Source organism: Lactuca serriola, chromosome 7 (assembly GCF_051521515.1).
Source record: "Lactuca serriola cultivar US96UC23 chromosome 7, Lser_US96UC23_V15, whole genome shotgun sequence".
Classification (NCBI taxonomy): Eukaryota; Viridiplantae; Streptophyta; class Magnoliopsida; order Asterales; family Asteraceae; genus Lactuca; species Lactuca serriola.
In genome coordinates this window covers 184,739,779-184,851,915 of record NC_136414.1, presented here as the reverse complement: position 1 = coordinate 184,851,915, position 112,137 = coordinate 184,739,779, and the positions used below count along the sequence as shown (strand labels likewise).

Genomic DNA, 112,137 nt, shown 5'->3' with positions numbered 1-112,137 from the left:
ATGTAATAAAAAATTTGTTTGTTTTTTATCATCTGCAGACTGTTGCAATAAACTGAAATTTTAATACTTCTTTTGGCTAAGTACAAAAACACTTTTCTACAAGTATAAATACCTTAAATATCATAAAAAAACACTTTATTTTAAAAAAAATCAGATTAAATCTTAACTTTATTTTTTCAATAAAAGGCTTCACATTTCATTTTTCACTAAATTTTCCCTTTTTGTAATAATCTTGCGGTTTTAAACAACTTTTATTTTAAGATCGCATCCCATAGATTATCATATGAATTGGAAAATTTCACCAGAAACTTGAAAGTTAAGTTTAAAATTTGACAAAAGCTAAACAACCAACATCAAGTTATTAACTAATTAATACATATAATAAAATTAAAAAAAAAAAAAAAAAAAAAAAAAAAAAAAAAAAAAAAAAACAATCGCCAATACATAATAAGCTTAAAACATCAACAAATTGTTCATTTATCTTCTCCATTCATTCATTATCGTGCGATAAGTGAACATCTTCCACCACACAAACAATGGCTTCTTCCTTGAGGGTAAATTTGTCAAAAGCATGGCCATTTTGAAGTAAAAAAACCAATACCCATTCCACAATTAATTCCATCACAGGGATGATATCAGCAAGGGTAAAATCGTCCAAGAAGGTCAATTTGAATTGCAGATTCCATTCCACTTCATAGTCTCCCATAACATTACTTTAATTTGACATTGTCTGTAATTTTTCCATTGATTTGCCACCAAAACCATTTCAATCCCTATGTAATCCAACACATGTTATAGAACCTGCCCTTATGGTTAAGCTAAAACTTCAAGCCATGAAAAACGATTCATCAGAAAACATAAATGATTCAACACTCTGTGATCCCTAATACTATTATTATCAATACAAACTCCTTAATTCCAAAAAGAACCAAAGCATGACATGTGACTAACTTCTCAATTAATAGTAGCCGTTTTACTTTAATGGATGATATAAATTAATATAGTCAAGCTGACTTCATTCTTTTTTGGAACAAATGGAAGGAAAAGGAAGCTAAACTGTGAATCACTACAATCTAAACACAAAAACTAACCAATAAAAATGTCAAAACAATGCATAATCAATCAATTTCAACAAATAAGCGATAACTTAAATCAATTTCAGAATATGTAAAAAGAAAAGACATGTCGATGATTCAGAGGGTTGTAAAATCGATTTCAGCAACATTTGAATCATAAATTAGAGGAAAAAAAACTTACCTGTCGACGGTAGTGGTTCACAAAAAAGACGACGGATTGCTAAGGCGGCGACGACGAAGGAATGGCAGATGCAGCGATAAGAATTGTTTGTGACGACGACGAGATATCAGGCGAGATAGGAGACGAGATCGATGGAAGAAGGAAGAAGAAGGGCGGCGTATGCGATAGGAATATATGTCTGTTCCTTTTTTTTAGGTTTAGAGGTGTGGAGAAGTGGTTTAAAGAGGGAAGCTCAATGTTGTATGGCGCAGAGGACGCACAGAGGTTTTTAAGTTAGAACGCTTTTAAAAAACAAACAACTGCGAGATGGAAAGTGTTGTGCGTGTGCTGCGCCGCGTAGCAATAAGTGGTTTGAAGAGGTTTTTTGTACAAAAAACAAAGAGTACCTAAGAGTTTTGTAGAATTATTATTTAATTACTTTTATCTTTTTGCTACAAATATACACCTACTGACATTCACGATTCACAGTTTAACTGATTGACAATCGTGTAGTCGCATTAGAGTTTTAGGATCCCATTAATTTGAAATAACCGAGTTTTGTCACGAGTGTGGATCTGACAAGAAGAATGTTGTAGCTGTAAAAGTATATAGATGGTGTTGTAAAGCAAACTAATAGACGCGCAAGGAAACCGAAAAATAATATTGAGACTTATATGTCGATTAGTTGCGAATAATAGATCCAATTATTATTATTATATTTACCAAGTTTCGTCCAAGAAACCAGATCTATCCTTCTCGATTAGATCTGATTATAAGAAAGGTAGAAGAAGATTGTCCTGTTATTGGACGAATTAACCACAAGACATAAAAGTAAAACCGACTTGTTGATTGCTGACCTTGATCTTGAAGTAACTGCACGGATCAGACTCCTGTCCTTAAAGGTTTTTACTTCGCTTGTACTGGCTGTAAGCAACATAGTAAAACCCCAGGATTTAATGCAGCTTGATCGATATTCCAACAACACTGGAAATCGACAAACATAAAGCGACTACTTGGAAACCAGAAGGGAAAAAACGCAGAGAGAGGGAGAGAGCTTTCAGATTTCGTAAGGTATCCATGCGGCTCCTAGGGAGCTGTATTTATAGGTATTGTAACCCTAGAAGGCATCAAACGGGCCCCATAGGCCGGCCCCAGAAACCCTAGGGCGACAGCTTGCTCCCCAAGCAAGCTGTTTCCTGACCCTTCTAGAATACCCTGACTTGGCCTCCGCGAAGTCAACAGCGGTTAACCATTTGACCGGATCGGTCAAACCGGCTTGACCCGAACCCATCAAAAATAAAATCTCCTCAGCTCCCAGCGACCGATGCGTCGTGCGCCTAAATCGTGCCATTTCGCACATTCGCGGCGTCGGCTAGTGCTAGGCTAGGCTAGGCGTGCGTGTGGGCTTGGCCCATTCCTTGGATCCACTAAAGCCTTTGAAGGCTTACCAAGGGAATAGGCTTATAAACCCACAAAATTTTCTTCACCCCACCAATGTGGGATACAAAGGAAATTGCCAACTTGCAATTCCTTTATATATAAAGTTCCAACAATCCCCCACCAAGTTGGTAAGTTTCCTTTCACTCAGACAGATGATGTCACTCGGGTGTCACGAAGATTAAACCCTAGTTTAATGAGAACAAACAAGAAGAGACGGATTCAATGGTATCCTTATAGGTTTAAACCATGAACCTAAATGACCTCTCCGGTTTACCCCCACACATCACAAGTCATATTTGTGTTCTCCCTGAGCACTATTATGGCCATGCGCTATAAATCCTTTTCATGACCCTTTTGAAGATAAACCACTAATCTTCACTTGAGGCGGCACCACCTCTAGATCATATAGGAAAAGTTTTACAACATCTTCGTTGCTTAGATGTCTCCAAAACTATGTTAAGATTTGTAACTCAACCTCATTCTCGGCAACGACGTACTATCCTACCTCACATGGATATATCATGAATGATAGTACCTTCTATAGTTAGTGATTTCGTTGTTACCCTTTAAACTTGAAAAAAAATTAGGAGCACTAATGACAAGTTGGGTTTCCATCACTAAACGATTCTATTGTGGTTTTAGACCCATGACTCTCGTGGTAGATGTAACCAAATCTCTCGTCAGAGGTTTGGTAAACGGATTTGTCAAGTTCCTACTTGTCTTGACATAGACAACCTTGATGGTACCACTTTCAATTAGTTGTCTCACAAAATAGTGTCGCCTACATGTCTTGACTTCCCATTATATACCGCATTATATACTTTAGAAAGTGTGGCCTCACTGTCATAGTACATGGGCATTAAAGGCATCGGAATATCCCACAAACGAATATCCATAAGTAGATCTCGAATCCACTCTGCCTCTTTGCCTGCTGCTGCTAAGGCAATTAGCTCTGCTTCCATCGTTGAATGAGCTATGCATGTCTGTTTCTTGCTCGCCCAAGAAATAACACCACCAGCTAGAGTATAAATCCAACCACTTGTTGATTTTGAATCACTAGTGTGATTAATCCATGTGACAACCGTCAAAATTCGAGTCGGTTCTAGATTTGAATAAACTTGGTTGCACATATAGGCACTACACATACTAGACTTAGTAACTAGAAGCTAAGTTATAACCTACTAGAAACTTGGAACCAATTAGAAACAATGGATAATGTGCTTAGATTTCACATTGATATGTGAATTCTACTACTACTCAACTTTAGTGACTATCTATATTAGGGTCACTCTTTGACTCGAACACCATTTCATGAATCATACACACACTTCATGCACTTGACCTAGTAGTAAAATTTAGGTCAGAGTCTCATAGAAACTTAAGTCAAAGTTGAAACTAGGACTAGTACTTGATTCCTCAATTTTGTTTGAATCTCGGAATCACTACATAGAATGCCAATAAACCAATAAAAATAAATTACAAACAATATTTCTAATTTGAATAACAGTTATGAAACTCTAAAATAGTTTGATGTCTCAAAATTCAAGTAATTTTGTTATCCAAAGATCTACAAACTCTCAAAAACCCTAAATGCCCTAAAAACTCATATTTACAAACTTTAACCTTAAAAATTCTATAAAAATAATTATGAAGCTTCTAATATTATCTTATAATAATTAAAATTATAAAAATGCATTTAAGGAAATAAAATTGAACTCATTAACAATTACCCTTAATTTATAAGTCAAAAATCAAGAGTTTTATGCATAAAAACTAGGTTAAGGTGCACATTTTATAAAAAGTTGGATAATTTTTATAAAAGATTTGAATTTTTATAAAGAAAAATGAAAGAGAGAGGGATATTATACCCTCAAAAGTCGGATTCCCCTCTCTCTCCTCTTCCCAACACACTCAATCAATTCCCCTCTACACTCCATCTTCTCTCTCACTCTACCCCTCATTCTCTCTCACACTCTTCATCACCACCACTCCATTTCTTTCTTCATTTCTCCATACTCACGAAATTTTCCGGAGAAGAATTCCAAGAACACACCTCAAACTCAAAATCTTCATCATCTAGTGGTGTTCATTAAGGTAGAACATGATTTCCCTTCATTTTCCTTCAAAGTTTTGTTATTTTTCTTACACTTTCTTTTTCTTCTACTCCATTCTATTATAAAATCATGAACACTTGCATCTACTCATGGTTTTGATGATGATGGTGGTAGGATTTCATTCAAAACCTAAGTCAAAATCAACATAATGCACTTTTCTACAAGTTTTGGGTAAAAATCACCACATGCACCCTAAGTTTTCTATCAAAAATGATTTTTGAACATTTCAAACTCATGTATGATCTTTAAACCAACATGCATGTGATGATCTTCAAGCTTAGATGCTAGATCATCAAAGTATGTTGTTAAAAGCTTTCAAATATGTTCATGAAGGATTTATTTCCAAATAAATATCTAAAACTCCTTTTCTGACCAAATCCGATTTTTCCCAGATTCCCGTCAACAAAATAAGATGCTCTGTAAATTTCCAGAAAATAATTCATTTTTCTTGAATTATTATAATTATTGCAACAAAATAGGGAAATAAATCATTTAAAATACTTTCTGAGGTCTATAAATCCTAGGTAAATTCTTAGATGACCCCTATGTTAAATAATGACCCCACATTAAATTTCATCGGTTTTTGTTACTGTTTAATATGGATTTTGAATTTTCTTTTTGTTTAGCCCCAATAAATCATAAAACCAATTTATATAATTTGAAAATGGTATATAATACTTTTCGCAGCTTATACTCTCTGTGGAAGACTGAAAAAAAGTATTTTCAGAATTTTTCATAATGCATTCCTATTTTTCCCTGATTTTTGTATTTATAATGGCCTAAACATAGAAAAATAGTTCTGCTCATCCACAATTCATTAAAGTTTACCAGGACACCTTGAAGTACATTCGGAGGCTACATAACAATTTTCATGATTTTTCTCTTCGGTATACTATTTTTCTTCTATTTTCTAAGATTAAATACACTTAAATACACAAAATCGGATTTCAGTATATAAAAATCACATTTGGTATTTTTCCCAGATTATTTACTCTGTAAATTAAGTTTAAAACTTTTTTGGTAATTTACTTTAACTTTTTAATAATTATTCTCCAATTAATGATTATTTAAGAGGATAAAACAAAGAAAAATAGAAAGACTAATTGAAAAATATCTTTTATATTCTTTTCAGCTTCTACATGTATAATAAAAGTGTTAAAAAAAATTTGGGCGATTTTGGAAACTGTTTCCTATTTATTTCAATTTTTATTAGAATAAATGCTCAAAAATCATAAAATTTGGTTACACAGTTTAGAAATCAATTTTTATAATTTTCCCAGCTTAATAATTTCTAATAACAGTAATAAAAAAAAGTTTGGGTAATTTTGGAAACTGATTTCTATTTTTCATGAATTTTGTATCTATTTAGAGAATTAAATATAAGAAAATTGGTTATACATATCTATAAACCATGAAAGTTTATCAGGAAGTCTTTTAATGTAGTTAGAACCAAAATATGAAGTTTGGTAGTTTTTATTAACTTTTTACTATTTTTCCATGATTTTATGATTATTCAAGAAACTAAAATCATGAAAAATAGTCAGACAAATCAAAAATTCAAGAAAATTTATCTTGAGGTCTTTCAATTCAATTAAAACTAAAATTCAAACTTTGGGAAATATTAGAACTAAATTAATTTAGCTTTTGAATATTTAATCATTGGAACACCTCTAAAATGTTAAATATTAGCATTTCAATAATGGGAAATTTCCACTTAAATTGTTATATAACAATTGATTCTTTGAAACTTAATTTCCACAGGAAAAATGTTTCTAACTTATCTATATTAAATTTTGACACAATATTGGCATAATTCTATTGTAATAGTATGTATACTAGTGTTAGATTTCGATTGGAGACTCATTAGTGTGTAACATCGTTGTAGGAAAATGATAGTGGTACGAGTGGAGCGTAGTTTAAGGCACCATTTGCATCATCTCAATGAATTGTGAGTATTCACCAATCCCCTATTTTTGGTTTTTAAATGTTTTGGGGTGGAAAAGCATGTCCTAAACTATTTATATTCGTTGTATTTATTTGACTCATATAAACTTGGTTGCTATATTTTGCATATTGTGAGTATTCACCAATCCCCTATTTTCGGTTTTTAAATGTTTTGGGGTGGAAAGCATGTCCCAAAAAAACTATTATTTGAATGTTGTATCTAAATTGATTTGTATCAATCATGATTGCTATTTTATTGCTATATCTCTCTATGTATGTCTATGCAACATGGAACATGAGAACTTATCGTATTAAGGCCCTTCCCTTATCTCTAACCATTAACTCTTTGAGCCAATGGTCATTATGGATAGCTCTATTAGGAACTGACAACTCCTCACTCGCCCTATTGTTGGAGTGCATGATACCATATTCATCTATGGAACGATAAGCATAGATCTTGATAGGGCTTCAGTCATAGGTTTGGTTTAGAACTCAATAACTCATTGTTTGCTCATACACATACAAACTTGTTACTCATTATAGCAATAAACTTGTTGTTTATTATGGCAATAAACTCGTTTATCAATTATAGCAATCAACTTTGTTTCTCATTAAAGCAATTAACTTTGTTTCTCATTATAGCAATGAACTCTATTTCTCATTACAACAACGAACTTTTACTACTGGAAACTTATATACATGTTTTAGCAATGAAATTGTTTGCTCCTTGTAGCAACGAAATTGACAGCTCATTTTAGCAATGAAACTTGTTTACTCATTTGAGTAACGAACTTTATCTTCCATGAGAATATGAACGTTGCATCTCATTTGGGCAACATACTTTATCTCTCATGATGACAAAGAACTTTGTTTTTGTACAAACTTATTTTCTCAATTTAACAATATACTTTTATTATTGGAAACTTTATCAAAACATTGATTTCAATTCATGGAACCAATATTATTTTGTTTATCTATGAGTACTCACCAACTATTTTTATAGTTGACGCTCGTTTTACATGCTTTTTCAGGAATCATTAAGTAGGTGGCACTTAGGGACACTTCACTTTTAGGAGCATTCGCATGTGTTGCATTTCTATTTTCATTGTAATTTCTTTTAAAAGTTGTTCAAACCCATTGTAAATTTGTAATGATTTTTAATACAATGGTTGGTGTTGTCTTATAACTTTTGCTATGAAACCCTTTATACTGCCACGCCTCGTGTTTCCACTTTAGTGGGGTGTGACAATCCAGCTGGCATCAGAATAACCTTCAAGTATTCCATTAGATGACGAATATGTCAACTCAAAAGTACTTTTCCTTTTCAGGTATCCTAGTACTCTACCCACTGCCTTCCAGTGCTCCGTCCCTAGATTAACAGTGTACTGACTCAATTTGCTTACAGCAAATGCGATGTTAGGTCGTGTGCAGTGAGTAGCATACATCATACTTCCTACTGCACTAGCATATTCTAGTTGAGCCACAACTCGACTAGAATTCACCTTCAGTTTTACACTTGAATCAAAAAGAGAATTGAATTCCTTAATGTTCAAATGTTGAAACTTTGTCAGAATTTTCTCTATGTAATGCGATTGACTCAGAGAAATCTGACCACCTGTCCTCTTCACCTTGATACCAAGAATAGTATCTACTTCTCCAAGATCCTTTATCTTAAAGTTCGAGGATAGGTATTTCTTCATCTCAAGAATGCCTTCTAGGTGAGTGCCAATGATCAGCATATCATCAACATAAAGACATATAACTACTATGTAATCAGGTGTATATTTAGAATAAATACACCTTTCAGCACTGTTGTGCCGAAAACCAAATGCATTCATTGTGGTGTCAAATCTCTCATGCCACTGTTTGGGAGATTGTTTCAACCCATACAAAGACTTAACAAGTCTACATACTTTTTTTTCTTGTCCAGGTATTACGAAACCTTCTGGTTGCTCCAGGTAAATCTCCTATTTGAGAAAACCATTCAAAAAGGCTGTCTTCACATCCATTTGATGAATGTACAATCCTTTCAAAGCTGATATTGCTATGATAGTTCTAATTGAACTAATTCTAGCAACTGGGGCATAGGTATCAAAATAATCGATCCCTTCTCGCTGCCTATAGCCCTTTGACCAACCTTGCTTTATAGGCAGATATGGATCCATCAGGATGATATTTCTTCTTAAATATCCATTTGGATCCTATGGGTCTTCTCCCCTTGGGTAGATCAGCTAACTCCCAAGTTCCATTACCCATAATTGAATCCATTTCGTCATTGATTGCTTCCTTCCACAGAGGAGCATCCCGAGACGTAATGGCTTCAATAAAGGTCTTAGGATCATCATCCAAATTAATTGAAAAGATGACCTCTCTGATCACTTTCTTTTGTGTTCCTTCGACCAAATAAGAATAGAAGTCATCTCCAAAGGTTTTCTCAGTTCTAGCCCAAGTACTTCTCCTTGGTTCCTCCACAATGGGAGGAGGTGGGAGTATTTCTCGAGAGGTACTTGTAGGTGTTGTATGACTAGAGTTTTCTTCATCCTTAGAAAACTTGTCCTCAAAGAATTCCACATCTCTGGATTCCACAACAACACCTGAATCAATATCTAGTAACCGGTAAGCCTTGCTATTTTGAGCATATCCAATAAATACACTCTTATTAGCTCGTGCTCCCAATTTGGTTCGCTTAGGATCAGGAGTCTGATAATAAGAAACACACCCCCACACTTTCAAATAGTCTAGGTTAGGCTTTCTACCTTTCCACAACTCATAAGGGCTTGTAGGAATCACGCGACTAGTGATCCTATTATGAACATAACAAGCAGTCAATAGTGCTTCCCCCCACAGATTGTTTGGTTGACCTGATTGGTTCAACATACAGTTGACCATCTCACAAAGGGTTCGGTTCTTTCTTTCAGCCAAACCATTCTGTTAGGGAGTGTATGGTGATGTTCTCTCATGTTTGATTCCATTCTCTTTGCAGAATGTGTCAAACTCTTGGTTGAAATATTCTCCGCCTCTGTCCGAGCGAAGATTTTTGATGTGTCTTTCAAGTTGATTTTCGACCTCAGCCTTATATCGTTTAAATGCATCAAAAGCTTCATCTTTTGATCTCAACAAATAAACATGTAGATATCTACTGAAGTCATCACAAAATGTGATGAAATACCTTTTTCCTCCTCGAGTAAGGATTCCATTTAACTCACATATATCAGAATGAATCAACTCAAGTAATGAAGTGTTTCTCTTAACTGATGGAAATGGTTTCTTAGTGAACTTTGATTTTACACATGTTTCACATTTTTCAAAATCTTTTGTGTCATATTTTAACATACCTTTAGTTTGCATTTTTTCAATGTTTTTAACATTAGTGTGAGCTAAACGTTTATTCCATAAAGAAATTGAACAAACAATATAACCAGAAAAGTTCACTTCATTCACATTAGCAACCAATCCATCAATTACATCATTACCAACACTCGACACTCTAGCAACACTAGAAACACCATTCTCAACACTAGGACCACTCATATTACCCTCATCACTAAGAGACAAGCGATACATTCCCGAAGTATTGTTCGCCCTCCCAACATGTCTTCTACCTTTAGTGATCACAATTTTGCCTCTCTCAAGCACCATCTTGAACCCACCCTTGTCAAACTTGTCCGCAGAAACCAAACCCTTCGAGATAGTAGGAACGTGAAGAACATCTCGAAGAGTCACCCATTCACCACGTGTGAACTTCAACCAAACATCACCTTTTCCTAGAACTTCAGCTCTATGGCCATCAGCACAGGCGGCAACCGTCCCTTGTGGCATGGGGTGATAGGTGCTAAATCTCTCTCGATGCCCACAAACATGCACAGTGGCTCCAATCTCCACGAACCAACCTCGAGCATAGATTGCTCGAGTAAGAGAGGAGATCATGAAAATCTCTCCAAGGTTCACACTAGCCACCATGTCAGTCACCTTCTCGGCTGCTTGTGCAACTGGTACTGATTTGCGATCTTTGCATTCTCTCGCATAGTGCCCAATCTCTCCGCAGACGTGGCAAGGACCGGCCCTTTTTGGCTTTGAGTTGGGATTCTGATGACCCGGTTTCTTGAAGCTTTGTTTCTTGGTTCCAAAGTTGTTCTTGTTCTGTCCCCCAGATTTGCCTTTGTGGCTAGAACTCCCAGCTGACAGTTGATGCACACTTTGTCCAACTTTACCTCGCTTGTCCCTGATGCGAGCTTCCTCCTCAATGCAGAGGTGTTTCATCAGATCATCCAAGGAGTAGTCCTCAGATTTGTGCATCATTCTCTTAGAGAAATCTTTCCACGAGGGTGGCAGTTTTGCGATGATTGCACCAACCTGAAAGAGTTCTGGAATAGAGACGGTGAGTGCGTTCAACTTGTTGACCATGACTTGGAGTTCATGCACTTGCTCCATAATCGATTTGTCATCAACCATTTGAAACTCAAGGTACTTGGACACAAGGTACTTGTTAGTACCTTCCTCATGTGCCTTGTAGTTAAGTTCCAACGCATTCCATGGCTCTTTTGGATCTTTGACCGGCGAGTAAAGATCATAGAGCCGATCAGATAGGGAATTCTTGATGTGACACACACACAATTCCTTGGATTCTCTATGCAAAATCCTTTGCTTTTCCAGTTCTGTAATGATCACTGGGTCTATAGATTCCCCCTCCTTGGGAATTGGATCATCAGGAATTGGTGCCAGTTTTGGGTCCAACACAAAGGAGAGCTTCAAGACGTGAAGCATGAACTTGACCTTTTCGGCCCAACGAGTGTACTTCTGACCATCGAATTGTTCAAGTTTGGCAAACTCTTGGTTCATGAAGTGGAGGCTAGCAGTAGTGTCCATTAGTCCGTTGATTTATCACAAATAAAAAACCTTTAAGATTGTTGTAAAGCAAACTAATAGACAAGCAAGGAAACCGACAAATAATATTGAGAATTATATGTCGATTAGTTGCGAATAATAGATCCAATTATTATTATTATATTTACCAAGTTTCATCCAAGAAACTAGATCTATCCTTCTCGATTAGATCTGATTATAAGAAAGGTAGAAGAAGACTGTCCTGTTATTGGACGAATTAACCACAAGACATAAAAGTAAAACCGACCTGTTGATTGTTGACCTTGATCTTGAAGCAACTGCACGGATCAGACTCCTGTCCTTAAAGATTTTTACTTCGCTTGTACTTGCTGTAAGCAACAGAGTAAAACCCTAGGATTTAATGCAGCTTGATCGATATTCCAACATCACTGGAAATCGAAAAACACAAAGCGACTACTTGGAAACCAGAAGGGAAAAAACGCAGAGAGAGGGAGAGAGCTTTCAGATTTCGTAAGGTATCCATGCAGCTCCTAGGGAGCTGTATTTATAGGTATTGTAACCCTAGAAGGCATCAAACGGGCCCCCATAGGCCGGCCCCAGAAACCCTAGGGTGACAGCTTGCTCTCCAAGCAAGCTGTTTCCTGACCCTTCTAGAATACCCTGACTTGGTCTCCACGAAGTCAACGGCGGTCAACCATTTGACCGGATAGGTCAAACCGGCTTGACCCGAACCCATCAAAAATAAAAGCTCCTCAGCTTGGCCTCCACGAAGTTAACGGTGGTCAACCATTTGACCGGATTGGTCAAACCGGCTTGACCCGAACCCATCAAAAATAAAAGCTCCTCAGCTCCCAGCGTGAAGTGCAAAGTGCGCCTAAATCGCGCCATTTCGCGCACTCGCGACGTCGGCTAGTGCTAGGCTAGGCTAGGTGCGTGCGTGGGCTTGGCCCATTCCTTTGATCCACTAAAGCCTTTGAAGGCTTACCAAGGGAATAGGCTTATAAACCCACAAAAGTTTCTTCCCCCCACCAATATGGGATACAAAGGAAATTGCGAACTTGCAATTCCTTTATATATAAAGTTCCAACAGATGGAGTGATGGTTCTTATCTTGGAGATCAAGATCATTGGTGGTTGTCTGGGATCCATAGAGATGTGCTCCTTTTATCTAAACCAAAGGTTTTTGAATTTTCTTACATCAGCTAAAGTCTTATTAGTTGTGTTAATAATATCACTCCGAAACGGGAAATCCCTATTCGGATTGCTCCAGAATCACATTCTGATGCTATGTTTTCCGATACATGGATCTGCAAAAACTCTTCTTGTAGAGCTGTTTTATCTGTAACTGATACTTTCTTCAAGAGATGTTCTTGTTGCATTTGTCATTTGTTTGATGATAACAAGTATCCAAGTTTATGGTTTGAATGTTCTTTAGATTCCTCAAATGTAGAATCTTGTGGCTTATCTTGTCACACTGAATGTGTCCTTCAGCAGAAAAAAGTAGGCGTTATGAATCTTGGCCAATTAATGCAACTTAATGGGAGTTACTGTTGTGCTTCTTGTGGTAAAGTTTCAGGAATACTTGAGTCAGTTTTTGTTTTTCCTCTTTTTACATATGCATTTGAGTTAACCCTTTACATATAACATAGAAAATACTTAAGTAATAATTCTTGCAGATATTAGAAGAAGCAATTAAAAATTGCTAAAGACGCGCCACGTGTCGATAGCCTCTGTTACAGAATTTATTTAAGTTACAGACTTTTAAGTGGAACATCAAGGTTTCAAGAGCTTCACAAAATTACTAATTAAGGTAAAAATATCTTTTTATGGTAATTTAATTTATTATCCTTTTTATTATGCATATTCAAGAGACCTTTTTTGGATGATTTTTTAAGATTTTGCTTCCAAAGATTTGATGTTACAATTTGGTCATCAAGAACAAGGTATTAATTGACTGGGAGATTTTTAAGTTTATAGGAATGTGTTCTTCTTGATATAAGAATTTTATATAATTGATACAATGGAAGTAATTGATACAATTAGTTTTTGGTTTTAAGCCATTTATGTTTGTTGATAGAAGATATTTTTCATAATTGATATAATTTATAAAAAAAAAATTGATGTTCAAATCATCATTCAATGCACTGGTTCAAATTTGTCAAGAAGAAATAAAACTTTATTCTCTTTTTGTTACAGTTTTGAATATGAATAGACGTTATGTTAATTTATAACAGTTTTGGATTGTTTTTTTTCTTATACTCTTCATCTTTATTTGATCTGATCACAATCGACAAGATGCTTTAGTGCTTATTATGTTTTTTGTTAATTAACACTCGTAGGAGTCCTAATTTCTTAATATTGATTTTGTGACAACCTGATACTTTCTAGTCAATAAAAGTCATTTTCCGTTAAATAAAATTTCAAATTTTATTTGTTCCGTTAAGTTCTGGTGGGTTAGATAATAATCTAAATTATATAATTAAAGGTTATATAAATTTTCAGAACCAAAACCACTTGAAAAATCAAGATTTCCCTCGAAAAATCAGCAAACTCGTCCAGCCATGCGTTTACGGCCGTAAACCCTTGGGATGTAAACCCTGGGCCGTAAATCCTTGGGTCGTGAACCCATTTACCGCCGAGAACCCATTCCCGGCCGCAAACCCAATAAGTATAATGGTTTTTCTCGGAGAGATTCTTCATTTTTCATCTTTTTCACCCAAAAACTCTCTCAAGTTGCTCCCGAGAACCTCCCAAGAACATTCATATCTTCAAGAACAAACCTTCAAATCTTCAAGTGTTTCCTCAAGAACACCAAGAACACCAAAAACAACCTTCACATCTTCAAGGGCTGCAAACCTAGTTCACAGCCGCAAACTCTGTTCACGACCGCAAACAGCCTTAAGCCGAGAACCTTGGCTAAAAACCCTCTTTTTCCACTTCAAACAAGTCTCGGTAACATTCCTAACCCAAAAACAAGTGTATTCTAAATCTTTAATTAATGGTTTCGCTAATTAAAATACAAATTATGTGTTTAATTATCATTAGGATACCGATAACTCCAACTCAAGGGTCGTCTTTCCGGTTTTGCTGTCGAGCACGTGCACATAATCAACTGTGAGCTCATACCCCTACAATTTTACTGTTTTTAACGTTTTCAGGAGGATACAAGCAAAACACAAAGAAATTTTATGTTCCTATATAAAGAAAATCAACAGAATTAAAACTTATGCAATTGAAACAACTAAGAGATCACTACATTTTATAAAATATTTAGGTATTTTATCCCTTTTGTAACATGCTAAGTATAAAGGAAGTTCTCAACACACAACCATAATTTCAAAGTTTTAGTACAAAACGTGAATTGAATACATAGCATACATGAAAACTATAATAGGTATAGTTTGGGATTCAACACACGTTTTTATCAATTCCAGAACTTATACATTAACATACATATAACTTATGATAGATATAGTATATGTGTAGGGTCCATTAAGTGTTGCGTCTTGGGCTCGGTCCTTAGTCCAATTTTGTATCCGGATTGGGTCTGTTCATTCGTGATTTTATTATTAGGGTTTAGTATTTATAGATTCTTGCATGCATCTTTGTACGTAAGATTTTGGAGTCGATCATTCATAGCGAAAACCTTTTATCGATTGTAACCCTAAAAAGCCTCTACAGCGGAAGTTCTTTGTCGAGCTCTGCTGAGGCGTGAATCTATTGAATCATTCAGTTTATTTTGATTCATTCTCTTGTTTGATATTTCTGTTTGCATTATTCTGATTAACCTGTGTAAGATCTAAACGATGAAAGAGTTTTTCAACTCATCAATTGGTATCAGAGCGGGAGACTGTGTAATTCATACACATCTCTTCTGTGAAAGAAGTGATTAGGGTTTATTCCGCATTCATTGATATTTATTGAGCCGTCACTCCATAATTGAAGTATCTCATTATTTATTCATCCTGCCCTAATATTACGTATTACAAAGTCTGATCTTATAACAGTTTAAACGATCAAGCATGGACGATTCTCAATCCAACCCCATCAGCATCTCTAACAGCATCGGATCAACAACCAAGATTCCAATCCTCTACACTCAAGATTATGAAGTGTGGACGCACCACTTTGAAGATTACGTTATTGGATTGGAAGATAATGGGTATCTGATATGGAAGCTATCACAGCTGGCCCTTTCGCTCATTCAAGCACTTCAAGAATCATTAAAACTCAAAAGGAGTATAATGATCTATTAAAAGATGTGAAAGACGTCGCTCAGGACGAAAAGGAGAAGTTCCAATGCAACATTAAGGCATTGAGACTAATTCGATTCTCTCTTCAATCCGACACATTTCGATTAGTAAGCTCTTGTGGTACTGCAAAGGAAATCTGGGATCGGCTGCGGGAGCTGTACTCCACAGATGAAGATCTGGAGCACTCAATTCAGACCCTACTTCTCTCTAAATTAGGAGAGTTCAAGCAGATGCCAGAGGAGGTTGTTACACAAACATTTGATCGGTTCAATCATATTCTCAGCAAGATGATCAAACATGACATTGAAAGAAAGCTCATCGAACAGAAGGTCACTTTCTTAAATGGCCTAAGACCCGAATGGAGGGCAGTTGTGTCGACGGTTAAAGCGCATGAGTAGTTCAAATCGTATTCTTTGGCAAAACTAGTGGGGATTCTGAAATCCCAGGAAAAGATTGTGCTACAAGAGAAGAGCGTGGTTTCAAACTTGGGGTCTTTGGCTCTTATGTCTAAAGGTAAGAATTGTAGCAGAAGAAGAAGAAGATTTGAATATGCGAGACTATGATTTAACATCTGAAGACTATGCAATGATGGTGTCAAATCCCAGAAGGTTCATCAAGAAGAAGTTCCCTACCAACAAGAACCGAAACTGGCAGGGAAGCTACAACTCTGAAAAGGTGAAAGAGGAGCCGAAGGTTGAAGAATCAAAGAAAGAAGCGAAGGGTGAAGCTGATTCTGGTGTCAGCTATTTTTACTGTGGTGGGAAAAATCACTACGCAAAAGATTGCGTGTTGAAAAAGATGGCAGAGAAAGATGACGAGAAGGATGAAGAAGCGAGTCTCCAGAAAAGACTGGAGGAGATTAAAAGGAAGAAGGCTACTACTAATCCCTCTATGAATACTCTTGTTGTGCAGGATTCGATAGATGATGATGAGTTCGGTGGCGTACAGGTGTGGTCAACCGACTCAGAAGATGATGAGGTGAGAAAGCCTTCTCATGGAAAGGCTTATGTGGCGAAGAGTAGTGATGCTGGTGGAAGATGTCTGATGGTGACAGATGTATCCCATATGAGAGGATACAACACTGATGGTGGAAACGAAGTGGATAAGGAGCGAGAGGATGTGTGCTTTACAACGAAGCCTCTCAGTGTGCAGATCAGTGAACTAGATGAACTGATCAAGAAGGTACAATCCATCTTTGTTTCGTTTAAAATTCCACAAACATCATATGAAAAAGAATTAAGTAACTTGAATTCAAGAATTTCAAATCTAGATAGTTGTTTAACTCAAACACGTGTCATGAATTCTAATCTAACTGACCAAATAGGCAGGGTATCATCCAAGAGTGAGGAGCGAAGGATATGGATTGAGCAGAAGGAGTTGGAGCTGGTTAAGTCTAGGGATGAGAATATCTATTTGCAAAGAGACAATCTTAAATTGTTAAAACAGAGGAATGTTTTTTGTTTAATTGCAGAAAGACTTTATACTAACATTACTCAACTGCATTTAAACTGTGAAATAGGCCAGAAGATACATCGCATGATTTTGCCCTTCCTTGAGTTAAAGGAGGATGAAATCGATGTCGAAGCATACAACTGTGAAAGTGTTGTATCTTCAGATGATGTAAATCCCACTTATATGTATGGTCTGGACAAAATTGAATCTTTTATAAAGTCCAAAGACCATAAGGACATGCTTAAGAATCTTTTGGATGAAAATGATAAGTTGAAACTCAGAGCCGAAACTATACAAAAATTTGACTCATTGAGTACCAAATTAAGTTCAGAAAATAAAATTGATGTTGAAAATGCATATGAACTTAATGAGGACGATGACATGAGTGAAATCTCTGTAGAGGATGTGGTTGACTGTTCAGAGTTTATTAGGAGCGAACCTGAAAACCACAAAAACTTGATTTCTGAAAATTCTATGGAATTCGCTCGTCTGTCCAAAAATAAGTCCCCAATCCTTAAAGAAAAGGTCGTTGTATACCAAAAGGTTAGAACCATTCCCAATCAGGTGTATAAGGTCACAGGAGTAACCGAACATCAGACAGCCGAACTCACTGCCATTGTGAATGAAGATAATGCAGATGGTTGTGATGAGTTTTTCTGGTCTGCTCCGATAGACAACGCAGATGAAATAGTTGGTTTGTCGGAGCGAACATCATGGAAGGCCAAAGGTAGATATGTGGCAAAACCACTAAATAAACCTACCAACTTTGACGTGCCCAGTTCCAGTGGCACAAAAGAGGTTCTGATAGAATGCATCTCTTCTACAAGCGAAACCTCTTCCATGGAAAGTGAACCAGTTGTTCAAAAGCCGAAACAAAAGGCAAATATTCACAGACAACCGAAACAGGTGAAAAATCAAAAGCAGCAGAGAAATCTGAGATACAAGAAAAATCTCTCAGAGCGAAAGCAATTTTGGCGCTCCCAAAATCCTCACTATACTCACTTTGATAGAAAATCCAAGTCAAAAGGAGAAGAAAATAAGAGTAAAAGAAGCTTCGGTTCATTGGATCAAAAGAACCAGAAAAAGACTTTCAGGCCACAGGAAGAACAAAACCGGAAGGACAGGTTCGGTCCCGAAAGTAACAACAACCGAAAGTCTGGTTTCGGTCCACCAAACAACAACAGACAAAGACCGGAGTTTAGTCCATCAAGCTTTTACAGCAGAAGACCCAGTTTCGGCCCTCCAACCTACAACAACCGAAAAGCCAGTTTTGGTACATCAACAACAGCAACCGAAGGTCCAGGTTCGGTCCCTCAAATGGTCACAATCGAAAGGGTCATTTCGAACCTCAAGTCAGGAAAGATTCTCATTCTAATTTCTATTCCTCTAATTCTTCTCGTTCTCATTCATCTTCTAAGCCTAATTCTCGTCCTACACCAACCTCACAATCGACGAAGGATTTGAAAGGAAAAAGGAATATTTCCTCAGCGAATGAAGACCAAAAGCAAGCTAAAGCCCAAACTCCCGAACCTGAATCCAAAATACCTGCATCTAACTCTAATAAAATCAAAGTGTTTACTATTAAGAGGAAAGATGAAACAACCTTAATAAAACCAACATATCTTGTTGATGTTTCTCTTACTATTCCTGTTTCTATAAAAGGCTCACAAGGACCCAAGAAACTTTGGGTTCCTAAATCTGCTTAATTTTTTGCAGGTTATAAGTGACGAGCAGTTCGACGAAGAATGGTACATAGACAGTGGCTGCTCTCGTCACATGACAGGAAGGAAGGAAGAGCTAAGGGAGTTTCGGTCACTTCAAAATGGTGGCAATGTCAAGTTTGGTAACAACTCTTATGGAACGATAAAGGGTTATGGGATGATAACCAATGGAGACTTTACAATCAGGAAGGTGGCGTATGTAGAGGGATTACATCATAACCTCATCAGTGTGTCTTAACTGGTGGGAGGTACAGGTCTCAAAGTTTCGTTCGATGACGAAGGTTCAGAGATAATAGAGAAGAAAACAAACAAAGTCATTCTCAAGCCTGAACGAAAAGGTGAAATGTTCCCTCTGAATCTCAGACCAATCAAAGGGAATCCAACAATATGTGTTTTGTCCAAAGCTCATTCAGACGAAAGTTGGTTGTGGCACCGAAGGCTCTCACATCTCAACTTCAAAGACATCAACAAGCTAGTCACCGGTGGTCAAGTTCGGGGACTACCATTGCTCAAGTTCGATCGTGAACACTTATGTGCTGCATGTGAAATGGGGAAAAAAAAGTCGCCAAAGTCACCCAAAAATCATAAACACCAAAGTTGTTGAACCACTTGAGTTGCTTCACATCGACTTATGTGGTCCATCATCAATCGAGAGCATTGGCGGTAACAAGTACATCCTTGTTATTGTTGATGACTTCTCACGATTTACTTGGGTATTCTTTCTAAAGCACAAATCTGAGGCGACTCCCAAACTGAAGATCTTTATCAAGCAAGTCGAAGTGCAACTGAGAAAAGTCATTTGAAACATCAGGAGCGACAATGGACTGGAATTCAAGAACAAAGAATTCGAAGATTTCTTAGCAGAAAAAGGCACCAGTCACAATTTCTCAGCTCGCTATACACCTCAACAGAACGGAATTGTCGAAAGGCGAAACCGATCCCTATGTGAGGCGGCCCGAATCATGTTGAGTTTTGCTTCTCTTCCTCTATATTTCTGGGCTGACGCCATTGCTGCAACTTGTTTTACTCAAAACAGATCTTATCTCAACAAGCGTTTCTCTCTCACCCCTTATGAGATTATTAACAACAGGAAGCCGAATGTTAAGTTCTTTCACATGTTCGGTTCAAGGTGCTTAATTTTCAATTCCAAAGGACATTGCAACAAATTCGATGTCAAAGCCGACGAAGGCTTTTTTCTGGGATATTCTCTTACTTCAAAGGTGTATAGGGTTTTGAATAAACGTCCTAAACGTATTGAAGAAACCTATTATGTAACGTTTGATGACAGTTACGTCAAGAAGTTGAAGTCCTTTGAAGGGGGAATTGGAGAGATTTTCTCTCAAACTGGTCAGGTCACAGCCTCTATCGCCAATTTGTTTGATCAGTTCATGGATTGATTTGATAAACCTGAGAAAGCCACTCATTCTGTAGCAACGGCAGCAGACAATAAGATTGATCACCTTAAGAAGATTGTCGAAGATGCAGCCAAACAAATGGGAGAAGAAGAACCAGTTCGAAACGAACCTCCCCAGAGCGGTATTTCGATCGAGGGGGAAAATCACTTTTCTTCAAATCAACAGGCCTCACATGTCCACGGGGAGAATCCAATCTTTGACGCACCCGAAAGTCTGGTAGCACCCGAAAGTCCAGTGACAACCGAAAGTCCGAATCAGCCCGAAAGCTCAGTCGAAGAAAGACTTCTTGGTTCATCATCTGTCGAGGGGGAGAACTCGGATATGCTCTATGATGATGATATTCAATCAGAGTTGGAAGAAATGGTAAATGCTGAATTGGATCCATCCTATGATCCAAATTATCCTCCTCTCACAAAATGGACCAGAGATCATCCTGTATCTCAAATAGTGGGTGATGCATCAAAAAAGGTTCTAACTCGATCACAATTGAAGGCGAAGCAAACTGCTTTATTCTCCAAAGTAGAATTCTGCATGTTTAATTCTTTCATATCCAAAATAGAGCCGAAGACCGTCAATATTGCTCTCGATCATTCTGATTGGGTTCAGGCAATGCAAGACGAACTCAATGAGTTCGAAACAAATAAGGTCTGAAGACTCATTCCAACATCAAAAGATGCCTTGGTTGTCGGTCTCAATTGGTGTTTAGAAACAAAATGGACAAGGAGGGAAATGTAATCCGGAATAAAGCTCGGCTAGTGGTGGAAAGGATACTGCCAGGAAGAAGGAATCGATTACGAAGAGACATTCGCTCCGGTAGCAAGGCTGGAATCCGTTCGAATATTTCTTGCCTATGCTGCACACAAAAATTTCGAGGTCTACCAGATGTATGTGAAGTGTGTGTTTCTAAATGGGGAACTTGAAGAAACCGTGTACGTGGAGCAACCTCCTGGTTTTGTAAATGAAAAGCATCCAGATCACTGCTACATCTTAGACAAGGTTGTTTATGGTCTGAAACAAGCACCTAGGGCATGGTATGAAACATTAACTAAGTTTTTAAAGATGTCTAAATTCAAACAAGGTTCGGTTGACCCAACCTTCTTTCGTAAAAAGGAAGGTAACCACCTTATGATCGTTCAAATCTATGTCGATGATATCATCTTTGGCTCAACGAATCCTAGCCTAACAGCTGAATTCAGAAAGTTGACGGAGACTAAATTTGAAATGAGCTCAATGGGTCCAATTAACTTTTTCCTTGGTTTAAATATTAGACAAGGACCCGAAGGCATCTTTATCAACTAGGAAGCATATACGAAGACTCTCCTTGTCAAATTCGGCATGATGGGAGACTCAAAGGTCAAAGTCCCTATGGCGTTTGGTACCAAGCTCACACCATCTTTGGAAAACCGGCAGTCGACATAACGCTATATCGCCAAATGATTGGTTCCCTGATGTACCTCACAGCTAGCAGACACGATATAATGTTTTCAGTGTGCTATTGTGCCAGGTTCCAAGCAAATCCTCGTGAACCACATATGCTGGCAGTGAAAAATATATTCCGGTATTTGAAGCGAACCACCTCTCTCGGTCTCTGGTATCCCTCAAACTCAGGTTTCTTCGTTTAAGCATACTCAGATGCAGACCTAGGAGGATGTGGTCTAGACCGGAAAAGCACTACAGGAGGCTGTCAATTCCTCGACGGGAAGTTGGTGAGCTGGCAATCTAAGAAACAAACATGTGTTTCTCTGTCTACAGCCGAAGCAGAGTGCATTGCATCCGCCTCCTGCACATCACAAGTGATTTGGATCCAAAGCCAACTCCAGGATTATGGACTCAATATGAAAAAGACCCCACTATATTGCGACTCATAAAGTGCAATTAGGATCTGTCATAACCCAGTGCAACATTCCAAGACAAAGCATATAGCACTAAGGTATGACTTTATTAAGGATCATGTGGAAGAAGGAAACGTAGAAATTCACTTTGTTCGAACCAATGATCCACTGGCCAACATCTTCACCAAATCCCTTCCTGAAGCAAGTTTCAATAAAATCCTACAAGGCCTAGGTATGATGGAATCGGTGTCAGTACCAAAAACACCTTCTCAAAACTAAAAGTTGGAAGCGAAATGAACCAAACGCTCGGTATATTTCTGGTTCGGTCCCACTGCACTTGTTTTTGCTTATCTCAAAAAGGTGATATCTTTGGTTGTATACTTTTGTACAATTGTTTTCCAAAAATCCAAAAATTTTTAAGGAACCAAAATGAACCGAGCGTTCGGTCCATTTCGGGTTCGGTTCAATTTTTTTTTTGTTTGGTTTGTTTTGTTTTTCTCTTTACAAAATTATCAAAAATTCCAAAAATATTTTCTTTCTTTTTGTCTTTACTTCTGTTTATGTTAACAGTTTATGGAATATCGATGGGGCAGGTATCATTCTCACACTTTTTACTAGCTAAGTGTCCCTAGCAGCATGCTGCTGCGTGTTGTCCAAAGCCTCAACTGATTTTCAATAAAGCCTTATTGATTGGGTATATACAAACCTTGTCTTCCCAATTAGGCTGCCACATTTATTCTAATCATGAGCTACCTTACTCTTTTCTCATATGAGTTAAGAGTTTTCTGCTTGGTCACTATTTCTTATAGCAGTGGTACTTTAGTTTCCTTACACCACCTCAAACATTTTTCTCCATCATATTCACTTCATACATGTAACCCTTGAGACTCTCAGAAATTACCACTGAGGTTTATGGTTACAAAATCTCTGTGTTTTTTATATTAGCCTCATGTCACTACGTGCTAAGTGAAACCCTCAATTCAATACCCACTATGCATTGACGGTGAACAATTAAATTTGCTCTAGCTTTCACTTATGAATTAACGAATCCACCCAAGTGGTTGTACCATGAAATCTCTATTTTCCTTTTGTGTGATTCTTATGAAATTGTTACATACCATAACATTTCTTCCCATAGAATCCAGTTTTAAATTTTCTTGAAGATTTCACACCAAGCATTTCCATCAAGTCACTAATATACGATCCAAACCTACTTGTTCAACAGACCACATTGGTCTCACAAGTACTTCATTCGGTTTCTATCTTATGTCAAGATCTGGAATTCTAAAATGAAGAGAAAGCCACCCCTCTAAGCCTCATTAAAAGATGCCTTTCAACACTTCTAAACAAGTGCTTGATCGTAATTCAACGGGAAACCACACAGACACTTTAAAGTCTCTCTTGACTTTGAAGGAAGAGATTCGTGCCCGGGATCACTGTTTCGTGTCTATATTGACATCATAACTTCCCATATATATGTTTCTTTTTTTCTTCATCTTTGACACTCTATGCACGAAAATCTTTTTGATTTTCCAAACGTCTGGTTTGGTTCACTACAAGCTATTTTTTTAGCTCTGGTTTTTAATGCTATATTCTCAAAGGGATGTTGTGGTTTATCCACGTGTTTGCTTTTATTTAGTAAAGACAGCTCATTTTTAACGATAAGATGATGACTCAGTCGGGAGACTAAAGGTTTCAGGAATTCAAAAAGGAAGTTGATGGGAAGATGTGTAAAATGGAAACGTTTTTCTCTCTCTTGCGTAATCATAGGGGCTGCTAACTGTCACGCGTCAATCAACTCTGAAACCGCTTTGCGTTTCAAGAAGATTTGGTGGCGAATCTTTCTCTCTCCTCTAGAGACGGTATAAAGGGTTAAACCCTAGGTTTTTATCTCTTTACTGCACCCAAATCTCTGAGAGCTAGCAAAGACGCTTTTCTACCACTGTTCATCTTCTTCTTCGAAGACTCATCAATGGCGGATTCCTCCTCTATTCGTGAAACCTCCCACATTCTCCCAATCTGACCCCAGCAAAGCTTGGTCATTGATCTCACCCTAGTTTCGTATGATGCATTCATGTACCCCATCGTGGAGTGTCTCAAAGACTCTCCACTGGTTCTCGCTCTGACCAAGGTGGAAACTGTCCCTATGGAGTGTTTATCCCAGATTTTCTCTACTGCCCACTACGATAAGTCTGTTGATCGCATCTTCTTTGACATTCTTGATACCAAAACCTCCATCTCAAAACAGCGCTTCTGCTTGCTTCTTAGGTTTGAACCTGATGAGTCGAGGATTAACCCTGAGTCGATTTTAGTGGGACAGTTGTTCTCCATGTTTTACAACATGGGTTACACTGAAATCCTTACTACAGTGATGAAATTCAAGAAGTTGTGTATTCCTCCTCAGTGGAATGGATTTTTCACGATCCTGTTCAAGGGTCTATTAGAGAGGAGTGCAGGTTCAGATGGGGCTAGTCGTTTGTTCGTGACGATTCTCTACAGGTTGTACAATGGGGTCAACCTCGACTATGGCTCAGTCTTATGGCAGCAGTTAATCCAAAGCCTTGCCTCTACTTCTCGCCATTCTGAAATTTCCTATGCCAGGTTCTGGACGCTCGTCACCAAATGGGCAATGGATAAGTATCATGTCCCCATTGTGGCTACATCTCCACTCTCCTCTATTGGCGTTTTCCACACCACAAAGATAATTGTTACTGATCCTTCCAAGTTTCAATTTGTTGGCTCAATTCCTGAGTCAATGTATGCTTGTGTCTCAGGGGAGAGCCGCATCATCAAGACCTACAAGGAGTTTCTTCCTTCGGGTCCTAGAGAGCTCACTCAAGAGATGTTTCAGTCCATCAACGATGCTGACAAGCCTGCTCCCAGGGGTAAGAAACCAGAAAAGGGGAAAGACAAGAAAGTGGTCAAAGGAGCGAAAGACCCTTCTCCTAAAAAGAGGAAATCAACGAAGGCTGCCCAATCTCCTCCTCCAAAGAAGAGGAAAACCCAGCCCAGGCAGAAACTCATTCTTGCCTCTTCCTCTAGTGAATCTGAGGATGAGGATTCAGACTCAGACGAGTCGTTTCGAGGCGACTCTCCTCCCCGTTCGCCTTCACATGAGGTACCAGTTTCAACCAAACCTGTCTCTCCTCCCCCAATCACTATCTTTATTTCCATTCCCCCATAATCTCCACTACTCATATTCCACCCACTTCTATTCCTGTACCACCTCCCATTTTCTCAAAAGCTACAACAACAACAACCACTGGAGTTCGAACCAATGTATCTGATACATGGGCTCGTACTTCAGCACCCAAACACACACCTGCAACCGAACATACTTCCACATCCGAACCTACTCCCACAACCGAACCTCCACCTTCACCTTCATCTCCCAATCACTCAGCCGATACCGAGACTTTTCTTGGAGGGGAAGACATGACTTTTGATTATGTCTACTACAGTCCCTACCAGGTTCAAAGCGATGATGATGATGATGCTCCTATCACTAAAAAGCACATCAAGAAACTTCATGAGAAAATTGATAGTCTCGTCGCTTCCTCCTCCTCCTCTCGGTCCAATATCTCAGAAGCTGCCATTCAGGGGATGGTTGATACTTTCACCAAGGCTCATGAAGCCTCTATCAACTCTGCTACTGCTGCTATTGAGGCATCCACAAAGGCTTGTGCTGTTGCGACCGAAAAAGCCGAAAAACTATTTCACGATGCTAACATTCTTTTACAGTCTTTACAGGGGACTGCTGAATCTAATGCAGCGAAGGTTGATTCTGCTGTTGAGAAGCTGGCTACTTCATTTGCATCAGAACAACATCTCTTTGCCGGTCTTCGTCAGTCTCTTGAAGCTGACAATGAGTCTTTCCAGGCAGTTGTTGAGGAGCGATTCACAAAGCTCCAAGAAGACCTTGCTTCGGAGAACTCTGTGATGGATGCGCTTGCACACAAAACAACTGCTCTAAAGGTCAAGAGTCTTCAGCTTTCCCAATCAGAAAAGGAGGTTGCTTCTCTTTGATCTGAGCGAGCGGTCATTTCGAGTTGTGTTTCGGATGTCCACGGAGCCCTCTCCAACATTATTAAAGCGCACAAACCAATTCTCAACTACTCAGTGAGGCGAATGCTTGCTGAAAAGCTTGCTCCTTCCCTTGCCCTGCTCAGCAAAATCGAGGGGCTTCCTGAGTTCGTGGCCCATCCAAAACAAGGGGGAGAAGGACCTTCAAAGGGCGATAATCAATCTCAACTGCCTCCTTTGTCTACATCAGCTACAACTAAAGCAACCGAACCACCAACAACTGGTCAGGCTTCAGGATCGGGTGCTCATGATAAAAGGAAAAAGGCTCTGGATGACAGTGATGGTGATGATGACAAAGAGACCATTGCTGATCTCTTGAAGAAACAAGCCATGGATAAGGATTCAGACATGAGTCCTCGGATTGCTAGAGAGGCAGAAGCAAACGAAAGGAAGATGAAGGAGGCTCATGATCTCCTTGAAAGTAGAAAAACCCTATTCCCTCCATGGACTCTCGAGAAGCTTATCAAAGAAGCTATCGATACCCCCAGCATCCTCTGGCTTGAACCTATTATCTCCTTGGATAGGGTTAATTCTATCGACTCTCAGTTCGACATGCCCTTTACCCGAAAGGCGTTTGTATTTCACGCATTTTCTCACGTTGCTGAAGTCCCTCATCCTCACCCGAAGGTCGATAGGGAGCCTATTGACTTCTATCTGAGGTCTGCTCAGCCTCAGTATCAGACGTGGAGTGCACAGAAGATCATCAACATTTGGTTCCTCAAACCCTTTCGGGAGGGTAACTTCACAAATGTCAGGTTCAAAGTGTTGAGGGGGTCAGCTAAAACCGAACACGCCATTTGTCTAGCTGATCTTCCTAACCTGAATCCACATGATTGGATCATCCCGCATAACATCCTCCTCATCAATGAAGCTGAATATGGGCCGATCATAGATCACTTCAAAAGGATGTTGGTTTGCTACATCATGGAGGTTGCCAAGATGGATCAGGAGATTGCTAGTGTTTTCAAGAAGAAGCCCACCATCTCCCCAGTTGGTTCTGCAAGTGATTTAAATATGATGCAGATGGGGAGGATCGACCCAAAGCGGAACTCAGTCATGTTCACCAGAAATGAAGGCCAAAAATGTCTGTTCACCTTGGCTGACAAGCATCTATATACCACTTCGTGCTTGGAGCATGTTCTGGGGATCATTAATCGGTGCAAGCAGAATTCTGAAGATGACAAAAAGTATTTCGATGATATGATCTAGTGGTACATCCGTTTCAGACAAACCATTCTTGCCATCATTCCTCGTCTGTTCGATACCACGAAGAAAGTTCCTGCAGTAGGATCCAGCAAGCCAAAGTAAGATCTCGCTCCAATTGACGGAAAGGGGGAGATTGTAGGGTCCATTAAGTGTTGCGTCTTGGGCTCGGTCCTTAGTCCAATTTTGTATCCGGATTGGGCCTGTCCATCCATGATTTTATTATTAGGGTTTAGTATTTATAGATGCTTGCATGCATCTTTGTACGTAAGATTTTGGAGTCGATCATTCATAGCGAAAACCTTTTATCGATTGTAACCCTAAAAAGCCTCTACATCGGAAGTTCTTTGTCGAGCTCTGCTGAGGCGTGAATCTATTGAATCATTCAGTTTATTTTGATTCATTCTCTTGTTTGATATTTCTGTTTGCATTATTCTGATTAACCTGTGTAAGATCTAAACGATCAAAGAGTTTTTCAACTCATCAATATGGCATACAATACTATTTTTTGAACACAAGGGTACAATACTAAATAATTATTTACATGTAATTATTGTTACTCTACAAGTATACATATAGTTTCAAGTACAAGAGAACACTACAACACTACACCTAAACTAGTTAATACAGGGTTGTGAGGCACTACTTCAATTGTACCCTTCGGGGTGCTTAACTAAATCCTACCATAGTATAACTAGAGTCTCCTAGAGGGAGAGCGTGAAATTTGTGAATAGATCTATTCGGGACTGACAATCCCACACCTAAATTGCTAGCTACAGTTAGGCAGACATGCATGGGGTGACAAATATCATATCGTTCCGATGCCTGAAGAACGTTGTAGAGGTCACAAGGTCATATCAAGCATGGTTATATCAAACTCACAACAATATAACTAACCAATGTTTACGAGAATTCATTCTTCATTAGTTTTATTTTAATTAGTTGTCACACCCTCAAATCGAAACAGCGGAAACGTTCGTGGGTGGAGGACGTCATGTACAATATCACAACAATTGCATAATAGTAATCAAAGTAAACACAACCATTACATTGAAATATAGGTATATACATTTGTTTGTTACATAGTTTTTATACATCAAAAGCATAACAAAATATAAAAGACGTGACTCTATATGCTCCATCTTCTCAAAAGCATGCGGTTTGTAATGATGCCCTTTGGTCTAACCAACGCACTTTGGTGGCCAAACATGAAAACATAAATTGATACCTTCGTGGACAAGTGCCTAACTTGCGCCAAGGTGAAGGTGGAATATCAAAAGCCCTCAGGTTTACTTCAACATCCAGAAATACCTGTGTGGAAGTGGGAAAGAATTACACTAGATTTCATTACCAAGTTGCCCAAAACTAAGGATGGTCATGACACTATTTGGGTAATCGTTGAAAGACTGACCAAGTCCGCCCACTTCCTGCCAATCAAAGAAACATACAAGATGGAGAGACTAATCCAAACCTAAATCCGAGAGATAGTACGACTGCACAGTGTGCCCGTATCCATTTTCTCTGATTGGGATAGTAGATTCACCTCGAGATTTTGGCAGTCACAGCAGAAGGCTCTTGGAACTAAGCTAGATATGAGAACAGCTTACCATCCATAGACCGTTGGGAAAAATGAGAGAACCATCCAAACACTAGAAGACATGCTTAGAGCATGTGTTATCGACTTTGGCAAGTCGTGGGACACCCATTTGTCTATGGTCGAGTTTTCCTACAACAACAACTATCACACTAGTATTAAGGTTGATCCATGCCCTCTACGGCCGTAAGTACAGATCCCCTCTATGTTGGGTTGAGGTGGGTAACATGCAGCTAGCTAGAGGTCAAGTCCCTGATAGCACTCTCACTGGCCCTGAAATCATTCGAGAAACCACCAAAAAGATCCTGCAAATCTGAGAACGACTAAAAGCCTCCAGAGATAGACAAAAGAGCTACGCCGACAAAAGACGAAAACCCTTGGAATTCCAGGTTGGTAACCGCTTTATGTTGAAGGTCTCACCCTGGAAGGGCATGATACGCTTCGGAAAGCATGGAAAGCTAAATCCAAGATACATTGGGTCATTCAAGATCCTCGCTAGGATCGGCCCTGTAGCCTACAAACTCCGGTTACCCCAAGAGCTTACCAACATTCATCCCGTCTTCCACGTGTCAAATCTTAAAAGGTGTTTATTTGAGGAAACCCTTGTGATCCCACTCGATGAGATCGAGATCAACGATAATCTTAACTTCGTGGAAGAACCAGTCGAAATCATGGATATGGAAGTTAAACGAACAAAGCAAAGTCGCATCCCGACAATGAAGGTTAACTGGAATGCCAAGCGGGGACCCGAATTCACTTGGGAACAAGAAGAACAGATGCAACAAAAGTATCCGCATCTCTTTTCCTAGTCCATAATTGCATTCATTTTAGAAAGAATTTCGGGACGAAATTCCCTCTATCAGGGGGATGATGTGACAACTTGATACTTTCTAGTCAACAAAAGTCAATTTCCGTTAAATAAAATTTCAAATTTTATTTGTTCAATTAAGTTCTGGTGGGTTAGATAATACTCTAAGTTATATAATTAGAGGTTATATAAGTTTTTAGAACCAAAAACACTCGAAAAATCAAGATTTCCCTCGAAAAATCAGCAAACTCGTCCAGCCATGTGTTTACGGTTGTAAACCCCTAGGCCGTAAACCCTTGGGTCGCGAACCCGTATACCGCCGAGAAACCATTCCTAGCCGCAAACCCTACTGGTATATAGTTTTTCCCAGAAATATTCTTCAATTTTCATCTTTTTCACCCAAAAACTCTCTCACGTTGCTCCCAAGAACCTCCCAAGAACTTTCATATCTTCAAGAACAAACCTTTAAATCTTCAAGTTTTTCCTCAAGAACACCAAGAACATCCTTCATATCTTCAAGGGCTGCAAACCTAGTTCATAGGCGCAAACCAATTCACAGCCGCAAACCTAGTTCACAGCCGCAAACCTAGTTCATAGCTGCCAACTCTGTTCACGGTCGCAAATAGCCTTAACCCGAGAACCTTGGCTAAAAACCCTCTTTTTCCACTTCAAACAAGTGTTTTCTAACACTTTAATTAATGGTTTCGCTAATTAAAATACAAATTATGTGTTTAATTATCATTAGGATACCAATAATTTCGTGTACTCCAACTCGAGGGTCGTTTTTCCGGTTTTGCTGTCGAGCACGTGCACATAATCAACTGTGAGTTCATACCCCATACACTTTTACTATTTTTAACGTTTTCAGGGGGGATACAAGCAAAACACAAAGAAAATTTATGTTCTAATATAAAGAAATTCAACAGAATTAAAACTTATGCAATTGAAACAACTAAGAGATCACTACATTTTAAAAAATATTTAGGTATTTTATCCCTTTTGTAACATGTTAAGCATAAGGGAAGTTTTCAACATACAACCATAATTGCAAAGTTTTAGTACAAAACGTGAATCGAATACATAGCATACATGCAAACTATAATAGGTATAGTTTGGGATTCAACACACGGTTTTATCAATTCCAGAACTTATACATTAACAGACATATAACCTATGATAGATATAGTATATGGCATACAATACTATTTTCTGAACACAAGGGTACAATACTACATAATTATTTAAGTGTAATTATTGTTACTCTACAAGTATACATACAGTTTAAAGTACAAGAGAAAACTACAACACTACACCTAAACTAGTTAATACAGGGTTGTGAGGCACTACTTCAATTGTACCCTTCGGGGTGCGGAACTAAATCCTACCACTATATAACCAGAGTCACCTAGAGGGAGAGCATGGGATTTGTGAATAGATCTATTCGGGACTGACAATCCCACAACTAAACAACTAGCTACAGTTAGGCAGAAATGTATGGGGTGACAAATATCATACCGTTCCGACGCCTGAAGAACGTTGTAGAGGTCACAAGGTCATATCAAGCATGGTTATATCAAACTAACAACAATATAACTAACCAATGTTTACAAGATTTCATTCTTCATTAGTACAGTATCACGAAAATTGCAACATAGTAATCAAAGTAAACACCACCATTACATTGAAATATAGGTATATACATTTGTTTGTTACATAGTTTGTATACATCAAAAGCATAACAAAATATAAAAGACATGACTCTATATTCTCTGTCTTCTAAAAAAGCATGCGGGAGTACCTGTCTACTGATTTACTGAAAATACAAGCGATTTTGAAAGAGTATCAGCATTAAGATGGTGAGTTCTAAAAATGTTTCTGTAATGAAAACCTGTCATTGAATCTGTAACAATGTTTGTATGCTTCCCTAGAAAATCCAATAATTTCTAACATATATGTTTATTACTGTGTTATGTAATAGTGTAGAATGTACTAGTTCGTGTGCCTAGTTACCACGAGTTGTATTGTATATCGTTGTTTTGAATGAAAACCCTGGCTATCACCAGTAATGTATAGAATGTTCTGTTTGAAAACCCTGGTTACCACCAGTATGAATAGTAGTTTCATTACTTAAAATAAAACCATGTATTGTATTCCTGGAATCCTCTAGTGTAATGTATAGTAGTTCTATTAATTAAAATAAAACTAGTGAAGAATGTAATCCCATAAACAAAGGTTAGTTTAAACAATTGTGAGTCGTATAACCATGCTTGATATGACTGATAACCTCTGCAATGTTCTTCAGGCGTCGGACGGTATGATATTTGTCACCCTAGGCATGCTTGCCTAACGGTAGCTAGCAGTTTAGGTGTGGGATTGTCAGTCCCGAATATATCTATTTACAAATCTCACGCTCTCCCTCCAGGAGAGTCTGGTTGCGCTAAATGATAGGATTTATTCCGTACCGTGGAGGGTACAATTGAAGAGATATCTCACAATCCTGTATTAACTAGTTTACGTGTGGTTCTATATCGTTCTTTTGTATTTTAATCCGTTTGTATACTTTGTAGAGTAATAATAATTATACTTAAATAATTATTTAGTGTAATACTCTTGAAATATGAAAGTAGTAATGTATAAGCTCTAAATTTGTAAAACCGTATATGAAATCCCAAACTATACCTGTTATACTTTGCATGTATGTTATGTACTTGGTTCATGTATTGATCTAAAAACTATGCAATTTTGACTGTAAGTTGAAAACGTCCCTTTTGCTTAGCATGTTACAAAAGGGATAAAATATCTAAGTATTTTATAAAACGTGGAAATCTTTTGATTGTATCAATCGCATAAGTTTTAAACATGTTGAAATTCTTTGGTATATGTTCACAAAATCATTTGTGTTTGGCTTGTATTGCCCCCTGAAAACGTTAAAAATAGTATAAGCGTAGGGGTATGAACTCACTGATGGTTGCGTGAAAGTGTGCATTTTATTAGTGATACCATTAATTATAGTGTTGGAAAACAATTGCTTTTGGTTAAGGAATGTTACTGAGACTGATGAAGCGGATGAAGGGTTTTGGGTTTCCAAAGTGTTCACTAGGGGTGCAAATGAGCCAAGCTACTCGTGAGCTACTCGAGATCAAATTGTTAAAAGCTCGACTCGAGATAGATTTTAAATGAGCCCGAGCTCGAGCTCGAGCTCGAGCTTAATATTAGACTTGTTTATTAAACGAGCTCGAGCTGGTTACTTGGCTCGATTAGGCTCGCGAGCCTAAATGAGCCTACATATATATAATAAAAAAATACTTTTATCTTTATATATTAAAATAAATAGTAATTTAATAAATACCATTTTAGCAAATTAGAGTATACCGTATACGAGCCGAGCCCAAACTGAGCCTGAGCCCGTACAATTCTTAACGAGCTGATCTCGAGCTTTTTACCACAAGGCTCGAACGAGCCGAGCTCGAGCTCGAGCCTATAAATAGTTAAAGGAGTCGAGCCCGAGCCTTGTCAGGCTCGAGCTCAGCTCGGCTAGTTTGCAGCCCTAGTGTTCACTGCTGGACAGTGTTCATGGCCATACATGGTTCACGACCGTGAACGATTCTTGGTGTTCTTGGTGAGGATTTGAATGGTTTACGGTCCTTGAATGGTTTTCGGCTGCTATTAGATTTCGGCCCTTGAAGATTTGAAGGGTTCACGGTCGTACACCCTTCAACGGAGGTTTGCTGAATCGGTGAAAAACGCGTTTTAGAGGCTCCACAACAACACCCAAAGGTGATTTTGATGATTTTTGGAAGAAAAGGGGGTAATCTTGAGTTTGCGGTTAGGAGCTTAAAGAGAAAATATATGAGTTTTCGGTCAGAAAAGTGTAAATGAGGGGTAGGAACACATATATATAGGTTGGGTTCATGGTTGGTGGTGGGGTCCACCCAGCCGTGAACGGTTTATGGCCGTGATTGGGTTCACGGTTGTGAACACCAATCAGACCGGATTGTTGATTTTCAAAGGAAACTCGGGTTTTCGCTCGATTTTGGTTCCGACTCTTATATAAAATTTAAATATATATATATAACTTAAAAGATTTTTCCAAACCATAAGAAGTTGACGGAACAAAATGAAATACAATTTTATTTAACGCAATTAGGCTAATGTTAACGGAAAGAGATTTGGGTTGCCACATTAATAGAACATATTATACATACTGGTGGTAGCTAGGGTTATCATACAAGGTTTTTCGTACAAAAGAATTCTACATAGTACAACCGGTGGTAACCAGGCATACAAACTAACATTTTCATATACTGCTATAGAATACAGTAACGAACATACGTTTTTGGTCTAAAGGTCTAAGACCACCTTACACTAATAAAGAAAATATTGGATTTTCTTTAGAAGCATACAAACATTTTACAGATTCAAATACAGGTTTTCATTACAAAAACGTTCTTATGAACTCACCAACTTAAATGTTGATACACTTTCAAAATCGCTTGTATTCTCAGGAATCAGTAGACAGGTACGACTGTAATCTTTTGAGAAGATGGACCATATAGAGTCGCGTCTTTTATACTTTTGTTATACTTTTGCTGTATATAAACTATGTATCAAACAGATGTAAATACCTTATATATTCAATGTAATGGTTATGCTTACTTTGATTACTATGATGCAATTGTTGTGATACTATACATGATGTCCTCCACCCCCGAACGTTTCCTTCGTCTTGGTTTAGGGGCGTGACAGATTCCTATTAACAACCTAACACTTTGTTAATATGTATTTTGATTATTAAAATCATTCTATGAGAAATTTGATTCAGATCTCATCAATTGCATAAGTTTTAAATATGTTGAAATTCTTTTGTATATGTTCACAAAAATCATTTCAGTTTGGCATGTATTCCCCCCTGAAAACGTTAAAAATAGTAAACGTATAGGGGTATGAACTCACTGATGGTTGCATGAAAGTGTCGGACAATGAGACTGTAAACGAAGACCCTTGAGTTGATGTACGCGACACTTAACGGGATCCTAATAAAAATTAAATACACATTTTATTAGCAAAACATTAATTATAGTGTTGGAAAACACTTGCTTTTGGTTAAGGAATGTTACCGAGACTGATGAAGTGGATGAAGGGTTTTTGGTTTCCAAAGTGTTCACTGCTGGATAGTGTTCACGGCCGTACACGGTTCACGACTATGAACGGTTCTTGGTATTCTTGGTGAGGATTTAAAGGGTTCACGGTCCTTGAATGGTTTGCGGCCGTGAACAGATTTCAGCCCTTGAAGATTTGAAGATTTGAAGGGTTCACAGCCGTACACCCTTCAACGGAGGTTTGGTGAATCGGTGAAAAATGCGTTTTAGAGGCTCCACAACAACACCCAAAGGTGATTTTTGATGATTTTTGGAAGAAAAGGGGGGTAATCTTGAGTTTGCGGTTAGGAGCTTAGAGAGAAAATAGATGTGTTTTCGGTCAGAAAAGTGTAAATGAGGGGTAGGAACACATATATATAGGTTGGGTTCATGGTTAGTGGTGGGGTCCACCCAACCATGAACGGTTTATGGCCGTGATTGGGTTCACGGCTATGAACACCAATTAGACCAGATTGTTAATTTTCAAAGGAAACTTGAGTTTTCACGCGATTTTGGTTCCGAATCTTATATAAAATTTAAATATATATAACTTAAATGATTCTCCAAACCATAAGAATTTGACGGAGCAAAATGAAATTCAATTTTATTTAATGGAATCGGGCTAATGTTAACAGAAAGAGATTCGGGTTGCCACATCATCCCCCTGATAGAGGGAATTTGGTCCCGAAATTCTAACATAGAATACAAATCATGGACTCAGAAAAAGATGAGGGTATTTCTGTTGCATTGAGTCTTCTCGCTCCCAAGTGAATTCAAGTCCCCGCTTGGCATTCCAGCGGACCTTCACTATCGGTATGCGACTTTTCTTTGTTCATTTGACTTCCCGATCCATGATTTCAAATGGCTCTTCCACGAAATTAAGGTTCTCGTTGATCTCGATCTCATCAAGAGGGATCACAAGGGTTTCGTCGGACAAACACTTTTTAAGGTTCGGCACATGGAAGACAGGATGAATGTTGCTAAGATCTTGGGGTAAATGAAGTTTGTATGCTACGGAACCGATCCTAGCGAGAATCTCGAATGGCCCAATGTATCTCAAATTCAGCTTTCCATGCTTCCCAAAACTTATCACACCCTTCCAGGGTGAGACTTTAAACATTACACGGTCACTAACCTGGAATTCTAAGGTTTTTCATCTTCTGTCGGCGTAGCTCTTTTATCTATCCATGGAGGCTTTCATTCGGTCACGAATTTGCACCATCTTTTTGGTGGTTTCTCGATTGATTTTTGGGCCTGTGAGAGTGATGCCGGGGACTTGACCCTTAGCTAGTTGCATGTAACCCACCTCAGCCCAACACAGTGGGGATCTGCACTTACGGCCATAGAGGGCTTCAAACCGTGCAACCTTGATACTGGTATCATAGCTGTTGTTGTAGGAGAACTCGACCAAGGGAAAATAGGTGTCCCATGACTTACCAAAATCTATAACACATAATCTCTACATGTCTGAATGGTCCTCTCACTTTACCGATCGGTTTTCAGATGGTATGTTGTGATCATATCCAACATAGTTCAAAGAACCTTTTGCAGTGTCTACCAAAATATTGAGGTGAATTTGCTATACCGATCAGAGATAATGGGCATAGGCACACCATGCAGTCGGACTATCTCTTGCATGTAGGTTTGTGTCAGTCTCTCCATCTTGAAGGTTTCTTTGATTGGCAGGAAGTGGGGGGATTTAGTCAATCTGTCGACAATTACCCAGACGGTATCGTACCCACGCGTAGACTTGGGAAATTTAGTGATGAAATCCATCATAATCCTTTCTCCCTTCCACTAAGGTATTTCTGGTTGTTGAAGTAGACCTGCGGGCTTTTGATATTCCACCTTCACCTTGGCGGAAGTCAGGCACTTGCCCACAAAGGTAGTCATCTTTGCTTTCATATTTGGCCACCAATAGAGCTTTTTGAGATCCAGATACATCTTATCTGAATTGGGTGAACGGAGTATCGAGTCCTGTGAGCTTCGCTCATAACAACCTCTCTATAACCGCCGAACTTTGGGGTCCAGATCCGGTTCATGAAATAATAGACTACGTCTCCCTTGATCTCAAAGTTCTTTTCCATTCCCCTCAAAGCTTCATTCGACATGTGCTCTGGTTTCAAGGCTTCTAGCCGAGCCTCTCTGATCTGAGCGGATATATGGGAATGATGGTCATAATCAGTGCCTTCACTCTGCGACCTAAGTACTCCTTCCGGCTGAGGGCATCTGCTACCACATTAGCCTTGCCTAGATGATAGCGTATTTCACACTCATAATCATTAAGTAGCTCCACCCAATGTCGTTTCCTCATGCTCAATTACTTCTGATCGAAAATATGGTGTAGGCTCTTATGGTCGGTGAAGACAGTGCACTTGGTTCCGCAGAGATAATGTCTCCATGTCTTTAATGTGAAGACCACTGCTCCCAAATCCAGGTCGTCAGTTGTATAATTGACTTCGTGTGCTTTCAGTTTTCTTGAGGCATAAGGAATGACTTTTCCTTGCTGTATAAGCACACAACCTAGGCCCTGATTGGTTGCATCGTAGTAGACAACAAAGTCGTCCGTCCCTTCTGGTAGAGACAGGATAGGTGCGCTGCATAAGGCCCGCTTCAATGTTTGAAACACAGTGTTTTGCTTTTCTCCCTAACTAAAGGATACACCTTTCTGAGTCAGGGTGGTTAGAGGCTTAGCAATTCTGGAGAAATTCTGGATAAATCGGCGATAGTAGCTAGCGAGACCCAAAATTGATGGATTTATGTAGGCGTCTTCGGTGCTGACCAATTCTCAATCGTGTTGATTTTGGAAGGGTCCACGTGTATGCCTTCCTTGCTAACCAGGTGACCGAGGAAAGTTAATTTTCTGATCCAGAATTCGCACTTAGAGAATTGTGCATACAGTTTCTCCACTTGTAATGTTTCTAGCACTAGCCTCAAGTGATGTCTATGATCTTCCTTGCTTCGGGAATAGACAAGTATATCATCAATGAATACTATCATGAACTTCTCTAGGAAGGGGCGACACACCCGATTCATCAGATCCATGAATACCGCCGGTGCATTGGTCAGACTAAAGGGCATCACTACAAACTCGTAGTGACCATACCGAGTCCGAAATGTTGTCTTAGGAATATCCCCCTCATGGACTCGTAACTGATGGTACCCCGATCTTATGTCTATCTTTGAGAAGTATTTGGTTCCTTGCAGTTGATCGAAGAGGTCGTCGATTCGGGGAAGAGGATAACGATTCTTGATGGTGAGCTTATTTAGTTCGCGATAATCTATACACATCCGAAAGAATCCATCCTTCTTTTTCACAAATAATACCGGGGCTCCCTAGGGTGCGAAGCTCGGTCTAATGAATCCTTTGTTGAGCAGTTCATTAAGCTGGCTAGATAACTCTTGCATTTCTGCCAGCGCTAGACGGTAAGGGGATTTGGCTATAGGGGTATCTCCTGGGATTAAGTCGATATGGAACTCAACTTGGCGTTCCGGAGGGATTCCGGGAAGATCTTCGGGAAAGATATTAGGAAAGTTGCAGACTTCGGGGATGCTCTCGAGGTCTTTAACTTCTTGCTTTTCGTTAATGACATGGGCTAGGAACGCTTGATACTCTTTTTGCAGATAGTTTTGGGCTTTGATGCAAGATATGATATGTAGGTCTTTGCTGAGTTTATCACCATAAAGGATGAGGGCTTCACCATTAGGCAAATTGAGGCGAATGACTTTCTCGAAACAGAGAATATCGGCACGATGAAGACTTAACCAGTCTATGCCGATAATGACATCGAATTTTTTAATGGAGACCGGCATGAGATCGATGGGAAAGGAATAATTATTTAGGGTAAGGGTACAACCTATTAATATGTCGTCAGTGCTCTCTTTCTTACAGTTATCCATCTCGACGGTAAAGGTTTCGGTTAGGGGTTGGGATTTATGCTTGATTAGATGCTTGAATGCATGACTAACAAAACTTCTCTCCGCACCACTATCAAAAAGAATGCATGCATAAAAGTTGTCGAGGAGGAACGTACCTAAAACTACTGTGTGATCAGCAACCGCCTCCTCCTGGCCCATAGCTGGCACTTTCCCCGTGTTGCCAGCTGTTGTTGCCTTTGGGCAATTCCTCTTGTAATGCCCGGTCTCACCACATCCATAACATGCTTGGCTCACTCCAGCTCCATGGGCCTGATTGGTTGGTTGGACTTGTGTCTTGCAAAACCGAGTTGTATGCCCCTTCTTGTCACAGTTATTTCACAGCATTTCCCAGCACGGCCCATGATAGTGGAAGTTACACTTGACGCACCTTGGGAGGGTACCAACATATCTACTGGCAGGTGTTTAAGCTGTATGGGCAGCAGCATAAGTAGCAACGACATGAACTGCCACTATTTGTTGCTTCTTGGAGGGCTCCTGTGAATATTTTCCCTTGCGCTTGTTCCATAACTTTTTCTTTCCACCGCTCTCCTTCGGTGGTTCGTGGGCAGCAGGCACGGGATCATGGCGACCTCCATGATCAATCAAAGTCTACACCAACCATTTGGAACTGTCAAACCTCAGCAGATTTGCAGCCAGGACATTTCCCTGAGTGTGTCAATCCTTATATAAATCTTTCTACTTTCTTGCTCTATGGGGTGACCATTCTTGGGCAGAGAAGAGCAAGATCACTTAATCTCTCAGTGTAAGCAGCAATGTCGGAGCCTTTCATATTTAAATTCTAGAGCTCCTCCTTTAGCTTTTGCATCTCGCCTTGTGGGCAGTACTCAACGAACATTATTTCTTTCAGATCCTCCCAACTCATGGCATTAGCCACCGAAAGAGTTAGGGATTTGACTTGGCCATTCCACCAAGTTAGCACTCTGTCGGTGAATGTGCACATTGCAAACTTCACCTTGCTAGATTCGGGGCAAACACATATCTCAAAGATTGACTCTGTCTTCTCGAACCATTGAGTCAGGGCAATGACACCTCCAATGTCATCGAAAGACCGCGTCTTAGCATTTGAAAAATATTTGTATGTACATTCCCTGGTGTGACCATGGCTGTCACCGAGATTGGATGTTGGGGAACCACTACTCACCCCACTTTTACCACTGGTGTTGATCTGGGACATTGCAGCAGCCACGACAGCTGTCACAGCTGTTTGGAAGACAGCTGGATCGTACTGAGGAGGTGGCGGCATCAAATCTGTCAGGGGATTGTCGTTCTTTCTGTTGGGTCTATTCTTTGGATGCATATTATTCTAAAATAATCAAGAAGAAGAAGATGGTAAGTCCCCTAGATTTTAGAATCAAGTGATATGAAACGAGACATATCTCAACCTGATAGATAAAGTGTTCTACTAAGCGATATTCAAAGAAAAGCTACCAATACAAGCAAACTATCGCTAGAAAAGAAATAAGTAGAAACACTTGGAATGAATCTCTACACTGAGTTTGGATCTAGATAAAATACTCCTATAGTATTTTAAGTTGTATGTTATGTTCTATTGATCTCTTGTTGTACATAGCTTGGTAAGTTTTAGGCCTGTTGCAACACCATAGTCACTCCCAAACACATGTTGGTCGGGTCTCAAATAAATATAGTTGATCAGGCTAAATTTATTCCAGACAGGATTACATAACTATCCAGGTTTAACTGCAGTGTCCAACATCCAAATACTTTTATTTTGTTCTACTTCTGATACTGTTTCTGGTATGTATGTATGTATACTTGTGTACTTCTCATAAAATACTTATATTTTTAAAAGTATACTTTTAGTTCAGAGCACTTTGGACCCTTAGTGTTTATAGTTGTATACCATGTAAGGTTCGGTATACTTAGTTTAGTATAAACAATAGCTCAGATACCAATCTGTCACACCTCCAAACCGAAATGGCGGAAACGTTCGGGGGTGGAGGACGTCATGTACAATATCACAACAATTGCATCATAGTAATCAAAGTAAACACAACCATTACATTGAAATATATGTATATACATTTGTTTGTTACATAGTTTGTATACATCAAAATCATAAAAAAATATAAAATACGTGTTTCTATACGCTCCGTCTTCTCAAAAGCCTTCGAGAGTACCTGTCTATTGGTTTCCTGAGAATACAAGCAATTTAGAAAGAGTATCAGCATTAAGCTGATGAGTTCCTAAAAATATTTTTGTAAGGAAAAGCTATCATTGAGTCTGTAAAAATGTTTGTATGCTTCCCAAGAAAATCCAATATTTTCTAACATATATGTTTTTTACTGTGTTCTGTAATAGTGTATAATGTACTAGTTCATGTGCCTAGTTACCACCAGCTGTATTGTATATCGTTGTTTTGAATGAAAACCCTTTGTATGAAAACTCTGGCTATTACCAATAATGTATAGAATGTTCTGTTTGAAAACCCTGGTTACCACCAGTATGAAAAATAGTTTCATTACTTAAAATAAAACCATGTATTGTGTTCCTGGAATCCTCTAGTGTAATGTATAGTAGTTCTATTAATTATAACAAAACTAGTGAAGAATGAAATCCCATAAACAAAGGTTAGTTTATACAATTGTGAGTCGTATAACCATGCTTGATATTACTGATCACCTCTGTGACGTTCTTCAGGCGTCAGATGGTATGATATTTGTCACCCTAGGCATGACTGCCTAACTGTAGCTAGCAATTTAGTTGTGGGATTGTTAGTCCCGAATATATCTATTTATAAATCTCATGCTCTCCCTCCAGGAGACTCTGGTTACGCCAAATGATAGGATTTATTCTGTACCCCGGAGGGTACAATTGAAGAGATGTCTCACAATCCTGTATTAACTAGTTTACATGTGGTTCTATATCGTTTTCTAGTATTTTAATCCGTTTGTACACTTTGTAGAGTAATAATAATTATACTTAAATAATTATTTAGTGTAGTAGTCTTGAAATCCGAAAGTAGTAATGTATAAGCTCTAATATTGTAAAACTGTATTTTGAAATCCCAAACTATACCTATTATAGTTTTCATGTATGTTATGTACTTGGTTCATGTATTGATCTGAAAATATGCAATTTTGACTGTAAGTTGAAAACGTCCCTTATGCTTAGCATGTTACAAAAGCGATAAAATATCCAAATATTTTATAAAACGTGGAAATATTTTGATTGTATCAATTACATAAGTTTTAAACATGTTGAAATTATTTGGTATATGTTCACAAAATCATTTGTGTTTGGCTTGTATTCCCCCTCAAAACGTTAAAAATAGTAAAAGTGTAGGGGTATGAACTCACTGATGGTTGCGTGAAAGTGTCGGACAACGAGACTGTAAACGAAGACCCTCAAGTTGATGTACGCGACACTTAACGGGATCCTAATAAAAATTAAATACATATGTTCATTTTATTAGCAAAACCATTAATTATAGTGTTGGAAAACACTTGCTTTTGGTTAAGGAATGTTACAGAGACTGATGAAGTAGATGAAGGGTTTTGGTATCCAAAGTGTTCACTGTTGGACAGTGTTCATGGTCGTACATGGTTCACGGCCGTGAACGGTTCTTGGTGTTCTTTGTAAGGATTTGAATGTTTTGCGGTCGTTTATAGATTTCGGCCCTTGAAGATTTGAAGATTTGAAGGGTTCACGTCCGTACACCCTTCAACGGAGGTTTGCTGAATCGGTGAAAAACGCATTTTAGAGGCTCCACAACAACACCCAAAGGTGATTTTTGATGATTTTCGGAAGAAAATGGGGGTAATCTTGAGTTTGCGGTTAGGAGCTTAGAGAGAAAATAGATGAGTTTTCGGTCGGAAAAGTGTAAATGTGGTGTAGGAACACATATATATAGGTTGGGTTCATGGTTGGTGGTGGGGTCCACCCAGCCGTGAACGGTTTATGGCTGTGATCGGGTTCACGACTGTGAACACCAATCAGACCGGATTGTTGATTTTCGAAGGAAACTTAGGTTTTCGTGTGATTTTGTTTCTGACTCTTATATAAAATTTAAATGTATATAACTTAAATGATTTTCCAAACCATAAGAATTTGACGGAACAAAATGAAAGTCAATTTTATTTAACGTAGTCGGGCTAACGTTAACGGAAAGAGATTCGGGTTGCCACATTAATAGAACATAATATACATACTGGTGGTAGCCAGGGTTATCATACAAAAAACTCTACACAATATAGTCGGTGCTAACCAGGCATACAAACTAACATTTTCATATACTACTACAGACTACAGTAACAAACATACGTTGTTGGTTACACTACTAAAGAAAATATTGGATTTTATTGAGAAGCATACAAACATTTTACAGATTCAAAGACAGGTTTTCATTACAAAAACAATCTTATGAACTCACCAACTTAAATTTGATACACTTTCAAAATCACTTGTATTCTCAGGGAATCAGTAGACAGGTACGCTTGCAGGCTTTTGAGAAGACGGAGCATATAGAGTCGCGTCTTTTATACTTTTGCTGTATACAAACTATGTATCAAACATATGTAAATACCTTATATATTCAATGTAATGGTTGTGCTTACTTTGATTACTATGATGCAATTGTTGTGATACTGTACATGATGTCCTCCACCCCCCAACGTTTCCGCCATCTCAATTTGGGGGTGTGATAGATTACTATTAACAACCATACAGTTTGTTAATATGTATTTTGATTATTAAAATCATTCTATGAGAAATTTGATGAAGATCTCATCAACATTAGGAGAAAAGCTTGTGAGGTGTTGCAGAGAGAAGATGACCTAAATTTGATTGTGTAGGTATGTTGGTGGTTTTATTATATTATATATGTTTTATTTCATGAGAATTATATATGTATATGAATATTTGATGGTGGTAGTTTGGTGGTTGTAGCTGGTGGGTAAAGATGCATTAGTTGGTGGGTAAATAACATGTAATTTACATATGATTTACTTGTGATTCACATGTAAATCACAAGTGAATCACATATGAATTACATGTGATTCACATGTAAATAATATGAAATTCACATATGAATTACATGTGATTTACATGTAAATCACATGTAATTCACATATGATTCACTTGTGATTCACATGTAAATCACAAGTGAATCACATATGAATTACATGTGATTCACATGTAAATAACATGCAATTCACATATGAATTACATGTGATTCACATGTAATTCAAATATGATTCACATGTAAATCACAAGTGAATCACATATGAATTACATGTGATTCACATGTAAATAATATGCCATTCACATATGAATTACATGTGATTCACATGTAAATCACATGTAATTCACATATAATTCATTTGTGATTCACATGTAAATTACAAGTGAATCACATATGAATTATATGTGATTCATATGTAAATCACATGTTATTCACATATTAATCACATGTAAATCACAAATGAATCACATATCAAATACATATGATTCATATGTAAATCACAAGTGAATAACATATGAATTACATGTGATTCACATGTAAATCACAAGTGAATCACATATAAATTACGTCTATATGCACATATGCATTTTGTGTCAGTGTTGTTCGTTAATTATTATTTTTTTTTTTGTAAATTTCACATTTAAATCTTAAAAGATACAATCACATGTATATATCACATTATGTAATTGCATGTAAATCTTAAATGTATATACATGTGCATTTTTATGAGTGTTCTTGCATTGATAAATTTTTTTTAATTTTCTTGTAGATTTTGAAGAATTTGTGGAAAATATTGAAGAGGTGAAAAATGATAAATTGAAGAAAAACATGGAAACCATGATATGAAGAAATGATAACACTGTGTATCTTTGTAGTTTTTTTTTATAATTTTTTATGTTTTATTTTGTATCAAATAAAATACTTGGAGTATTATGTTTATAGGCTGATTAATAAAAATGATATTTTTTTATGATTTACTTACGGATATTATAGTATAAGAAATATGTATGTGCATATATGCACCTAAAACGATGATTTTTTTGTTAAAAAAATTAGAGTTTTTTTTTTAAATATTCTAGTTTTTATTTTTTTAATTTACTGATTTTTAAAAATTTACTTTTTAAAAAAATTGCAGTTTTTTCATAAAGATTACAGTTTTTTTTTTTTTGAAAAAAGTTCTTTTTTTTTTGAAAAAATTGTAGTTTTTTTTTTTTTTAAATTGCGGTTTTTTTTGAAATATTTTCAGTTTTTTTTAAAACAAATACTTTTTTTCCAATTTTTTAAAACACAAGTTTTATGAAAAAAAAAATTTAAATCTCCATTTAAAAAAAACAGAAAATTATTTTTATTTAAAAAAATCCAAAATTTGATTTATTATGTTAATTTTTACAACATTTTATTAATATTTCGAATAACAAAAAAAATAACATTAAATGAGATTGGTAAGATAACGATCATGTCCTTAATGAATTAATTTTGATCTAACGCTCCATTTTTAGTTCTTAGGTTCACGGGAAAGTATGAGTTCTCAACGGATCTCACCCGTATATATATATATATATATATATATATATATATATATATATATATATATATATATATATATATATATATATATATAGGATCACATGAGAACACTTAAAATGTTGAAAAGACGAGAACAAATCTAAATTAACCATCTAAGTATCCAAATCTAAGGCTATTATTCATCTGGCCATTTATGTTAATTCTAAAATTATTGGTATGAAAATGTAACTTCTAAATGGACAAAATGGTATGATAGTAATTAAATAATTCTTTAATTCTATAACCTCACATATACTTCACCCTCTCTCTCTCTCTCTCTCTCTCTCTCTCTCTCTCTTCCTCGACCTCTCTCTTTTTCTCTCTATACTTAGGGCACGCCTTCGTCATCTACAAACCATCAGAGCACTATCTGTTCATCATGATCATCTCATGCGGCTGACACTATTGAGCCTCCTCATTAATGTGTCGAGACCGATTGCAACATAGAGACGTATACGGAGACCGATTGCGACAACAAAAGCTGTGGGGGCCATTGTGTTTTCGGCAACCCAATCTAATGCGCCGGCAGCAAAAAATGGTGTTTGTAATCCGATTGGATAGGCAGATTAATTCTTGTTGTTTTCTTGTTCCCAATTTGAAGGTAACCCTTGAATTTTTAGGCTTTTGATTTTGGATTTAATGTCCCCCTTAAAGTTCTGTTTTTTATAGTTTCCTGCAATATTAATATTATAGATTTTATTTTTATACTTAGATTCTTCGTGTGTGTGTGTGTATATATATATATATATATATATATATATATATATATATATATATGTATATATATAATTCAACAATGCACCAGGTTTGTTTATTGGGTAAAAGACAAGACATATGAATTTGTTTTATATGTAGTTATTTTTACACTTTGTTAAATTGAAAAAAAAAACAACTCTGATAAAATATCAACAAAATTTGTGGGCATATATCTACTATGAATTATGTTCTATTGATTTATTCATTAAAGAGTAAATAAAATTGGCTTAAGACGTTAAAATAAGGCCCTATTTTTGTTCGTGGCCATGTGCGGCCACACCTTGCACTACCACCGACTTATTAGGGTCGGCTTATATATGAGTGATACAATTCAAATTGATTTAGTTTGTGATTTTTTCAATCAATAAGAAACTATAAGGCAAAAAATGAAGATCTTAAAGAAGACAATTTTGACTTATTATTAAAAAACCACTCATCCGAAAAGAGGGAGAAGATGAGCAGTGAATGATGATGAAGAAAAGGATTTTGGATGATTGTTAGCTATGCCCAGCCCGACCTTTATCTAGTCTCAAGGCCATATAACTCATTTCTAACCCCTACTTGGAGTGCTAAAATGAACATTAGTCCGACCCTTATACATATATCGCATTAGGTGAAGTTAGAGTGTTAGACCATACCATCCGAAGTTCCTAATAACAAATATATCAAAATGTTGAATAATTTTCATAAGGAGCATTTATAAATTATAGAATACAAAAACAATTAAGATAAAACTTACTTATAACATTATAGTTTTAATTTTATCTTTTCCGAGAATGATGTTTTCTGATGACTCCTCTACAACACCGCCCAAAGAAGTAGTTGTACAAATGAACCTCGACATCATCATGAAGGTGTGCGTAGGCAAAACCATAGTTAACAATAATGTCCATTATACTTTAGAAATCATTGTGGCGAAGGAGTTCGTACAATTACTATAGAAAAAAGATAAAGATGTTGAAAAGACATTGTTATAAATGAAGGCAACGAAATTTTAGGTAGAATTTTGTATATGCTCTAAATAAACATTAAAATATTATATTTGTCCCGTTTAATTATAAATATCATGTATATCCTTCATAAGCTTCCAAAATATCATATTTGCCCAAATCCTTTATGGAAAAGAAAATACTTTTAAACATATTTTGTTATTTACAAACATTTTAATTATAAAATGACCATAATACCTTTGCTTCAAAATTGCAAGAATATTTTTAATCCCCTTCCCCAGACATGTATCCGTCCTCGGCCGTAGGCATGTGTAGGTGTGGAGTCATACATGACCAATGTCTTTTGGGGTCCAAAATTATTTTTTGTACATTAGTATTGGCCATAGATTAGTTATGGAATAGTGACAATTCTTGTTTTAATTAATTTTATAACAATTATCGACTTATCGTACTATCAACGATTTTTATTATATAAAAAATATTTAGAGGCTAATTTTAATTTTTCATATAGGGTCTTCAAAATCAACAGACCGACCTTGAATGTATCGAGCCTGGAAATCATATGAACCAAGCAAATGATGAACATTAAGCAATCCAAAAAAAGAAAAAGAAAAAGTATTTAATACAAACTGAAGAATCAATCATGTACTCATATTTGTTCATATAAATTTGTTGTTGTCAACGACAACTTCTGTAACACCCGATTCCTGGTACGTATTTGAATTCAAGAAACTTCAAGTTTTACTTTGGGACTCGGCGAGTTGGAGGCCCAACTCGTCGAGTAGACTCGACATTCTTCAGGGATTTAAGTGACCTACTCAACGAGTCGGGTAACCGACTCGACGAGTAGGAGTTGTCCGGATGAAACCCTAAAATTTGAGGGTTTGCACCCTACTTAAACAACTTATAACGCCCAATACAGCCCCCATTGTTCCTTCCATCCCAGAGAAACCCTAATTCGAAAATCCTAAGCCTTATTTGAGTGTTCTTGAGTTTTTGGTGCCTTTTTTTTGTGTGTTTGAAGTTGGAAGAGGAGAAGTAAGGTTGGGAGAACAAGAGAGACCAAGTGGATCCAGAAGTCTTGGCATATTTCCTACTCATTTGAGGTTGTGGTGTAGGGAGCGAGTATCCGAGGAGAGTTGATTTTCATACTGAGATCAGTGCAGACACTACGCGACTTTGAGGTAAGTTTCCTCCTAGTAGGGGTGGGTCTACAGCCACAATGCCGACCCATCAGTAAGGGCGTTGCGTAGATGGTTGTCTTTGTGATAATCATCTAGGGTTTATGTGTGATATGATTACTATGCTTGATATGATTATTATGCTTGGTATGCCTGTTGTGCTTGATATGCATTAGCAGTAGTAGGGGTGGAATACTCCCCAGTTATCGATTGAAAGATATCGAAGGGGAGGGTAGCTCTCGGCTACCGGTTGAAAGATACCGAAGGGGAGGTTAGTTACTGGTTACCGGTTGAAAGATACCGAAGGGGAGGGTAGCTCCTGGTTACCGGTTGAAAGATACCGAATGGGAGGGTAGCTCCCAGTTACTGTTGAAAGATACCGAAGGGGAGGTTAGTTCCCGGTCACCGGTTGGAAGATACTGAAGATTATGCATTATTTGGTATGGGTATGATGGGGGAATTCACTAAGCTTTGTGCTTACGGTTTTTAGTTTTGCTTTCAGGTACCTCTTCATCTAAGGGGAAGGAGCCGGCAAGGTAGCAGTGCATCACACCTTCATAGATGATTTTCCGCATTGAGGAACCTGGGATTGTACTCTGATAATACACCATTTGCTAAAGTAGTTTGAGACTTGTGATTTGTGACTTTATGTTTGAAATGATATTAAATGTTGTTCTCCGTTAACTATTTTCATAAATAATATATATTTCAAAACAAAAATTTTTCGGTCTCGATTTTTGGATGTTACAACTTCGGTAACAATTGGCTATGTAAGAACTTGCTCCCAAAATCAAGAAATGAACTTTTTTGGACAATTTTATTAATGAGGTTAACGAAACTATGGTCTTGTGGCTTTTAAAAAACCAAACTTTTTGGTAAGATATTGAAGAAAGGACATGACCTTGGCCTTCAACAAATACGTATATATATACATTATATATTGCCAAAAGAGTAAAAAACTAAAAGGGTTAATGCCATAGAAAGGTAACGTAGTTTAGGGTCTGTACACATTAAGGTAACAATGTATTTTTCGTATACATTTGCCAATTGAGCTTGTTTGACCTGTACTTATTAAGGTAATATGATCGATGATCGTAGGTTTTTGCTGATTTGGCATATTACGTGGCATATGCACCCTCTACTCATCCTTTATTTAACCAAATTGTTATGATTTTACCTTAGGAACAGATTGGTGTCCTAAAATATCGACGACTTCTTCAACATTCTCCCCCTCACCTCTAAGGCTTGGATTCACCCTTACTACTGTGGCCTTCCATCTCAAATCCGCACATCAAGGACGGAAAACAACCCTGAAAGAAAGTTTATGATATGCCTGATATGCCATTTTTTTGATTTTTAGATTTTGGTTCATATTTGTTGTTGTATTGGTTATTTCACTCCTTGATCCTCTTGTTTATGTTATCGGTTTACATAGAAAGCTAACGAAAGGTGTGGTCTTTGGGAATGGGTAGAACCTAATGAAACACTTGAAGTTATGCAACGTGACATTTTGAGCCTTAGAAAAGAGCTGGAAGAAGTAAAGAATAAACAATTTACTATTAAGTGTTTGTTGGTTGTTTTCATTGTGATCTGTTTATTTAGTCTTTTGAAGTAGTAATTGTAATCATCAAGAAGTAGATTAATGCTAAGGTTGTGTTGGTTGTAATCTTTTAGATGGTGAAATGGTATTTCTAATCTTTTGAAGTTGTATTAAGATGTAATGTACTTTGTAACACTTATTTTGATATGAATGGGATCTGATTTGTTATATTATTTTGATATGAAACAAATTTCACAGAAACAGATTTCAAAGTAGGATACTAAAGTAGAATCAAAGTAGGATGATAAAATAGAAATTGTTTTGACCAATTTACCCTTGGATTTGCAGTTTTGGTAAAACAGATTTCAAAGTAGGATGATAAAATAGAAATTATTTTGACCAATTTACCCTTGGATTTGTAGTTTTGGTAAAACAAATTTCATAGAAACAGATTTCAAAGTAGGATGATAAAATAGAAATTATTTTGACCAATTTACCCTTGGATTTGTAGTTTTGGTAAAAACAAATTTCATAGAAACAGATTTCAAAGTAGGATGCACATTAATAGAAACAATTGTACTACAAAATACCCTTAACACATTAATCAACATAACCTTGAAGCAGGTTATGACCAAAATACCCCTTAACTAGTATCATAATAGCATTACATCATTCAGTAGTAAGGTAGCATAGTTACATGACAAAAGACTTAAGGTTTGTTACCAATTCCATGCAAAAGACTAAAAGTTTGTGTTAGATGACAAAAGATACTAGTAGTAAACAAGCACATCATTCTAAAGTTACTGGCTTGTTTTGACTACAACCAATCCCTCCTTTGGGGATAAATTTCTTACTTAGACCAATCTCGGTTATACGTTCTGAAACTTTCCTCTTTCGCACATGCATCTTTCTAATTCTTGAAGCTCTGGGAGCTTGAACAGGAGCTTCAACAAGAGCTTCAACAAGAGCTTCAACAAGTTCTTGTACATGTTCTTGAACGGGTTCTTGTCTAGGTTCTTGTATGGGTACATGTCCACTTCCACTTCCACTTGTACTTCCCCTTCCACTTGTAATTCCCCTTCCTGAGAAAACAAACTAGTATTAGTTTCCAATTACATAGAACTACACTAAATAAATTCATTTTTACCTTTTCCTAGACAACTTGATTTCTTGTATCCAATGCCTCTGCAATTACTACACTTTTGCAACCCTTTTGCACGTGATATTGTATGCGTCTTTTTACCAGTACCTTCAAATGCTGACTTATCCTTTGTTCGTTTAACCTTTGGTTTGCCTGGTAGTTTTTTTATTTTATTTTATTTTTTATTTTTTTTTGGACGTAAAGGCTTTTGATAAATTGTTTTCGGCCACATTGGACTACCATTTAAAGGGTGGACATTGTAAGATTAGCTTGAAAGGAAACTTTGTTTGCTAAAACAAGGTGCCACATATGACTCTACATTATGATTCAGGTATGCAATTGCAGCCAAGCCATGCAAGCATGGGATACCTCTCAATTGCCAACTTCTACATTCACATATCCTTCTGATTAGATCTAAATCAAATGCATCATTACCAAATCTTACTTCAAATTGTTGATTACCACTTGGATAAACTCCCCAAAATCTAAAAAAAAAGGTAATTTAACACCCCAAATCAAATCAATCATTAGCTAATGTAAATTTAAAACATTATGTTACTCACCTTTGAGTTATATTATTATCTTTTAACTCCTTTCTAATTGTTGCGTAAATATCTAAATCCCACTCTTCAGCCATGATCCTTTGATTATACATCCTCTCCATGGCCTAAACCCTTATTTCTTCCAACATTGTGATGATCGACTTTCTTCTAGCATCCCTGATTGCATTATTAAAACTTTCTGAGACACCATTTTCCATAGCATCACAGTTCCTAGCTTCCTTCTACAAAGAAAGCCTTTGACCAATATTTTGGTTCCCTTTCAATAAGATGATCATAGGTATTGGGGTTTAATTTCTTAATTCCATCCATGGCTTCTTCAAACTGTGGTATAGTGGTACTATTTACGGCAGCCCAAAACAATTTTTTGTAATGTTCACCATCAAACTTCTTCTTAAAATTAGCATATATGTGCCTAGCACATTGCCTATGCTCAACTTCTGGAATCCTTTCTTTCACAACTTCTAACAATCCCTGTCAAAATTAAAACATGTTGGTGAATGTAAAACTTAATATTAAACAATTAAAAAGTAAAAAGCATAAAGCAAAAAGAAACCAATCTAATACCTTATGTTCATCTGAAATGATAGTAAGTCCACTACCATTTCCCCCTCCAAGGTCATCCATGAGAATGTCAAGAAACCACTTGCAATAAACTTTATTCTCAACATTTACCACAGCCCACGTGATAGGGTAGATGTTGTTATTCGCATCTCTACCCATTACTACAAGAAGCTCACCCTTACACAAGCCTTTCAATTAGCAGCTATCTACACAAATCACCTTTCTACATCCCTCTATCCAACCGTCCCTAACACCTTTGAAGCAAACATAGTACTTTGAAAAATATATAGTTGAGTCAGGCATGATGTCCACATCCATTCTTACCGTAAACCCTGGGTTATACCTCATAATCTCCTCACCATAATGCTACAACCTTCCATAATGCTCAACCAAAGTACCTTTAATCTTAATCAATGAAAACCTTCTTGCATTTCTACACTGCCTTAAACTAACATTAATATTAAATTTTTTGGAAATTTTAGCTTTCATTTTTCTTAAGCTCATTTTTGGTCTTTTTAATATTTCATTAACAAAATGCTTCCCAATCCACCTATAATTCTCAATTGCTCCAAGTTTGAATGACCTGGAGCAATTATGATCATCTTTCAGTGACTTAATTTGAAAAGAATGTTCGTCCTTCATCCAAGTGGCCCAGAGTCTAAATGGACATTTATGTGTTGTACCTTTGCTACATTTAGCTAACAACCTGTTCTTATCACTTTTTTCATACCATAAACTGTATCCATGTCTAACAACATAATTACCCAATAAACATTTAAGTTCATCGGGGTCAAAAAACTTCATACCTAGTATAGGAACCATCTTCTTCCAATTTTGGTTTGGATCATGGACGGGATACGTTAGTTTCACATCAACTTCTTCGTTTGTTGCATATGTGTTGGAACCATCTTCTGATTTCTTGTTAGGACAAAGGGCATTAAGAAATGAATCATCAAGTGGTTTCTTACTTGACACCACTTCATCCTCTTCATGGTCAGGTAAAATCGCATCCGAAAATGTAGAATCATCAACTTCGTCTTCATCCTCTACAACCGAATCATATTCATCAGGATTCTCCTGCTCGATCCAATCGAAAATGGGTTAATTGTACTGATCAATGTACACATTAATTCTTTTTTCTTGGCTTCCATTACCAACCTCAAGGAACTCTCTGTAATCTCCTTCATTTTGAATTACTCCTAACCCTTCACTCAACCATTCATGTGGAAGATAGTAGTAAACATCCTTGCAGTTGATATTCTTTGTGAGCTTTTCAAGGAATGTAATGAAATCTGAAAATACCATAGCGTTGAAGTTGACATCTCGTACAGATGCAATTTCTAGGTTGAAATATACAAGGGGGTTGGGGAAAATACACCATTATAGTGGACATCCACGATGAGGGATGATCCCTTCGTCATTACAGTCGAAGAAATAGAAATTGATTTCAATTGCAAATGTTCGATATTGAGAAAGGGGAACGACGGAATGAAAGCGGTGGGTTTTTTTGTTTATGAGCCCTAATTCCAATTACCATTCATATAATGTGTCAAAAATGCTAAGTAATTTCATTTAATGCCACGTAATACAACATAATGCCACGTAATATACCAAATCAGGAAAAACCTATGATCATCGGTCAAATCACCTTAATAAGTACATGTCAAACAAGTTCAATTGGCAAATGTATACGAAAAAAAACATTGTTACCTTAATGTGTACAGACCCTAAACTACGTTACCTTTCTATTTCATTAACCCAAACTAAAAACGTTCATGAAATCATCTTAAACCGGTCATAAAAAGACAGACCTAAGGAACTAACAAAAAGTTGTAGTGGGACTAGTCCGATCCTAAAACAGAGGCTAGAAAAAAAACCGGTATTTGTGAGAATATTTATTTTATTTTATGTGATTGTTTTCCTTGATGGAAATTCGCAGTTTCATCCGTATATGACGTTTGCTACTAATGAGCTATTTGGGATTAACTCATTAAAAGCTCGACTCGAGCCGAATTAAACGAGTTCGAGCTTAGTTTCAGCCTCATTTATTAAACGAGCTCGAGCCTAAGTTTCATCTTTCAAACTCGATTAGGCTCGCGAGCCTAAACAAGCCAATGCAAATTTATATAATATATGTTTTAATTTTAATTTTATATATTAATTTATAACTAATAATTAAATAGTAAATATCAAATAATTATAAACAAACTTTTTATCAAGCTTAAAAACAAAAATGAGCTTGATATTTGACTATTAGCTAGGCCGAGCTCAGTCGCATTTAGTCAGGTCTCACAAACAAGTTGAGCCCGAGCCGAGCTCATGTAAAACTTGATGCTTTAAGAACTTGAGGGTTTATTTTAGTCTATTCATAGTTGTGTGCCCAGTTTGCTTGTTTCCAGGTTCTGAATTTTGATGATATGCTGAGTGGTTTAGATGCGCTCATAGCACAGACGCCTACTACGTGCTCGACGAAATGCCAGATCATATATGAAGTTCTAAATGCACTCACATGGAGAAAAATGTGCCTGATGGGCTGGATTTTACAAGTATATTCTGCTTGATGTGATCATCAATCATCAACAATTTTACCCTCAATGATATCTCTTTTATTGGCAAACAAGCAGGAAATTATATATGTGTTAATTTATTCACTAAAAAAAAAACTTTTGTACCAATGACAAATACCAAAATGGTAATTAAAATGTTCAAAATTCAAAATGTAATGTTGTTATTTTTTTCTTTCATAGTTCTTCTGTAGTTCCGTTTCAGCAATAGTCTCCCCCATGTCTAACAAATGGAGGGTTTCAACACACTGATAAAAGTTAAGTAAACTTGAAGCAGCATTGAAGTCGCCTACTCTTGATGACACCCCCGTCTTGAGATTATAAACATGGAGCCCATGAGAGAAAGTATTGAGCAACAAAGCTTGCGGATGCAATTCCAAAACACCTAAAATAAAAAGTTGATCTGTTTTCAATTTAAAAACCACAGACCACGAAGCATCTCTCCATACCCGAATCCAACTTTCACTAATTTCATCATTACAAGAAATCAAAGCTAAAGAACCTTGGATGGTTGTTAGTCCCGATGTCGTCCAATTCCGAATGGACATAGGCACTGGAATCATATCAAAAACATGAGTGCTCAAATTGAATGTTAGTATACAACTAATGCATGCGTTGTTCTTTTCTCTTTGATTAATATATGTCACCCAATGCAACACTCCATTGAAAAAAAAGGAATCGTAACGGATCATCTGAATCTGATTTTGATGTTTAGGGGAAGCAATCTCACACCATGTGCCACTCTTCACAGCATAAACAAATGAATTGTTGCCTTTGACATTTGATATCTGGACAACTTTGTAGTCATCACTGATTGGATCGAATCCAAACCCAATCCCTACCAACGAAAAGGGTTCAGATCTCTGAGGAAATTCAGGCACGATTAGTTTGCGCCTGATTGAAGGGTTCCATAGAATCAAACCTTTTTTAGTCCACAAACAGAAAGTTCCATTACATGAACCAATAGGTGGGCCAGAAGGGAACGGGACTTCTGTTGTTATATCAATGTATCCACGTTTGGGACACAAATACAATGCCAATTCCTCCTCCTCTCCATGTGATGTGTAAAAGAATTCTTGTTGTTTTTCATTTTTGTCATCGCTAATTAGATGAATGAAGTGGATTTTTTTGGGGGATCTAAGAGTGTGCATGCGTATAAAACCATGGGTAGAAATACAAGTATATAACGATTTAGAGAGTGATCTAAATCGGAGGAGGGATTTCGGTGGTAGTCTTGTAAATATTTCAACAATCAAATCTTCGCATAGATAATCCGACATCTGCATTTTTCCAACAAGATAAAAATCAGTTGCAATCAAAAACTAATAAAAAATTATTAAGTAATGAGCATGGTTATATATATATATATATATATATATATATATATATATATATATATATATATATATACACACACACAAATATGTTTCTGTCCACATTGTGTCAAAAAGGTGTTGAGTATAAAGTATGTTGGTATTTCTTTACTAGAGTTAAGTCCAAAAAAACATGAAAAGAAAACAAACTACTTCAAATAAAACATATTTATGAGCAAAAACTATGTTGTTATTCTAGGTGTTTATGACTGAATGGTGTCAAATAAAACATCTCGAATATAAACTACATTGATATTTCTCCACTTAAACTAAATCCATAAAAAAAAAATTACATTGCTATTTTAGGTGTCATATTGTAGTAAAAGAATGTAGAATGCTGTAATAGAAAAGAAAATAATCCAAATTAGTAGATGTCATACTTGATATAAGTAGGATGATATTTTCAAATTTGGAAAGAGTATAATGAGTGTCATGTTATAACTATAGTGAACACACTAAACGATAAATTATTTTATTTTATTTGGTTACTGATGCTTCTGATTGAGCAGCATTCATTTCTTGCAAGCTATTATGACATGATTTATTTGTTTTCATGTATAAGGTAATAAGATGAGATGTGGAAACAATAGTTGTTTGTACTTTGTACCAAAAAAAAAAAAGGTCATGGCTTTGTTTTTCACCGATCCACTAGAAATTCAAGTTTCAGCCTTAAGAACTAAAAGCATAAATCAGAATTACACATGAAAAATAAAACATGATTTATGTTCTTTAATCAAAAGACAGAGTTTCCCAATCATGAAACTTATCTATCATTCAATTAAAGCAAAAACAGAAGTTACCTCGAGTAGGAGAATTAAGAAACTGAAAACAGCAAATTCGGCCTTGGTGAGAAGTGAGAACTGGGATAAAGAGGAGAGGAGAGCGAAAATCTTGACAGAATCCGATCGATCGATTGATACTTTGATAGGCGTGATTCTATGAAGAAAGAAGGGATTTTAATCATGAATTCGTGATTATCGGATTACAACGTTTTTCTGTTCCATATATTTCTCCATCAGCTTTTTTTTTTGTTCTACGCCTTTGGACTGCCAAAATCAACAGTGGGCCGACCCTTACACATATATTGATATTTTGCATTATGTGAATTTAGACCATAACATCCTAAGTTCCTAACAAACATATCAAAAATTCAAAACATTTTATAAGTTATTGAATACAACAACAATTAAGATTAAATTTAATTCTAATATCTAAGTTTTAATTTTATCTTTTCAGTCACGTTATTTTCTTGATGACTCCTGTGCAGCACCGACCAAAAAAGTAGTTGTAACCTCAACAAGATAACTGAAAGCCAAAATCGTAATAAAAATGCATCGAAAATCAAAATGTAATTTTATGTTTTCTTCGTTTCACAAAATGTTTCACTAATAAAATTTTACGTAGAGTTGAAGCAACATTGATTCGACTACTCTTGATTGATGGCACCCGCGTCTTGGGATTAAAAAAACATCGAGTTGTTGAAAATAAGTATTGAGCAACAAATCACCATTACTGGTCAGTTGTGGTTGCAATTGCAAAGCTCCTATAACATAAAGTTCATCTGTATTCATTTTAAAAGCCACAGACCACGAAGCATCTCTCCATACCCAAATCCAATTTACACATAACTCCTGTCGACGAGAAATCAAAGCTAAAAAACCTTTGATGGTTGTTAGTCCCATCGCTAACCAATGCTACGTGGGTGCAACCTATCCAATTTTCATTCATGTTGTTTTTTTGATGACTCTTCTCGACAACTTAACAAAGGCGTACATAGCTAAAACAGCCTAGCTCGGTGTACAACAATCCTGAAAGCCATACGGGAAATATCTCAGTAACAACAACCACCATAATCTCAACAACACAGACTATAGGGTCTAACATCCTACAATCCATAAGTCAACAACACATGGGGCAAGAAAAGATGAAGAAGCTTTGACTATATATATATATATATATATATATATATATATATATATATATATATATATATATATATATATATAACGTCCCAAAATTACCAAATAAAATTTTAACATTAAATAAGTCAAAACCATTGATGCATTATCTCAAAAGATGATTAGAGTAAAAGTATTATCAAAACATTAGAGTAATATCATAAATAAACATTGCGGAATAAATATTCAGAGGATGCAGTGTGATCAAATCGGGGTCTTCTGTTTAACACTGAAAGTACCTGGAAATGTTTAAACTACAAAACCATAAGCACAAATGAAACATCCCAAAATTGAAGACCAAAAATTTCATTTTAGTAATAGTAAAACCATCATCCAAAACGTGTTCATAAAACCTTAAAAGAAAATAAGAGTATATCTATCATTCTTCTCAATACATCAAAGTCAAATAAAAGGAGGTCGTGGTGTGTGTAATGCGATCATCCCGAGTTTTCCCCTTCAATTCGGAAGTACCTGAAACATAAATTGAAAACCGTAAGCATGAAGCTTAGTGACTTCCCCAAACACCTTATAACATACATATTAACATACGATGGGCCATGCCCGACAACCATCGGGCCTCGCCCGGCATCGAGCCCTACTTGGAACAGACCTGTCAGAACATGATGGTAAAAGATCTCACAATCATCCTGAAACACATATCTTTTATTGGAACCATGACCACCTTGCACCTTGCGGCTGAGAGCATCGACCACCACATTGGCCTTCCCCGGATGGTAAAGGATCTCACAATCATAATCCTTCACCACATCCAACCACCTACGTTGTCTCATGTTCAAATTCGGCTAATCCATCAAATACCTCATTCTCTTGTGATCCGTGTAGATAGTACAATGGACCCTATAGAGGTAGTGTCGCCAAATATTGAGGGAAAACACCACAACCCTCAACTCCAAATCATGTGTAGGATAATTCGCCTCATGAGGCTTCAGCTGCCTCGAAGTGTAAGCAGTAATGAGACCCCTTTACATCAGAACTGCACCCAAACCCGTGATCGACGCATCACAATAAACCATAATATCCTCAAACACCCTCTGGAAGGGTCAGAATTGACGCCTCACACAACTTCTGCGTTAAGGTCTCAAAAGCTGCCTACTACTTAGGCCCCAACGAAATGTGATGGTCTTCTTCGTCAATCGAGTCAATGGAACCGCTATATTGGAGAAATCCTAAATGAATCTCCGATTGTAACCTGCCAAACCAAAGAAACTCTGAATCTCAGATGGAGACTTCAGAACTTCCCATCTCATCACCGCCTCAACCTTGGGCGAATCGATCGGAATACTGTTTTGGTTGACAAGGTTCCCCAGAAACTACACCTCGCATAACAAAAACTCACACTTGAAGAACATCACATACAATCTCTCCCTCCTTAAGGTCTCCAATACCTACCTCAGAAGCTCCTCATGCAGCTCCTTAGTCATAGAATAGACTAGGATGCCATCGATAAAAAAAATCATAGACCGATTCAACATAGGTCCGCATATGCGATTCATGATATCCATGAATGAGGTTGGAGAATTGGTGAGCCCAAAGGGCATCACCATGAAATCATAATGACCATAATAAGTTCAGAAGGCCGTCTTCTACGTATCCTCCTCTCTGACTCTCATCTGATGATAACTTGAATGTAGATTAGTCTTGGAAAACCAAGATGCACCCTAAAGTTGGTCAAATAAATCGTCAATCCTCGGAAGTGGACAACGGTTCTTCACCATTTTCTTATTCATCTCCCGGTAATTGATACACATCCAATGTGATCCATCCTTTTTCTTCACAAACAAGATCGACGCTCCCTATGGCGAACTACTCGGCCGAATAAATTCTTTGTCTAATAGCTCTCGCAACTGTGTAGACAACTCCTGCATCTCTAAGGGAGCTAATCAATAAGGTGCTTTGGCTATCGAAGCCACACCAAGAACCATGTCAATCCAAAACTCCACATGTCTCTTTAGAGGTACTCCAGGAAAATCATCCGGGAACACATCTTGATACTCCCGAACAATTGGAACATTAACCACAGTCTCTTTACCCTTTTCTCGAGTATCCATAACATAGGAAACAAATCTAGAATCACCAACTCTCCCCCACTTAAGTCCCGGATACACACCAACTACTGTTCGCAATCAATCATTTCCCCATTGGGGCTCTACCAATCCATCTCCAAAATAACCTTGCTCTCATCCAGGGGAATAACAACCAAATTGATCGGATTCCGCTCGCTGAACAACTCCAAGACACAACCCCGATGAATCCTAGATACTCGTACAGGACAATCGTCGGCAGTATCAACCTCTAGTCTACAATCCAGCTCCCCCGGAGCATCGACAAACCTCTTGCTATGGTCAAGAGATTCAAAGGGTCGGGTAGCCCTTAAATCAAACAATACCAAAGTAGAGATACCGTTCACAATGAACGATCCTAAAACAAACCACACAGATATAAGCAGAAAATCAACATAAATAAAGAGATAAGGAGAAGATACATACCAGCCACTACATCTGGTGATGTACAAGCCTCCTCGGTTGTCAGCGTGAAAGCCCTACTCCTCACAACATGTGCCTCTTCCTTGTTCTGCCGGCCATCTGCAATCCACAAGGTTGTCGGAGCAGGTACTGCAACTGGTCCTACTGCTGCTAAACTTGGGCAATTGGCCTTCTTATGGCCCCTCTGATTGAAATGAAAGCAAATCAGAATAACTACCTGGGTGGTGGTGGTGTAAGTGCAACCCTTCTGAAATGACCCGTTGTACCGCACTTGAAGCAGCCAAAACCACCCACCCTGCACGCCCCATTGTGCATCTTACCGCACTCATTGTAGCGGCTTTGGCCCTACTGGCCCCTCGTCCTCGAGTCAAAAACCTTGGGCCTCTTTCCTGAACCCTCTAAGCTTTGAACCTAATCCAATTTCCTCTTCCTCACCATCTCCAAGTCAATCTCCCTCACTCTGTCTCACGTTATCATATTCTCTAATGTCCTGAAACTGGATCGACTCACAAACTGTCGAATATCGTTCCTCAAAATCGCGTGGTACCTCGCCTTCATCATCTCCTTATATGCCACATACTACGGAACTAATAACACCCTCTCATGGAACATAGTAATGATCTTTGCTACCGTCTCAGTAGTCTGGCAAAGGTCCTAAAACTCCCTAGCCAACTGCTGGACCTCAATCACAAGTGAAAACTCAGCCAGAAATCTCGCCATAAAATCCTCCAAAGTCATCAACTTAATCGCCTCACCTCCCAAGGCGTGCCCAACCTCCTCCCACCAGTCTCGATCTTTGTCCTTCAGAAGACAGGATGCAATGCGGACCTTTGCCTCTTCATGACAAAGGCTAGATTGAAAGATGTTCCCGACGTCTGCTAACCAACGCCTACTTATAATCGGGTCCTTCTTCCCGAAGACTTTCGGGGCTCCACATGCTCGAAACTCATAGAATGTCAAAGTGCGATCTCCCATCATCGTCACCATCTCATAATGAATCATCACCAACTTGGAAACCTTTTGGAGGTATAAAGCTCTTAACGTGATGGTTCACTTTGATAGTGTTGGATTAGTGTCTAAGTCCATAACTATTTTGGTATGTACTTGACCCGATAGTGCATGGTCTTTTTGGGTTGCCTTCACCAAAGCAACTTGATAGGATGAATAATGGACAGAAAGGATTAAATATGATTTATTAATATATTATGAGAATAATATATTAAAAGAGAAATCATATTGTTTAATTAATATTAGTCAAGAATTAATAAGAATTGAGTTTGTGACTAAAAGACATTAATTAAACTAAGGGACTAGAACTGTTAATTGTATGATAGTTGAATATTGAGCTAATGGACTTCATATTAAAGGGGTGGACGAATTCTATGGGGAAACCCATTAGAAATCGTCCTAGGGCCTTTAAGAAAGGAGTCCATGGGTTGCTTAGGGCTTAAGCATCCAAATTAGGGTTTCCTTGTTAGATAACCCTAATAGCCTCACTATTTAAAGAACCCTTATGCCCCAAAAACGTGGTGAACAAGATCCTTAGGGTTTCCACACGTTTTGGGCAGCCTCCTTCTCTTCTCTTCTTCATCCTCTTGCTCTTGGTGTTTGTGAACCATTAGATGAGTGATATTTGTGACTCTAAGCTTTCTAAAGTCATTACAAGGAGGAATTGTGATTGTTATTGCTACATAACAATCAAGGTAATATTTAAACCCATTCTTATGTTAGTATGATTACTTGTATGCTAGAACTAGGGTTTATAGTCTTGGATGAATTGTATGTACAATAGAGAAACCTAGATCCAAACATTAGGGTTTGTATGAGCACATAGGATGTTCTTATGGCCAAAACCCATCGGTGGTATCAGAGCCTTGATTGGTTTCTATTGTATTGATGCCTTGTATGTTTGTTCAAGTTGCAAAATCGAGTTTTGAGCACCCTGTCTGATGAACTCGGCGAGTACCATAGTGTACTCGGCGAGTAGGCCTCAACTCAGCGAGTCCAGTGTGGTACTCGGCGAGTTCGAGCGTCAGATGGAGCTATTTTCGGGATTTCTTGTTGTTTTACTCATGGATACTTGCCTTATCTGTTTTAGACAGTGGCGGACCGTAAGAGGGGCCAAGGGGGGCCATGGCCTCCCCGCTTTTAAGGCTGCTAATACCATTATATGTATAGTTTCTGTATGAAATAACTTCGATAATCAGTTTGGCCCCCTGTTTTAAGTTCACAACTAAATGTAATACAGTATCATTTACAAAATTTAGTGATTATCTAAGAATCTAAATAACACATTACGTTAACCACACATCCGAATACATATCCAAAAATCATTAATAAAACATCCGAAAATCACTGATAAAATAAAAATAAAAATCGTATTTTATTTGGAAATAAGAAAACAAGGAAACCATATTTCAAATGTACGCAACTCTTAACGCAAAATTTGAGTCTATCAAAACAAAAAACCTAGAAGATTCTAATTTCCATAAAAAGTCCAGATCTCACCGTAGATAATGCCACCCAAATGCATCTACTCCACCGGAATCTATCGCTGAACTTTCGCTTCTCCGTTTCTGTATCCTCTTTGTTGGTTTCCGGGCTTTTCCCTTCTTCCGACGCTTATCTCTCCTCTCGCCGGTCGCCGCATCACCCTCTCCGGTCTCCTCTCCGTCCCAGTAAGTTGTAACGATAATTCTTCCCTTTTTCGCTCTCTTTCTTACCCAGTTTTTGTTTCTTTTATTTTGTGTCTCTCTCTTGTTTATATTATGATATAGAATATGAGAAGGTGGAGTGTGATCATAGATGTATGATACAGGCTAAACTCTATACTGACAACTATGATTTGATTAATTGAAAATATGTCCTTTTTTTAATGAATCATATAAATTATATTTGTATTTAAAGTGTAAAACAAAAGAATAAATGTATTTATTAATATAAAATGGACTAATAGATATGTGATTTCATTTAAAGTGTGATGTAATAATAAAAATAAGTTTATGTAGCTTATAGTTTTATCAAAAATTAGTTGTTAATTTATTTTATTATTTCTTAACTAATAGTTAATTTCATTATTTATCGTACATATCAACATGAGAACACACTCTACTATTGATTGATTTTTTAGTAGTTATATTATTTAAACTATATGTCATAATTTTGAATCAAAATTTTCATGTTTATATAGTTTGTTTTGAAGTTTGATTTCGGCCCCCGAAGATATAACGTTTGTGTTCCGCCCCTGGTTTTAGATCTTTAAAATCCGATTTTATGCATATTTATGAGTATATCCTTGATTAAACAAAAGGTAATTACCAATTGATTAGATAATAACTTCCTTATATGATTATAGTTGATTATTTGTATTAATTGGGTAACTTATTTTGCAAGAAATTGAAATTAGGTCAAATATAGATAATGATGAAATTAATTGTTTAATTTATATTATTTGTTATTTGATCCTTGTGTTATGAAAAGTTTTAATTTTCCCCTTTAGGTTTTATAGTTTAAATTTGAACTCAAAGTTTTGTTTTGAAATTTAAATGGTTGAAACCCTAATGTTTTTGAAAAGGTTTCAAAACTTGCCCTCAAGTTTTGGAATTTAAATTTTGATTAAAAGTTTAATTTTGATGTATATTTAAATTCTAAACCCTAATGTTTTAAAATGTTTCAAAAACTTGCCCTCAAGTTTTGGAATTTAAAAGTTGATTAAAGGTTTAATTTAGGAATGTTAAATTCTAAAACCCTAGTATTGTTTTGAAAAGTTCAAATCACACCCTTATGGTTTAATTAATTAATTAAGGTGTATAATTAAAAGAGATTTAATAAATCCATATAGTTTTTGGTTTACAATTGAATTAAAAGTATAATTATTAAATTTGACCACATATTATTTTAAAAGTGTAAAATACACCCTATACTATATATATCATTAAAAGTCTAATATTATATATGTATGAGTAAAAGTCAGTCTTACCGTTAGTAGGCCTCATTCACGAAGCTGGTCTATAAGGGGTGTTTAAGGAAATTGCCTATAAAATGGCGATTGAATGGGTATCCACTCTTACCCACCGCACTCTTGACTAGTGGAGGGTCGTTAGCCGAATGGGTAGGATAGGACAGAAACCTTCCATTATAAGTATAATGAAGTACAAAAGTAACTAAATGTTTTACAAATTCCCAATCTTAGTTACTTTAGGCAAAAGTGAATTGATGCAATTCCATGAAATTACACTTTGTACCCTTGCAAAGACGTTAGTGGAGCGTGTGTGGTTCACCGGCACACTAAATGGTTCTAAGCAAAGGTAGCAAAGGGTGACTCAATGTTTGTCATAGTTCGGTGAAGCATGTGTGGTTAACCGGCACATCGAATAGGTGATTGTAACATGTGAGGGCACCATGTAAGTTTGTATGGTTATTCACATCCGCTTTGTGATCCTTGGTTGCCCAGTCACAAACTAGAGGGGCATATCGAGATTTAAACATGCCATTGAAAAGTTTAATGAATCTCAAAGGATCTAGGAGTTTTCAAAATATTTAAAACTTAATCGGTTTTCTTTTTTCATGGTGGAAAATTAGTGAATCGTCTTTCACTTACCTTCAAATGTTCTGCAATTTGGGTTACGACATCCCTCTCCCGAGTTGTGGAATATTGTGTTGGGTCCTAGCCTTAGTATCTCATTTGGGTGATTTATTAAGGACTAAATCTATCAACTAACTTGAATTTATTTTTCTCCCGTTTTATAGATATCAAAGTACGACAACTATGGTCTTCCCAAATCCCGTGGAACAAGCATTCCACATGAAGATGATATTCCACGATTCGATCGAGGAACAAGAAATCATGCTTCACTTCCTCCACCTCCTCCAATCATTCTCCCTAACCCACAAGATCAAAGAATTGAAAGGTTCAGTGTCACTAAAGCCCTATTGGAAATGAAACATGAAGATGATAAACCCGTGTGTGCCCACGTTCTAGGAATGAAATCACACATCGATAGATTGATAATGTTTGGTGCGTCATTCCCTGATAAGTTGGTTGTGAACTGGGTCCTGCAGTCACTTCCTGAATCATATAATGAGTTCAAAAGAAAGTATTATATGATGGATCATGACGAAAACCTCATTAACCTAACTTACATGCTCATTGCTACTGAATCAGAAATGATTTGGCAAAGCAATGGAGCGTATTTGTTGGGAAAGTCAACCAACCATGCTTCCGATGACGTTCTAGGAGAACCGACCTGCGTTTGCTGCCAAGAGAAAGGGCGTTGGATACAAGTCTGCCCTAAGAGCCTGAAGTGTCCAGAAGATGGGAGAGTCAAAGAGTATGGCTGTGCTTCAGGTAAAATCCACTATCTAACTCCATTAAGCTCCTATTCGTTGATTCTTAATACATAATGTGATGAGATTACATTTGAATATTTTGCAGGATCAGTGAAAAGAGAAGAAGCTTGATGGAAAAGCAAGATGAGTCTAATCACAACGAAATGGATCTCGATCGCATGGACTTGAAGATTAGATTTTGAGCTTAGAAAGTTATGATAGAATTGTTAGGAATATTTGACTACATAGTTTTTCAGTTGATTTTGCATTGTAAGGACAAATGTTTTCCGCTGCTTTTATGAATAAAATAAATTTTGATTTGACTAAAGTAGAATCAAAGTAGGATGATAAAATAGAAATTGTTTTGACCAATTTACCCTTGGATTTGCAGTTTTGTTAAAACATATTTCATAGAAACAGATTTCAAAGTAGGATGATAAAATAGAAATTATTTTGACCAATTTACCCTTGGATTTGAAGTTTTGGTAAAACAAATTTCATAGAAACAGATTTCAAAGTAGGATGCTAAAAATAGAAATTATTTTGACCAATTTACCCTTGGATTTGTAGTTTTGGTAAAAACAAATTTCATAGAAACAGATTTCAAAGTAGGATGCACATTAATAGAAACAATTGTACTACAAAATACCCTTAACACATTAATCAACATAACCTTGAAGCAGGTTATGACAAAAATACCCCTTAACTAGTATCATAATAGCATTACATCATTTAGTAGTAAGGTAGCATAGTTACATGACAAAAGACTTAAGGTTTGTTACCAATTCCATGCAAAAGACTAAAAGTTTGTGTTAGATGACAAAAGATACTAGTAGTAAACAAGCACATCATTCTAAAGTTACTGGCTTGTTTTGACTACAACTAATCCCTCCTTTGGGGATAAATTTCTTACTTAGACCAATCTCGGTTATACGTTCTGAAACTTTCCTCTTTCGCACATGCATCTTTCTAATTCTTGAAGCTCTGGGAGCTTGAACAGGAGCTTCAACAGGATCTTGAACAGGAGCTTCAACAAGAGCTTCAACAAGTTCTTGTACATGTTCTTGAACGGGTTCTTGTCTAGGTTCTTGTACGGGTACATGTCCACTTCCACTTCCACTTGTACTTCCCCTTCCACTTGTAATTCCCCTTCCTGAGAAAACAAACTAGTATTAGTTTCCAATTACATAGAACTACACTAAATAAATTCATTTTTACCTTTTCCTAGACAGCTTGATTTCTTGTATCCAATGCCTCTGCAATTACTACACTTTTGCAACCCTTTTGCACGTGATATTGTATGCGTCTTTTTACCAGTACCTTCAAATGCTGACTTATCCTTTGTTCGTTTAACCTTTGGTTTGCCTGGTAGTTTTTTTATTTTATTTTATTTTTTTTGGAGGTAAAGGCTTTTGATAAATTGTTTTCGGCCACATTGGACTACCATTTAAAGGGTGGACATTGTAAGATTAGCTTGAAAGGAAACTTTGTTTGCTAAAACAAGGTGCCACATATGACTCTACATTATGATTCAGGTATGCAATTGCAGCCAAGCCATGCAAGCATGGGATACCTCTCAACTGCCAACTTCTACATTCACATATCCTTCTGATTAGATCTAAATCAAATGCATCATTACCAAATCTTACTTCAAATTGTTGATTACCACTTGGATAAACTCCCCGAAATCTAAAAGAAAAGGTAAGTTAACACCCCAAATCAAATCAATCATTAGCTAATGTAAATTTAAAACATTATGTTACTCACCTTTGAGTTATATTATTATCTTTTAACTCCTTTCTAATTGTTGGTTAAATATCCAAATCCCACTCTTCAGCCATGATCCTTTGATTATACATCCTCTCCATGGCCTAAACCCTTATTTCTTCCAACATTGTGATGATCGACTTTCTTCTAGCATCCCTGATTGCATTATTAAAACTTTCTGAGACACCATTTTCCATAGCATCACAGTTCCTAGCTCCCTTCTCCAAAGAAAGCCTTTGACCAATATTTTGGTTCCCTTTCAATAAGATGATCATAGGTATTGGGGTTTAATTTCTTAATTCCATCCATGGCTTCTTCAAACTGTGGTATAGTGGTACTATTTACGGCAGCCCAAAACAATTTTTTGTAATGTTCACCATCAAACTTCTTCTTAAAATTAGCATATATGTGCCTAGAACATTGCCTATGCTCAACTTCTGGAATCCTTTCTTTCACAACTTCTAACAATCCCTGTCAAAATTAAAACATGTTGGTGAATGTAAAACTTAATATTAAACAATTAAAAAGTAAAAAGCATAAAGCAAAAAGAAACCAATCTAATACCTTATGTTCATCTGAAATGATAGTAAGTCCACTACCATTTCCCCCTCCAAGGTCATCCATGAGAATGTCAAGAAACCACTTGCAGTAAACTTTATTCTCAACATTTACCACAGCCCACGTGATAGGGTAGATGTTGTTATTCGCATCTCTACCCATTACTACAAGAAGCTCACCCTTACACAAGCCTTTCAATTAGCAGCCATCTACACAAATCACCTTTCTACATCCCTCTATCCAACCGTCCCTAACACCTTTGAAGCAGACATAGTACTTTGAAAAATATATAGTTGAGTCAGGCATGATGTCCACATCCATTCTTACCGTAAACCCTGGGTTATACCTCATAATCTCCTCACCATAATGCTACAACCTTCCATAATGCTCAACCAAAGTACCTTTAATCTTAATCAATGAAAACCTTCTTGCATTTCTACACTGCCTTAAACTAACATTAATATTAAATTTTTTGGAAATTTTAGCTTTCATTTTTCTTAAGCTCATTTTTGGTCTTTTTAATATTTCATTAACAAAATGCTTCCCAATCCACCTATAATTCTCAATTGCTCCAAGTTTGAATGACCTGGAGCAATTATGATCATCTTTCAGTGACTTAATTTGAAAAGAATGTTCGTCCTTCATCCAAGTGGCCCAGAGTCTAAATGGACATTTATGTGTTGTACCTTTGCTACATTTAGCTAACAACCTGTTCTTATCACTTTTTTCATACCATAAACTGTATCCATGTCTAACAACATAATTACCCAATAAACATTTAAGTTCATCGGGGTCAAAAAACTTCATACCTAGTATAGGAACCATCTTCTTCCAATTTTGGTTTGGATCATGGACGGGATACGTTAGTTTCACATCAACTTCTTCGTTTGTTGCATATGTGTTGGAACCATCTTCTGATTTCTTGTTAGGACAAAGGGCATTAAGAAATGAATCATCAAGTGGTTTCTTACTTGACACCACTTCATCCTCTTCATGGTCAGGTAAAATCGCATCCGAAAATGTAGAATCATCAACTTCGTCTTCATCCTCTACAACCGAATCATATTCATCAGGATTCTCCTGCTCGATCCAATCGAAAATGGGTTAATTGTACTGATCAATGTACACATTAATTCTTTTTTCTTGGCTTCCATTACCAACCTCAAGGAACTCTCTGTAATCTCCTTCATTTTGAATTACTCCTAACCCTTCACTCAACCATTCATGTGGAAGATAGTAGTAAACATCCTTGCAGTTGATATTCTTTGTGAGCTTTTCAAGGAATGTAATGAAATCTGAAAATACCATAGCGTTGAAGTTGACATCTCGTACAGATGCAATTTCTGGGTTGAAATATACAAGGGGGTTGGGGAAAATACACCATTATAGTGGACATCCACGATGAGGGATGATCCCTTCGTCATTACAGTCGAAGAAATAGAAATTGATTTCAATTGCAAATGTTCGATATTGAGAAAGGGGAACGACGGAATGAAAGCGGTGCGTTTTTTTGTTTATGAGCCCTAATTCCAATTACCATTCATATAATGTGTCAAAAATGCTAAGTAATTTCATTTAATGCCACGTAATACAACATAATGCCACGTAATATACCAAATCAGGAAAAACCTATGATCATCGGTCATATCACCTTAATAAGTACATGTCAAACAAGTTCAATTGGCAAATGTATACGAAAAAAAACATTGTTACCTTAATGTGTACAGACCCTAAACTACGTTACCTTTCTATTTCATTAACCCAAACTAAAAACGTTCATGAAATCATCTTAAACCGGTCATAAAAAGACAGACCTAAGGAACTAACAAAAAGTTGTAGTGGGACTAGTCCGATCCTAAAACAGAGGCTAGAAAAAAAACCGGTATTTGTGAGAATATTTATTTTATTTTATGTGATTGTTTTCCTTGATGGAAATTCGCAGTTTCATCCGTATATGACGTTTGCTACTAATGAGCTATTTGGGATTAACTCATTAAAAGCTCGACTCGAGCCGAATTAAACGAGTTCGAGCTTAGTTTCAGCCTCATTTATTAAACGAGCTCGAGCCTAAGTTTCATCTTTCAAACTCGATTAGGCTCGCGAGCCTAAACAAGCAAATGCAAATTTATATAATATATGTTTTAATTTTAATTTTATATATTAATTTGTAACTAATAATTAAATAGTAAATATCAAATAATTATAAACAAACTTTTTATCAAGCTTAAAAACAAAAATGAGCTTGATATTTGACTATTAGCTAGGCCGAGCTCAGTCGCATTTAGTCAGGTCTCACAAACAAGTTGAGCCCGAGCCGAGCTCATGTAAAACTTGATGCTTTAAGAACTTGAGGGTTTATTTTAGTCTATTCATAGTTGTGTGCCCAGTTTGCTTGTTTCCAGGTTCTGAATTTTGATGATATGCTGAGTGGTTTAGATGCGCTCATAGCACAGACGCCTACTACGTGCTCGACGAAATGCCAGATCATATATGAAGTTCTAAATGCACTCACATGGAGAAAAATGTGCCTGATGGGCTGGATTTTACAAGTATATTCTGCTTGATGTGATCATCAATCATCAACAATTTTACCCTCAATGATATCTCTTTTATTGGCAAACAAGCAGGAAATTATATATGTGTTAATTTATTCACTAAAAAAAAAACTTTTGTACCAATGACAAATACCAAAATGGTAATTAAAATGTTCGAAATTCAAAATGTAATGTTGTTATTTTTTTCTTTCATAGTTCTTCTGTAGTTCCGTTTCAGCAATAGTCTCCCCCATGTCTAACAAATGGAGGGTTTCAACACACTGATAAAAGTTACGTAAACTTGAAGCAGCATTGAAGTCGCCTACTCTTGATGACACCCCCGTCTTGAGATTATAAACATGGAGCCCATGAGAGAAAGTATTGAGCAACAAAGCTTGCGGATGCAATTCCAAAACACCTAAAATAAAAAGTTGATCTGTTTTCAATTTAAAAACCACAGACCACGAAGCATCTCTCCATACCCGAATCCAACTTTCACTAATTTCATCATTACAAGAAATCAAAGCTAAAGAACCTTGGATGGTTGTTAGTCCCGATGTCGTCCAATTCCGAATGGACATAGGCACTGGAATCATATCAAAAACATGAGTGCTCAAATTGAATGTTAGTATACAACTAATGCATGCGTTTTTCTTTTCTCTTTGATTAATATATGTCACCCAATGCAACACTCCATTGAAAAAAAAGGAATCGTAACGGATCATCTGAATCTGATTTTGATGTTTAGGGGAAGCAATCTCACACCATGTGCCACTCTTCACAGCATAAACAAATGAATTGTTGCCTTTGACATTTGATATCTGGACAACTTTGTAGTCATCACTGATTGGATCGAATCCAAACCCAATCCCTACCAACGAAAAGGGTTCAGATCTCTGAGGAAATTCAGGCACGATTAGTTTGCGCCTGATTGAAGGGTTCCATAGAATCAAACCTTTTTTAGTCCACAAACAGAAAGTTCCATTACATGAACCAACAGGTGCGCCAGAAGGGAACGGGACTTCTGTTGTTATATCAATGTATCCACGTTTGGGACACAAATACAATGCCAATTCCTCCTCCTCTCCATGTGATGTGTAAAAGAATTCTTGTTGTTTTTCATTTTTGTCATCGCTAATTAGATGAATGAAGTGGATTTTTTTTGGGGATCCACGTTTGGGACACAAATACAATGCCAATTCCTCCTCCTCTCCATGTGATGTGTAAAAGAATTCTTGTTGTTTTTCATTTTTGTCATCGCTAATTAGATGAATGAAGTGGATTTTTTTTGGGGATCTAAGAGTGTGCATGCGTATAAAACCATGGGTAGAAATACAAGTATATAACGATTTAGAGAGTGATCTAAATCGGAGGAGGGATTTCGGTGGTAGTCTTGTAAATATTTCAACAATCAAATCTTCGCATAGATAATCCGACATCTGCATTTTTCCAACAAGATAAAAATCAGTTGCAATCAAAAACTAATAAAAAATTATTAAGTAATGAGCATGGTTATATATATATATATATATATATATATATATATATATATATACACACACACACAAATATGTTTCTGTCCACATTGTGTCAAAAAGGTGTTGAGTATAAAGTATGTTGGTATTTCTTTACTAGAGTTAAGTCCAAAAAAACATGAAAAGAAAACAAACTACTTCAAATAAAACATATTTATGAGCAAAAACTATGTTGTTATTCTAGGTGTTTATGACTGAATGGTGTCAAATAAAACATCTCGAATATAAACTACATTGATATTTCTCCACTTAAACTAAATCCATAAAAAAAAAATTACATTGCTATTTTAGGTGTCATATTGTAGTAAAAGAATGTAGAATGCTGTAATAGAAAAGAAAATAATCCAAATTAGTAGATGTCATACTTGATATAAGTAGGATGATATTTTCAAAATTGGAAAGAGTATAATGAGTGTCATGTTATAACTGTAGTGAACACACTAAACGATAAATTATTTTATTTTATTTGGTTACTGATGCTTCTGATTGAGCAGCATTCATTTCTTGCAAGCTATTATGACATGATTTATTTGTTTTCATATATAAGGTAATAAGATGAGATGTGGAAACAATAGTTGTTTGTACTTTGTACCAAAAAAAAAAAGGTCATGGCTTTGTTTTTCACCGATCCACTAGAAATTCAAGTTTCAGCCTTAAGAACTAAAAGCATAAATCAGAATTACACATGAAAAATAAAACATGATTTATGTTCTTTAATCAAAAGACAGAGTTTCCCAATCATGAAACTTATCTATCATTCAATTAAAGCAAAAACAGAAGTTACCTCGAGTAGGAGAATTAAGAAACTGAAAACAGCAAATTCGGCCTTGGTGAGAAGTGAGAACTGGGATAAAGAGGAGAGGAGAGCGAAAATCTTGACAGAATCCGATCGATCGATTGATACTTTGATAGGCGTGATTCTATGAAGAAAGAAGGGATTTTAATCATGAATTCGTGATTATCGGATTACAACGTTTTTCTGTTCCATATATTTCTCCATCAGCTTTTTTTTTTGTTCTACGCCTTTGGACTGCCAAAATCAACAGTGGGCCGACCCTTACACATATATTGATATTTTGCATTATGTGAATTTAGACCATAACATCCTAAGTTCCTAACAAACATATCAAAAATTCAAAACATTTTATAAGTTATTGAATACAACAACAATTAAGATTAAATTTAATTCTAATATCTAAGTTTTAATTTTATCTTTTCAGTCACGTTATTTTCTTGATGACTCCTGTGCAGCACCGACCAAAAAAGTAGTTGTAACCTCAACAAGATAACTGAAAGCCAAAATCGTAATAAAAATGCATCGAAAATCAAAATGTAATTTTATGTTTTCTTCGTTTCACAAAATGTTTCACTAATAAAATTTTACGTAGAGTTGAAGCAACATTGATTCGACTACTCTTGATTGATGGCACCCGCGTCTTGGGATTAAAAAAACATCGAGTTGTTGAAAATAAGTATTGAGCAACAAATCACCATTACTGGTCAGTTGTGGTTGCAATTGCAAAGCTCCTATAACATAAAGTTCATCTGTATTCATTTTAAAAGCCACAGACCACGAAGCATCTCTCCATACCCAAATCCAATTTACACATAACTCCTGTCGACGAGAAATCAAAGCTAAAGAACCTTTGATGGTTGTTAGTCCCATCGCTAACCAATGCTAAGTGGGTGCAACCTATCCAATTTTCATTCATGTTGTTTTTTTGATGACTCTTCTCGACAACTTAACAAAGGCGTACATAGCTAAAACAGCCTAGCTCGGTGTACAACAATCTTGAAAGCCATACGGGAAATATCTCAGTAACAACAACCACCATAATCTCAACAACACAGACTACAGGGTCTAACATCCTACAATCCATAAGTCAACAACACATGGGGCAAGAAAAGATCAAGAAGCTTTGAATATATATATATATATATATATATATATATATATATATATATATATATATATATATAATATCCCAAAATTACCGAATAAAATTTTAACATTAAATAAGTCACAACCATTGATGCATTATCTCAAAAGATGATTAGAGTAAAAGTATTATCAAAACATTAGAGTAATATCATAAATAAACATTGCGGAATAAATATTCAGAGGATGCAGTGTGATCAAATCGGGGTCTTCTGTTTAACACTGAAAGTACCTGGAAATGTTTAAACTACAAAACCATAAGCTCAAATGAAACATCCCAAAATTGAAGACCAAAAATTTCATTTTAGTAATAGTAAAACCATCATCCAAAACGTGTTCATAAAACCTTAAAAAGAAAATAAGAGTATATCTATCATTCTTCTCAATACATCAAAGTCAAATAAAAGGAGGTCGTGGTGTGTGTAATGCGATCATCCCGAGTTTTCCCCTTCAATTCGGAAGTACCTGAAACATAAATTGAAAACCGTAAGCATGAAGCTTAGTGACTTCCCCAAACACCTTATAACATACATATTAACATACGATGGGCCATGCCCGACAACCATCGGGCCTCGCCCGGCATCGAGCCCTACTTGGAACAGACCTGTCAGAACATGATGGTAAAAGATCTCACAATCATCCTGAAACACATATCTTTTATTGGAACCATGACCACCTTGCACCTTGCGGCTGAGAGCATCGACCACCACATTGGCCTTCCCCGGATGGTAAAGGATCTCACAATCATAATCCTTCACCACATCCAACCACCTACGTTGTCTCATGTTCAAATTCGGCTAATCCATCAAATACCTCATTCTCTTGTGATCCGTGTAGATAGTACAATGGACCCTATAGAGGTAGTGTCGCCAAATATTGAGGGAAAACACCACAACCCTCAACTCCAAATCATGTGTAGGATAATTCGCCTCATGAGGCTTCAGCTGCCTCGAAGTGTAAGCAGTAATGAGACCCCTTTACATCAGAACTGCACCCAAACCCGTGATCGACGCATCACAATAAACCATAATATCCTCAAACACCCTCTGGAAGGGTCAGAATTGACGCCTCACACAACTTCTGCGTTAAGGTCTCAAAAGCTGCCTACTACTTAGGCCCCAACGAAATGTGATGGTCTTCTTCGTCAATCGAGTCAATGGAACCGCTATATTGGAGAAATCCTAAATGAATCTCCGATTGTAACCTGCCAAACCAAAGAAACTCTGAATCTCAGATGGAGACTTCAGAACTTCCCATCTCATCACCGCCTCAACCTTGGGCGAATCGATCGGAATACTGTTTTGGTTGACAAGGTTCCCCAGAAACTACACCTCGCATAACAAAAACTCACACTTGAAGAACATCACATACAATCTCTCCCTCCTTAAGGTCTCCAATACCTACCTCAGAAGCTCCTCATGCAGCTCCTTAGTCATAGAATAGACTAGGATGCCATCGATAAAAAAAATCATAGACCGATCCAACATAGGTCTGCATATGCGATTCATGATATCCATGAATGAGGTTGGAGAATTGGTGAGCCCAAAGGGCATCACCATGAATTCATAATGACCATAATAAGTTCAGAAGGCCGTCTTCTACGTATCCTCCTCTCTGACTCTCATCTGATGATAACCCGAATGTAGATTAGTCTTGGAAAACCAAGATGCACCCTAAAGTTGGTCAAATAAATCGTCAATCCTCGGAAGTGGACAACGGTTCTTCACCATTTTCTTATTCATCTCCCGGTAATTGATACACATCCAATGTGATCCATCCTTTTTCTTCACAAACAAGATCGACGCTCCCTATGGCGAACTACTCAGCCGAATAAATTCTTTGTCTAATAGCTACCGCAACTGTGTAGACAACTCCTGCATCTCTAAGGGAGCTAATCAATAAGGTGCTTTGGCTATTGGAGCCACACCAAGAACCATGTCAATCCAAAACTCCACATGTCTCTTTGGAGGTACTCCAGGAAAATCATCCGGGAACACATCTTGATACTCCCGAACAATTGGAACATTAACCACAGTCTCTTTACCCTTTTCTCGAGTATCCATAACATAGGAAACAAATCCAGAATCACCAACTCTCCCCCACTTAAGTCCCGGATACACACCAACTACTGTTCGCAATCAATCATTTCCCCATTGGGGCTCTACCAATCCATCTCCAAAATAACCTTGCTCTCATCCAGGGGAATAACAACCAAATTGATCGGATTCCGCTCGCTGAACAACTCCAAGACACAACCCCGATGAACCCTAGATACTCGTACAGGACAATCGTCGGCAGTATCAACCTCTAGTCTACAATCCAGCTCCCCCGGAGCATCGACAAACCTCTTGCTATGGTCAAGAGATTCAAAGGGTCGGGTAGCCCTTAAATCAAACAATACCAAAGTAGAGATACCGTTCACAATGAACGATCCTAAAACAAACCACACAGATACAAGCAGAAAATCAACATAAATAAAGAGATAAGGAGAAGATACATACCAGTCACTACATCTGGTGATGTACAAGCCTCCTCGGTTGTCAGCTGGAAAGCCCTACTCCTCACAACATGTGCCTCTTCCTTGTTCTGCCGGCCATCTGCAATCCACAAGGTTGTCGGAGCAGGTACTGCAACTGGTCCTACTGCTGCTAAACTTGGGCAATTGGCCTTCTTACGGCCCCTCTGATTGAAATGAAAGCAAATCAGAATAACTACCTGGGTGGTGGTGGTGTAAGTGCAATCCCTTCTGAAATGACCCGTTGTACCGCACTTGAAGCAGCCAAAACCACCCACCCTGCACGCCCCATTGTGCATCTTACCGCACTCATTGTAGCGGCTTTGGCCCTACTGGCCCCTCGTCCTCGAGTAAAAAACCTTGGGCCTCTTTCCAGATCCCTCTAAGCTTTGAACCTAATCCAATTTCCTCTTCCTCTCCATCTCCAAGTCAATCTCCCTCACTCTGTCTCACGTTATCATATTCTCTAATGTCCTGAAACTGGATCGACTCACAAATTGTCGAATATCGTTCCTCAAAATCGCGTGGTACCTCGCCTTCATCATCTCCTTATATGCCACATACTACGGAACTAATAACACCCTCTCATGGAACATAGTAATGATCTCTGCTACCGTCTCAGTAGTCTGGCAAAGGTCCTAAAACTCCCTAGCCAACTGTTGGACCTCAATCACAAGTGAAAACTCAGCCAGAAATCTCGCCATAAAATCCTCCAAAGTCATCAACTTAATCGCCTCACCTCCCAAGGCGTGCCCAACCTCCTCCCACCAGTCTCGATCTTTGTCCTTCAGAAGACAGGATGCAATACGGACCTTCGCCTCTTCATGACAAAGGCTAGATTGAAAGATGTTCCCGACGTCTGCTAACCAACGCCTACTTATAATCGCGTCCTTCTTCCCGAAGACTTTCGGGGCTCCACATGCTCGAAACTCATAGAATGTCAAAGTGCGATCTCCCATCATCGTCACCATCTCATAATGAATCATCACCAACTTGGAAAGCTTTTGGAGGTATAAAGCTCTTAACTTGATGGTTCACTTTGATAGTGTTGGATTAGTGTCTAAGTCCATAACTATTTTGGTATGTACTTGACCCGATAGTGCATGGTCCTTTTGGGTTGCCTTCACCAAAGCAACTTGATAGGATGAATAATGGAGAGAAAGGATTAAATATGATTTATTAATATATTATGAGAATAATATATTAAAAGAGAAATCATATTGTTTTATTAATATTAGTCAAGAATTAATAAGAATTGAGTTTGTGACTAAAAGACATTAATTAAACTAAGGGACTAGAACTGTCAATTGTATGATAGTTGAATATTGAGCTAATGGACTTCATATTAAAGGGGTGGACGAATTCTATGGGGAAACCCATTGGAAATCGTCCTAGGGCCTTTAAGAAAGGAGTCTATGGGTTGCTTAGGGCTTAAGCATCCAAATTAGGGTTTCCTTGTTAGATAACCCTAATAGCCTCACTATTTAAAGAACCCTTCCCCAAAAACGTGGTGAACAAGATCCTTAGGGTTTCCATACGTTTTGGGCAGCCTCCTTCTCTTCTCTTCTTCATCCTCTTGCTCTTGGTGTTTGTGAACCATTAGAGGAGTGATATTTGTGACTCTAAGCTTTCTAAAGTCATTACAAGGAGGAATTGTGATTGTTATTGCTACATAACAATCAAGGTAATATTTAAACCCATTCTTATGTTAGTATGATTACTTGTATGCTAGAACTAGGGTTTATAGTCTTGGATGAATTGCATGTACAATAGAGAAACCTAGATCCAAACATTAGGGTTTGTATGAGCACATAGGATGTTCTTATGGCCAAAACCCATCGGTGGTATCAGAGCCTTGATTGGTTTCTATTGTATTGATGCCTTGTATGTTTGTTCAAGTTGCAAAATCGAGTTTTGAGCACCCTGCCTGATGAACTCGGCGAGTACCATAGTGTACTCGGCGAGTAGGCCTCAACTCGGCGAGACCAGTGTGGTACTCGGCGAGTTCGAGCGTCAGATGGAGCTATTTTCGGGATTTCTTGTTGTTTTACTCATGGATACTTGCCTTATCTGTTTTAGACAGTGGCGGACCGTAAGAGGGGCCAAGGGGGGCCATGGCCTCCCCGCTTTTAAGGCTGCTAATACCATTATATGTATAGTTTATGCATGAAATAACTTCGATAATCAGTTTGGCCCCCTGTTTTAAGTTCACAACTAAATGTAATACAATATCATTTACAAAACTTAGTGATTATCTAAGAATCTAAATAACACATTACGTTAACCACACATCCGAATACATATCCAAAAATCATTAATAAAACATCCGAAAATCACTGATAAAATAAAAATAAAAATCGTATTTTATTTGGAAATAAGAAAACAAGGAAACCATATTTCAAATGTACGCAACTCTTAACGCAAAATTTGAGTCTATCAAAACAAAAAACCTAGAAGATTCCAATTTCCATAAAAAGTCGAGATCTCACCGTAGATAATGCCACCCAAATGCATCTACTCCACCAGAATCTATCGCTGAACTTTCGCTTCTCCGTTTCTGTATCCTCTTTGTTGGTTTCCGGGCTTTTCCCTTCTTCCGACGCTTATCTCTCCTCTCGCCGGTCGCCGCATCACCCTCTCCGGTCTCCTCTCCGTCCCAGTAAGTTGTAACGATAGTTCTTCCCTTTTTCGCTCTCTTTCTTACCCTGTTTTTGTTTCTTTTATTTTGTTTCTCTCTCTTGTTTATATTATGATATAGAATATGAGAAGGTGGAGTGTGATCATAGATGTATGATACAGGCTAAACTCTATACTGACAACTATGATTTGATTAATTGAAAATATGTCCTTTTTTTAATGAATCATATAAATTATATTTGTATTTAAAGTGTAAAACAAAAGAATAAATGTATTTATTAATATAAAATGGACTAATAGATATGTGATTTCATTTAAAGTGTGATGTAATAATAAAAATAAGTTTATGTAGCTTATAGTTTTATCAAAAATTAGTTGTTAATTTATTTTATTATTTCTTAACTGATAGTTAATTTCATTATTTATCGTACATATCAACATGAGAACACACTCTACTATTGATTGATTTTTTAGTAGTTATATTATTTAAACTATATGTCATAATTTTGAATCAAAATTTTCATGTTTATATAGTTTGTTTTGAAGTTTGATTTCGGCCCCCGAAGATATAACGTTTGTGTTCCGCCCCTGGTTTTAGATCTTTAAAATCCGATTTTATGCATATTTATGAGTATATCCTTGATTAAACAAAAGATAATTACCAATTGATTAGATAATAACTTCCTTATATGATTATAGTTGATTATTTGTATTAATTGGGTAACTTATTTTGCAAGAAATTGAAATTAGGTCAAATATAGATAATGATGAAATTAATTGTTTAATTTATATTATTTGTTATTTGATCCTTGTGTTATGAAAAGTTTTAATTTTCCCCTTTAGGTTTTATAGTTTAAATTTGAACTCAAAGTTTTGTTTTGAAATTTAAATGGTTGAAACCCTAATGTTTTTGAAAAGGTTTCAAAACTTGCCCTCAAGTTTTGGAATTTAAATTTTGATTAAAAGTTTAATTTTGATGTATATTTAAATTCTAAACCCTAATGTTTTAAAATGTTTCAAAAACTTGCCCTCAAGTTTTGGAATTTAAAAGTTGATTAAAGGTTTAATTTAGGAATGTTAAATTCTAAAACCCTAGTATTGTTTTGAAAAGTTCAAATCACACCCTTATGGTTTTATTAATTAATTAAGGTGTATAATTAAAAGAGATTTAATAAATCCATATAGTTTTTGGTTTACAATTGAATTAAAAGTATAATTATTAAATTTGACCACATAGTATTTTAAAAGTGTAAAATACACCATATACTATATATATCATTAAAAGTCTAATATTATATATGTATGAGTAAAAGTCAGTCTTACCGTTAGTAGGCCTCATTCACGAAGCTGGTCTATAAGGGGTGTTTAAGGAAATTGCCTATAAAATGGCGATTGAATGGGTATCCACTCTTACCCACCGCACTCTTGACTAGTGGAGGGTCGTTAGCCGAATGGGTAGGATAGGACAGAAACCTTCCATTATAAGTATAATGAAGTACAAAAGTAACTAAATGTTTTACAAATTCCCAATCTTAGTTACTTTAGGCAAAAGTGAATTGATGCAATTCCATGAAATTACACTTTGTACCCTTGCAAAGACGTTAGTGGAGCGTGTGTGGTTCACCGGCACACTAAATGGTTCTAAGCAAAGGTAGCAAAGGGTGACTCAATGTTTGTCATAGTTCGGTGAAGCATGTGTGGTTAACCGGCACATCGAATAGGTGATTGTAACATGTGAGGGCACCATGTAAGTTTGTATGGTTATTCACATCCGCTTTGTGATCCTTGGTTGCCCAGTCACAAACTAGAGGGGCATATCGAGATTTAAACATGCCATTGAAAAGTTTAATGAATCTCAAAGGATCTAGGAGTTTTCAAAATATTTAAAACTTAATCGGTTTTCTTTTTTCATGGTGGAAAATTAGTGAATCGTCTTTCACTTACCTTCAAATGTTCTGCAATTTGGGTTACGGCATCCCTCTCCCGAGTTGTGGAATATTGTGTTGGGTCCTAGCCTTAGTATCTCATTTGGGTGATTTATTAAGGACTAAATCTATCAACTAACTTGAATTTATTTTTCTCCCATTTTATAGATATCAAAGTACGACAACTATGGTCTTCCCAAATCCCATGGAACAAGCATTCCACATGAAGATGATATTCCACGATTCGATCGAGGAACAAGAAATCATGCTTCACTTCCTCCACCTCCTCCAATCATTCTCCCTAACCCACAAGATCAAAGAATTGAAAGGTTCAATGTCACTAAAGCCCTATTGGAAATGAAACATGAAGATGATAAACCCGTGTGTGCCCACGTTCTAGGAATGAAATCACACATCGATAGATTGATAATGTTTGGTGCGTCATTCCCTGATAAGTTGGTTGTGAACTGGGTCCTGCAGTCACTTCCCGAATCATATAATGAGTTCAAAAGAAAGTATTATATGATGGATCATGACGAAAACCTCATTAACCTAACTTACATGCTCATTGCTACTGAATCAGAAATGATTTGGCAAAGCAATGGAGCGTATTTGTTGGGAAAGTCAACCAACCATGCTTCCGATGACGTTCTAGGAGAACCGACCTGCGTTTGCTGCCAAGAGAAAGGGCGTTGGATACAAGTCTGCCCTAAGAGCCTGAAGTGTCCAGAAGATGGGAGAGTCAAAGAGTATGGCTGTGCTTCAGGTAAAATCCACTATCTAACTCCATTAAGCTCCTATTCGTTGATTCTTAATACATAATGTGATGAGATTAAATTTGAATGTTTTGCAGGATCAGTGATAAGAGAAGAAGCTTGATGGAAAAGCAAGATGAGTCTAATCACAATGAAATGGATCTCGATCGCATGGACTTGAAGATTAGATTTTGAGCTTAGAAAGTTATGATAGAATTGTTAGGAATATTTGACTACATAGTTTTTCAGTTGATTTTGCATTGTAAGGACAAATGTTTTCCGCTGCTTTTATGAATAAAATAAATTTTGATTTGACTTATTTATTTATTTATTTATTTCCTTGCAATGAAATCGTTATGAAAAATTAATGTTTGCATATTTCTACAACGAATGGATAAGATTCTTAATTATGTTAATAGTGGAAATGTCAAGAATTTACCAAATAGGAAGAGTTTCTCATCGCCCAAGTTTCAATTAGACAGAAACTTGGAATCATGCAACTTGGTTGCACGATGAATGAGAAATTGCATATTTGGAAATTAGACTAATCCGTTGACAAAGTGTCAAGTGAATGAGTAGGAGATCGAGTACACAAAGTCGTGTGTTGATCAAGTCCACCACAAGGGTAACAAAGATATTCGTCATGATTTACTAAAGGATTAGTAAATACGATTATATTTATAAGATTAAGTGTAATTCTGAATTGATTGAAAAAGGTTTAAATCAATAGCAGAACGAATAAAGGAATCAAGTAGGCAGAAAGATAAAAGTTTCTCTATTCTAAGAAGAATGGAGAGTACCTTTTATACTTTATGATATGTCTTAATGATTAAGAACCATATTTCATTGTGATCTGTTTATTTAGTCTTTTGAAGTAGTAATTGTAATCATCAAGAAGTAGATTAATGCTAAGGTTGTGTTGGTTGTAATCTTTTAGATGGTGAAATGGTATTTCTAATCTTTTGAAGTTGTATTAAGATGTAATGTACTTTGTAACACTTATTTTGATATGAATGGGATCTGATTTGTTATATTATTTTGATATGAAACAAATTTCACAGAAACAGATTTCAAAGTAGGATACTAAAGTAGAATCAAAGTAGGATGATAAAATAGAAATTGTTTTGACCAATTTACCCTTGGATTTGCAGTTTTGGTAAAACAGATTTCATAGAAACAGATTTCAAAGTAGGGTGATAAAATAGAAATTATTTTGACCAATTTACCCTTGGATTTGAAGTTTTGGTAAATCAAATTTCATAGAAACAGATTTCAAAGTAGGATGATAAAATAGAAATTATTTTGACCAATTTACCCTTGGATTTGTAGTTTTGGTAAAAACAAATTTCATAGAAACAGATTTCAAAGTAGGATGCACATTAATAGAAACAATTGTACTACAAAATACCCTTAACACATTAATCAACATAACCTTGAAGCAGGTTATGACAAAAATACCCCTTAACTAGTATCATAATAGCATTACATCATTTAGTAGTAAGGTAGCATAGTTACATGACAAAAGACTTAAGGTTTGTTACCAATTCCATGCAAAAGACTAAAAGTTTGTGTTAGATGACAAAAGATACTAGTAGTAAACAAGCACATCATTCTAAAGTTACTGGCTTGTTTTGACTACAACTAATCCCTCCTTTGGGGATAAATTTCTTACTTAGACCAATCTCGGTTATACGTTCTGAAACTTTCCTCTTTCGCACATGCATCTTTCTAATTCTTGAAGCTCTGGGAGCTTGAACAGGAGCTTCAACAGGATCTTGAACAGGAGCTTCAACAAGAGCTTCAACAAGTTCTTGTACATGTTCTTGAACGGGTTCTTGTCTAGGTTCTTGAACGGGTACATGTCCACTTCCACTTCCACTTGTACTTCCCCTTCCACTTGTAATTCCCCTTCCTGAGAAAACAAACTAGTATTAGTTTCCAATTACATAGAACTACACTAAATAAATTCATTTTTACCTTTTCCTAGACAACTTGATTTCTTGTATCCAATGCCTCTGCAATTACTACACTTTTGCAACCCTTTTGCACGTGATATTGTATGCGTCTTTTTACTAGTACCTTCAAATGTTGACTTATCCTTTGTTCGTTTAACCTTTGGTTTGCCTGGTAGTTTTTTTATTTTATTATTTTTTTTTTTGGAGGTAAAGGCTTTTGATAAATTGTTTTCGGCCACATTGGACTACCATTTAAAGGGTGGACATTGTAAGATTAGCTTGAAAGGAAACTTTGTTTGCTAAAACAAGGTGCCACATATGACTCTACATTATGATTCAGGTATGCAATTGCAGCCAAGCCATGCAAGCATGGGATACCTCTCAACTGCCAACTTCTACATTCACATCACATATCCTTCTGATTAGATCTAAATCAAATGCATCATTACCAAATCTTACTTCAAATTGTTGATTACCACTTGGATAAACTCCCCAAAATCTAAAAAAAAAGGTAAGTTAACACCCCAAATCAAATCAATCATTAGCTAATGTAAATTTAAAACATTATGTTACTCACCTTTGAGTTATATTATTATCTTTTAACTCCTTTCTAATTGTTGGGTAAATATCCAAATCCCACTCTTCAGCCATGATCCTTTGATTATACATCCTCTCCATGGCCTAAACCCTTATTTCTTCCAACATTGTGATGATCGACTTTCTTCTAGCATCCCTGATCGCATTATTAAAACTATCTAAGACACCATTTTCCATAGCATCACAGTTCCTAGCTCCCTTCTACAAAGAAAGCCTTTGACCAATATTTTGGTTCCCTTTCAATAAGATGATCATAGGTATTGGGGTTTAATTTCTTAATTCCATCCATGGCTTCTTCAAACTGTGGTATAGTGGTACTACTTACGGCAGCCCAAAACAATTTTTTGTAATGTTCACCATCAAACTTCTTCTTAAAATTAGCATATATGTGCCTAGCACATTGCCTATGCTCAACTTCTGGAATCCTTTCTTTCACAACTTCTAACAATCCCTGTCAAAATTAAAACATGTTGGTGAATGTAAAACTTAATATTAAACAATTAAAAAGTAAAAAGCATAAAGCAAAAAGAAACCAATCTAATACCTTATGTTCATCTGAAATGATAGTAAGTCCACTACCATTTCCCCCTCCAAGGTCATCCATGAGAATGTCAAGAAACCACTTGCAATAAACTTTATTCTCAACATTTACCACAGCCCACGTGATAGGGTAGATGTTGTTATTCGCATCTCTACCCATTACTACAAGAAGCTCACCCTTACACAAGCCTTTCAATTAGCAGCCATCTACACAAATCACCTTTCTACATCCCTCTATCCAACCGTCCCTAACACCTTTGAAGCAGACATAGTACTTTGAAAAATATATAGTTGAGTCAGGCATGATGTCCACATCCATTCTTACCGTAAACCCTGGGTTATACCTCATAATCTCCTCACCATAATGCTACAACCTTCCATAATGCTCAACCAAAGTACCTTTAATCTTAATCAATGAAAACCTTCTTGCATTTCTACACTGCCTTAAACTAACATTAATATTAAATTTTTTGGAAATTTTAGCTTTCATTTTTCTTAAGCTCATTTTTGGTCTTTTTAATATTTCATTAACAAAATGCTTCCCAATCCACCTATAATTCTCAATTGCTCCAAGTTTGAATGACCTGGAGCAATTGTGATCATCTTTCAGTGACTTAATTTGAAAAGAATGTTCGTCCTTCATCCAAGTGGCCCAGAGTCTAAATGGACATTTATGTGTTGTACCTTTGCTACATTTAGCTAACAACCTGTTCTTATCACTTTTTTCATACCATAAACTGTATCCATGTCTAACAACATAATTACCCAATAAACATTTAAGTTCATCGGGGTCAAAAAACTTCATACCTAGTATAGGAACCATCTTCTTCCAATTTTGGTTTGGATCATGGACGGGATACATTAGTTTCACATCAACTTCTTCGTTTGTTGCATATGTGTTGGAACCATCTTCTGATTTCTTGTTAGGACAAAGGGCATTAAGAAATGAATCATCAAGTGGTTTCTTACTTGACACCACTTCATCCTCTTCATGGTCAGGTAAAATCGCATCCGAAAATGTAGAATCATCAACTTCGTCTTCATCCTCTACAACCGAATCATATTCATCAGGATTCTCCTGCTCGATCCAATCGAAAATGGGTTAATTGTACAGATCAATGTACACATTAATTCTTTTTTCTTGGCTTCCATTACCAACCTCAAGGAACTCTCTGTAATCTCCTTCATTTTGAATTACTCCTAACCCTTCACTCAACCATTCATGTGGAAGATAGTAGTAAACATCCTTGCAGTTGATATTCTTTGTGAGCTTTTCAAGGAATGTAATGAAATCTGAAAATACCATAGCGTTGAAGTTGACATCTCGTACAGATGCAATTTCTGGGTTGAAATATACAAGGGGGTTGGGGAAAATACACCATTATAGTGGACATCCACGATGAGGGATGATCCCTTCGTCATTACAGTCGAAGAAATAGAAATTGATTTCAATTGCAAATGTTCGATATTGAGAAAGGGGAACGACGGAATGAAAGCGGTGGGTTATTTTGTTTATGAGCCTTAATTCCAATTACCATTCATATAATGTGTCAAAAATGCTAAGTAATTTCATTTAATGCCACGTAATACAACATAATGCCACGTAATATACCAAATCAGGAAAAACCTATGATCATCGGTCAAATCACCTTAATACGTACATGTCAAACAAGTTCAATTGGCAAATGTATACGAAAAAAACATTGTTACCTTAATGTGTACAGACCCTAAACTACGTTACCTTTCTATTTCATTAACCCAAACTAAAAACGTTCATGAAATCATCTTAAACCGGTCATAAAAAGACAGACCTAAGGAACTAACAAAAAGTTGTAGTGGGACTAGTCCGATCCTAAAACAGAGGCTAGAAAAAAACCCGGTATTTGTGAAAATATTTATTTTATTTTATGTGATTGTTTTCCTTGATGGAAATTCGCAGTTTCATCCGTATATGACGTTTGCTACTAATGAGCTATTTGGGATTAACTCATTAAAAGCTCGACTCGAGCCGAATTAAACGATCGAGTTCGAGCTTAGTTTCAGCCTCATTTATTAAACGAGCTCGAGCCTAAGTTTCATCTTTCAAACTCGATTAGGCTCGCGAGCCTAAACAAGCCAATGCAAATTTATATAATATATGTTTTAATTTTAATTTTATATATTAATTTATAACTAATAATTAAATAGTAAATATCAAATAATTATAAACAAACTTTTTATCAAGCTTAAAAACAAAAATGAGCTTGATATTTGAATATTAGCTAGGCCGAGCTCAGTCGCATTTAGTCAGGTCTCACAAACAAGTTGAGCCCGAGCCGAGCTCATGTAAAACTTGATGCTTTAAGAACTTGAGGGTTTATTTTAGTCTATTCATAGTTGTGTGCCCAGTTTGCTTGTTTCCAGGTTCTGAATTTTGATGATATGCTGAGTGGTTTAGATGCGCTCATAGCACAGACGCCTACTACGTGCTCGACAAAATGCCAGATCATATATGAAGTTCTAAATGCACTCACATGGAGAAAAATGTGCCTGATGGGCTGGATTTTACAAGTATATTCTGCTTGATGTGATCATCAATCATCAACAATTTTACCCTCAATAATATCTCTTTTATTGGCAAACAAGCAGGAAATTACATATATGTTAATTTATTCACTAAAAAAAAAAACTTTTGTACCAATGACAAATACCAAAATGGTAATTAAAATGTTCGAAATTCAAAATGTAATGTTGTTATTTTTTTCTTTCATAGTTCTTCTGTAGTTCCGTTTCAGCAATAGTCTCCCCCATGTCTAACAAATGGAGGGTTTCAACACACTGATAAAAGTTACGTAAACTTGAAGCAGCATTGAAGTCGCCTACTCTTGATGACACCCCCGTCTTGAGATTATAAACATGGAGCCCATGAGAGAAAGTATTGAGCAACAAAGCTTGCGGATGCAATTCCAAAACACCTAAAATAAAAAGTTGATCTGTTTTCAATTTAAAAACCACAGACCACGAAGCATCTCTCCATACCCGAATCCAACTTTCACTAATTTCATCATTACAAGAAATCAAAGCTAAAGAACCTTGGATGGTTGTTAGTCCCGATGTCGTCCAATTCCGAATGGACATAGGCACTGGAATCATATCAAAAACATGAGTGCTCAAATTGAATGTTAGTATACAACTAATGCATGCGTTTTTCTTTTCTCTTTGATTAATATATGTCACCCAATGCAACACTCCATTGAAAAAAAAGGAATCGTAACGGATCATCTGAATCTGATTTTGATGTTTAGGGGAAGCAATCTCACACCATGTGCCACTCTTCACAGCATAAACAAATGAATTGTTGCCTTTGACATTTGATATCTGGACAACTTTGTAGTCATCACTGATTGGATCGAATCCAAACCCAATCCCTACCAACGAAAAGGGTTCAGATCTCTGAGGAAATTCAGGCACGATTAGTTTGCGCCTGATTGAAGGGTTCCATAGAATCAAACCTTTTTTAGTCCACAAACAGAAAGTTCCATTACATGAACCAATAGGTGCGCCAGAAGGGAACGGGACTTCTGTTGTTATATCAATGTATCCACGTTTGGGACACAAATACAATGCCAATTCCTCCTCCTCTCCATGTGATGTGTAAAAGAATTCTTGTTGTTTTTCATTTTTTTCATCGCTAATTAGATGAATGAAGTGGATTTTTTTTGGGGATCTAAGAGTGTGCATGCGTATAAAACCAAGGGTAGAAATACAAGTATATAACGATTTAGAGAGTGATCTAAATCGGAGGAGGGATTTCGGTGGTAGTCTTGTAAATATTTCAACAATCAAATCTTCGCATAGATAATCCGACATCTGCATTTTTCCAACAAGATAAAAATCAGTTGCAATCAAAAACTAATAAAAAATTATTAAGTAATGAGCATGGTTATATATATATATATATATATATATATATATATACACACACACACAAATATGTTTCTGTCCACATTGTGTCAAAAAGGTGTTGAGTATAAAGTATGTTGGTATTTCTTTACTAGAGTTAAGTCCAAAAAAACATGAAAAGAAAACAAACTACTTCAAATAAAACATATTTATGAGCAAAAACTATGTTGTTATTCTAGGTGTTTATGACTGAATGGTGTCAAATAAAACATCTCGAATATAAACTACATTGATATTTCTCCACTTAAACTAAATCCATAAAAAAAATTACATTGCTATTTTAGGTGTCATATTGTAGTAAAAGAATGTAGAATGCTGTAATAGAAAAGAAAATAATCCAAATTAGTAGATGTCATACTTGATATAAGTAGGATGATATTTTCAAAATTGGAAAGAGTATAATGAGTGTCATGTTATAACTATAGTGAACACACTAAACGATAAATTATTTTATTTTATTTGGTTACTGATGCTTCTGATTGAGCAGCATTCATTTCTTGCAAGCTATTATGACATGATTTATTTGTTTTCATATATAAGGTAATAAGATGAGATGTGGAAACAATAGTTGTTTGTACTTTGTACCAAAAAAAAAAAGGTCATGGCTTTGTTTTTCACCGATCCACTAGAAATTCAAGTTTCAGCCTTAAGAACTAAAAGCATAAATCAGAATTACACATGAAAAATAAAACATGATTTATGTTCTTTAATCAAAAGACAGAGTTTCCCAATCATGAAACTTATCTATCATTCAATTAAAGCAAAAACAGAAGTTACCTCGAGTAGGAGAATTAAGAAACTGAAAACAGCAAATTCGGCCTTGGTGAGAAGTGAGAACTGGGATAAAGAGGAGAGGAGAGCGAAAATCTTGACAGAATCCGATCGATCGATTGATACTTTGATAGGCGTGATTCTATGAAGAAAGAAGGGATTTTAATCATGAATTCGTGATTATCGGATTACAACGTTTTTCTGTTCCATATATTTCTCCATCAGCTTTTTTTTTTGTTCTACGCCTTTGGACTGCCAAAATCAACAGTGGGCCGACCTTTACACATATATTGATATTTTGCATTATGTGAATTTAGACCATAACATCCTAAGTTCCTAACAAACATATCAAAAATTCAAAACATTTTATAAGTTATTGAATACAACAACAATTAAGATTAAATTTAATTCTAATATCTAAGTTTTAATTTTATCTTTTCAGTCACGTTATTTTCTTGATGACTCCTGTGCAGCACCGACCAAAAAAGTAGTTGTAACCTCAACAAGATAACTGAAAGCCAAAATCGTAATAAAAATGCATCGAAAATCAAAATGTAATTTTATGTTTTCTTCGTTTCACAAAATGTTTCACTAATAAAATTTTACGTAGAGTTGAAGCAACATTGATTCGACTACTCTTGATTGATGGCACCCGCGTCTTGGGATTAAAAAAACATAGAGTTGTTGAAAATAAGTATTGAGCAACAAATCACCATTACTGGTCAGTTGTGGTTGCAATTGCAAAGCTCCTATAACATAAAGTTCATCTGTATTCATTTTAAAAGCCACAGACCACGAAGCATCTCTCCATACCCAAATCCAATTTACACATAACTCCTGTCGACAAGAAATCAAAGCTAAAGAACCTTTGATGGTTGTTAGTCCCATCGCTAACCAATGCTAAGTGGGTGCAACCTATCCAATTTTCATTCATGTTGTTTTTTTGATGACTCTTCTCGACAACTTAACAAAGGCGTACATAGCTAAAACAGCCTAGCTCGGTGTACAACAATCCTGAAAGCCATACGGGAAATATCTCAGTAACAACAACCACCATAATCTCAACAACACAGACTATAGGGTCTAACATCCTACAATCCATAAGTCAACAACACATGGGGCAAGAAAAGATGAAGAAGCTTTGAATATATATATATATATATATATATATATATATATATATATATATATATATATATATATATATATATATATATATATATATATATAACGTCCCAAAATTACCGAATAAAATTTTAACATTAAATAAGTCAAAACCATTGATGCATTATCTCAAAAGATGATTAGAGTAAAAGTATTATCAAAACATTAGAGTAATATCATAAATAAACATTGTGGAATAAAAGAGGATGCAGTGTGATCAAATCGGGGTCTTCTATTTAACACTGAAAGTACCTGGAAAAGTTTAAACTACAAAACCATAAGCACAAATGAAACATCCCAAAATTGAAGACCAAAAATTTCATTTTAGTAATAGTAAAACCATCATCCAAAACGTGTTCATAAAACCTTAAAAGAAAATAAGAGTATATCTATCATTCTTCTCAATACATCAAAGTCAAATAAAAGGAGGTCGTGGTGTGTGTAATGCGATCATCCCGAGTTTTCCCCTTCAATTCGGAAGTACCTGAAACATAAATTGAAAACCGTAAGCATGAAGCTTAGTGACTTCCCCAAACACCTTATAACATACATATTAACATACGATGGGCCATGCCCGACAACCATCGGGCCTCGCCCGGCATCGGGCCCTACTTGGAACAGACCTGTCAGAACATGATGGTAAAAGATCTCACAATCATCCTGAAACACATATCTTTTATTGGAACCATGACCACCTTGCACCTTGCGGCTGAGAGCATCGACCACCACATTGGCCTTCCCCGGATGGTAAAGGATCTCACAATCATAATCCTTCACCACATCCAACCACCTACGTTGTCTCATGTTCAAATTCGGCTAATCCATCAAATACCTCATTCTCTTGTGATCCGTGTAGATAGTACAATGGACCCTATAGAGGTAGTGTCGCCAAATATTGAGGGAAAACACCACAACCCTCAACTCCAAATCATGTGTAGGATAATTCGCCTCATGAGGCTTCAGCTGCCTCGAAGTGTAAGCAGTAACGAGACCCCTTTACATCAGAACTGCACCCAAACCCGTGATCGACGCATCACAATAAACCATAATATCCTCAAACACCCTCTGGAAGGGTCATAATTGACGCCTCACACAACTTCTGCGTTAAGGTCTCAAAAGCTGCCAACTACTTAGGCCCCAACGAAATGTGATGGTCTTCTTCGTCAATCGAGTCAATGGAACCGCTATATTGGAGAAATCCTAAATGAATCTCCGATTGTAACCTGCCAAACCAAAGAAACTCTGAATCTCAGATGTAGACTTCAGAACTTCCCATCTCATCACCGCCTCAACCTTGGGCGAATCGATCGGAATACTGTTTTGGTTGACAAGGTTCCCCAGAAACTACACCTCGCATAACAAAAACCCACACTTGAAGAACATCACATACAATCTCTCCCTCCTTAAGGTCTCCAATACCTACCTCAGAAGCTCCTCATGCAGCTCCTTGGTGATAGAATAGACTAGGATGCCATCGATAAAAAAAATCATAGACCGATCCAACATAGGTCTGCATATGCGATTCATGATATCCATGAATGAGGTTGGAGAATTGGTGAGCCCAAAGGGCATCACCATGAATTCATAATGACCATAATAAGTTCAGAAGGCCGTCTTCTACGTATCCTCCTCTCTGACTCTCATCTGATGATAACCCGAATGTAGATTAGTCTTGGAAAACCAAGATGCACCCTAAAGTTGGTCAAATAAATCGTCAATCCTCGGAAGTGGACAACGGTTCTTCACCATTTTCTTATTCATCTCCCGGTAATTGATACACATCCAATGTGATCCATCCTTTTTCTTCACAAACAAGATCGACGCTCCCTATGGCGAACTACTCGGCCGAATAAATTCTTTGTCTAATAGCTCCCACAACTGTGTAGACAACTCCTGCATCTCTAAGGGAGCTAATCAATAAGGTGCTTTAGCTATCGGAGCCACACCAAGAACCATGTCAATCCAAAACTCCACATGTCTCTTTGGAGGTACTCCAGGAAAATCATCCGGGAACACATCTTGATACTCCCGAACAATTGGAACATTAACCACAGTCTCTTTACCCTTTTCTTGAGTATCCATAACATAGGAAACAAATCCAGAATCACCAACTCTCCCCCACTTAAGTCCCGGATACACACCAACTACTGTTCGCAATCAATCATTTCCCCATTGGGGCTCTACCAATCCATCTCCAAAATAACCTTGCTCTCATCCAGGGGAATAACAACCAAATTGATCGGATTTCGCTCGTTGAACAACTCCAAGACACAGCCCCGATGAACCCTAGATACTTGTACAGGACAATCGTCAGCAGTATCAACCTCTAGTCTACAATCCAGCTCCCCCGGAGCATCGACAAACCTCTTGCTATGGTCAAGAGATTCAAAGGGTCGGGTAGCCCTTAAATCAAACAATACCAAAGTAGAGATACCGTTCACAATGAACGATCCTAAAACAAACCACACAGATATAAGAAGAAAATCAACATAAATAAAGAGATAAGGAGAAGATACATACCAGTCACTACATCTGGTGATGTACAAGCCTCCTCGGTTGTCAGCTGGAAAGCCCTACTCCTCACAACATATGCCTCTTCCTTGTTCTGCCGGCCATCTGCAATCCACAAGGTTGCCGGAGCAGGTACTGCAACTGGTCCTACTGCTGCTAAACTTGGGCAATTGGCCTTCTTATGGCCCCTCTGATTGAAATGAAAGCAAATCAGAATAACTACCTGGGTGGTGGTGGTGTAAGTGAAATCCCTTCTGAAATGACCCGTTGTACCGCACTTGAAGCAGCCAAAACCACCCACCCTGCATGCCCCATTGTGCATCTTACCGCACTCATTGTAGCGGCTTTGGCCCTACTGGCCCCTCATCCTCGAGTCAAAAACCTTAGGCCTCTTTCCTGAACCCTCTAAGCTTTGAACCTAATCCAATTTCCTCTTCCTCTCCATCTCCAAGTCAATCTCCCTCACTCTGTCTCACGTTATCATATTCTCTAATGTCCTGAAACTGGATCGACTCACAAACTGTCGAATATCGTTCCTCAAAATCGCGTGGTACCTCGCCTTCATCATCTCCTTATATGCCACATACTACGGAACTAATAACACCCTCTCATGGAACATAGTAATGATCTCTGCTACCATCTCAGTAGTCTGGAAAAGGTCCTAAAACTCCCTAGCCAACTGCTGGACCTCAATCACAAGTGAAAACTCAGCCAGAAATCTCGCCATAAAATCCTCCAAAGTCATCAACTTAATCGCCTCACCTCCCAAGGCGTGCCCAACCTCCTCCCACCAGTCTCGATCTTTGTCCTTCAGAAGACAGGATGCAATGCGGACCTTCGCCTCTTCATGACAAAGGCTAGATTGAAAGATGTTCCCGACGTCTGCTAACCAACGCCTACTTATAATCGGGTCCTTCTTCCCGAAGACTTTCGGGGCTCCACATGCTCGAAACTCATAGAATGTCAAAGTGCGATCTCCCATCATCGTCACCATCTCATAATGAATCATCACCAACTTGGAAAGCTTTTGGAGGTATAAAGCTCTTAACTTGATGGTTCACTTTTATAGTGTTGGATTAGTGTCTAAGTCCATAACTATTTTGGTATGTACTTGACCCGATAGTGCATGGTCTTTTTGGGTTGCCTTCACCAAAGCAACTTGATAGGATGAATAATGGACAGAAAGGATTAAATATGATTTATTAATATATTATGAGAATAATATATTAAAAGAGAAATCATATTGTTTAATTAATATTAGTCAAGAATTAATAAGAATTGAGTTTGTGACTAAAAGACATTAATTAAACTAAGGGACTAGAACTGTCAATTGTATGATAGTTGAATATTGAGCTAATGGACTTCATATTAAAGGGGTGGACGAATTCTATGGGGAAACCCATTAGAAATCGTCCTAGGGCCTTTAAGAAAGGAGTCCATGGGTTGCTTAGGGTTTAAGCATCCAAATTAGCGTTTCCTTGTTAGATAACCCTAATAGCCTCACTATTTAAAGAACCCTTATGCCCCAAAAACGTGGTGAACAAGATCCTTAGGGTTTCCACACGTTTTGGGCAGCCTCCTTCTCTTCTCTTCTTCATCCTCTTGCTCTTGGTGTTTGTGAACCATTAGAGGAGTGATATTTGTGACTCTAAGCTTTCTAAAGTCATTACAAGGAGGAATTGTGATTGTTATTGCTACATAACAATCAAGGTAATATCTTAACCCATTCTTATGTTAGTATGATTACTTGTATGCTAGAACTAGGGTTTATAGTCTTGGATGAATTGCATGCACAATAGAGAAACCTAGATCCAAATATTAGGGTTTGTATGAGCACATAGGATGTTCTTATGGCCAAAACCCATCGGTGGTATCAGAGCCTTGATTGGTTTCTATTGTATTGATGCCTTGTATGTTTGTTCAAGTTGCAAAATCGAGTTTTGAGCTCCCTGCCTGATGAACTCGGCGAGTACCATAGTGTACTCTGCGAGTAGGCCTCAACTCGGCGAGTTCGAGCGTCAGATGGAGCTATTTTCGGGATTTCTAGTTGGTTTACTCATGGATACTTGCCTTATCTGTTTTAGACAGTGGCGGACCATAAGAAGGGCCAAGGGGGGCCATGGCCTCCCCGCTTTTAAGGCTGCTAATACCATTATATGTATAGTTTCTGTATGAAATAACTTCGATAATCAGTTTGGCCCCCTGTTTTAAGTTCACAACTAAATGTAATACAGTATCATTTATAAAATTTAGTGATTATCTAAGAATCTAAATAACACATTACGTTAACCACACATCCGAATACATATCCAAAAATCATTAATAAAACATCCGAAAATCAATGATAAAATAAAAATAAAAATCGTATTTTATTTGGAAATAAGAAAACAAGGAAACCATATTTCAAATGTATGCAACTCTTAACGCAAAATTTGGGTCTATCAAAACAAAAAACCTAGAAGATTCCAATTTCCATAAAAAGTCGAGATCTCACCGTAGATAATGCCACCCAAATGCATCTACTCCACCGGAATCTATCGCTGAACTTTCGCTTCTCCGTTTTTGTATCCTCTTTGTTGGTTTCCGGGCTTTTCCCTTCTTCCGACGCTTATCTCTCCTCTCGCCGGTCGCCGCATCACCCTCTCCGGTCTCCTCTCCGTCCCAGTAAGTTGTAACGATAGTTCTTCCCTTTTTCGCTCTCTTTCTTACCCAATTTTTGTTTCTTTTATTTTGTTTCTCTCTCTTGTTTATATTATGATATAGAATATGAGAAGGTGGAGTGTGATCATAGATGTATGATACAGGCTAAACTCTATACTGACAACTATGATTTGATTAATTGAAAATATGTCCTTTTTTTAATGAATCATATAAATTATATTTGTATTTAAAGTGTAAAACAAAAGAATAAATGTATTTATTAATATAAAATGGACTAATAGATATGTGATTTCATTTAAAGTGTGATGTAATAATAAAAATAAGTTTATGTAGCTTATAGTTTTATCAAAAATTAGTTGTTAATTTATTTTATTATTTCTTAACTGATAGTTAATTTCATTATTTATCGTACATATCAACATGAGAACACACTCTACTATTGATTGATTTTTTAGTAGTTATATTATTTAAACTATATGTCATAATTTTGAATCAAAATTTTCATGTTTATATAGTTTGTTTTGAAGTTTGATTTCGGCCCCCGAAGATATAACGTTTGTGTTCCGCCCCTGGTTTTAGATCTTTAAAATCCGATTTTATGCATATTTATGAGTATATCCTTGATTAAACAAAAGATAATTACCAATTGATTAGATAATAACTTCCTTATATGATTATAGTTGATTATTTGTATTAATTGGGTAACTTATTTTGCAAGAAATTGAAATTAGGTCAAATATAGATAATGATGAAATTAATTGTTTAATTTATATTATTTGTTATTTGATCCTTGTGTTATGAAAAGTTTTAATTTTCCCCTTTAGGTTTTATAGTTTAAATTTGAACTCAAAGTTTTGTTTTGAAATTTAAATGGTTGAAACCCTAATGTTTTTGAAAAGGTTTCAAAACTTGCCCTCAAGTTTTGGAATTTAAATTTTGATTAAAAGTTTAATTTTGATGTATATTTAAATTCTAAACCCTAATGTTTTAAAATGTTTCAAAAACTTGCCCTCAAGTTTTGGAATTTAAAAGTTGATTAAAAGTTTAATTTAGGAATGTTAAATTCTAAAACCCTAGTATTGTTTTGAAAAGTTCAAATCACACCCTTATGGTTTTATTAATTAATTAAGGTGTATAATTAAAAGAGATTTAATAAATCCATATAGTTTTTGGTTTACAATTGAATTAAAAGTATAATTATTAAATTTGACCACATAGTATTTTAAAAGTGTAAAATACACCCTATACTATATATATCATTAAAAGTCTAATATTATATATGTATGAGTAAAAGTCAGTCTTACCGTTAGTAGGCCTCATTCACGAAGCTGGTCTATAAGGAGTGTTTAAGGAAATTGCCTATAAAATGGCGATTGAATGGGTATCCACTCTTACCCACCGCACTCTTGACTAGTGGAGGGTCGTTAGCCGAACGGGTAGGATAGGACAGAAACCTTCCATTATAAGTATAATGAAGTACAAAAGTAACTAAATGTTTTACAAATTCCCAATCTTAGTTACTTTAGGCAAAAGTGAATTGATGCAATTCCATGAAATTACACTTTGTACCCTTGCAAAGACGTTAGTGGAGCGTGTGTGGTTCACCGGCACACTAAATGGTTCTAAGCAAAGGTAGCAAAGGGTGACTCAATGTTTGTCATAGTTCGGTGAAGCATGTGTGGTTAACCGGCACATCGAATAGGTGATTGTAACATGTGAGGGCACCATGTAAGTTTGTATGGTTATTCACATCCGCTTTGTGATCCTTGGTTGCCCAGTCACAAACTAGAGGGGCATATCGAGATTTAAACATGCCATTGAAAAGTTTAATGAATCTCAAAGGATCTAGGAGTTTTCAAAATATTTAAAACTTAATCGGTTTTCTTTTTTCATGGTGGAAAATTAGTGAATCGTCTTTCACTTACCTTCAAATGTTCTGCAATTTGGGTTACGGCATCCCTCTCCCGAGTTGTAGAATATTGTGTTGGGTCCTAGCCTTAGTATCTCATTTGGGTGATTTATTAAGGACTAAATCTATCAACTAACTTGAATTTATTTTTCTCCCGTTTTATAGATATCAAAGTACGACAACTATGGTCTTCCCAAATCCCGTGGAACAAGCATTCCACATGAAGATGATATTCCACGATTCGATCGAGGAACAAGAAATCATGCTTCACTTCCTCCACCTCCTCCAATCATTCTCCCTAACCCACAAGATCAAAGAATTGAAAGGTTCAATGTCACTAAAGCCCTATTGGAAATGAAACATGAAGATGATAAACCCGTGTGTGCCCACGTTCTAGGAATGAAATCACACATCGATAGATTGATAATGTTTGGTGCGTCATTCCCTGATAAGTTGGTTGTGAACTGGGTCCTGCAGTCACTTCCCGAATCATATAATGAGTTCAAAAGAAAGTATTATATGATGGATCATGATGAAAACCTCATTAACCTAACTTACATGCTCATTGCTACTGAATCAGAAATGATTTGGCAAAGCAATGGAGCGTATTTGTTGGGAAAGTCAACCAACCATGCTTCCGATGACGTTCTAGGAGAACCGAACTGCGTTTGCTGCCAAGAGAAAGGGCGTTGGATACAAGTCTGCCCTAAGAGCCTGAAGTGTCCAGAAGATGGGAGAGTCAAAGAGTATGGTTGTGCTTCAGGTAAAATCCACTATCTAACTCCATTAAGCTCCTATTCGTTGATTCTTAATACATAATGTGATGAGATTACATTTGAATGTTTTGCAGGATCAGTGAAAAGAGAAGAAGCTTGATGGAAAAGCAAGATGAGTCTAATCACAACGAAATGGATCTCGATCGCATGGACTTGAAGATTAGATTTTGAGCTTAGAAAGTTATGATAGAATTGTTAGGAATATTTGACTACATAGTTTTTCAGTTGATTTTGCATTGTAAGGACAAATGTTTTCCGCTGCTTTTATGAATAAAATAAATTTTGATTTGACTTATTTATTTATTTATTTATTTCCTTGCAATGAAATCGTTATGAAAAATTAATGTTTGCATATTTCTACAACGAATGGATAAGATTCTTAATTATGTTAATAGTGTAAATGTCAAGAATTTACCAAATAGGAAGAGTTTCTCATCGCCCAAGTTTCAATTAGACAGAAACTTGGAATCATGCAACTTGGTTGCACGATGAATGAGAAATTGCATATTTGGAAATTAGACTAATTCGTTGACAAAGTGTCAAGTGAATGAGTAGGAGATCGAGTACACAAAGTCGTGTGTTGATCAAGTCCACCACAAGGGTAACAAAGATATTCGTCATGATTTACTAAAGGATTAGTAAATATGATTATATTTATAAGATTAAGTGTAATTCTGAATTGATTGAAAAAGGTTTAAATCAATAGCAGAACGAATAAAGGAATCAAGTAGGCAGAAAGATAAAAGTTTCTCTATTCTAAGAAGAATGGAGAGTACCTTTTATACTTTATGATATGTCTTAATGATTAAGAACCATATTTCATTGTGATCTGTTTATTTAGTCTTTTGAAGTAGTAATTGTAATCATCAAGAAGTAGATTAATGCTAAGGTTGTGTTGGTTGTAATCTTTTAGATGGTGAAATGGTATTTCTAATCTTTTGAAGTTGTATTAAGATGTAATGTACTTTGTAACACTTATTTTGATATGAATGGGATCTGATTTGTTATATTATTTTGATATGAAACAAATTTCACAGAAACAGATTTCAAAGTAGGATACTAAAGTAGAATCAAAGTAGGTTGATAAAATAGAAATTGTTTTGACCAATTTACCCTTGGATTTGCAGTTTTGTTAAAACAGATTTCATAGAAACAGATTTCAAAGTAGGATGATAAAATAGAAATTATTTTGACCAATTTACCCTTGGATTTGAAGTTTTGGTAAAACAAATTTCATAGAAACAGATTTCAAAGTAGGATGATAAAATAGAAATTATTTTGACCAATTTACCCTTGGATTTGTAGTTTTGGTAAAAACAAATTTCATAGAAACAGATTTCAAAGTAGGATGCACATTAATAGAAACAATTGTACTACAAAATACCCTTAACACATTAATCAACATAACCTTGAAGCAGGTTATGACCAAAATACCCCTTAACTAGTATCATAATAGCATTACATCATTCAATAGTAAGGTAGCATAGTTACATGACAAAAGACTTAAGGTTTGTTACCAATTCCATGCAAAAGACTAAAAGTTTGTGTTAGATGACAAAAGATACTAGTAGTAAACAAGCACATCATTCTAAAGTTACTGGCTTGTTTTGACTACAACCAATCCCTCCTTTGGGGATAAATTTCTTACTTAGACCAATCTCGGTTATACGTTCTGAAACTTTCCTCTTTCGCACATGCATCTTTCTAATTCTTGAAGCTCTGGGAGCTTGAACAGGAGCTTCAACAGGATCTTAAACAGGAGCTTCAACAAGAGCTTCAACAAGTTCTTGTACATGTTCTTGAACGGGTTCTTGTCTAGGTTCTTGTACGGGTACATGTCCACTTCCACTTCCACTTGTACTTCCCCTTCCACTTGTAATTCCCCTTCCTGAGAAAACAAACTAGTATTAGTTTCCAATTACATAGAACTACACTAAATAAATTCATTTTTACCTTTTCCTAGACAACTTGATTTCTTGTATCCAATGCCTCTGCAATTACTACACTTTTGCAACCCTTTTGCACGTGATATTGTATGCGTCTTTTTACCAGTACCTTCAAATGCTGACTTATCCTTTGTTCGTTTAACCTTTGGTTTGCCTGGTAGTTTTTTTATTTTATTATTTTTTTTTTTTGGAGGTAAAGGCTTTTGATAAATTGTTTTCGGCCACATTGGACTACCATTTAAAGGGTGGACATTGTAAGATTAGCTTGAAAGGAAACTTTGTTTGCTAAAACAAGGTGCCACATATGACTCTACATTATGATTCAGGTATGCAATTGCAGCCAAGCCATGCAAGCATGGGATACCTCTCAACTGCCAACTTCTACATTCACATATCCTTCTGATTAGATCTAAATCAAATGCATCATTACCAAATCTTACTTCAAATTGTTGATTACCACTTGGATAAACTCCCCAAAATCTAAAAAAAAAGGTAAGTTAACACCCCAAATCAAATCAATCATTAGCTAATGTAAATTTAAAACATTATGTTACTCACCTTTGAGTTATATTATTATCTTTTAACTCCTTTCTAATTGTTGGGTAAATATCCAAATCCCACTCTTCAGCCATGATCCTTTGATTATGCATCCTCTCCATGGCCTAAACCCTTATTTCTTCCAACATTGTGATGATCGACTTTCTTCTAGCATCCCTGATTGCATTATTAAAACTTTCTAAGACACCATTTTCCATAGCATCATAGTTCCTAGCTCCCTTCTACAAAGAAAGCCTTTGACCAATATTTTGGTTCCCTTTCAATAAGATGATCATAGGTATTGGGGTTTAATTTCTTAATTCCATCCATGGCTTCTTCAAACTGTGGTATAGTGGTACTATTTACGGCAGCCCAAAACAATTTTTTGTAATGTTCACCATCAAACTTCTTCTTAAAATTAGCATATATGTGCCTAGCACATTGCCTATGCTCAACTTCTGGAATCCTTTCTTTCACAACTTCTAACAATCCCTGTCAAAATTAAAACATGTTGGTGAATGTAAAACTTAATATTAAACAATTAAAAAGTAAAAAGCATAAAGCAAAAAGAAACCAATCTAATACCTTATGTTCATCTGAAATGATAGTAAGTCCACTACCATTTCCCCCTCCAAGGTCATCCATGAGAATGTCAAGAAACCACTTGCAGTAAACTTTATTCTCAACATTTACCACAGCCCACGTGATAGGGTAGATGTTGTTATTCGCATCTCTACCCATTACTACAAGAAGCTCACCCTTACACAAGCCTTTCAATTAGCAGCCATCTACACAAATCACCTTTCTACATCCCTCTATCCAACCGTCCCTAACACCTTTGAAGCAGACATAGTACTTTGAAAAATATATAGTTGAGTCAGGCATGATGTCCACATCCATTCTTACCGTAAACCCTGGGTTAGACCTCATAATCTCCTCACCATAATGCTACAACCTTCCATAATGCTCAACCAAAGTACCTTTAATCTTAATCAATGAAAACCTTCTTGCATTTCTACACTGCCTTAAACTAACATTAATATTAAATTTTTTGGAAATTTTAGCTTTCATTTTTCTTAAGCTCATTTTTGGTCTTTTTAATATTTCATTAACAAAATGCTTCCCAATCCACCTATAATTCTCAATTGCTCCAAGTTTGAATGACCTGGAGCAATTGTGATCATCTTTCAGTGACTTAATTTGAAAAGAATGTTCGTCCTTCATCCAAGTGGCCCAGAGTCTAAATGGACATTTATGTGTTGTACCTTTGCTACATTTAGCTAACAACCTGTTCTTATCACTTTTTTCATACCATAAACTGTATCCATGTCTAACAACATAATTACCCAATAAACATTTAAGTTCATCGGGGTCAAAAAACTTCATACCTAGTATAGGAACCATCTTCTTCCAATTTTGGTTTGGATTATGGACGGGATACATTAGTTTCACATCAACTTCTTCGTTTGTTGCATATGTGTTGGAACCATCTTCTGATTTCTTGTTAGGACAAAGGGCATTAAGAAATGAATCATCAAGTGGTTTCTTACTTGACACCACTTCATCCTCTTCATGGTCAGGTAAAATCGCGTCCGAAAATGTAGAATCATCAACTTCCTCTTCATCCTCTACAACCGAATCATATTCATCAGGATTCTCCTGCTCGATCCAATCGAAAATGGGTTAATTGTACTGATCAATGTACACATTAATTCTTTTTTCTTGACTTCCATTACCAACCTCAAGGAACTCTCTGTAATCTCCTTCATTTTGAATTACTCCTAACCCTTCACTCAACCATTCATGTGGAAGATAGTAGTAAACATCCTTGCAGTTGATATTCTTTGTGAGCTTTTCAAGGAATGTAATGAAATCTGAAAATAGCATAGCGTTGAAGTTGACATCTCGTACAGATGCAATTTCTAGGTTGAAATATACAAGGGGGTTGGGGAAAATACACCATTATAGTGGACATCCACGATGAGGGATGATCCCTTCGTCATTACAGTCGAAGAAATAGAAATTGATTTCAATTGCAAATGTTCGATATTGAGAAAGGGGAACGACGGAATGAAAGCGGTGGGTTTTTTTGTTTATGAGCCCTAATTCCAATTACCATTCATATAATGTGTCAAAAATGCTAAGTAATTTCATTTAATGCCACGTAATACAACATAATGCCACGTAATATACCAAATTAGGAAAAACCTATGATCATCGGTCAAATCACCTTAATAAGTACATGTCAAACAAGTTCAATTGGCAAATGTATACGAAAAAAACATTGTTACCTTAATGTGTACAGATCCTAAACTACGTTACCTTTCTATTTCATTAACCCAAACTAAAAACGTTCATGAAATCATCTTAAACCGGTCATAAAAAGACAGACCTAAGGAACTAACAAAAAGTTGTAGTGGGACTAGTCCGATCCTAAAACAGAGGCTAGAAAAAAAACGGTATTTGTGAGAACATTTATTTTATTTTATGTGATTGTTTTCCTTGATGGAAATTCGCAGTTTCATCCGTATATGACGTTTGCTACTAATGAGCTATTTGGGATTAACTCATTAAAAGCTCGACTCGAGCCGAATTAAACGAGTTCGAGCTTAGTTTCAGCCTCATTTATTAAACGAGCTCGAGCCTAAGTTTCATCTTTCAAACTCGATTAGGCTCGCGAGCCTAAACAAGCCAATGCAAATTTATATAATATATGTTTTAATTTTAATTTTATATATTAATTTATAACTAATAATTAAATAGTAAATATCAAATAATTATAAACAAACTTTTTATCAAGCTTAAAAACAAAAATGAGCTTGGTATTTGACTATTAGCTAGGCCGAGCTCGGTCGCATTTAGTCAGGTCTCACAAACAAGTTGAGCCCGAGCCGAGCTCATGTAAAACTTGATGCTTTAAGAACTTGAGGGTTTATTTTAGTCTATTCATAGTTGTGTGCCCAGTTTGCTTGTTTCCAGGTTCTGAATTTTGATGATATGCTGAGTGGTTTAGATGCGCTCATAGCACAGACGCCTACTACGTGCTCGACAAAATGCCAGATCATATATGAAGTTCTAAATGCACTCACTTGGAGAAAAATGTGCCTGATGGGCTGGATTTTACAAGTATATTCTGCTTGATGTGATCATCAATCATCAACAATTTTACCCTCAATAATATCTCTTTTATTGGCAAACAAGCAGGAAATTACATATATGTTAATTTATTCACTAAAAAAAAAAACTTTTGTACCAATGACAAATACCAAAATGGTAATTAAAATGTTCGAAATTCAAAATGTAATGTTGTTATTTTTTTCTTTCATAGTTCTTCTGTAGTTCCGTTTCAGCAATAGTCTCCCCCATGTCTAACAAATGGAGGGTTTCAACACACTGATAAAAGTTACGTAAACTTGAAGCAGCATTGAAGTCGCCTACTCTTGATGACACCCCCGTCTTGAGATTATAAACATGGAGCCCATGAGAGAAAGTATTGAGCAACAAAGCTTGCGGATGCAATTCCAAAACACCTAAAATAAAAAGTTGATCTATTTTCAATTTAAAACCCACAGACCACGAAGCATCTCTCCATACCCGAATCCAACTTTCACTAATTTCACCATTACAAGAAATCAAAGCTAAAGAACCTTGGATGGTTGTTAGTCCCGATGTCGTCCAATTCCGAATGGACATAGGCACTGGAATCATATCAAAAACATGAGTGCTCAAATTGAATGTTAGTATACAACTAATGCATGCGTTTTTCTTTTCTCTTTGATTAATATATGTCACCCAATGCAACACTCCATTGAAAAAAAAGGAATCGTAACGGAAAATCTGAATCTGATTTTGATGTTTAGGGGAAGCAATCTCACACCATGTGCCACTCTTCACAGCATAAACAAATGAATTGTTGCCTTTGACATATGATATCTGGACAACTTTGTAGTCATCACTGATTGGATCGAATCCAAACCCAATCCCTCGCAACGAAAAGGGTTCAGATCTCTGAGGAAATTCAGGCACGATTAGTTTGCGCCTGATTGAAGGGTTCCATAGAATCAAACCTTTTTTAGTCCACAAACAGAAAGTTCCATTACATGAACCAATAGGTGGGCCAGAAGGGAACGGGACTTCTGTTGTTATATCAATGTATCCACGTTTGGGACACAAATACAATGCCAATTCCTCCTCCTCTCCATGTGATGTGTAAAAGAATTCTTGTTGTTTTTCATTTTTGTCATCGCTAATTAGATGAATGAAGTGGATTTTTTTGGGGGATCTAAGAGTGTGCATGCGTATAAAACCATGGGTAGAAATACAAGTATATAACGATTTAGAGAGTGATCTAAATCGGAGGAGGGATTTCGGTGGTAGTCTTGTAAATATTTCAACAATCAAATCTTCGCATAGATAATCCGACATCTGCATTTTTCCAACAAGATAAAAATCAGTTGCAATCAAAAACTAATAAAAAATTATTAAGTAATGAGCATGGTTATATATATATATATATATATATATATATATATATATATATATATATATATATATATATATATATATATATATATACACACACAAATATGTTTCTGTCCACATTGTGTCAAAAAGGTGTTGAGTATAAAGTATGTTGGTATTTCTTTACTAGAGTTAAGTCCAAAAAAACATGAAAAGAAAACAAACTACTTCAAATAAAACATATTTATGAGCAAAAACTATGTTGTTATTCTAGGTGTTTATGACTGAATGGTGTCAAATAAAACATCTCGAATATAAACTACATTGATATTTCTCCACTTAAACTAAATCCATAAAAAAAATTACATTGCTATTTTAGGTGTCATATTGTAGTAAAAGAATGTAGAATGCTGTAATAGAAAAGAAAATAATCCAAATTAGTAGATGTCATACTTGATATAAGTAGGATGATATTTTCAAAATTGGAAAGAGTATAATGAGTGTCATGTTATAACTATAGTGAACACACTAAACGATAAATTATTTTATTTTATTTGGTTACTGATGCTTCTGATTGAGCAGCATTCATTTCTTGCAAGCTATTATGACATGATTTATTTGTTTTCATGTATAAGGTAATAAGATGAGATGTGGAAACAATAGTTGTTTGTACTTTGTACCAAAAAAAAAAAGGTCATGGCTTTGTTTTTCACCGATCCACTAGAAATTCAAGTTTCAGCCTTAAGAACTAAAAGCATAAATCAGAATTACACATGAAAAATAAAACATGATTTATGTTCTTTAATCAAAAGACAGAGTTTCCCAATCATGAAACTTATCTATCATTCAATTAAAGCAAAAACAGAAGTTACCTCGAGTAGGAGAATTAAGAAACCGAAAACAGCAAATTCGGCCTTGGTGAGAAGTGAGAACTGGGATAAAGAGGAGAGGAGAGCGATTTTAATCATGAATTCGTGATTATCGGATTACAACGTTTTTCTGTTCCATATATTTCTCCATCAGCTTTTTTTTTTGTTCTACGCCTTTGGACTGCCAAAATCAACAGTGGGCCGACCCTTACACATATATTGATATTTTGCATTATGTGAATTTAGACCATAACATCCTAAGTTCCTAACAAACATATCAAAAATTCAAAACATTTTATAAGTTATTGAATACAACAACAATTAAGATTAAATTTAATTCTAATATCTAAGTTTTAATTTTATCTTTTCAGTCACGTTATTTTCTTGATGACTCCTGTGCAGCACCGACCAAAAAAGTAGTTGTAACCTCAACAAGATAACTGAAAGCCAAAATCGTAATAAAAATGCATCGAAAATCAAAATGTAATTTTATGTTTTCTTCGTTTCACAAAATGTTTCACTAATAAAATTTTACGTAGAGTTGAAGCAACATTGATTCGACTACTCTTGATTGATGGCACCCGCGTCTTGGGATTAAAAAAACATCGAGTTGTTGAAAATAAGTATTGAGCAACAAATCACCATTACTGGTCAGTTGTGGTTGCAATTGCAAAGCTCCTATAACATAAAGTTCATCTGTATTCATTTTAAAAGCCACAGACCACGGAGCATCTCTCCATACCCAAATCCAATTTACACATAACTCCTGTCGACGAGAAATCAAAGCTAAAGAACCTTTGATGGTTGTTAGTCCCATCGCTAACCAATGCTAAGTGGGTGCAACCTATCCAATTTTCATTCATGTTGTTTTTTTGATGACTCTTCTCGACAACTTAACAAAGATGTACATAGCTAAAACAGCCTAGCTCGGTGTACAACAATCCTGAAAGCCATACGGGAAATATCTCAGTAACAACAACCACCATAATCTCAACAACACAGACTACAGGGTCTAACATCCTACAATCCATAAGTCAACAACACATGGGGCAAGAAAAGATGAAGAAGCTTTGAATATATATATATATATATATATATATATATATATATATATATATATATATATATATATATATATAATATCCCAAAATTACCGAATAAAATTTTAACATTAAATAAGTCAAAACCATTGATGCATTATCTCAAAAGATGATTAGAGTAAAAGTATTATCAAAACATTAGAGTAATATCATAAATAAACATTGCGGAATAAATATTCAGAGGATGCAGTGTGATCAAATCGGGGTCTTCTGTTTAACACTGAAAGTACCTGGAAATGTTTAAACTACAAAACCATAAGCACAAATGAAACATCCCAAAATTGAAGACCAAAAATTTCATTTTAGTAATAGTAAAACCATCATCCAAAACGTGTTCATAAAACCTTAAAAGAAAATAAGAGTATATCTATCATTCTTCTCAATACATCAAAGTCAAATAAAAGGAGGTCATGGTGTGTGTAATGCGATCATCCCGAGTTTTCCCCTTCAATTCGGAAGTACCTGAAACATAAACTGAAAACCGTAAGCATGAAGCTTAGTGAGTTCCCCAAACACCTTATAACATACATATTAACATACGATGGGCCATGCCCGACAACCATCGGGCCTCGCCCGGCATCGAGCCCTACTTGGAACAGACCTGTCAGAACATGATGGTAAAAGATCTCACAATCATCCTGAAACACATATCTTTTATTGGAACCATGACCACCTTGCACCTTGCGGCTGAGAGCATCGACCACCACATTGACCTTCCCCGAATGGTAAAGGATCTCACAATCATAATCCTTCACCACATCCAACCACCTACGTTGTCTCATGTTCAAATGCGGCTAATCCATCAAATACCTCATTCTCTTGTGATCCGTGTAGATAGTACAATGGACCCTATAGAGGTAGTGTCGCCAAATATTGAGGGAAAACACCACAACCCTCAACTCCAAATCATGTGTAGGATAATTCGCCTCATGAGGCTTCAGCTGCCTCGAAGTGTAAGCAGTAACGAGACCCCTTTACATCAGAACTGCACCCAAACCCGTGATCGACGCATCACAATAAACCATAATATCCTCAAACACCCTCTGGAAGGGTCAGAATTGACGCCTCACACAACTTCTGCGTTAAGGTCTCAAAAGCTGCCTACTACTTAGACCCCAACGAAATGTGATGGTCTTCTTCGTCAATCGAGTCAATGGAACCGCTATATTGGAGAAATCCTAAATGAATCTCCGATTGTAACCTACCAAACCAAACAAACTCTAAATCTCAGATGGAGACTTCAGAACTTCCCATCTCATCACCGCCTCAACCTTGGGCGAATCGATCGGAATACTGTTTTGGTTGACAAGGTTCCCCAGAAACTACACCTCGCATAACAAAAACTCACACTTGAAGAACATCACATACAATCTCTCCCTCCTTAAGGTCTCCAATACCTACCTCAGAAGCTCCTCATGCAGCTCCTTGGTGATAGAATAGACTAGGATGCCATCGATAAAAAAAATCATAGACCGATCCAACATAGGTCTGCATATGCGATTCATGATATCCATGAATGAGGTTGGAGAATTGGTGAGCCCAAAGGGCATCACCATGAATTCATAATGACCATAATAAGTTCAGAAGGCCGTCTTCTACGTATCCTCCTCTCTGACTCTCATCTGATGATAACCCGAATGTAGATTAGTCTTGGAAAACCAAGATGCACCCTAAAGTTGGTCAAATAAATCGTCAATCCTCGGAAGTGGACAACGGTTCTTCACCATTTTCTTATTCATCTCCCGGTAATTGATACACATCCAATGTGATCCATCCTTTTTCTTCACAAACAAGATCGACGCTCCCTATGGCGAACTACTCGGCCGAATAAATTCTTTGTCTAATAGCTCCCGCAACTGTGTAGACAACTCCTGCATCTCTAAGGGAGCTAATCAATAAGGTGCTTTGGCTATCGGAGCCACACCAAGAACCATGTCAATCCAAAACTCCACATGTCTCTTTGGAGGTACTCCAGGAAAATCATCCGGGAACACATCTTGATACTCCCGAACAATTGGAACATTAACCACAGTCTCTTTACCCTTTTCTTGAGTATCCATAACATAGGAAACAAATCCAGAATCACCAACTCTCCCCCACTTAAGTCCCGGATACACACCAACTACTGTTCGCAATCAATCATTTCCCCATTGGGGCTCTACCAATCCATCTCCAAAATAACCTTGCTCTCATCCAGGGGAATAACAACCAAATTGATCGGATTTCGCTCGCTGAACAACTCCAAGACACAACCCCGATGAACCCTAGATACTCGTACAGGACAATCGTCGGCAGTATCAACCTCTAGTCTACAATCCAGCTCCCCCGGAGCATCGACAAACCTCTTGCTATGGTCAAGAGATTCAAAGGGTCGGGTAGCCCTTAAATCAAACAATACCAAAGTAGAGATACCGTTCACAATGAATGATCCTAAAACAAACCACACAGATATAAGCAGAAAATCAACATAAATAAAGAGATAAGGAGAAGATACATACCAGTCACTACATCTGGTGATGTACAAGCCTCCTCGGTTGTCAGCTGGAAAGCCCTACTCCTCACAACATATGCCTCTTCCTTGTTATGCCGGCCATCTGCAATCCACAAGGTTGCCGGAGCAGGTACTGCAACTGGTCCTACTGCTGCTAAACTTGGGCAATTGGCCTTCTTATGGCCCCTCTGATTGAAATGAAAGCAAATCAGAATAACTACCTGGGTGGTGGTGGTGTAAGTGCAATCCCTTCTGAAATGACCCGTTGTACCGCACTTGAAGCAGCCAAAACCACCCACCCTGCATGCCCCATTGTGCATCTTACCGCACTCATTGTAGCGGCTTTGGCCCTACTGGCCCCTCATCCTCGAGTCAAAAACCTTAGGCCTCTTTCCTGAACCCTCTAAGCTTTGAACCTAATCCAATTTCCTCTTCCTCTCCATCTCCAAGTCAATCTCCCTCACTCTGTCTCACGTTATCATATTCTCTAATGTCCTGAAACTGGATCGACTCACAAACTGTCGAATATCGTTCCTCAAAATCGCGTGGTACCTCGCCTTCATCATCTCCTTATATGCCACATACTACGGAACTAATAACACCCTCTCATGGAACATAGTAATGATCTTTGCTACCGTCTCAGTAGTCTGGCAAAGGTCCTAAAACTCCCTAGCCAACTGCTGGACCTCAATCACAAGTGAAAACTCAGCCAGAAATCTCGCCATAAAATCCTCCAAAGTCATCAACTTAATCGCCTTACCTCCCAAGGCGTGCCCAACCTCCTCCCACCAGTCTCGATCTTTGTCCTTCAGAAGACAGGATGCAATGCGGACCTTCGCCTCTTCATGACAAAGGCTAGATTGAAAGATGTTCCCGACGTCTGCTAACCAACACCTACTTATAATCGGGTCCTTCTTCCCAAAGACTTTCGGGGCTCCACATGCTCGAAACTCATAGAATGTCAAAGTGCGATCTCCCATCATCGTCACCATCTCATAATGAATCATCACCAACTTGGAAAGCTTTTGGAGGTATAAAGCTCTTAACTTGATGGTTCACTTTGATAGTGTTGGATTAGTGTCTAAGTCCATAACTATTTTGGTATGTACTTGACCCGATAGTGCATGGTCCTTTTGGGTTGCCTTCACCAAAGCAACTTGATAGGATGAATAATGGAGAGAAAGGATTAAATATGATTTATTAATATATTATGAGAATAATATATTAAAAGAGAAATCATATTGTTTAATTAATATTAGTCAAGAATTAATAAGAATTGAGTTTGTGACTAAAAGACATTAATTAAACTAAGGGACTAGAACTGTTAATTGTATGATAGTTGAATATTGAGCTAATGGACTTCATATTAAAGGGATGGACGAATTCTATGGGGAAACCCATTAGAAATCGTCCTAGGGCCTTTAAGAAAGGAGTCCATGGGTTGCTTAGGGTTTAAGCATCCAAATTAGCGTTTCCTTGTTAGATAACCCTAATAGCCTCACTATTTAAAGAACCCTTATGCCCCAAAAACGTGGTGAACAAGATCCTTAGGGTTTCCACACGTTTTGGGCAGCCTCCTTCTCTTCTCTTCTTCATCCTCTTGCTCTTGGTGTTTGTGAACCATTAGAGGAGTGATATTTGTGACTCTAAGCTTTCTAAAGTCATTACAAGGAGGAATTGTGATTGTTATTGCTACATAACAATCAAGGTAATATCTTAAACCCATTCTTATGTTAGTATGATTACTTGTATGCTAGAAC

The 112,137-nt window shown here is 36.7% G+C and overlaps 7 protein-coding genes across 7 annotated transcripts; all 7 read right to left on the bottom strand.

Annotated features, from left to right (window-relative positions):
• Window positions 1–54,983: 54,983 nt before the first annotated feature.
• On the bottom strand, window positions 54,984–57,152 carry LOC145064628 (putative F-box protein At3g16210). Its single transcript, XM_079012040.1, has 2 exons — window positions 56,993–57,152; window positions 54,984–56,099 (listed from the first exon to the last, which is right to left on the bottom strand). Exon 2 carries the CDS (start codon window positions 56,097–56,099, stop codon window positions 54,984–54,986), a length of 1,116 nt encoding a protein of 371 aa, XP_078868166.1. The 5' UTR covers window positions 56,993–57,152.
• Window positions 57,153–70,992: 13,840 nt separating this feature from the next.
• On the bottom strand, window positions 70,993–73,320 carry LOC145064627 (putative F-box protein At3g16210). Its single transcript, XM_079012039.1, has 2 exons — window positions 73,161–73,320; window positions 70,993–72,280 (listed from the first exon to the last, which is right to left on the bottom strand). The coding sequence occupies exon 2, from the start codon at window positions 72,278–72,280 to the stop codon at window positions 71,039–71,041; it is 1,242 nt and encodes a 413-aa protein (XP_078868165.1). The 5' UTR covers window positions 73,161–73,320; the 3' UTR covers window positions 70,993–71,038.
• A 2,890-nt stretch (window positions 73,321–76,210) lies between these two features.
• LOC145064626 (uncharacterized) lies at window positions 76,211–77,122 on the bottom strand. The gene is made up of 4 exons (XM_079012038.1): window positions 77,081–77,122; window positions 76,817–76,997; window positions 76,501–76,748; window positions 76,211–76,417 (listed from the first exon to the last, which is right to left on the bottom strand). The coding sequence occupies exons 1-4, from the start codon at window positions 77,120–77,122 to the stop codon at window positions 76,211–76,213; spliced, it is 678 nt and encodes a 225-aa protein (XP_078868164.1).
• Window positions 77,123–87,894: 10,772 nt separating this feature from the next.
• On the bottom strand, window positions 87,895–89,094 carry LOC145064625 (putative F-box protein At3g16210). Its single transcript, XM_079012037.1, has one exon. It carries the CDS (start codon window positions 89,092–89,094, stop codon window positions 87,973–87,975), a length of 1,122 nt encoding a protein of 373 aa, XP_078868163.1. The 3' UTR covers window positions 87,895–87,972.
• A 3,936-nt stretch (window positions 89,095–93,030) lies between these two features.
• LOC145064624 (uncharacterized) lies at window positions 93,031–93,942 on the bottom strand. Its single transcript, XM_079012036.1, has 4 exons — window positions 93,851–93,942; window positions 93,637–93,788; window positions 93,321–93,568; window positions 93,031–93,237 (listed from the first exon to the last, which is right to left on the bottom strand). Exons 1-4 carry the CDS (start codon window positions 93,940–93,942, stop codon window positions 93,031–93,033), a joined length of 699 nt encoding a protein of 232 aa, XP_078868162.1.
• A 10,725-nt stretch (window positions 93,943–104,667) lies between these two features.
• Window positions 104,668–105,859, bottom strand: LOC145062439 (F-box/kelch-repeat protein At3g06240-like). The gene has a single exon (XM_079010045.1). The coding sequence runs from the start codon at window positions 105,750–105,752 to the stop codon at window positions 104,766–104,768; it is 987 nt and encodes a 328-aa protein (XP_078866171.1). The 5' UTR covers window positions 105,753–105,859; the 3' UTR covers window positions 104,668–104,765.
• Window positions 105,860–109,778: 3,919 nt separating this feature from the next.
• LOC145064623 (uncharacterized) lies at window positions 109,779–110,690 on the bottom strand. Its single transcript, XM_079012035.1, has 4 exons — window positions 110,599–110,690; window positions 110,385–110,536; window positions 110,069–110,316; window positions 109,779–109,985 (listed from the first exon to the last, which is right to left on the bottom strand). Exons 1-4 carry the CDS (start codon window positions 110,688–110,690, stop codon window positions 109,779–109,781), a joined length of 699 nt encoding a protein of 232 aa, XP_078868161.1.
• Between the last annotated feature and the right edge of the window lie 1,447 nt (window positions 110,691–112,137).

Coding starts and splice junctions, on each gene's coding strand:
- LOC145064626 (XM_079012038.1), bottom strand. CDS start 77,122: ATGGGGCGTGCAGGGTGGGTGGTTTTGGCTGCTTCAAGTGCG. Junction 76,998..77,080: donor TTTTGGCTGCTTCAAGTGCG/GTACAACGGGTC, acceptor CATTTCAATCAG/AGGGGCCGTAAGAAGGCCAA. Junction 76,749..76,816: donor ATCACCAGATGTAGTGACTG/GTATGTATCTTC, acceptor GGTTTGTTTTAG/GATCGTTCATTGTGAACGGT.
- LOC145064625 (XM_079012037.1), bottom strand. CDS start 89,094: ATGCAGATGTCGGATTATCTATGCGAAGATTTGATTGTTGAAATATTT.
- LOC145062439 (XM_079010045.1), bottom strand. CDS start 105,752: ATGCACACTCTTAGATCCCCCAAAAAAATCCACTTCATTCATCTAATT.
- LOC145064627 (XM_079012039.1), bottom strand. CDS start 72,280: ATGTCGGATTATCTATGCGAAGATTTGATTGTTGAAATATTTACAAGA.
- LOC145064623 (XM_079012035.1), bottom strand. CDS start 110,690: ATGGGGCATGCAGGGTGGGTGGTTTTGGCTGCTTCAAGTGCGGTACAA. Junction 110,537..110,598: donor CTTACACCACCACCACCCAG/GTAGTTATTCTG, acceptor CAATTGCCCAAG/TTTAGCAGCAGTAGGACCAG. Junction 109,986..110,068: donor TTCCCCTGGATGAGAGCAAG/GTTATTTTGGAG, acceptor CCGGGACTTAAG/TGGGGGAGAGTTGGTGATTC.
- LOC145064624 (XM_079012036.1), bottom strand. CDS start 93,942: ATGGGGCATGCAGGGTGGGTGGTTTTGGCTGCTTCAAGTGCGGTACAA. Junction 93,789..93,850: donor CTTACACCACCACCACCCAG/GTAGTTATTCTG, acceptor CAATTGCCCAAG/TTTAGCAGCAGTAGGACCAG. Junction 93,238..93,320: donor TTCCCCTGGATGAGAGCAAG/GTTATTTTGGAG, acceptor CCGGGACTTAAG/TGGGGGAGAGTTGGTGATTC.
- LOC145064628 (XM_079012040.1), bottom strand. CDS start 56,099: ATGTCGGATTATCTATGCGAAGATTTGATTGTTGAAATATTTACAAGA.